General features: G+C 36.2%; 2 protein-coding genes across 7 annotated transcripts; both read right to left on the bottom strand.

The window, feature by feature from the left end:
* Positions 1-25,774: 25,774 nt before the first annotated feature.
* LOC134533198 (uncharacterized) lies at positions 25,775-32,098 on the bottom strand. Of its 5 annotated transcripts, none has more exons than XR_010075264.1 (7): positions 31,585-32,096; positions 30,910-31,052; positions 29,291-29,545; positions 28,941-29,212; positions 27,612-27,748; positions 27,317-27,520; positions 25,775-26,166 (listed from the first exon to the last, which is right to left on the bottom strand). XR_010075264.1 is itself a non-coding variant. In XM_063370574.1 (6 exons), exons 1-6 carry the CDS (start codon positions 31,806-31,808, stop codon positions 26,053-26,055), a joined length of 888 nt encoding a protein of 295 aa, XP_063226644.1. In that variant the 5' UTR covers positions 31,809-32,081; the 3' UTR covers positions 25,775-26,052. The 5 variants fall into 5 exon arrangements, 3 of the variants coding, with proteins under 3 accessions (XP_063226644.1, XP_063226642.1, XP_063226643.1); XR_010075265.1 differs by having other exon boundaries at positions 29,336-29,545; positions 31,585-32,092; XM_063370574.1 differs by lacking the exons at positions 27,317-27,520; positions 27,612-27,748 and having other exon boundaries at positions 28,941-29,071; positions 29,147-29,212; positions 29,336-29,545; positions 31,585-32,081.
* A 7,533-nt stretch (positions 32,099-39,631) lies between these two features.
* LOC134533197 (F-box only protein 28) lies at positions 39,632-108,468 on the bottom strand. 2 transcript variants are annotated; one of them, XM_063370570.1, is made up of 9 exons: positions 108,403-108,457; positions 108,225-108,321; positions 107,710-107,992; positions 74,073-74,321; positions 54,233-54,428; positions 51,271-51,454; positions 46,714-46,870; positions 46,188-46,283; positions 39,632-40,603 (listed from the first exon to the last, which is right to left on the bottom strand). In XM_063370570.1, the coding sequence occupies exons 3-9, from the start codon at positions 107,956-107,958 to the stop codon at positions 40,295-40,297; spliced, it is 1,440 nt and encodes a 479-aa protein (XP_063226640.1). In that variant the 5' UTR covers positions 107,959-107,992; positions 108,225-108,321; positions 108,403-108,457; the 3' UTR covers positions 39,632-40,294. The 2 variants fall into 2 exon arrangements, with proteins under 2 accessions (XP_063226640.1, XP_063226641.1); XM_063370571.1 differs by lacking the exon at positions 46,188-46,283 and having other exon boundaries at positions 108,403-108,468.
* Between the last annotated feature and the right edge of the window lie 35,711 nt (positions 108,469-144,179).

Genomic DNA, 144,179 nt, shown 5'->3' with positions numbered 1-144,179 from the left:
TTTAAATTATTTTAAAGTACTTCCTTATTTTCGGAGCTTTTTGATACGCTATATATACTTATAATAGATGAGGATTAGTCACAAAGCCGGTTAGATAAAGAGTAGCAACTCAATACTATAACGAACGCGCTTATTTAATTAGGAAATTCGGAACTGTGCGGTATTTAGAATCAACTGAACAACCGTAAAGTCGTTAACTTTTCGAAAGTAAATGTCGGCGCGTTTTTTGCTGGGAATATGAACCATATTATGTTTAAGATTGTAAATATTTTAATATGGAACAACCAAAACGCGATCATTAAATGCTTTATCTTTTGTTCCAATTAAAAACTGTATAGCCATAAACTAAGAATGTTGAGAATCATAACTTCAGTTTAATTTGGGAAAATATACACGTGCACAAGTATGTTAACTATGACTTTTACACAGAATTATTTTTTATGTTATGTTAACAACATTCAAATACAAATAATGTGCAAATATATTAAATTTAATGCAACGCACTCTACTTACACCTGTAAAATTAAAAAGCACAAAAATACAAAAGGAACTGGATTCAAAAGTTAAACAATTTTCTTAGTCAACATCAGAATTTATAAAATAAAATAACGAACCATAGATATTGAAAAGAGGTAGTAGGATAATATAAGCAATGACTTTAACTCTATTAACAAAAAATTGTTTTCTTTTTTTTTTCAACCTTTGCTCACGGAACAGAAAAATTGTGTTAAGTATTCAGGAGTTAATAATGAAAAAGGCAGAAAGAATATTTTTGTTCAGGCCATAAGAGACTCTATAATTAAATTTCTAATTTTTTTTAACTCTTGATAAAAATTTTTTCAGTGTTTGTTTGGCACTACCAATTAATAACAACAAACCAATCAAATATCGAGCAAACAATCTTTATTTCATTTTAAAACATCATTGATCAATCCTTTTTTATAACTATTACTTTGATCAATTTCAAGGTTGGTGGTGTCGTAGGTTTCGAAGAAGTATCAGCTTGTTGGAAACTCATTTGATCATTTTTTTCACTCCTAGGATTTTTGCGCGTCTTCTGCGAGGAACTTGGAGTGACTTCTTCTGGTACGGTACATTCTTGTTTTGAGAAAAAATGTTTCTTAATATCTTCAGTAATGGCCATTTTCGGGTTACGCGGGACAAACGGTGTTTCTGTTAAAATGTCTGACACATTTTTTAACAATGCTGCTTGTGGTCTCATGCAGACTGATGAAGTCCTGGTGAAATTCTCATTTTGGCTATGCTGTTTTTGGAAATCACCCCTTGAAGTTATTCTTTCGTTGGAATGAGACGCGTTGTAAAAGTTATCACCTGTAGCTACAAAATATGCAAATTGCTCCACAGGCATATTCCCTCTCATCGTAGTAAGACTTTGGTGCATGTGGAAGCCGCAGAACTCATTTGATTGTTTGGGTGTTGGCTGAATATCTCTTGGCTCTGCTACAGTTCTGTGTGGCTCTTCCTCAGTACCAGTTAGGGTTACTTGGGTTAATACCTGTCTTCTCAGGATCTCCAGACGGTCTGGAACATTCACTTCATCGTAGGATTTGACGTAACGAATGAGTTGGTTTTCCTCTGTTATTGGAGGAATTATTTTTGTTGCGTCGTCTCCAATTTCAGTAATTTTGTGTGGTAAAATATTTCTGATTTTTGTAAGACCTTTTCGCTGCAAATGGAAGCCACAAAAATCGATATTTTTTGCAAGGGGTGGCTGAATATAAAACTCTTTTGGCTCTTCTACAATTGCGCTTTGAAATGTTATTGTACCAGTAATAATAATTGGGGTTAAGACAAATCTTCTCAGGAGCTCCAGATGGTCTGCCACATTCACTAAATCATATGAAAAGACTTGACAAATTGTTCTCTCTTCCTCTATTACTGCAGGAAAAGTTTCTACTGCGCGACTTCTCTCAACAGTTTCGATCTCAGGAAAGTCATGTAGTTGGGCGAGATGAAGATCGGCACTTACATGTGTCTCTTCACAGCGGTGCACCACCACTGCCATCTCGACTGGTGCCCGCAAGTATCCTGCTTCTTCTAGTACTTGCACAGTTGTCTCGTGCAGATCTGAAGGAGCCCTTGCATACACCTCACCGTGGACTACTGCTGCAGTAAGAGGCATTTCATCAACCCACGTCTCTTCTGGTTCCTCTTCAGCTGGCTCTTCCTGGTGATGTTGGTAAAATTTTAGCCATTCCTGAATGTCTTTGTTTGTGGCGATAAGAAGAAAAGGGACCTTGTGAACATACTGGTTTTCCACTACGAACACAACTACTGTCTTGAGGACTTCTAGAATTGACAAAGGTAGAGTTTTTAAAAAACTATCGTCAGCAGGTGTCCTGCGAGCCAATCTTTTTGCCTTCCATTTTCTAAATTTTTTCATTAGCCGCTTCTTGAAGCTTATTTTTGTATGACTGCTGTCTTGCAAGTCCGTGGAAGAGTTCTCCATGTCATCGTGCTCGTGAAAGTGCATGATTTCTCCAATCACGTATTAGACTTGAAGGTATGTAGGTTTCGGCTATTTTTAAGTTTGTATTGATGTTTATCTGAAAAAAAAAAAACAAATCAAAGGTAATCGTAAATCTAAAACTTAAATTCTATTTGTTTCTGAAAACGCAGTTTAATTAATTATGTAAAACCATTTTTAACTATTTACAAATACAAATTTTGAAAACAAATAACAAGGTCATAATTTCCTAATAAGTAATAACAACATTTGAGTGAAATGGCTCTATATAACCATGAATTATTAACAGCTTCTGTAATTATTAACAGATTCTTTACTGAAACGCATTTAATTATTAAATACGCAAAACTTTAAATGAAAATGAAACTATCATTTATAAACCTACAAGATGAAGTTAGCTAAATATCAAATATCCACAACGCAAATTACGGGAAGTTTTTCATTTGAGTAATCGGATGTAAATAATTAAGAAAAAAATACAATTTTGATTCTTTAACTTTTGGCAAGCAAAACATAGTTTTGTGTTTCTATCATAAGTATTGACTTCGCCGCTGTCGTTTATGTATGTTTGAGCAAGATTTTTTAATTTTTTAAATAATTAATTGGAAAAGTACTTACATATTTCTTGAAACAATCCGACCGTTATAACTTCTTTGTAACTCAGTATCCGCAATTAATCCGCATATAATATTTCAATGTAGACATAAAATCTAACCACTGAAACTAGTGAAGTAACCAAGGTAACAATCTGTTGGTTTGTCTGGTGTTTTGTCAAGCTATCTGCATAGACAAAACTGTGTGGTAATTGGTATGTTTATATATATCTACATATTTTCGTTCTTTGTAGGTATTATGTTTTAATAGAAACTGTCACAACAAATGGTCAATATATGACCACAAGTACTTTTTAAAATTAAATTATCGCTAATAGGAGAAACCATAAAAATCGAAACACTATCAGTTTTTACAGGATATCGCAAATTAATATATAAATATTTCTCTAATTGCACCTTCTCGGAATATTTGAATGATTTTATTTAATAATTTATAATGTGTACAAATACAGCCAAGAAATTACACGAAAATATGACTCTTATTGTTTACATAAAGTCAAAATTTTTTTATTAAGTATTATTATTATACAAACGCATAGATATGCAACAAATGTGGTCCTCTTACAACAACACAGTGATATATTGAGCATATGACCACGCGTTTAAAAATCCAGTTGTAAAAATTGTTTAAAAAATTCAGATCAAGCAAAAAAAGATTTAAAATAATTCGCTTTTTTAATTACACCTGGCCACGATCTATCTTGATTTTGACAAGTTTTTAATTAGTTCAAGTCATTTGGAAAAATGAATCACAAATTTTATTATTTTCACTATATAATTTATAAAACTTTTTCTAAATTAAAAAAAATAATTAATTAAAAAATAGGAATAGGTTTACTACTTATACCAGCACAAAAATTAATAGATAAAAAAGATTTCTTTAATATATTGACGACGTCCCCGCTGCCTGTCCTGAAATTATTGTAATTAAATTACGTTAACTAGAATTTGGTCTCGAGGGCGAGGTTCTTTGCCTCGTGGCTGCAGGCAGGGACGCGTCTACAAAGGGCCCCCCGGGCTGTTTTGGCCACCCCGGACGCCGTACTATTGTAAACACACGTAAACGTAACTGGTTTTGTGCTGCGTCACACGTTACAGTACTTCACCTGGTACAGTACATCTTCACGTGACTGGCCGTATCATCGTCTACCTTCTCGTCTCCGCTCACACGGCCCTCGATTGGCGGTACTGGTTAGCGTCTGGCGGTATTCCGGGAGACTACCACATCGAGGGGCGCAGGCTATCCTGAGAGCGACGGCGACGACGATTAAGGCACGCGGCGAATTTAGTGATTGGGACGTGGTAGTCCGGAGAGTCCACTAATTACTGATTGAGAAATTACACAAAACACTAAAATTGACACTTACTCATGGTTGATGGCGAACACTAACACTAACACTGAAATCTGGCAATAAAGTTTACTACAAGAATGTCCCGGCGCTCGGGAAGATACCAGTCCCTCCGTTCAGGGGAATTACGTTATAATCGAGGCTCGTCCTCGTGGTGGCGTGGGCCACGTTAAGCTGGGTACGGGCGCGGTGGTACCTGACGTGGTAACTCACCCGCGACCGCGGCACGTCCCAGGATTTGATGCGTTATAGAGTTTGGTTTCGCGTTAGGCGTAATGCCGCCCCGCGTGAGCAATTTTCAAGTTCCCCGGATGGAGTGATAAAGGCGTGAAGCGCAGGCACCTCGGCGGGCTGCCCAAAAACACTAAGATTTACGTAGCACACGAAAACGACTCGTAGTCGAGTGACACATTCATTGACGGACCGTACGACACGTCATACGGCCGAGTTAGGGCCGACCGTGGAGCTGATGAAATTAGATTTAGAAATATTACCTATTGAAGCTACATGCTGATTCTGACGCGACAATTTGGAGGCTCCAAGTGCGCGGGGCTGGCGGCCCTGGTGAGTGCTGGAAGGCTACTGACGGGTTCTCCCTGGCAACCCGGCCAGGAGGGGAGAACAATCCGCGGGAAGCTACGGAGCGCGGGAAGATGATGCCGGCCAGTTTTGTGAACGAAAAGAGTTTACAATTGCATTAATTAATTATTAAGGAAGATTTGACATATAAAAAGTTTAGTTGGTGTTTGTACTGTAAATTGCATATGCACTGAATCCCCTTTTGCGCATTGCCACACCCGGCCGGGCGCTTCGTACACACAGCCGGCCGTGACTTACGTCACGCCGTTCGAGGCACTGCTCCCCCCTACTCTGTGTTGCACGCGCGGGCGTCTTCGTAGCACTGGCCCTAATGCAGGTGTTGAGGACACATAACGGCCTGTGCTCTCAGAGGGAGCACCGACGGCGGCGTCAATATGTTTATGTCCTATATTCCAATTCCAACACTCACTATATTTCATTTTCTGGCATATGTACTTCAATATCCAAAATGCACTTATTTTATGGAAATTATAGATATCCATAATGACCTAGTTTTAACATGAGTTGCAAACAGTGCGTGCCAGCTTGCACTTTTAACTTCATCACGAAGCAGTTATTGTAAGATAATATAGTAAAAGAGAAGGAAACCAGAGACAAGAAACAATATAAGCATGAATGCGTGGCCGTACGCGCATTAGAAGTTAAATATTATACAGATTGAGGTATAACACTAAGAAATGTTTAAATGAATATTTGTTATATATTGGCCAATATTTACATAAATTTTAACAGGCTGCCAATAACGATGTGTAAGGGCAATCTGAAATTTACGTTGAAAAAAAAAATAGTATCAACCACGTTATTGTATTTTTTGGGTAGGTTTGTTATTGTATTTAATTATTTAGATATTTTTTTTAAATATTTAGATTGATAACATGTATTTATATGTGTTACAAAACTGTTCACGGGATATTTTTAATTATAAATGTTAAGTATATTGAAATGTTTAATGTTCAATATTTTTCTATTAATATATTTATAACAGCATAGGTTATGTAATAGGTGCAGGCAATCGCAACTCATGCAGTACGTATGTAGGCATTGTACGGAGTGCGATCATATTAAAATAAACATACTTATTTTATCTTTTAACACCTGCTACTTGTTAGTCCTTAAAATTTGTCAGAATTTATTTTCAATATTCACAGGCTTGCAAGTAATGAGCAGCTCTAATGTTAATCACGAAGTTTTACTAGTAGCTGTTTCTAGCGATAATAATTTGCTAAACTTTGGTTACCGCGTGTAAATGTGGCTGCTCCTAGCAAGTCGTGGGGACTGTCACTGCCTCTGTCGTCGCGGGGGACAGTGACACCTTCACTTCCACACTGGGAAGGCCGCAGTTACACCACGCCTGTGTCACTCCTGTCACACCGTGGTCACTGCCCCGTTGCCATGGCTGCGGTACAATCCAGCCTCCTGTCTGATCACTCTATCATCGTCATTTATAATGATGACGTACCTTCTGTACATTGCGATTAGGGCCCGCATAATATATCTATTCATTTCACTTACTACTGAACTTACCAATATATAATTACGTCTAGCAACTGAGATATGTCATTTTGAAAAAATTAAGTGATGCTACTAAATAACATTATCATAAATGATAAATATAATATCTTTTAACTATTTTCTTATTTTATATTGCGTATTTTATTGTAAATAATGCAGCTTAATATTTGAAATACTTTCAAATTCAAAATATAAATTATTTTACCCTAGGTTATTTAATCTCTGAACAAGGTTAACATATTATACAAATAGAAATTGAATTAAAGTTATACTTATTTTAATCCCAAATAATAGTTCTCTCTTGTATGCGGTAATGCCCAATTTTTTTGTATTTTATTTCTTAAGTGAAATGTTTAATTTGTATCTCGTCTTTTGAAAAACTAAATAAACATATTTCTTTGCTGAGTTGGTACGTGGCACATCAGGCTTCTCTTCAGCGGCTCACACCCGTACACTCAAGTCTTTCCAGTTTGCAGCTGCAGCTGCAGCTGTGCGGGCCTGCAGTCTCTTTCTCAGTCTCCTTATGCATTCCTGCGCAGAGCCGTGTGGTGACATCCACACCTGTCACTTCCCTGCAACCACGCACCGTGCGTTTTCTGTGGATTTATAATATCTTTCACATTATTAGCTTAAATATTATTTATGTAGCTTTATTTAGGTGTTTAATAAAAGCGTGTTCTTTGGCAATGAATATTTATGTTACTGAATGTTTTATTATATTTATTTTATTTACATGTATTTCACAGTTTTTATTTTTTGGCACATATTAATAAACATAGTTTTAAGCGGACCGACGCCATTTTTGGACATTCGGTGGGCAGCATCTGGACAGTACGGACCACGCATCGCAATTCGCGAGAGTCTGCCACGGTATTGTTTCCAAGACTCGGCACTACGACATGTAGTCTCGAACGTCAAGACATAGATGCCTTATTTTTCTTATTTTTAAAATTGGCTGCTCGTATTTTTTTTTAAATCTAAATATTTTTTTTTTTACTTTTCTCGTCATGGCTACCGCGGACTTCCGCGCCTGGAGTTGCCAACTCAACTACTGGAGCCAGCTAGAGATGCAAATATCGGCGGAAAATATCGAATATGAATATATCGATTACTTTTAAAACTATTCAAATATTCACCACGAATATTTAGGAAAAAATATCGATATTTCGATATATCGACATGAATATTTTACGATAAATGTTTCTACTACATAAATAAATGCACAAATATGCTGTATTACTCAGTTTTATTCAGTAATTTCCAAAAATAATAAATTCTTCATCTTTGATGACTAAAATAAGTATCCATGTTTTACTTAAAGGTAAAGTAAAAATATTTGAACAGTGAAACTAACTTTCTCATGTTCAGTTGGTGCTGTAATAAATGATTTTAGCATCATTTCTGATTGATGAAATATTTTCAATTAAAATGCATTATTTATATCAGGTGCAGGAAGTAAACAAAACACCATAAAATGCTATCTATGCATTTTGATTAAACTATATGACGATAGTAATGATTTTTTTAAGGATCTGAAAATACGCTGTAAAATAAACATAAATCAAACTTTTCCTCATGGTTGTACCGGGTTAGGCCTAAGTCACAGAAAATGCGTAAAGAACAATGTGTATTATGTCTAAGAATGAAGAGGTGATTTTTCTATATACTGTAATACAATGAAAAATTTAATCATAGTAAAAAGCATTTATTTTAGGCAACTGTACTAGGTACGCTAAATAACTGAAGTAACACATCCCAGGTACATATTTGTAAATTTGTAATAAATTATTTGCATGCAAAACTCATTCTAATCAATGACAAATTATTATTTTAAAAAATTTAACAATGCAAGGTTGATGTATAAATCAGTTGTTCGGCGCAATATTAAACAAACAATAATTTGAAAACTTACCTCTGTTAAAAGAACAGTTTGCTTCAGCTTCTTACTCTCCAGCACACATTCATTATAAGCATTAATATGCTTACTTTTAAGATGTGCAAATAAGTTTGTAGTTGTTCCTGAGCTGCGATATGTTTTAAAACATAAATTGCACTTCACACTTTTACTGTCTTTTTCCAGTTTTCTGAAATATTTCCACACTCTACTGGTGCTCATGATGCACACACAATTCACATTAGATTATACAGCACACCACAACACAGCACTAGCAGGAGATGAACACAGTAGAGTAAAGGCCAGCCCAGGACCCAGGAACCAGGAGTGATGCATCGAGGCTTTTGGCGAGAAACTTAGAAAAAAACCATAAGAAAAGGTTTTTCCCCTTGTGCTTCACATAAAGTGGCAGTTCCCACTTCCCAGTGAAGTCATAAACACATATAGAGGGTTTCCAGTTAGTGTTGCTAACCTTAAAAATCTAAAATAAAAAAAAATAAAAAAAATATTTACATGAATATGAATACTTTTATAATATCGTTTGAATATATCGTAGTTACAAAAATATTTACTCGTTTCGATAATATCAAGAGAAAATATCGAATAGTTCGATATATTCGATATATATTTGCATCTCTAGAGCCAGCTAACGTGACTTCACCCCGCTGTTGTAATTTAATTGGAGTTTTAGAATTTATTTCAAATATCAATCTATTATATTTGAAAAAAGTTATATAATAGTGAATTTGACCGACGAAGCTTTGTTCAGGTCCTTTACGACAATTTAAGTTGAAATTCATTAATTTTTCTTCTAAAGTGCTTCCCAAGTCTGGTATGGATCTATCAAGTTGTGGCTGAAAAACATTTTTATTGTAAACCAGTTAATAAACCACGTCTTAGCTCACGCAATTTCAGGGTATTGCAATATTTTACCATTGTAAGAAGAGCATGTGTTTAATTTTCAAACATTTTTACAAAATATATGGTAACAATAATTTGTCAGGAGAGCAAACGTTTTGACGCATAAAATTTAGTTTAAAATTTTATATTCTCTTAATTGCTACTTTAATTATATTATATATTAAGTATCTGATTTTATTTCCAGTTAAACTGTATTTGAGAAAATATAAAATTTCTTTAATAAAATTAGATCTAACTATTATTTTATGAGATAGTCAATTTAAAAAAGTGAAAAACGCACTTTATCACCTAATTATGATAATGATATCGTTTATACGTACACTTATATTTATTGTGGTTATAGATTTGTTTTAATACTTAAATAATTAAACATAACCACATATACCCACATTATTTACAGAATATTAAACAATCGCATGTCTTTTTCTTTTCTAACTTATTGTTTATTCATAGTTATGGTTTGTATTAGTTCAATAAAATTCTCATTGTTTTCAACATGCTCCCCTATTTTCAGGGATTCCTGTGGTAAAAAAACGGAATATAGATTAAATAAATACAGCAATATTCGTTAACCAAATTTTAAAAAAACTCATGCCTTTATTTATCTACGCCCCACACCACACCAAGGTTGGGTTGTGTGACTTAGGCCCGCCGGTCACGCCATGGCTCGTCTTACATGCTGGTTGTTCCGGATACTTTCACAAAGTGCGTGATCCTTTTCACGTTTAGAAACATGAGAGCTGTTACGATATTTAAAGCCTTAACTCATTCAGTTTGGAGAATTATAAGGACTCCAGCTATGATCGTGAGCGATATTGCCCGTTATTTTCAGATGAAGCTTTACAGATACATTTGCTTTAAGTGGGTAATTCTCCCCATGTATAGTAGCGCTTATGATCCCCAAGAGAATCAATATCTAGAAGTGATAAAGTTTGTAAAGGATATTTTAAGATCATTTTATAGGCACTATCATACCTTGTGGGATTATGAGCTCGATTTTTTAAATGTAGGGCTTAATCCAGTGGTGCATTTGGCGACTGTTAACCCCCTACCCCCTCTCATAAAGGGTAGAGAGCTCTCCTTACCCCTCCTTAACCAGTGGGGACTGCCTTCTCTGGATTCATCACGCTCAGGCGATTCTCTGCAGGCCGTTTTGGAGCATGTGACGTGCAATTTAAGTAAAGTACTTAAATCAGTGGCCGATCTGTATAAACAGCAACCAATGATATCATGGACTTAAACTAAATGATTTAGCTTTGCATAGAAATTTCATTCTTCTTGCATTGTCTGAAATAAATTAAACAGTAAACTTATTGTTCCGATTAGAGTAACTTACAAGATTGTTGAATTGTTAGGTAGGGATATTATCCTGCTGAGGGATCCTCAAAATAGAGGAACATATAGGAAGGCTCACGTGGCACAAATAAAAATGTGCCATTCTTAAATGGTTTTCTAGTTTTGTGTTGTTTGCGCGGTGTTTCGGTGTTTTCCTTTTGTTTTAGTTTGGTCGAAATGTAACCATCCCCTCACCCATCTCTCATGTATCCTAATACGTCTTAACACCTAAAAATTAATAATGAAAAGCTTGCTGAGGTATATATGAGCCATTTAAATCGTGCATTATTTTACATTGTTGTTAATTCTTATTCTGATTCACGTCATTGAAAATTAAGCAAAAATCTGTTGATAAATAATAATTGTGCTTACACATTTACTGCATGTAATCAGTAATTTCTATTTCCATCTGTTGTGTGAAATTGGCCTCTAGACATACGATTATTTAATTAATGATTATTAATATCCAGATTGATTATAATTTTATTCAATTCTATAAATATACTTTGAACGCACAGTAATCTTTGTACTTATTTTCTATTTATGTTGTTTTAAAACTGGGTCTTTAATGGGCCATGCTTCAGAACACAACTACCCCAGTCTCGGTAAAGTACCCAGTTTGCTTGTTTGTTGTTAAACGTTGTTCTCCAGTAGTATATAATAGCTGGTATTGGCACTGGGTTCTGGGTGTGGTGGTGGTGCCGGGCCAATGACCGATCACTCTGACGTCACGGCAGCCACATTGGATGACCGTGAAATTTTTTTACCTTGACCTTTGACCCAGCAGAAGTTTTGAGTCTGCAATCTTGGATCCGCCATCTTTAAATCGAGCGCCCCACTCACCAATGCTGCAATTTTCGTCTTTGCCGCGATATTGATTTTTTCTGTTCCGCTGGAGACCGCCAACTTGGATACCGACGACTTTGTTTCAGCTTTTTGTTCCTAGAGAGCGCCAGCCAAAGCTATATTGGTCCTTATCGACATATTAAATTAAATTTTTTTTTATTAAATCCATTGGAAGCGCTGTGATTCGAACTATCGCAGCTCTGACCTCTAGGATGGAAAACATTCACCTTTTACCGCACGGCCATCGAGACATTTACTAGACTGAGAATTAAATTAGATATATATACATATATACAAACAACATACATATTCGCAATTGTAATTTTTTTAATTTGAAGCAATAATAGCATCGCCTGTTGGAGACAGAACCACCATCTTGCATTAAGACGTAAATGTTGCAACTATCGTTACGGCCGCCATCTTGAAAATATTTATCATCCGATTTTAATGAAAAAATTTTAAACTTCATAAAATATTTAACTAATAAAATTTTAATAAAATATTTAAAAACACCGTTGCACATATTGTTACGGACGCCATCATGGATTCTAGAAATGTTGTATGTTTCTTTATGCCCCGCCATCTTGGATGCCTATGTCGTCATCTTTACCCTTTACGGTACAGCCCCATATTGGATTCTATAACATTGCAATTAAAAAATATATAAAAATATTAATTAATCAAAATTTAAAAATTTATTATTTAAAAAACGCAATTAATTCATGGATTCCTCGGTTCGAATCTGATGAGTGCAAAAAAATGGCGACAAATCCTTCCTCCACAGAAGCCGTCGTCAGACTGACAACCCACGACTGACGCCAAGGTACAATCATCAGCTAGTATGAGGTCACGTCCGACATCTCGTTTTCATCTGCTGGAGGCCGACATATTGTTTACACCTGCTAGAGTCCACTGATGTCATGTTAGTTTAATTTTTTGTTCACTATACCTTTCACCTCGACTTTAGCATTGAACTTTTACCTTTACCTTTTCCTGTGGCCTTGACCTTGAACTTTGACTTTGACCTTGACTTTGAACTTTCACCTTGAACTTTACCTTGAACCTTGAACTTGACCTTGAAATTTGACCTAGAATGTTGCCTTTGACCTTGAACTTTGACTTTTAAATTGAACTTTGACTTAAACCTTGAACTTTGACTTTGACCTTTAACCCTGTCCATGGTAACCATCTTGGATCCTCCATCTTGTGTTCAGTACTCGCTACCAGGAGCGATAGTTATCATACATCGCCTGCTAGAGGACATTGCAACCATCTTGTTTTCAGTAATCGATACAAGAAGCACTAGTGTCACGTAGTACACATGTTATCTGCTAGGGTATGTTACCATCATGTTAGTTAAGTTTTACCCACTAGAGTGCAGAAATCATTATTACTGTGGCACAGACCATCTTGAAATTGTTTAATTATTTAGATAGAAATTCGGGAAAAATTCCAAAATTCATTAAATAAATCCGCAATTAATATAATGGTTGATTCGATGGATTCATGTCCTCGGTTTGATTTTCTACCTGTGATAAGGATAACCAAAGCTTAAAATAAATTTTAATATTCTGTTTCCCATGGAGTTTATTAGGTAATAATTCATTATAAGGAAATCATCACTAGTCAAAATACCTTTCCAATGAAGTAAATACATTACCGATATACCTAACATGGAAGTCTTTTATGTTTTATTTTTCAATAATTAGATTAACTACTATTCAGTTCATGTACAAAGCCATACATATAGACCAAGCATCTTCAGACCACGAGACCGGGTCATGAACAATGTCAGGCGTATAGACCAGACGTTCCGAACATCATGTCCATTTCGACGATAGCTGACATAACATATTTCGGCCAGTCAAGACAAAGTCTTCAAACTGTCAGACCTATTGTATCATAAAATCAATTACAATCAATTAGACCAACGTAACATGTTTTATGCATACTAAATGAAAAAGAGACCTTGAAAAATATTTTATCAAGACCAAGAGGTTTTGAACTAGTAAATATTCAGAGTTACTACAGATTATACTACGCTTAATCATCGAAAAGGAAGCACATTTGGAAGCACCATCAAAAAAAGGAAGCACATTTGGAAGCACCATCAACGAAAAGGAAGCACAATCACCAAAAAAGAAGCACATTTTCAAGCACAATCAACAAAAATGAAGCACAATTGGAAGCACAATAAACAAAGAGGTAGCAGTATTAAGAGATCTCAGTCTCATTTAGAAAACAGTTCACAAGAAATAAAACTTTTTTAAAATATAAATAATAGATTTATTTTTTCAATATTAAACACATGACAGTTAAACAAGTGATTATTGTATGTAGCCAACTTCCCGCAGTTCTATAAGTATGGACAATACTTCGTCGATATGTGAGTAGTTTCCTCTACGAACAGATGCCACCAACAGTCTCAGGCGATCAACTATATAATATGTATTGGTTATTTACATGATACATTATAATTAATCTCTTCTGCTATCACCATCTTCCTGAAATGTCGGATCTTATTTTTTACATGCTTTATATTAGCTTCACCTGTATGTTTGTTTGTCTGTCCGTCTGTAACTCTTTCGACTAAGAGTGAGTGGCTCATCACTATAAAATGTCCCACTGTTTTATTACGTTCGTTAGCCGAGCGGTCTAAGGCGCGCGACTTTTGATGACGTCAGCTTTCGGATTCAGCGATCATGGGTTCTACTCCCGGCCACGCCGAACAAAGAAAAATAGTTTTTTTTTTCCCGGTAAATTCTAAGAATATATCCATACATTAACTGTAAATGATTCGGAGAGACTTTACCATTTCTTTGTGACGTTGCAACTCCAAATAGTTATCTCAGATGGTAATAGGTAGTGTCGGTAACTCATTTCCCTATGATAATTATACATAAATATAGTTTAAAAAACTAAAAAAATACATGCTTTTAAAGAATATCAAACAAAAAAGTTAAAAATAAATATAGTTTAAAAAACTAAAGAAACATGCTTTTAAAGATTATCAAACTAAAAAGTTAAAAATAATTTTCAAATTTAATTTATGACAATAGTATATAAGCAATACTAGTATAAATGAGAAAAAAGCATGGGGCGCTTAATATACAAAAAATATGGCACAAAGCGCATCAAGCTTTTTTCTCATTTATACTAGTATTGCTTATATACTATTGTCATAAATTAAATTTTAAAATTATTTTTAACTTTTTAGTTTGATAATCTTTTAAAGCATTTTTCTTTAGTTTTTTAAACTATATTTATTTAAGATCACTAGAAACTACTCACATATTGCAATTGTAAAATAAAAGCTGGCATTACAAATATAAAGTGTCACGGGAAAAGTTCACGACATATAAAACTCTCAAGTGCCTCCACAGAAAAAAGTAAACAAAACCTTCATTTTTATCTCCAGAAAGAAAGTAATGCCACAATCGATGTGCAGGTAAAAGAAGCTGAAATAAAACTCGCTGCTGCATTTGCAGCTCACAACTTGCCTTTTTCTGTAATGGATCACCTACAAGAAGTACTAAAGGGATGTTTTCCCGACTCCACAATAGCACAGTCCATACAAATGAAACGCACTAAAACCACTGCTGTTATAAAAAATGTTATTGGAGACAGCCATAAAAACATTTTGGCAGATCAACTTCGTCATTCAAAGTTCTCAATTTAGACAGATGAATCTACAGACATCAGCTGTGTGAAGACGTCTTGCACCATTGTACGCTTTTTCGATGATATTGAAGGAAGAGTCGTCAGCAGATTTTGGGAACTAATTCAAGTGTTCGAGCCCAGTGATGCTGAAAGTGTAGAAAAAGGAACAACTGCGCAGCATATGTATGAAAATTTGTAGAAAGCTTTCAGAAGGGAAACATTCCACTAATTAATGTCATCGGGTTCAGGTCGGGTGACTGCAACACAATGATGGGCGAAAAAAAACTCTGTTGCTAGTCGTTTCAGAGAAGCTTGCCCTGGGATTGTCATAATGAAATGCATATGTCATTTACTACACTTGTTTGCTAGAACAGCATGCAAGGCTCTTCCCAGGAGATGTGAAGATTTGGCAAGAAACATACATGGGTTTTTAAAGAATAGCAGTAAACGACAGTGCCAATTGGCAACATTGAAAACATTTCTTAACATGGATGTACATAAAATGCTTCTTCCATCTCGTTGGTTATCATTGTTAATGGTTGTAGAAAGACTTTTAGAAAACTGGGAACCACTTCGCCTTTTCTTCATCGACGGGTGGTTAGGAGAACACCTTGTGAGTGCTGAACAAATTAACCAATGTTTGAATGACCCATTTATAAAATCGTTCTATCTCTTCCTTGGCTGGGTACATCCAATTTGAATAAGTACTTTCAGTCACAGAGAGTTTTAATCACATCTTTGCATGACCAGATGACTATAACATATCAAGACCTTCTAACAACATATATGAAAAGAGAATATGTAATGAAACAGTCACTGCAAGACATAAAGCCAGATGACTCCAGAAATTTTGTACCCTTGCATGAATTGTACCTGGGAGTTGGAGTAATGAGTCAGTACAGAAGAAAGAAATAATAAGTAATCCAGAGCTTGTAGAAGACCTGAAGGTCAAATGTAGGACTTTTCTGTTTCCTAGTAACTTCTGCACAGAAATAAAGAAGATATATGATTTTTCAAGTGAAATAATGACATTCTTATCGGTTTTCAACCCAAAAAATTCTTTATCACAAAAAGCAAGAGAGAACACCTCTTCCCTACTACTACTGGCATTAAACATACCAGGAATCGCTCCAGATAAACTTCAAGACCTGGATAATGAGTGGCATCTCCTTCCTTTGCATTCACTGCCCAATGATATTTCATCATGCTCAGATGTGGACGAGTTTTGGAACAAGGTATAATATTGTCACATTCTTGTGAATTATATTTACTTTAGATGGATTGATCGCCACCATTTTGGAGTTTTTTTAGTAACAAATAGAAGCAACTTTTGTTCGTCAATTCGGAGCTTGACAGATGAGAAAGCATTGCTTAATTCATTTTATAACATGTCAGTATTTATAACATGTTGCAGTTACTAACATCATATCTGTGATTGCATCAACAAACAATTTCTTCCTACTGTTATTAATAAAAATGTTTATACTTAGGTCAAATGTCGGTAAGTTTGAAATATATTATTTATGCCTTGTTATGTAGAAAACTTGGTGCATACTCCGAAATTTTATTTATAGCGAAATATCAATCAATCCATGATGGTGGTGATCCTTCTGTTTGCATTTTATGCACAGTTTGTAAAAAAACTTTTGTTCTATTTTCAGGTGCGAAAACAAAAAAAAACAGCGCAGGGGAAAATGTTTCCAAAATTTGTGCTGAATGCAGTCTCTATCCCCCACTCTAATGCTGACTGTGAACGTATATTCAGCAAAGTGAATTTGATTAAAACGAAACAAAGAAACAAATTAATCACTCCAACTTTAAATGGTGTACTGCTAGCTAGCGAGTGTGTAAAAAAAATCCGAATCATGTTGCCACAATTTTAGGCCAACACCAGACATGGTTAATCGAATGACAAATGCAAATGTTTATGCAGACCTGCAACCACAGACATCAAACCAACTACATGTCACTGCTGAAGACGATTTCTCTTTTGATGACTGAACGTCCCACAAATATTCCCTGAACTTTCTATAAATTGTTAAACACACGTGTCATATAAAAATTTGTGTAATTTTTTTTTTTTTTGCGAAAGTCTGTTGGACTTAATTCTAAAACCACGGTTCACGAGTGTAACACTTAGCAAGAAACAAATTATCAGTATATAGAAACAGTTATGTACATAATTACAATTAAACCCCAATAAAAAAAATTGTGTTTAAAGCGACATCAACTACAAGAAAACACACACACTTTAAAAACAAAATTTTATCCTGTGTGTGCAACAAAATTATGGAGTGCAGACACACGGTCAAGAACTACACAGTGGTAAGGTAAGTGAGGGAGAGCAGTCTTAATACTACAAAAATGGACTGTACTATTCCCTCACAAAGAATTCAATCATTCGTAAAGCTTGATACATACGTACCTATTCTCAAAAATAGTATCAACTGATATTACAAACCAATCTTAAAAAATTATAGTATGCCCATTTGTTCATCAGTAATACTCATAAAAAGAAGCAGTACCATAGCCATGTGTTAAGGGGGTCTGGTATTTTTTTTAAAAAAGAGGGGTAGTTGGATGTGAAACACTCTTCACTGTACCAGAAAAAGTTATATAAAATGCTTTTGAAGATCTTATATTCATTTAAATTTACCTACTTTTAATCATATAATATAATTGAGCTGTTAACTAAAAACTATAATATTAGCGAAGTTATTTGTTCTTGACCTCTAAATTATTCTATTTTTTTTATTTGAGACCTAATCTACCCCTTCCACCTCGTTCTGCCAAAACAACACATTTTAATAGTCTACCCACGGGCCTTGAAACTATAAAAGTTTTTACTATGAGATGGTGTCATGAAATTTATTGTTTAAGAAGATAGCCATTTATGTTTTAATCCTTTTTTTTTTGTGTGTGTACCGGAATGATACCCGAAATAAGAAATTCTCGTACCCGTAAGTACTCGAATTTTGAGGTAAGTGTACCCGAATTTTGTGTGCTACGCCTGGAAACACTGCTGGGAATTTTAACCATATTATGTTTAATAATATTTATTTTTCATAATGGCACATCCAAAACACGATGATAAAATGCTTTATCTTTTGTTTAAATTAAAAACCATATAGCTGTAAACTATGAATTTTTAAATTCAGAACCTAAGTTTAATTTGGAAAAATATACATGTGCATAAGTCTTAACTATAGCTTTTACACAGAATTATTTTTTTATGTTATGTGAACAACTTTCTAATACAAATAATGTACAATAATATTTCATCTAATGAGATGAACTCTACTTAAACCTGTAAAATGAAAGGGCACAAAAATAAAAAAAGGACTAGATCCAGATTTTGAAAAATTTTCTTAGTCAAAGTCATGGTTTTTATAAAAAAAATAACAAACCATAGATATTGAAAAGAGGTAATAATCTCTCTGGTAATACGATCGTATCAGCCATGACGTTAACTCGATCAACAAAACTTTTTTTTTTTTCAACCTTTGCTCACGGAGTAAGGGAAATTGGGTTAAGTATACAAAATTTAATAATGAAAAATGTAGAAAGAATATTTTAAGTTCCGCCCATAAGAGATTCTTTAATTTTAAGTATTAATTTTTTTAAAATATGCAAAATCAAACTATTGATAAAAAAATTTAAGTGTTGGCACGATTAATTAATAGTAATAAAGCAACCAATCAAATATCAAACAAACAGTCTATAATACATTTTAAGCCGACCTCCGTAGCGTAGTCGGATGCACACCGGCTCACGGTGCGAGGGGTCCTGGGTTCGAGTCCCGGGTGAGGCATGGGTATTAATTTACATACAGCGAATTGATTGCTGACGATATGATCATATCTCGTATAAGGACAAATTACCCTCTGGCAGTGGCGTAGCGTGCCATCTCGGCGCCTGGGGCGGGAGACCCATTTTGCCGCCCCCATTCTATAGGTGCTTAATTAAAATTAAATATCACATGCAATGAGGTACCTTTTATTGAAGTTAAAATAGGATGAGAGGTTTTACAAGCGGATTCTACGGGCCTTATGAGCAGCGAAGTCAGAAATAATTTTGTCAAAATCAATATTAGCAGCCAATTCTTGTTCAATCGACAATATAGCCAAGTTTGATAGTCTAGCGGAGCTCATAGTAGATCTGAGGTAATTTTTTATTAGCTTCAACTTCGAAAAACTTCTCTCACAACTTGCAACACTAATTGCCAAAGTCAAATATATACGAATCAAGATGACTATATTTGGAACCGAAATTCCGAAATTCAGTTTTTGAATGAACTGGAGGAGCTCCAGTGGTCCTTTACCACTTATATCTTCCTCTGATTCAGAACAGGCAACAACAACAAACTGCTGAAGACGCTTCCGCTCCATCTGAAACTCGTCCTTGTCGATGTCTTCTAATACATGGGAAAGATCACACTCGAACTTGCTGTCCAAAAGTTTCGCTGGCATCAAAAATCCGAACTTGTCCGATATTTCTTGAATTTGCTGGAATCGAGTCGTCATTTCTTGAATGATCTTGTCGAATGATGCGATAATCTCTCGACGGATTTCCTGTTCGTGAGACAAAGCTGCATCTTCAGAAGATTCATCGCCATGCAAGCGTTTTTTCCTGCGAATTCTCCTCGTTTTGAGTTCGATTCCGAGTTTTTCGCAGAGAGTCTTAGCAAAGTCAATTGCTTCTTGCACGAAACGGTCTCTACTTTCCACTAAGAGGGTTTTCAAAGCGCAGAGTTTCTGAGCACACTTATCCACACTTAGTCCTCGTTGCTGCAGGTAAATCTGTGCGTCATCTACTTCACGTAGCACTGCAGCCCAAAAGCCAAGAAAAGTTAGGAAGTTAAATGACTGCATGGCTGTCAGGAGAAGACTGGCTCCCGATCTTGTTTCGGAAGTTTGAGATGAATCTGTTAATTGTTCCAGTACCTCAAGAACTACCTCAAACTTATTTTTAAGCATCTTGACAGCTACATGTCTAGCGCTCCAGCGCGTTTCAGTGACTCGTTTTACTGCTTGACCTGTGACGGCAACCAAAGCGTGCCATCGAACAGTTGATGCGGAAAAGAAGGCAAACAGCTTCTCCAGAGTTCCAAAAAACGTCACGGAATCCACTGATTCAGAAGCAGCGTGTACCCCAGCCAAGTTTAGGGAGTGGTTTGTGCATGCAACGAATATAGCTTTCGGATTCAGTGCTTTAATCCGGGCTTGAACTCCATTGTGGATCCCTGACATTGTGGCAGCATTGTCATAAGCCTGTCCTCTCAGATTCTGTATGTACAGTCCGTCTGATGTTATCTTCGCGATTATATCGTTTCTGAGATCTTCTGCATTTTTTCCTTTTGGTTCGAAGAAGTCAATGAAAGATTCTACCACGGCGACTTTTTCTCCTTCGATATGTACGTTTCGCAGAACTTGGCTCATTTGGTCATTGTGGGAGATGTCTGGTGTACTGTCGAAGATTACGCAATAAAATTTAGCTTCTTGAATACGACGGATGATGGTGGATCGAACTGGCTGTCCCAGTAAGTTTATAAATTCATTCTGGGTTTCTGGGTATAGATACGGAACTGAGACTCTTGCTCCCAGCTTTATCATTGTCAGGTGTTCCATTAGAAGAGGGTCGTATTTAGCTACGAGGTGCACTAACTCCAGAAAGTTCCCGCGATTGCCACTATCATCTCCTCGAATGTCTTCTCGATGTCCTCTGAAGGCCAGATTCTGTTTGGCTAAGAACTGGATAATATTCAGCAACCTATACAGTACATCCCTCCACTTCTTCTCCTCACTTTCGAAAACTTCTTGTTGTTTCTGATCGATGGTTGCTTTACAGTTCAGGCGAACTTCCAACTCCTTCCATTTTAAGAAGCTCTGTTCATGGCCCAGGCTATTTTCATGGTCTCCTATTCTTGAATTTAGCTTCCACCATTTGTTGAATCCTTCTTCAGATGCGAAGTTAGAGCCGGAATTGCCAAACAGCTTGCAAGAAAAACAATACAAGGATTGCTTCAAAGGCGAGTACACCATCCATGTTCGGAGAATCTTTTCGCCGTTAGATAATGGTTTGTAGAACCACTCTTTGGTTAGTTTTCGGGTACCGCCTTTCGTTGAAGTCCCTGAGCGAACAAAATCGGCAAATTTGGAATCAATGTGCTGTACTGAGTCAGATCCGCGACGTACTAGAAGCGTTCTTACTTCATCGGTCATAGGAGAAGGCCAGCAACCTACATCGTTGAGATTCACATCTTTGATTTCGGCAGGAGCAGAAGGCACGATTTCAATTATGTCTTCTTTGGCAACATTCACTTTTTCTGCAGGCTTATGACTAGATGCTTGAGGTACTTTTGATGAGTCGACTTCGTCTTGACCCTGCTCTGTGGTGGGACCAGAACTACTTCCAACTGCGACGGCAGGTACGTCTTCTTCTTGTACCTGTAAAATAAGTTATGTATTCCCATGAATATTGGCCGGAGGACACGTTCGAATTTCAAATAAGTATTTTATCTATCACAAAACAAAAGTGGTTTTGGTGACGGCGCGGTTTGCCGGGCTTATAGGAAAATTTACAAACAAAATTGATTTTGTATGGCAGCTACCTTTTTTAGAGTTTCCCGGTAAAAACTGACTGAGTAAGCCATGTTATAGATGTTATTAAAAGATGAAATGACGAGAAATTTGAGAAAAATCGCTGGCGCCATTTTTGAGCTAAATGAAAAATTATGTTTTCTTTGTATGACAGGTACCATAAATAATCAAGTTATCCAAAAACAAAAAAAAAATATTCCTAGACTACTACTAGATTTACAAAACATCCCCTATTGAATTTTTAAATTCAAGTAGCAGGACAAAATTCAGTCGTAAACTTTAAAAGATGTACCTTAACTCAATGTAATTTATGTTAATATACTCCATACTTTTTAAACAATAATCAATGTTCAAACAGCTATTAGAGCAATTTTAAGTGTATTATAAAATAAGATTGAATGAACGAGTGTGACTCCGTACTCGCAGACAAACCTAGGTGAATAGGTTTTGCGAGACTAATGTAAGAAATATTGTAACTTTTGTAAACAATAAATAATAATAATAATAAATAACTGGAGTAATTCTAGGCCATGCATGATTCTAGATGGAGGAATCATATACCTACTTACACTGGAATCACTTCCGCTGCTGCAGGATGCCACCGAAGACGTTAACGTGGCTTTCGAACCAGAACTGGAACTAAAATATTTCAGTAATGCACCTTGAGACTTCTTCGCATCTGCTTCTTTCTTAGCCTTTTTTTTAAGGAATTCCGCACCGCTTTCTTTGACTCTTTTCATTTTCAAAAACTAGTTCAAAGATTGGGTAAAGTTCTAAATGTTTAGTTTTAGAAGATTCAACAGTATTTAAAAGATCGAAAGACAATCAAAACGACTTTCGTTCCGTATCCGAAACACTCACGAAACAAACATACGAGTAAAGCGTGATTGCGTAACGGTACTTCACGATGCACTAAAACAAACAAAGATCAGTACTGTAGCATGTGTGCTACAGCTGCTACCTTTGATAATGTTTATGTTGGCAGAAATGGTTAACGTATTTTATTAATCTTTCGGATGCCCTGGTAATACGAGTTATTTTGGATTTAAGTTTGTTATATGTTGTTTTAAAAAAGAAATTTGTAATTATTGTTTAGTCTTATTATTTTTAAGTTTAAGATTTTAAGTTATTAAATTGGCCTGGAAAGTTCGAGGACAATACCGAATATGTTGGTAATCGCTGCGCTAGACGGCGCGCGAGCAGAACAGCTGATTGTGTGACGTCAGGTGAGACGGGCGAGCGGAGTCGCCTGGTAGGCCCAGGCGGGCGCGCACGTGAAGTAAAACGCCATGGTGATGGTTCCACATCGAAGTAACTGTATACGAGTGTTCCTTTTTGAATATGAACGGGGTTCATTTATATAATTTAGAATGCTTTGATACGATGAACGCGAGTGGTTGGTGAGGCGTGTGTGAATATCGCGACGATTTTCCAAGGATGAATTATGTGCGCCGAAATAAACTCCAAGACGGTATGGCGAAGGATTCGTCATATCCGTACAATTACCTGCAGCTACGGTAACGTATAATGGCAAGGGTTTGCCATTAAAAACACTCGTGAGCAAACGAGTGTAATTGGTGACCGGACATCACGACGTCAAAAAGCAAGTAAGTGCCAGCCGTGCCACTGCCCCGTTGACCCTTTTGACCCCTGGTGCGAAACTATAATTTGTGGATTTTGGAGATTTAAATTAACGGACTAATAAAACTGAAACTGGGATTTTACGTTCAGCGTGTTTCACCCAATCCCTGCCAGACCTAGAAGAAAAAAGGCGTCGACCGTTAGAAAATGACAACTGAGAAGGGCTTGTAAACCCATAATTTGTAATTTGCTAAATTTTTGGTATATTTATTTGCATGTTAAGGTGTGTCAATTTTTTGCTAGATTTTGCCTATGTTAATTGGTATTTACAGCGGTGATACGCCCGGTGCGTATCTAGATTTGTATTTGTATTTGTATTAATATATTCTTATATATTTTTAATGCCTTTTTGGTAATTATATTTAATTTTCGGAGCTCCGAAGTATATGATCAAATTATAATTTTTTGGGGGAATTGTTAAAGTTTTTTTAGTATTATTATATAGCTATTTTTTATAAGTAGTAATAGGGTATGTATTTTATGACGGATGCACCGATTTGTGATGAAACGATTTTATGATATATATATTTATTAAATGTTGTCATATAAATTTTGTGTTTTTTTAACTTGCTGCCTCCTCTCACTGTTCGAACCTTATTAGTATTTTTTAAGCCTGCTATTAGTTTGGGTTTTAATATTTTTTTGGGTTTACCTGCGCTCGCGGTACGGGGCAATATAGGAGTTTTACTGTGTCCCGGTTTGCGGAAGTTGTTTGGTTTGCCCTGTGTTAAGGTCAAACTTTACAGTACAATGCGTAGTACTAAATTCAATGAGTGCAAAAGAGAGGCATCGACACGGGCCGACGCGTGAAACAAAAGATTTTGTATGAGTAATTAACACAATAAGGAGTGCCGCTCAACTCGGCTCGCGCGCGCCGAGCGGCGCGGCGTGATGCGGTGTTGCCGTTCGTATGTAAACAAACAAACGTTATAAAGAGCTCTGTCAGTGATTTCGCAGTTTTTCTTTTAAATAAATATTAAAAAATAGTTGGTGCGCAAAATTTTAGATAATAATGGGACATTATAGTGTGTCTGACACATGTAATGAATGAATCATAGATCAGATCTCAACCCGCTTCACCGGCGACCCGCCCCCGCGGGCTGCCGCCCGGGGCGGGCCGCCCCCTCCGCCCCACCCACGCTACGCCACTGCCCTCTGGCTGTTTGTTCAACTCCGTAGGCCACCCTAATTCAATTTAATTCAATTTAATTATAATACATTTTAAGACATTGATCAATTCCTTTTTGTAACAATTACGTTAGTCAGTTTTTAGGTCGGTTGTGTCGTATGTTCCGAAGCAATTTCAACATGCTGACAACTCTTCTGAGCATTTTTTGCACTCCTAGAATTTTTTGCGTGTCTTCTGCGAGGAACAGCGAGTGACTTTTTTTTGTTGCGTTATCTCTAATTTCAGTATTTGCGTGTGATAATATATTTATGTTCTTTTTTCGCTGCAGATGGAAGCATCAAAACTCGATCGTTTTTTTAAAGGGGTGGCTGAATATAAAACGGTTTTGGCTCTTCTACAATTGTGTGTTGATATTCCACGGTAACCTCCTACTTTTCTGAAGCCCTGCTTTTCACCGGATCTACTTTAATGTCACTATGTATCCTTCCGCCGTATGTAAACAAAAACATTGCCATGTGACAAATGTCAAATGGTTTGTTTACAATCACCAGCTGTCAAAACAATGTGTGTGTGTATATATATATATATAAGTAATTTGAATATGATCTAAGTATACATGTATATGTTCATAACATTATTTATGATACCCAATGGTAAAAATATTAAAAAATAAGTTTGTTAGCTAAAGAAATAACATATAATTTAAAGTAAATTTTTAGGAGAATATATAAATTTACAACATTTATGTAAGCAATAAATATCATCATTTAGTACAGTTCAACACAGTTTTCTGCATCTGAAAAAAAAAGTATTGTAAATTATACATATGGCTGTCCATCTAAGCAATCTGGAAAAGACTAAGGATTGAAGGTTTAATAAAATTAACAAATTCAGATGAAAACATTTAAAAATGAATTTTCTTCTTTTATTTAATAAACCCCTACCATTTTGCCGGTTAAGGCCACAAATAAAAATATGGTTATATACATTTTCCTGAGTATACTTATTAGACAAAATCATAATTTTATGAACAGTAAAATTGTGGTGAAGAATTGACAGTAATTTCTATACCACTTATATGCATTATTTATTTGTGGCCCTGGATGGGGACTGGCTTTTTGTTTTCCAAGTAAGTTCACTGAAAAATGAAGACACACAACAAAATAAAATGTTTCACATACACCTATACGAATCCAGAAATGAAATTTATTATTAATTTCATAATACGTGTAATATAAAGTTAATACATAAAGTTCCAGTAATCAACATACTTAATGGGAATGCATAAAAGAAAAAAAAATGTTTCAAACCCCAATACTTACAGTTGCCCAGGTGTTTATTACATACAGACCTCAATAAGAACACCCGGGTAAATCATCAAGAGGAACTGCCAGTACTTCACTGTCTCCATCTACTTGCTGTGTCGTAACCTCAAATTCTTCGCTGTCACTGTCTTCACTTGAACTATCCTCGCCGAGGTGGATGATGAGTGGAGGAATGGTGCCGCTGTCTATGTGGACTTCTCTCTCCCAGTCTGCTTGAATTAGCTTCTCCACGTGATCCACACACCTCGCCCATCTAAAAAAATTAATGTATACAGTAAAACCTCTATATAAATGACCTGTTTATAGCAAAAACCACTCTATAACAAAATATGTTTGTTTCTGTCAAAACGGCATAGTAAACAATGCATGGCATGCTCTTTATTACATACAATTTTGAACTCACTCCACAAGAAACTATTTTTAAACACAACAAAACTCATTTAATGTGTTTTCCTCAACTATCAAAGCTATTATTTAATACTTGAAGTAACATGTTTTGTTTTATGTTATCTGAAAAAAAAATTATAGTGGTTTATTCAAGATATAATAAAGCTGTAAATATTATATATGTTATCAATAAAGGCTTAGAATGCATATGATAAAATATTTATTTCATAAGTTTTGTGTTTGTTTTTGGTTAAAATTTGTCCCAGACAAAAACAGTGAGATATAGCGAAAATTTAATTTTTTGAATAGTTTTGATGATTTACTGTATATGTATTTCACTATAATAACATAACTTTTGAAAATACTAATGTGCAAGAACTACATGTGTAAATACCTATTCAAGTTCGCTAGATGAAAATATTCAAAATTCTCTACGTTGAAATTTTATCTGAATATTGAAATCTGCCTACAGCACTGAACCCACCATAACTTTAAAGTCATTGACACAAGATTAAGCATAACAGAAAGTAATATCACAATTACTAATAAATACAAAACTATTTATGGAAATGAAACAATTGCAAATGGACTGCAATTACAAAAAAAAAAAACCTTGCAAATGTCACCACTGTTAGATCTAGAAACTACACAGATATGTATGAATCACATGGGAATAAAATTACAAACACAAACACAAACACGAACACAAACACATACATGCAACACATTTTCAAAACGACAACTACACAAATACAAACCACTTATTTTTACCAATTGTTTTAAAACTGTATTACTGGTATATGAATATACACAAAATGATAATCACACTATACACACACTAGCACACAAAGTTATCAAAAGGAATGGTAGGACCAGGCTGCTAGGCAACAATACTTACGTATTATGTAAAAATGTATGGTAAGGGTTTTGCTGAAGCTTGAGGAATGTTCTACAGGAAAATAAAACAATTTCTACTTCAAAAGGAATACCCCATTGGTCATGCAACATGAAAATACCTCTCTGGTGTGGAAGCATCAAGAGCCTCTTTCCAGATGGCTGCAACTGCATCATTGTCAAATCTCTTGGCCCGCCCCACGTTACTATTGTAATGGTGTTTACATTGAGCCCAAACTAGTTCGATTGCATTATAGTGGCAGTGATAGGGTGGGAGTCGTAGAATTTCGTGGCCATAGTTACGAGCCAACTCGTCTACCTCATATCTGAAAAGTGTGTTAGAACAAGGTGTATACGTAATTTTTTGCAACTATCTCACTTTTAAAGAAATGCTGTGAAAAAAACGAAATAATATACCGTATTCGGGGCTTGTTTTGTTTAGCTATTCTCAGCAGCTCCACTTTCAACTAATTATTTTCATGTTTTATCCCATTCTTCTCCAGCCACGCGATCAGTGCAGCCTTGGTCCAGTTCGTTGTAGGTGTTTTCTCAACCTACGTTATGCCAACATTTAACTAAATACTCAAGTAGCTGATAAGAATTCATGACAGTAGAACCCTGTTACAATTTTACTGCTTATAAAGTTTTCCTGCCTATAATGTATTATTTTTCAAGTCCAATATTTTCCCTATAAGGACAATGTTTTTAATTCCTGGATATAATGTTTCACAAATTATGCGTTTCGTGCTTGTAATGTTCACTTCATAAAATTTTAGAAGACGAAAAAAATTAAAAGCCTTTGTCTATACTGTCTATGTATATGTGTATGTTAGCAGTTAACTGCCTGTTGACACCCTTGGAAAACAAATAAATTCATAAATTTTTAGCCATTCTGTGTGTTTTCAAATGTATTCACTTCAATCACATGTTCAAGTGGCAAAAGAACTGGACTTAAGCATTTCCACTGTAAACACTGTCGTGAATTATGACAATTTTACAGCAATGAGACAATGTGTAAGTAAAGACAAAGCAGATAGAAGCTGGAAGCACCATGATGTTAAAGAAAAATTGTTTTTGGCTTGCTACAAGCAAATTGGAGCATCAAATATATCTTTATGCAGCTTGTTAAGTCCATTGGCAATAAATCCACACTAAAAAGTACTAAATTGAATTTCCTGCTTATGTTTTTTTTTCTTGTAGCCCCTTAAAAACAAATTATAACAGGGTTCTACTGTACTTATGCAAAGCAAACATGTGTTTTGGCATATTGTCGTAATGAATTTCTAAATTTAACAAAGCATGTTAGTTTAGTGACTAGAAATTTTTTTGAAAATATTATTTTAATTTATTAAGTAGGGCAACAGAGCATTCATAAAGTGGGTCCTTTTACCAAACAAGTAATTATGTCATTTTCAAATGCTGTTTGCAATAAAAAAAATTTATTTGGTATTTCAAACCCTCTACTAAATTAGTTTGCACTACAATGTAATTCAATTACATTATATATATATATATATATATATATATATATATATATATATATATATCTGTGTGTGTGTATTCAATTTCAGCTCAAACATTATAGTTTATAAAAATGTAGTGTAGGCATACTATTAAGATAACAATTATTGCTGGCAAAATGTATTAGTCTCGAATATTCGTACTTATACACAATAATAAACACATGTAAATTTTTCACATTACAATTTGAGCAATAAAAAGACACTGCTTTACCATTGCACATACCTGGGTGCTGTGATATGAAGCATTGTCCATTATGATGACACTGGGTTCCTCAAGATGCACCAACATGTCTTCAAACCACATCAAGAAAGTTTCCCCATTCATCTCGCCATGGTAGTCTGCAGTCTTCTGACCTGAAACAAAAAGTAATCCTGCTCCTGGCACAAAGCCAGTGCGCCCTCCAGCATTAACAACAATAAACCTTTTACCATCTCCAACAGTACGTCTCTTCGCAGATTGTAGACTCTTGTCCTGCCATGACTTTGATACAGTTCCTGAAAAATATATGAAATGGAAATGAAATACTTTGTATTGGACCACAGAACAAATTTTCAAATAAATTAATGCCTTGCCTCTCTGGAAAATCCATGTTTCATCAACAAATATGAAATTGGCACCTCTTTCTTTTTCTTCTTTATACTTTCTCAAGAAATCTATTCGCTGCAATACTATGTTTTCATTCTCTATCAAAGCTTTTCGTCCATCAACAGTTGTCCATGAAAATCCCATCTTCTTTAACAATTTATGAAGACTTGATCTTCCACCATAATAATCTATTTGTCTTTCCCTGATTTCTTTCAAAATGGTGTCGACTGTAACATTCAAACCTGTAAATTTATTGCATACATTAACAATACATGAAATAACAGAGGTACACAAAACTAAGCGAAACCACAACCCCGTAGAAGATAATTTAAGTGCACAATTTACATTTATTAAATAGTTTTAATAAACTTACATTTCAAAAATACTTTTAAATTAATTTAAATTTTGTAGTTTGCTTAGAGGAATTCTACATTGCAGTATTTTTGTCTGCAATGATATGACGATTATATTGCGCGTTTGTATTGAAGTTGTGTAAAACATTAGTATTTCAGCATTCAATTTAGCAATCAATAAGTTACAAGCTCTACACTGTGTTGTAGGTAAATGTTTTGTATCGTGTATCCCATGTGATCCCTAGATCTTTATGCATGAACCTGTACATCCTATTGATCGTGTGGTGCATGCTTTTTTTCATTTATTCAGATCAAAGATCCTGAACATAATCAAATATTGTGGTATAGCAAGAATAATTATCATAAGTTTAATAAAACATATATATTTTCATTATTATACAACTTTAAATCATAACTCATTACTACATCACAGGTTTTTAGTTTTGGTTTTGTACAGGATTTTTAAACGTAATAAATTAGAAAAGCAAGCATCATCAATCACAGGATCAATATTTGCAGGATCATGCGATCAGGATCAATGTATCGAATCGGATACGCGATACTAAACTTTTACTGTTTTATAACCTTCTGTTACTTCATACACTAACACACAGTTTGTCTGGCTAAGTTGTGTTTTCATATGATACTTCATTACAATGAAGTAGGCCTATTGTTTATAAAATAACAATACCCCTATATTTTCTAAAGGGTTAGGCAGGGCATGACACTATTTTGCAATAGAATATATATTGTACTGGACCCTGCCACACAGTACAATTTAGCCAATTAAGTATCCCAATTTTTTTTTAATAACCATGCTTGCTTAGACCACAACTCACTAATTTGTAACCAATTACTGCTAAAGCGCACAACTGGATATTATTGATACTGGAAATAGTCATTATTTAACCTTCTGATACATCATAAAAGTTGAGGTTATTTAATATGTATACTGTGTATAACGATATAAACATTACTTGTAGTTTTAGAATGTAACAATTTTCTTTCTATCTTTAACCTAACCTTAAAAGGACGTGTACCTATTTCATATGTTGCACAATATTCTATATATCAATACCATATCAATAAAGAAACCTAACAAACCACCCAAAAATGTTAAGTATTTTTAAAGGACAGATGATATCGGAAAAAAACTGAACCGGTCAATCTGCATATGGATATATGAAATGAATACAATTAAGTAGGGCCTACCCCAGTTGTATTGAAACTACTCTTCAGTATCAAATTTTTACCTTCAGCGTACATCCTGTAAATTGCATTCCTGATTGCATTTACTGTGAAATCGTCGACTGTGTCAAGTGACTTTCCTTCCTGTGGCCTTTTTTTCCTCTTTTTTCCTGGTGTTGAAACTTCTTCAATGTCTTTCTTGTAGTACCTAACCAAAAAAAAAAAAAAAAACATTTGTCATAACACTTCCGGGGACCCGTTCACAATACGCAGTTAGGCAGTGTTCCAAATATGGCATTTTGTCACAAATATTTGCTTTGTGGTCACTAAATGGAAACATGACAGACTTTGTCCACGAAATTAATGAAGTGTTTTTTTATTTATTTTGTGATCTCCCAAACAGATGAAAAACTAATTAAATGCAAATTATAAAATCACTCCCTTATGTTATAGTTAAACCTATCATAAAGTTTATAAACATCGTTATAAACAAACGTGTATCACACCCATAAAAATACTTGAAAGTGCCTATATTGTTATTGTTAGGACCTGAGTAGGCCTAATATGATTTTAGGTTAACTTTTCAACAGAGACGCCACATGGCGGTGTTGTCTCACACCAAAAAATATAAATTGGAAATAAAACACAAAAAAACTCGTGAGTTAAAACACAGGCCGACAATACTTAGGACACAGTCGATATTTTTTTTACGTGCATGAATACGAAAAAAGCCTACTTACTTGAGAACAGTTGACTTTGCGATGTTGAGAAGAAACGCGGTCGTCTGCGTAACGTCACATTTCTTCAAGTCGCCTTTTCTAATTAAAACATATAAGTTCTGAGCGACGTTAATGATGTCCATCTGACGCTGCGACGAAGTAGCTTTCCCCATCCCGGAACCAATTACCATTACAGCAATCACAAGAACCACACAAAATATCAAAACGATAACAAATTCCATCATTACAATAGTAGATAATAAATAATATAACAAAGTTAAAATACACAATATTAACACAAAATCCTGAAACACAAACTGTACGTTATTTCACGGTCAGTAATATATTAAAACACACTGCAATATGGCGTACAGACTGCAGACTGCAGACAAACTGCTGAAAGAGAAAACAAACAAGTGACTATTAACATTATTAATGCGCGACCACGGTTTCGGCACGTAATATTTTTTTACCGTTAACATAACGTTTTTATTTCACCAGAGATTTAAAAAAATGTTCAAACTTAACAAATACCCAAACAAATTCTTAAATACACGCGGAAAGTCAAAAAATATATATTTTGGCTATGGAACTATTTCGTTCTAATCATTGCCAACACACCACTTCTCTCACTGTTTCATTTACACACATGCGAGATCATTAATATTAATAATATTGTACATAGATAGTTACTTTTTTTGTAAAATTTTATTTAACATCATTATACGGTAATTTAGTGTTAATGCATGTTTAATATGCATATGATGGAAAGTATTTTTGCAAACGAACCAAACATGCTGCATCCTGGTGTGTTTTTTCAAAGGTTCGTTTAAAAAAGTAGGAGGTTACCGTGGATGGACTATACCAGTCAGAATAATTGGTGTTAAGACAACAATTCTCAGGAGCTCCAGATGGTCTGCCACTATCACTAAATCATATGAAAAGACTTGACGAATTGTTCTCTCTTCCTCTATTACTGCAGGAAAAGTTTATACTGGGCGACTTCTCTCAATCATTCCAAAAATGCAAACATCGAGTACAATTCCTGAAAGAATGGGTATTCCTTCAATTCTCCTGAAATATATTTCAGTGATGGGTCTCGGAACAGTTTCGATCTCAGGAATGTCATATAGTTGGGCGAGATGAAGATTAGCACATACGTGTGTCTCGCTGGTCGGAGGTGCCCGGAGCTTAGCGGTGTCCTTGACTGCTGTCAGCTGCTGCTGCGGCCAAGGACAGACCGTCCCCCTGCGAGCAGGCAGCAGTCTCGCTTGGCGGGTGGCGTGTGTCCAGGCGCACCAACACCCATCACCGCGGAGGAGCAGGAGACATCGGGGGAGACAGGAAGGAAACAAATATAGTAATAATGTGGTTGTTGCTTCTAGGACATATTAATGGTTTTGCCAGTTTAAAAACAAAACACACAAAATAATATGTGATCTTTTTTGTATGAACACTGATCATCCTTATCAGTAGTATTCAAACTTCTTCAGCGCTGAAAAACTCATTTTAGATATAAAGCTGGATTGGTTTTGTTTGTTTCTATTGTATGTCAAGTGTTTCACCTTCAAGTGGATCTCGCTTGTTTTATTCACCACGGTCCCACTTTAACGTTAATTGTGATTGTAAATGGAAAGTTTTGTATTGAATTCCAAATATTATTTGAGTTACCGTGTCTTTAATTAAGCTACTAGAATGACTTTATTAAGTGGGAAATCCATTCTAATATTACCCTTAAGCAATTGGTTAGTGTTTGTGAAAATTATATCTATGTACTATTGTTTAAGAGTTCTTGATCTTTGGATAACACATGTGTTCAATAGCCACGTATGTAAGACATTTGAGAATCTATACACGTGGTGCATATATACATATAATTTGTAAGCATAGCTTGTATCCTAATAATTTTAACACTGGGATAACTATTAATGAAAAGCGTACTCTATACTAGTACATATGAGCTTTTTTTATTGTGCGTTTAGTTTATTAGTGTTAATTTTTATATCGATTTGCGTTGTTAATAGGCTATAATCTGTTGATAAATAAGAAATTTGCTGCATGTAATCAGTAATTTCTATTTGCATCTGTTGTGTCAAATTGGCTGCTAGACATACAATAGTTTAAGGAATTATTATAATCCAGAATGATTAAAATCTATTTAATTCTGTATCTATTTAGAATGCATAGCAATCTTTGTACTTATTTTATATTTATGTTGTTTTAAAACTGGGTCTTTAATGCCCATGCTTCAGAACAAAAATACCCCCACGTATCTCGCTCCCTTCTCGTTAAAGAACCCAGTTTGTTTGTTGTTTATCATTGTTCTCCACTATCTTGCGGGATTCTGGTCGCTACACGACCAATGTTTGATCCAAGGAGACTTCAGGATGATTCGTGGACTATTACCATTTGTGTGGTGTGTCTGTCTGCTCAGGGAATATTAAAAACTTTCCCAATATAATACAGTTTTCATCATGGTGTGCATAAAATATTCAAAGATGTGACTAAACAACTTAATTTTGGAAAAGGAATAAAAAGAGGTGGTAGAAGCTACCAAAAATTAACTTACATTTAAGAACATGTTTTTTTTTAGAATAAAGTAGGTTCTCTTTCATATTGCGAGAATGTAGACATTGAAGTGGTGAGTAGGTAAAAAGCTACCACATATAAAAAGATCTGGGAAAAAATACTACTAGTTTATTACATGTAATTGAAATTAATCAAAGAATAATACTTATATACTACAGTGCCTAAAAAAGTTTAAGACCACAGGTTTATTTAAAATAAAATTATACTAGTTATTGTTAGTTATCATTTCATTAATATTTTGTGAATATCTCTACCCAAAAAACATTGCGATGTGACATTTAGTTTCCCATATAATTTTTTTTTTAAATTTTTGATACTTATTATAAAAACCTCCATTTTTAAGTATAAAAAATGTTGTAAATACTAAATCAATTTGTTGATTCGAATATCAATTTTTTCTAGTATTTTAAGATGTGTAGATAATATTGAAAAATTAAAAATGTTCAAAAAATTTGTTTGCATAAAAAATTAATTTTTTTTTTTTTTACATTTTAAAATTTAAGGAAAAAACAATAAAGTGTATTTGCAGGTTTCAATACTGTATAAAGAGACATATTGTAGCTTAAGATAGCAAGACTTTATGGACACCATTTCATAACTTGTACAAGCTATTGATTGGTGCCTAATACTGTCTCGCTAGCTCTATTGACAAAATTTCTATTCTATATGATTCAAGCACTAATTTCCTCTATATGTATACATATTGTGCTTAAGATGCCCCATTGACTCAGTCTAGTCTGTGCTATAAAACCATATTGAGTGAAAAAATACAGTGGAAGTCTTCCGGCAAATTCAAACCACAATCATGCTTGATTAGCAATTTTGTCAGATTAACATACGTCAATTTAGTTTTAACAAAGAAAAAAATAATATACTGTACAATGATACTAAAAAGAATTTCATTCTGACCTACAGAATTAAAAATACAGGTGAGTGTTGGCAGTGTTGAAACAATTATGCAAACGTAACCTCAGAAATGTAACATGCTTGAAAACAGGAAACACTGTACTGTGATGATGAACTCTGAGTGAACTGCAATCACCAGCAATGCAGCACAATAATGTAACCTGGTGGCCTAGGACAACGGGAATCCACTCAAAGCAATCTGAGTGCACACAGCTAGCTTGGCGCCAGAGTGCAGAATGTACCAAAACACAGACTGCCTGATTAAGGACTCTCACTGTAGCTTAGTTATCATATTAAGATTTCACAGTTTTACAGCAATTATTAGAGTCAGTCCTGTCGTCCAAGTTTGAATCGGTACACCGTTTTATGTAAGTTGCTCTTGGTAGCCTAATGAACACACACACAAAGGAAAATTTCAAAGTTATTTGCATATTTTGGGGATGTAAGACAGTACTTTGATAAAATAACACAGACAAAATTAAAAATAATTTACAAGTGGTACATTTTCTTATGAAACGTAGGGCATAAGACTATAAAACAAAACAAAGATTAAGAATATTTTAAAGAAACTAATTCTAACTTGCATTATATGTATGTTGAACAATAAATGTCTGTAAAAAAAAAAAGTAAAATAATACATATTCTAAAATAATTTTTTTTAAATAAATGACCCAGCGTTGTCCGCTTGGTTTGCTGTATTATGAAATTTTCAATATACCAGACACTTTGCCAAATATTGTCTGGCACCTTTGCATTTCCTTGAATGAAGTCCCGCAGTCCTTCCAGATGCACTAAGGTGTAAGAACAGGTTGGTTTTTGGTGGTGCTCTTACTTCACATTCCTCATCCTCTTCATCATCATCATCTACTGCAACCACATCACTGTTGCTTGCTATTGGTTCAGCACTATGAGGTTCACAAGGCAGGACATCACCGTCAGCTTCAACAGTCGTCGTCAAAACTACACGTGATTTTTAGTTTGCCTTGCAAACCTTTCCATGCATTATTGCATGCACCCTCATCCCCAACTTCACCATTATTGCCATCATAACCCTCGTCAGTTGAGGCTACAATGTCACCTCTAAAGACTGCCTTCTTAAAGCAGTTGGCAATAATGGTTGGAGTCCCAACGAATCGCAAGAAGCGGCAAGGAAATGCAGTGCATCTAAAATACACTTTGTATAGTGGAGTTGGGTGTTGCATGATTCATTTTTGTGATTAGTCTGCACACCAGTCTCTTACAGTAATACCTTGATCACACCCTGATCCATGGATTGCAGCACTGAGTGGAATTAGCAGGACAGTGATCCATAAACAAAGTAATGTTCCTGTTCTTTACTCTATTTTGGCATACAGTGAATGCAAATATTGTTCAAAGATGCCACAATTCATCCATGTTGTTTTGTTATTTGTGAAACTACATTGGTAAAGTTGCACATTTTTGAAACATAGTGAATTTTTTGCCGTACCAATTACAAAAAGTCGAAACTTCTCGGACACATCCATGTTGGCCCCCATAATAACAGTCTGCCTCTCCTTGCTTTACTTATTTCCATGGTAAGCCTCTCCTTTTGTCAGAGGCCGAACTCAACATTGAAATTGTCCGGTTCATACTCGGAATTTGAGGTAATAATACATTCCATACATCTATTGATTCTCCACTTATTGCCCGGTACACAAAGCCAGTACTATTCTTAAATTGGTCAAGCCAACCATTTGATGCTTTGAATTCAACTTTCAGTGTCAAAGCAATCTGTTCTGTTTTTTCTTTTAAAATCATGTCACTCAATGCAATGTTTTGTGCATGCTGCTGTTTAAACTATTCAAGCAATGGTTTTTTATTCTCTTCATATTTTCCACTTTTTCTTTTCTTTCATATCAATGAAATATTGCCGGCCTTGTAACGTATTTTATCTTGTCTGGCAACAATGGAGTTCAGTGTTGATTGGTATTCCCAGCTCTTTAGTGATTGCCACTCGTTGAACCTTGGCAATTAACTTTGTTTATAAAGTGTAGCTTTTCTTTTAATGAAATCACTTTGTGTTTAATTACTCTCTTAGTTAACTCCATTATTACGAAACAAAAACCATATTTTGTATCTTTTAAATTAACAAAAACCGTAACACCAGTGCAAGATAGCAATAATGAGCGGTAAAAAAATAAAAATACTACTCTGCAAAAGACAGAGTGCCTGTGGTGCAGCAATCGGTGAGTTACCCATATTGATAATAAATACGCGCAGGTCATCAACCTACCAAAACATGATGCCACCACCGTTGTACAGCGGCGAGCTATCAATACTGTGTCAACCAGCACTGTCTTCATTTTTATACGCACTGCACAGCAGCGGCAGACATTAAACAAATAGAAGTTGTAACATTTGAAAACGTGTCCTAAGAGAATTTAAATGTCGAACAATTAAGTATTTTTGTTTTCTAAATAAGAATAAAGTAATTTTCTGAAGAACCATTCATTCAATTAAAAAAAAAACCATAGCTTTATACTGGAAACTAATTTTACAAGGAACTTCTTACACGGAAAGTAATAACCCAGATCATATGGAGAAAATGGCAACTGAAATATTCGATCCTTTGAGAAGGGAAATCTTATTGTGCGGACACATTTTAAACAAGTTTCACTATACTTATTATTAGTTTAAGCCTCAATGCAATTCCACCCAACCCTTTCTAAAGACTGGTTCTGAATGTAATATACATATGCTAGGTATACATCTGCGAGTACTCGAATTTAACGAGTCGAGTAGAGTTTTTGTGTAAAACTCGAACTCAAAATCAAAACTCGAAAAATTGAGTAGAGTTTTTTTCCCCTCCACTTGCAAAGGTTATGTTTATTGTTTACTTATAAAATGCATCGCAAAGAAAACATATATACTGTACTTGCCTGCATATTAGACAAACTTTTATACAAATTTTCATACGTCACAAATAACAACTCTCCTACAAATGAAGGTTAAAAATTTTTGGCGGGCCTACCTAACCAAAAATGTCTTGAATTTTACTTAATTAATTGCCAGTTATCTAAGTAATTGAAACAAATATTGAACAAATCACCAAAATATTTGATTAAAATAAGTCTACAAATGCACACTGTCACGTTTGTTCAATTACGCCATTAAATGTGTGATATTAACATTAAGTACCGTTTACAATTTTTCCGGAAGTTCCCGTCTCAAATAGTAATTGCGCACGTAAATGTGAATAAAAGACAAATGAACAACAACTTACGAAGAAATATGGATGATGTACCATACCTACAGTACAAGCCCAATAGTTATCGTAAGATAATTACCATAAAAAGAACTAAAGATTCTTTGTAGATACCATAATTACTACAGAAGCATGATAGCTACCACATTTGCACTTTAGTTACTGTAACAACAGAGATGTATTTTTACCTTGGTGGTAATGTATTTATGACGTATTAAAATTAAATAATATTAAAAAAAAATGTTAAATTTTGATATGTACGGTTGGCACATGTTGCTAAGAAAAAATGTGAGTTGAAAGATGCAGTACTACTGTGAAAAGGGTACTCGTGGATTTTTAGGTTATGGCACTCTTTCGTTTTTCAGTAATATCGGCCAAAAATTAACAAGCATATCGGAAATCGGCAGAAATGCAGATTCAACAAAATATCGGCAAAATCGGCTTCTGCCGATTCGTATCGGTACAGCTCTACATTTGATGGCATGAGTGAACATATTTCAGCCTTCAGGATACTGAAAAAGACTAATTTCCTTGTAGGTCTATTGTGTATGTTTTTCTTTTTGCAAGTGATGAACCAATGAAAACAGGTAAGATTCAATGGCAAAATGTTTTTTTTTTTAATTTCTTTCTAGCATTGCAAAATGTAAATGCACACTGTAAATAGTTACCAAAATTAATAAGCCCACTTCATTTAACACTATTCAAACATTATACTAAGTTTAAGATAAAAATAACTTCCAAAAAGTGCAACTGTACCATAAAAGCTCGAGAACTTTCAAGTAGGCTAGCTCGAGCTTTGCTCGAAGTAAAATTATAAGGCTCGCAGACCTCTAGTAGCTAGGCATTACCTCGCAATACCTGCCACTCAGGTAGCAAGCGAGAGACTTTTCTCCTCAGCAGGAAATACCATCTCCCGTCGAAGAGAAAACTTGCTCCCAGAGCATGCAGAACAACTAATTTTTTTGCATGACAGACTTACCAAACAGGCCTAAAGTGTTTGTCTCTTTGTAGCCATGTAAACCAAATATAAGAACAGCCATAGACCATACAATTGAATAAATATGTAGGCATATCTATTTTATTTAGTAGGCTAACAATGATAATGGTTATTTCTTTTATTTCCATATTTTTCTCAAAAGTTCTCACATTTTATTACTCCATCACACTAAATTTATGTGGAATATACTTAAAAAAAAAAAAAAAAAAAATTAAAAAAAAACTCGAACTCGACTTGATACTCGCGAGTATTTTAGCAAACTCGCTCGATCTCGACTCAAAGTGAAAATCCTCTGCTTGCAGACCCCTAATGCTAGGATATTTTATTACACAAAAGAAAAAGTAAACACATTTTAAATTACACAGAAATAAATATTTCATTTTATTTCTCGAATACAAGTTATTTTCAAAATAAATTCACTACTAATATTAAGGCTTTCTTTATTATTATTTACAAACATCTGCACACAAATCAAATTTTCAAAATGAAAAAATTCAGTTGCAAATTAAATATTAAGTGGCAGCTACCATATACTCTACATGTACTCTGATCAGTTTTTTAATCTGCATCACATTACGACTAAAAAAATATTTTGACTGTGGAACAATTAGATTTGAAAAATTTTTAATTACAACACCAAAAACATTGTTACATTTACACTCCCAAAAAGTGAGCAAGAAAACAATCTTACAGGGAATAACTTTAAAAGTCTGTACTTTCAGGATCAATACTTGTTTTTTCCTGATGTGCTCTTTTCTATTAAAAAATTATGCTAGCACACTGTACAACAGACTCATAATGTACAAATTTAATTAACCTAGCATTACAGGGTCAAATCCAAACAACACATGCTGCCGTTAAAACTCACGCTTTAAAATAGAACAAATCCTACTTTCTGTTACAAAATATTCAGTTAGTTTATTTTTTTTAAATAAAAGGACTAAACGTAACACAAACGCAACGTCTGCATCGGGTCCGAGAATGAATAATGATGGGTGATATCGTCCAGAGTCCTAGGTCAGTTTGGTTCGTTTGCTGCGGCTCTTGTGCATCCGCCTGGGCTTCTTGGGCTCGCCGTGGCAGGCCTCCTCGGGCGGCTTCCTCTTGGCCGGGCCGGCCTCCGGCTCGTCGTGGCTGGTCCCCGCGATGGACTTGAAGTCCAGCAGCGCCAGGCCCTCGGGCACGACGCCCTGGTTGGCCAGGGCCTGCAGGTCCTCCGAGGGCACGGGCGTCGCCACGCTGCCGCACGCCGCGCACACCGCGGGCACGGCCGGCGACTTGGAGCGCCAGTACTGCAGCTCTGTTTTGCACTTGTTCAGCTCCTGCACATTCACACCCATCGTTGCCACGGGGTCAAGCAAACATCACAAGGCAAAAAATATACTTGGCAGTAACCGATTAAAAATTAATAAATACACTAGAGTCCCGTTATAGCGAGGTGTCACGGTTCCGGGTTTGATCCTCACTATAACCGTGTCCTCGCTATAACCGAATTGGACAAAGTTTGGCCCCCAAATAATAAAAATTAACCGAAAATAGCATAAAAATTGTGTTTAAACCAGTATAATTGGAAAATAACAGGTTATATTAACGAAAACTTAATTTCTGTGAGCAGATGTGTGAATTCTCTTTAAAACGATACCCCATAAGTACGGATGCGATCACCGATTGCGTCAAAATAACCAGAATACCCTACCACGCCACGTAAGTATAGCATCTCAGCCCGCGGCCGACGCAGCATTGTCCTGCTATCTATTGCCGACGCGGGCTGTCTGCTGGCGGCCATGTTGGTTCGGGATGTTGCTAACAGGTGGTGCTAGTAGAGGTGGGTTGTTACAGCAATTTTCGGTATCTGTTCCAACCTGATAATGATACAGTAATGTACCTAGTTACAAGTCTCTGATACTTTTGTATCAGACGGTCCCAGGAAGCAACAAAGCTCCGCGTACGCAGACCGTGCGACCGGAAGGAGAATCTGATACATTATTGATCACGCCCGGTAATTCTCTACCTCTGTTACTCTCATGCCCGCCTGATACAGCCAGTATCAATCAGTTCAACATTCACTGCAGTTCGTCCTGGCCGTGTATCACCATTTACATTGTTGCGGGCTGTCATGCTTTGTAGTTAGTATCTTTATAGTGAAATAAGGAATGGATAAGTGCACGAAAAAGACTTCATTTGTGTGGAATTTTTTTACGGAAAATAATGAGTTTGCTAATTGTAATTTGTGTAAACAAAAACTGAGTTATAAATCATCATCGACTAATCTGAAGAAACATTTGAAACGTAAACATTGATATAGTATGCTCACTAATGTACGTATCTGTTTTTTTTTTTTTAATTTTTAATTTTTTATAAAATCGTAATATTTTAATGTATGAAAACACTAGTTACTAATTGTTTTGGAAAAAAAAGTCCTAATGTTGATTACATCTGTTATTAGTGTCAACTGAGAATTTATTTGCATTTTCATAGCTGTTAGGTGCACAAATATAAATATTATATCTTCAGGGTGTCTACTAGATCTAGTAAATGAAATTCCCTGATTTTTCCAGGTTTTCCAGGTCTAAAACTGAATTTTTCCAGGTTTTCTTTAACACAATTACGACATTCAACGAAACTGAAAAAACTGCATAACAATACATTGATGGGTTTCAAAGTATTTCAACGTACTTAAATTAGTAAAAATATTACCTTCTTCTAGACGTGGTCAAAGTGACTCAATTGATGGCAAATAAAACATGCTGCTACAAATATTTCACAAATTTACTTTTGCAAAAAACATTAGTAAAAGGAAGCTCCCGTCAAATTCGCAGTGACTCAACTTTTGCGTCTATAGCACTTGCTTCAGAACGAGCCAAATCCAACACTCGAGCCTTCTTATACTGCAATGCCTTGATCTCCTCTTCAACTCTTCTTTTTCTGCCTTCTTCTTGTCTGTAGCTTCATTTCTTTTTGTTTTGTTTGCAGGGCTTCCTTACGCCTACAACTAGCATTTCTTATATACTGTAACATGGACTTGATGATATCAACATGCTCTACACCTCCAGAACGTTGAACAAAGACATACACTTGTCTTTGTGCAATCAGTGTTTCTTCCTGCAAGTTTTCAGTCAGCAGATTAGAATTCACTGAAAATCCTCTTTCCAATGATGCATTTCCATCATCATCCTCAAACTTTAGAAGGCCTGTTTTGGCAACTACTGCATGTGCCTTAAGAATGAGCATCCACAAGTGATCAAGGCGCCCATCTTCTCAAGAAAAAGACGAGAACAGTGCTTCAGAATCTTGCGAGGAACATACCAACTGATATGATCACTCAATATTATCAGCTTCTTGTCCTGATAGCCACCTGTTTCGAAGACAACATTATAAACTGTACTTCACACGCTGTTTCCTCACACCCGAATTTAAAGCCATAGACGGACATAAGCAGGAAATTCCTTTGGTAAGTTTGTACTTTAGGGGACTTTTGTCTTGAAGTTCTTTTACCATAACCTTTGGACAAGTCCTAACATCATTTTTCAGTAACAGGACAGACTTTTCTGGTACTTTCTCTTTCTTGATGGCATGGCGTACTGCATAACCCAACTTGATATTGTTAGCAGTCAATAGATTTTCCTGGTTATCTACATCCAATCGAGATACATTGCATTTTTCCCTAAAGCTCTTCAGTACCTCTGGTTTCACAAAGTTTCCTGCCAAAGCTAATAAAATGTCTAACAGTGAATCATTCAGAAAAGGTGCCATGGGTGCTTCACTTTGGAACATTGTAAGAAACAATTCCAGCTCTGAAGCCAAAGAGTGGAAGAATGTAAATTTTACTTCTAGATTATCTTCAAGAGCACTTTCCACTACCTACATTGAAAGACAGATGAAATAGAAACTTCACTAACAAATTTCTTTAGGTGGGGTAACGTTTTCATGGCACGCTCAGCAACTGCAGTATTTTCTAACCATCTGATTGCACAAAATTTCTTGGGAAAAAGCTCTGATCTAGTTATTCTAATGTAATCTGTCCTCCTTGCAGGTACATGCTTAAACAAATAGTAACTGTGCCTCAAAAAACTAACAACGTCCCATTGTGTAGCATAAATTCCAGTTTTGAAAGCACCATGGACCGTATGAAGCCCACAGCAACCAATTTCTAGCAAAGATGGCGAATCTTCACCAAAAGTGTCTGTGATATGTATTTTCAAAGCTAACAAAAATGCCCAGTTTACGTTGAGGGCATCCATAGATACTTAAAATTAAATGCACCTGTCGGTATAATCCGAACGTGGGAAGTACATGCTGCAGTACGTCACGTCAGCAGGATAACAGACCAGCTTGAACCAGTTTGTATCACGTGATTTGAAGCCACTTCCGAATCTGATGGAAAATAAAAGAAAATGGACGTGGGAACTGTTCGTTATTTGCCATTCAAAAATAAAAATGGGAGGGGATACACATGATGCTACATCAATGCAAGCTTATCAATAAACAAGAAACGTATTGCCAACTACAACCTACCAAACAAAAATTCCCTGATTTTTGAAAAAATTCCCTGATTTTTCCCTGATTATTCCCTGATTACAATTTTCCCTGATTTTTCCAGGTTTTCCAGGTTTTCCAGGGTCAGTAGACACCCTGTATCTTGTATTAATGTACTTTTTAATATTAAAATTTCATTAGTTTTATTATTGAACGAGTCTGTGCACGCACTGCGCTCTGAGCGTACTTTGATGTGGGACAATAACCAAACGACTCGTAACAATTTCGCTTTGCGCCTCTCCTTCAACGCCTTCCCCTGCGCTTCCTCCCCTACATTATTTCCCTTCTTTATCCCTTATTCGTCGTTCCTGCTCCCTCCCCTTTCACAAGCTCCGCCCAAGTGACCGTCATCTGCGATTGGATTCTGCGCACATTGGCCGTGGTGTTGTTCCAGGCGAATTCTGAACTGATACTAAAGTACCTGATACTTTTCAAGTGTACTCGTTTGCCGTTCCTGATACAGGCGCATATCAGTGCCAAAGTAACATGTTGATACTTTTCGACCCACCTCTAGGTGCTAGTGTAGCGCGACGATTTATTTCCTTACAAAATAGCAGGAGTGCGGCTGCGGCAACGCACGTACGCCTCAAACGAAATAGTCGCTGGAAAACTATACTTCTTTTCATTTAAAGAAACCTGTCAACTTTTTTAGAAAATAAATTTGGGATTAAACTCAAAACATCAGCACCCCTTTCCCGGACAAATACCCCAACAACTGACCGAAACAAAAGTTACAAGAAAACTGTCCTAGCGATTCGGAAATAAATACGGTAGTGCCTACTAGAGGTGTAAAAGTAACGAAAAAATGTGTACCCGTATGTATTCGTTACTATAACAATTAGTACTCGTTACTATCGTTACGAACTCGTTACTTCTGATACCGCATAATTTGCTATGTTATGTTGCAGCATCGAATCCAGTCGTATTGCGTACGCGTATGACGTCGCGTAAATAATAATAAATTGAATATAAACAATTAATAGTTTTTGTTAACCAAGAAACAATTAAATCTCATTAGAGCGGCTTTTTAATATTATCTCTTTTAAGATAACAACAACAAAACGTGAAAATATACGCGATTATAAAAACAAAAACATACATATTTCTAATTTGTAAAAAATACTTTCTTACGTTGTTTCTGTTCCAATATCAAACTTTGTCTACACACTGCACAGATAACTAACGGAAGTTTGATAAAATAAAGAAAGGACGGGATTCTATTTTTAAAGCCACGCACTTAGGTGGCGACTGCACGGCTGAAGAATGTGACAGGCGTCAACGGCAAGATGTCTAGTGGCGAGCGAGAGGGGTGGAGATAAAGCAGACAAATAACAAAAGCGCGCTTCAAGCCATCACGCCGTAAATTTCTCAAAAATACCTCGTTATAGCCGTGTTCTCGCTATTACCGTGCTCGCTATAACGAGATTCTACTGTACATATTTAGATTTTTACGATGGTTGAGTAGTCAGATCGCCTTCCAACAAGACGATCCGGGTTCAAAGCATGATGGGGTCGAACCCGGATTTTTCGCAAGTGCAATAATAAATTACAGTTCTTATTTCCTTAATACAAAACATTGTACATATTACAATAATAAAATAAAGTCACTATGAGAAGTTACATTACTAATAGGGACAAGTATATATTGTGAATTATGATAAAACTGTAACAACATTGAAAAAATGTCAACAGACCATATACATAACACCAAAATGCAAGTTACTACACCATTTGGAACCAAAATCATTAAATAAATCAGCATTTTTAATCAAAACTTAAAACACAAAAAAGTAGTCCTGTAATTAGTAATTATACAATGAATTCAATGAATGTAATTTATTTAGCATGATGTTTGTATCAAAATGTGTGTACCAAATTAATTGGAAGAAACCATTTTTTTTTTTGTAATTTAATTGTAACTCATTTTGATATCATGTTATTGATACATTTTTGAAAAACAAATATTTGCTAATTTATTTTTATTGGTCAGAGTAGTTCTGTCCTAGACATATTTATTAGAAATTATTATACTGTAAAAGTGCATCATGTATTAGTCAAAATGATAGTGAAATCAGTATCATGAAATATTAGCATTATTATGAATAAATAGAAAACATAAAAAACAATAACACCATAATCTCTTGTTTTAAAAATGAAATTGACCTAAAAATAAAACCATTTCTCTAATTATTACATTCCTGACTTCCATTCAACTAGGTTGATGTGATGTGTACAAACAAAAAATTATTTGAGCAAAACCAACAAAAACTCAACTTCTCCATTGCTAATACATATTTAATGTCCTGCTTTTCAAATCTGAATAACTGTGTACATAACAACATACCCACATTATAAACAGCTAATACATACCATGATGGGCGTAGATCCCAAGGGGGCCAGGGGGGCCCGGGCCCCCCCTAGAATCAAAAAACCCCCCTCACAGAGGGCTTGCTTGCAAGATCGTAACTGTGAAATGGGAAAGATAAATTTAATCCCGTGGGCTACCCTTGAGAATCCTACAGATTTTTTCCCCTGCATACCATCCTGCATGCAATATTTATATTTACATTTGTGGCAAGAAAAATTTATAGTTGGTATATAACAGCAAAACCCATAAAGAAATTCCCACTACACAATGGTTCTAATTGTATCTCTTTATACAAAGTATAAAAATATTAGAAGCACCCAATGTCTACTGTATCATTTTGTTTGTTAAATTACAACATTTTTTCGAAAAAAGTGAAAAAGTTACACAGGCATAAGGACAACTGTTTATGTTTATGAGTGTAATTATTACAGAACATCTTGTAGATAAAAGGAAATAAACTTACGAAAGTAATATTTCACTATAAATTAATAAATTTTTCTATTTGGCTCAACAGAGAACACCACTCACCTGAAGAAGAGTACTAAATTTACGTGACGTCTCTTCATTCTTTTTATCATATTCATCTAATCTGCTTGCGTATTCTAGAATTTGCTTTTGTTGTTCCGCAATTTTTCCTTTGCAAGTCTTGAGATCACGACGCATTGAAGTCAACTGGCTGTTGTACCTATAAATTAAACATTATTTAACGATGCTAAAACAGCATGAGTAGGTAAGTGTACTTAAATAAGAATAAATAGGTATTACAAAATAGTGCATGTTTGCTCTAAACACTTTTCACAAGAAAAAACTTTTAAATTTATTTAAACATTATTCTTGCTTGGATTCTATTACTTTTTTTTGTGATTCTAATCCCAAACAATTAAAAAAATATTGCATGAATTTTAACATTAAAATACTCATTTATTATTAAAAATTAATGGTGCATTAGTAGTTAAAATAGGTCCAGGCTAGAACTACACAAAAACTCTTTCAACAGATGTGTATGTGAAATATTTAATGAACTTGTTTATGGTACAGTGTGTGTTTATTGTGTTAACTATGCTCTTGTACACCCTATAGTGGCGCATGCGCAGTGATACTAGGATTAGTACAAGATGGAACCTCTGCTACTATGCAATATAAGTTAAAAACTCGCCATCACAAAGTGTAAAATTAACAGGTTATGGGCCCAGACTACGAATGTCAGCATAAGGGAAATAAAAATCGGAAAATGGAAGATTGATAAAAATATATATTGACGCGAGTCGGGAGATGTTTATGAAGACCTAAGAAAAACAACAGTGCTAATGGCGACGAATACAAACGTTTGTCCCTTTCCTCAATTGCGAAGACAGCATTTCAGATGTTATCGTCACTGCGGAATGTTTTCGAACGAAAAAGTGCAATGTCAAAACTTTTTGTGCGCAAGAAACTGCTGACATTAAAGTGTACCACATCGCTACAAGAACACTTCAACAGATTCCATTGTTTAGTGAGAGACTTAGAAGCAATGGGTTCCCAACTGGAACAAGATGATCTCGTGTGTCATTTATTGTTAACCATACCAAATCAATATGAAAATATTGTGACCGTTTTGGGAGCATTAGATACTGACCTTACACTTGAATTTTTGAAATCAAGGCTAGTGGATGCTGAACTAAAGGCAAGTCATGTTCAAGACAACAAGGAAGATGAAGCAACATCGTTCGGAGCATCAAAGAAAAACACATGTACAGTTAAATTCCGTTACAACGTACTTCAGAATAACGTATCTTTCAGTTCAACGTATGATTTTAAATTCCCGCTCAAAACACCAATGTAAACAATGTAAAAATATTTCACTTTAACATTAAAAACGTATCCTACCTTTCAATACAATGACCATTCTTTTCCAGTTATCAGGAAAATTTTACATGATAGTTACTGATTTTGCAAAGGGGTTGTTTAATATAAATGTACATTACGATTAATTTTTATCACTTTCAAGAATCGTTAACAAGTATAAAACGTAAACAAACATTGTATCAACGATTCATAGAATCATGGTACAGTATAACGCGCCATTCGTCCTCCTCCATGGATCACACACTTAGTGCACGAGACAATCTAAACAATCGATTGCTGTATCGCCCCTCTTCAAGACAATTGTTTTTAGCTGCGCCATCTTTTGGTTATTTATAGAGCACGTTTTAAAAGTTTCAACTACCGCAGATACAAACGTTATATAAAAATTATATTTTAAATTATATACAATATAGAAAATCCAATAATGTTAATTTATGCAGGTTAATTTTTGTTTGAACTGTTTGGTGTCACAACATGGCCGACACGCTTTGTTTTGCCACGAAGGTCGGAATGTGGCCTGGCACAGCCATGCTCTCGACGCACGCTACTAGTGCGGAGCTATGGTTATCTATGGATGAGAGGTTTGTTTACGTTTGACGTGGCATGAGGAAAACAATATTGTTGATTGAATATTTTAATCAGGATGGATGGCCAAAAAGATAAAAAGAAACGCAAGCAGTTTTTTAAAGAAAAAGGTGGAAATTTTAAAAGAAATTGACAAAGGCAGGAAAAATGCAGATGTGGCACGGTTGTTTGGTTTGGTGTCCACTGCACTGTCAACAATATTAAAAGATCGCGAAAAAATTATTAAACTGTATGAACAGTCATCTTTATCTGCTGTTTGGAAGAGACTTCGCCTAGGAGATGACGAGGGAATTCTATCTCAATAAATGAACATATCTGCAAAATAGTTTAACCCATTTGTCATTTTGTATATGTAGGCCTAGAATTTAGGCTACTGTATTAAGTTCAGTAATTTTTTGACGTGACGTCTAATAAATCGATGAACGCCGGCTGCACGTACGAAAAAGTGTCCCACTACGGATGTCCCACTACGGATGTGTCCTATTTGCTCATTGTACGCATGCGTGGCATCTCTCTTCATGCTCATTGTAGGGCCTACGCATGCGTGACATCTCTCTTCCACTCGATTGGAACGACCATCGATTTGACTTTTCAATAATATTTTCGTCGTTTGAATTATTAATATTATGTAATTTAACGATTGTCCACTGATTTTCAGCACAATCGGTACAGTTATTTAAAAGTAATGTTGAACATCCAAATACGTTTTGAACCAATTCAAATTACAACCGGGATCTTTTGCACGATGTTGGAAAAACATATTGTAACACCTTATAAATAAGTTTGGTGTATTTGGGATGCGTATTTGTTATAAAATCGAGTTATAAAAACGAAATAATATTATTCTCCTACCGTGAACAAAATTTTTATAAATGTATATATATAACATCTGAAACTATTAATTATCAAATATGGCCTCGTGGGTGAACGATCAGCGGCGCTATCTTCTAATTGTAAGGTTGTCGGTTCGAATCCTGGCAGGTGCAAAGTATTTTTTGTACTTGTAAAAATAAATACGGCGCACGTAACATTTCAAAAGTAATAAATATATTTGAATAATGAATGCAAATAAAAGTAAATTTATTAATTAAACTGTACATTTTATTTCACTCCTTTGTATCCATACAAAATAGTGATAATTCAATAAAAATGATTCAATTTTATTCATAAAAGTATGCAGAGGTAGATTTTATCATACAAAAGATAGAAAAAATTAAAAAAAAATTCTTCCTCAAAGAATATAATATTTTTAATGCCTAAATGGTTTGGTTGCAAATACTTATTACGGCTCAGTCTCAGGCCAAATATGATATTTCCTTTTCTTCTGGATCAATCATTTCATCAATGTTTTGTTATTACGTCACGTTAAACTATCGTCCGTAAACCGACTTTACAGACAACCAATTTTTTTTAAATTCTTGTTTTACAAATATTTGCTTCCAAGCTAATGTAACATTTGATCCCCTACTACTTTATTTTTAAAAATTCAAAAATACTACGTTTTAAACAATCTATGGAAAAGTTCTGATATTTTCCATTGTTCACACACGTGTGTCTTAACCTCAATTTTGAGTGTCAGTTGTTTTGTAATATGACTGCGAAACGTAAACGCAACGACTTACATTGAAAGTTAAAGTTAAAATTATCGAGGAAGTAGACAATGGAGAGAGAACGGAAACTGAAATTGCGAGAGAATTTAACATCCCGCAATCGTCGTTGTAGACAATACTAAAAAATCGTGAAAAGATTGAATCGGCTTTTGCAAGTTCGTGTAAATTATCAACAAGAAAAAGAATGTGAGGCCCAAAACATCAAGAAATGGAAGCTACCTTGTTGCAGTGGTTTGAAGAAATGCGTGCAGCAAACTTGCCTACTTCTGGACCTATGATTCAAAAGAAGGCAGACTACCTAGCATTGAGGTTAGGAATTTCAGACTTCAAGTTCAGCAATGGCTACAACGGTTTAAGGATCGCAACAATCTTGTTGGCAAAACTATGTGTGGGGAGTCAGCAATAGTAGATACGACCAAAGTTAAAGATTGTATACAGACTGCTCAACCAATACTTGATCAGTAATGGCCTTTGATAAGCTTTGTAATGTGGTAAACAATGCCTATAAGAAAAAAATAGTGCAAACCAGAATTGATGCTTTTTTTAAACCAAATGTTTGAATAGAAAATGTGTCATGATTTCAAGTTTATTAAAGTTTGTATTATGATTTATTCTGTAAGTGTTTCATTGTGTGTGTTTTCTTTAGCGTTTACAAATTGTTATGCATGTAGTGAAGCCAGCTTATACTACCAATAGTGTACATATATATTTTTCTTTATGGTTGTAAATATAGGCATTTAAAGTTCAATCAAATTTTTTTGTTGTGATAACCCAATAGTTTGGTTAATATGAACAAACCCTCGTTATTACAAAGTGCTAAAATTATGGTCCCTTCAGGTTTGTAATAATGAGGTTTGACTGTAGATGGACTTTTTTAAAAAGAAACTGACCATGTTCCACTGCAAACTTAACTAGTGGTAAGAAAGAGTGAGATGAAATTTTTTGCAAATAACACATCCTTCATTAGTTACCTCTATCTGCACAAACATATTACTCCAATAGTGCTATCTGGTAGGTACGGTCAGGGTGTCGGTGGCAGCCTCACCTCTTCATGCCCTGCTTGATCTTGCGTATGCGCTTGCGCAGCACCATGTTGGACTGGGGGAGCGGCTGCGGCACGGCGTGGTCCTCGGCGATGCTCACCAGCAGGCTCGGGGAGTCGTCCCCCTTCAAGGCGCCCGCCTCAGGGGGCGAGCCCACGGACAGGTACGACTTGGAGGACGTGCTGGCTGCACACGCACCCCCCCTCAAGCAACTGTAAGCCCGCTACGCTGCGCTGCTCCCCGCGCAACTGCCACTGGCACCACATTGTTCTGTCCTGCTTTTAGCGCTTCAGCATGCACCACAGTTGGTGCTTGGCCAGTGTTAAAACAGCTACTTCAACACAAATTCCACAACACAGTATTTCAAGATGGGATGCATTTTAACTTTAAAAAATACAAACACAATACTACGATTGTAATCGACACATTTACCACCAGCTCTCATATTTTTTTTGAAAAATCCAAGGATGCAGTTAAAGGAAGTTCTAACCCACATCTCCATAAAACTTAGATGTTTCAGTTCTTAAATATTTTTAATTTCTCTCACTGGTACATCACAAAAATGTTAAAAATAAAACTTTGGCAGCTAATTAGGAAATATATACCTGTGTGTGTGTGTGTTGTGTGTATTTGTGATGAGTCAGTCCCGGTTCTCTGTTCTTAACAAGTTAACCGGAACCGAGAACCGTAAAATATATAAACCCAGTACTGTTACCATGCAAAGCATGACACCAATAGATTTCCAGTAAAACGCCATGGTATAGTGCCAGCGACCAACACGCAGTCTTTCTTCACTCTAAGCCCCACGTGAAAAGTGAAAGTTAAGGTTCATAGTCTCCCCTTCCTTTCCTCTACCTCCTTGCAACAGCCCACCCAGATGGAAAGACAACAGCCACCACTGGTGGGAAGGGAAGTGTCAGAACGTAAACAAAAGAGTTCTTTATGCAGAGATCCTGATATTGTTATTGTCCCTCTCTTCACTAGGTGATACGGATGATCATTTCAACCAAAAGTAGACCTATGAAAGAATAAAACAGGCTCAGTATACTTATAATTAGAGTTAGGAGTTTTCCGCGATTCCGCGATCGCGGAATATTTCGCAGAATTACAAGAGTCCCGCATAATCGCAGAATCATCGCAGAATCACCAATTTTGCTGTACCTTTTTTGTCCATTTTGAGTGCAGTAATAATGTGTGCAAGGGTTATGTTCTCCCAAATAATATCTTAATTATTATGGGCAGAGTGAATAATTTCCAAACATTGTATAAAACATATGTTTTCATATAATTAATGCTGCAATGGCGTTAAAAAATTCAAGTTTGAATTACCAAAATATCACATACGGCAAAATAAATTTTGTTTGCAGAGAATCCAAAGATAAGATTATAAGAAGAGTACCACATTGAGCGAGTGATCCTACCGGCGTTTATGAAACGACTGTAGTCACAGTCGATGGAAATATGTGCGCATCAATCGACTAATCAATCGATACAAGGCTTCGAATACGAAAGAATGACCTTATGGCCGTTGGCGCGTGTTGTAGGCCACACGGCATATTAAAAAATATAAATATATAGATATATCGTGATCCACTAAAGTAAATGAAAATGTCTTTGAGTAAATACGTTTTTAAAGAAGCCAGAGGGGGTAAAACAGCTATTCAAAATTGTTTTTGTTAGCTCGTTGTAAAAACTGGCTTCTTTAGGCTGTATATACATGTTTCAAACGTGATAAACTATTTTTGATAAATTGCAGAACTTTACATTTATTATCACAGAATTTCTTGTTTTCTATCGCAGAATTTGTGTTTCATTATCGCAGAATTTTGGCCTTTGGTGTGCAGAAAACGCCTAACCCTACTTATAATACTTACCTTAAAAATAAACATTACCATGATTTAAAGTTAACTAACACTCATTTAACTGTAGGCATATCCTACAACTTTTGCAGCCCAACATCACTTATAACTCAACCTATGCTATGTTAAAATAATTACACTTTAAAAGAGACCTTTGTTAACTTGGGAGTATCATCCCTTGGCCATTATAATACATACATATGTTGCAATTGCTTTGGTTTATGGCTACTACAGTATTAGTTTTTATTATTTATTTTTTATGATTTACTTAATCTATTGTGAACAAATATTTACATTTTTCTCAAGTAATTTTTATTGTTGTGCCTAAATTAAATACTGACCCAGTGAAAAGAAGTTGTTAAATATTACTAGACACTGCTGGGCAACAGGATGTGTACAGTTCTGCTCCAGCCAGCCAGTGAGACGTGGAGCAACTGTGCTACCTAGGAGCTAGGTGACTTGTGGTTGGATAATGGTAAAATGGAGGTGCTGATAAGTCATACTAAACAAAGACACCATTAATTAGGACGTACTTTATCTTTGGCATTTACTGTGGAAGTCAAGTTAAAACTGAGAACCAATTTATAAGAGCCAGAACCAAACAAAGAACTGAGAAAAAAGATAGAACAGACACATCACTAGTGTGTGTGTGTGGTTGTTAAGCCTTTCAAAAGGTCTACAAGTTTAACAGTGTTTAATGTAAATATATAATTTGACATGAAATGGGTCAAATACCCTTAACACTGTCTCATACTTACTGCAATTACTTTTAGTTATGGAACTGACAAGAGAAGAAACCTTATCACTTAAGTTAAGATTTATATATTCCTCAAATCCACTAATGTGGGTCGAATCAATTTACTGAAACTGACCAATTCCGCTTATAAAATTAATTTTCCTGGAATATTACAAAATAATTAACAATGGAATAGGTGTCCTAATACCTAATATATTTTTGTTTATTTCATTCATAACAACTTATCTCAATGTATGCATCGAGTTGAACAATAATATCATAAAAGCTACTATTATTTCATTAGTTAACTGTTATGACAGGGAGGAAAAAAGAAGCTGAGAAAAGAGCCAAGACAGGCCCCGTACTCACGCGCAAATGCACCGGTGAAGTCCAGGAAGTCTGTTCCGAAGTAAGCGATCTCCGGCAAGGTGGGCTCAATGTGCTCCTTGAAGTACTCCATGGCCATCGTGGACAGATCAAACAACTCGTCCGTCACTTTGTACGGGCGGGCCAGCTTCGGAGTCACCTTGATGTAGTGCAGGATACGGTACACTTCGTCCAGGATCTGGGTCAGACAGGTCAATGTTCTTAGTGGACTGCAGGACAGCTTTCGTCTATCAACGGTGTACAGTGAATGTCTTTACAACTTACCTGAAAACCCCAGTTTTCGTACTTAATAATGAAAGCACTTTATCTGAAGCACAACTAATACGTTCCTAAAAACGTTTGTGTTATTTTAAATCGCATATTCTGAAGCACTAGTCTCCATAAATATCAAGGCTAATTTACCTAATGTGCAGGGAAATATTCTTTACATAATATAAATGCGTAAAATAACACTTAACGTTAAATATGTCACACCATTTATCTTTATAAGCCTACCATTGAATACTCTGTATGACAAATAGGACACAGCATAACGACAGATAGTTATCGTCAGTCGGCTGGTTGATTTGCCCACCAAGGCGTGACCTTTAACTCATGTCGCGTACCTTTCTGCAAACTTTTCAAACCATCCTTTACTGATAGTGAAACGATATTACTACCCGGATATTTACATTTTAATATTTTAAAAATTAAAGTGCTTATTCACATATCACTGCTTTTTTTTTATTGCACCACTCATTTAACAACCTTTTCCATGTATCATCTGTTCATTTCTGTTCCGGTACCTAAATTCAAATATAGTCCCGCTAGTACAACCAACAGCATCAGACTTATACAAACGTTTGATAGATTTTTTTGTATGATTATGTGCATAGTTGACTTAATTAAAACTACAGTGTAACCAACAGTGTGGCCTTCATGACATTCTGCACGCTGTAAAACTTGTAGTTTTGTCTCAAATACTTAAACACGATGTATTACGCTCTCACTAGAAAGCCATGATTCCAATATGGTTCCAACTGCGAGTTCCCTGCCACTGGCTCGACTGAGTTCATCACGGCCCGGTCTGGTCCTTTACACCCAACAGCTGCAACTGAACTTGTCATAGCTGATGTTTGTACAACAGCCGATAGCATAGTCAGACCTGCGTGCACATCTTTCCCTCCCTCGTATGGTTGGCTAACTGTATGCCACGCTACATCCATACCTGCCAACTTTTTAGTTTGGTCATCAAGAAAACTTTTAAATTGGGAAAATGTATCGTAAATCAAAAGCGGCAATTTTTTACATTTTTTATTCTATTTTTCTATTCCATTTGGTTTCTGCTAATTTACTAATGACATGAAGGGCATATCGATGGCCTAGAATGAAAACCTCATACAGTCAATATTGTAAATGTACTGGGAAACTCAACCTATCCAGAATGTGCCAATTTACACAGCGTGCATATGAAAAGCAAAATGATCAAGTACAAAACAAAAGCAATAGTATTCACTAAACAAGATTACTTAAAGACATACATTGCTATATCACATGTTTTTTTTACATATTTCAGTCATCTCCTGATTATCATCCTTGATGCAATTTTAAGACTTAGAATGTGCAGCAGTTGCCTTCTTTGTTTTACCTAATAAATTTGAGGTAAACCTTTGTTCATAACAAACACAATTCCTTGATTTCAACACAGAAATAGACTGCAAAGTTTCAGATGACATGGAGGACCTAAATTGGGTTCTGTTTTTTAACATACTGAAAATGCGCTCACATTCTGAATTACTGTGGGGGATTGACAGAATTGAAAGCATTATCTTTGACAGTCTGTTATTCCTTCAGGAAGCTCTTGATAATTCAGCCCACTTGACATCAACAGTGCCTGCTTTCGTCACTTCCAACCCCGTGTGTGCAGTACTGGTGAAAAAGCTATCAATCTTCTTATTTTCTTCCTCAGAAAGCACGTTTTTTCCTATGCTTAGGACACTTAACGTGTGTAGTTATGTCGGACCTACCTCAATGAGCAATACTAAAATCACACCGGCACACTGCAAAACACAAATTTTATCCTTCTTGCGATTTCAGAATACACGAGAATTCGTTTTATACACAGCACGGTAAGTCTGGATATATTTCTTGTTGGCTAGCTTACTAATGGTTCCCATCACGTAAATACACACAAAAAAAAACGGTTGCGCAGCACTACATTGGAACTACCAACAATAGTCATCCATTTTGGCCATAATATAAGGAACAAGGAACAGACCAAGGAGGTAGGGCTGACGTCACAATTGTGGTAAGTGGAAAACGACCGTAGACCGTCCAGTCCAAACCATATACAAATAACTATCTCTTGTTTTGCTTTCATTCCGCCTTCCGTCGGTGCGTCGGTAACATGGCCGGTACAGTAAAAGTTGGCAGGTATACATGGCTGGTACAGTGAATGGTAATAAACCACCACGCAAAAATAAATCCGTAAGATATTAAAGACGTCCGTAAAACCGTAAAATAGTATTAAAATCCGTAAAACTTACGGACAATCCGTAAAAGTTGGCAGGTATGTAACATCTGTTGTTTACCAAGTTGAAGCAGACTTCGTGGTGTCATGCCCAAGTTTTTTTTTTACCTGTAGTGATTTCATGCTAACTGAAAATTACAGACATGCCATTCAAGATTGGGCAGTAAAATTAACATTGTGCTAAATGAATTTGTGCAATCTGAAGAAGTGCTAAGTGAGGGATTGGTGTATGTTAAATATCCTGTAGGAATCTGAAATTTTAAAGTTAGCAAAGAAATACTTTTATGCAATGTAGATGCTACATAACAAGTTTCCATTACCATAAATATTATAAAACCGACTATAAAGACTGCAATATCCGGATCCAGGGATCACTAAGTACAGGCTGTTCAGGCCGGGTGTAAATGTTGAATTTGAATTTCCCGCCCGCAGCGTTGGAATCGTGACGCTGCTGCTCCCACGCTATCTTGTGACCAGTTCGTTCTCGTTTGTTTTCGCTTCGGTAGGTCGGCCGTGCGCGACAGTAGAAGTTTGTGATTATTCATAATTATACAGTCCATTATGTCGATTGAGCCCAGACATTTGGTCCTCCGGGCCGGATTCAAGATCCTACAACATTAATTGTTAGTCGTTTACGTGTTTTCGTCTCGTCTTGTGACGTCTTTCAGTCGCGTGCGTTGTGCCGGCTTTGTGCGCCGTGGAATAGTGGTTGTATTGCCTGGATAATTTAAGAAGGCACATCGACATCGAAACAAAAAAATATATATATAGATTTGGAGAAGAAAACGTGTTTTGTTTTATTATAATAAAATATATGTACATGTATTGACGTGGTGATGAAGCTGTGACGTCAACACTTGCAGTACGAGTTATATCGATCGTTCGAGATGGCGACCAATCGATCGTTATTGTGTGCAGGGTGGCCACTATATTTGTGATAAAAAATTCCAGGTTTTTTCCAGGTATTTTCAAGATTTTCCAGTTTTTGCAATATATATACAAAATGACATGTTTTTATTTATGTAATACATGATACAAAGCACACATTTTAAAACACGGAACTGTATAGTACTAAATATAAAACAAAAATGCACAAAATGTGATACATACCCAACTAAAAAAACAGGTGGCAGTTTACTAAATATATATTTGCCACATAACTTTAACCTTTTTTGTGTTTAAAAATTTCTTCGTCTATGAGAGCGGTCTGTTTTAAGGCATCACTCATTATTTTGACTTTTTTTGCCCTAAGTTCCCTGAGGTTCTTTTTTTTTTTTTTGAACCAAATATATTTGGTATATTTTGTGCGTATTAAACAGGGCACAACACTGGCCGGCTGGTGGTTGTTTTCATTCAAAACGTGGCTAAAGAACTTGCATGGATCAGGCTGAAAACATCAGGCTATACGTGTAAGTTATATGGCATCTTATTAGTGTCATGAATTGAGAAATGTTTTTCGAGTAGATACACACATCGACCTACCGGATGCTCGCCCGCGTCTTGTTTTAACTGTCGCAGCGATGTTTATTTTGACAGCTCAAGCAATTATCTTTTCCCGTGAGTTGATAGAAAAAGTTCGCTTCACAGCATAAAAAAAGGAGCTACGCCACTTATTCCCCACGCAGGAAACACACTGGCTGCTGTCTGTCATCCCCCGCATTTCCCCCTTCCTTTCTTCTAACATTCCACGTCCCGCCTCTCGCGCGAGCAATAACGAAGCGATGTAGCAGTTGCACCACGCATTGGGTCGTGTTTATGCTTTGCTGGTGACCGCAGGACGTCCAACATGCTTTTATTCGGTATATATGATCTTTCATTGCATTTTTTTTTAAATATATTTTCTGTTTTTCACATTTTGGTCAAAATTTCCAATTTTTTTACGGTTCCCGAGAATGTACTCGTAAAATCACTGCTTCGTTAAATCCAGTGTTCGTGAAATAGGGGTTCTGGTGTACATAATAATTATATGTTTAGTATTATTATTTTACAAATTTTAAGTGAACATAGCATTACCGACGTTAAAGGTAAGTTATCGGCCAGCTTCAACACGCTGCGAATATTCATAAAAAAACGTGCAGTGTCGTTAGTTACTGGACATATTTGACAGTTTATTGATAAGCGATGGATTACAATATGTCGTAGTTTATAACACCGCTAAACCGTTGGAAGCAACTAGTATAAATTAAAGTACTAATAAAACTTTGTTACAGGAAGCGTGGGCTTCATCCTGAGCAGGTTGAGTGGAAACAAAATTCTGTAACTTGCAGGTTTCTTGATTGGTTATTTATAACTCTATTGTAATTCTTAGATTTGGCATGGCTTGTAAATGCTCCCCTACCCATCGAATCGATCTTGAAACTTTTATTGCATCTCTTGCATCTCGCACAAGTTCTGTCTTTCGCATCCTCAGTAGCCCATGGAACCTCAAGACTCATAACGACAGGAATACCTAGTAGACATTGACGCAATAGCTTCCTAACAAACTGCACAGCGTTAAGACTAAAACCGCTCGAAGACTTGTACTGAACAGAACAAATGAGAACAACACCCCGTGTTGCACGCCGTAGTGCGGTTCATATTCCCCCTCCCCCTCCGCCTCTTAGTGACGTATTGCGTCTATGAGGAAAGAAGAAACATGACACGCCTGGGAACACTACAGTCGCTGCCAACATGACACTGTACAGATTTGCCGCGTGATTATCAGACGCCGCGATGTACGTCTTATATAAGTTGTGCGCATTTACACCGCAGCATTTGCCCAGGAAAGAAATAAAATTCCAGACAGTTTCCCGGTTTTACTCGGGCCCTTTCAAATTCCCGACATATTCCCGGTTTTTCCCGTTTTCCCGGTTTGGTGGCCACCCTGTGTGTGGTCGTTCACGTCCATTTGTTTACATTTTTGCACGTGTTCTTATCTCGTGCACGTCATGTCTGAAAAGGCAGAAGTTCTCATTAGCCGACTGGAGCGAGCTGAGAACAGATTACAATGAGCCGCAGCCTTAGCCAACAAGTTTGAGACTGACAACTCACAGCGGGGACTGTTTATATCCACCTGCCGAGATCTACCAGACCTAAAACTTGGTTTTGAACAGGATCACCTGTCACTCGAATTGACGTGCAAGGACAAACCACATTTTGACCTCGCCAAGCACACAAATAGGTTAGATGAATTTTATGACCACTACTATGTCATAATGTCAATCCTTGACACTGCAGTATGTGATTCAAAACAGACTCAGGTCTCCACAGGTTCTTCACCTGCACCGCAAGTGTCACTACCTTCAATTAAGTTACCATGTTTTGCAGGTAAAATAGCCTCTTGGACCAACTTCGCTAACTTGTTTCAAACACTTATTCTCGATAATCGTGACCTGTCAAATGTGGAACGGTTCGCATACTTAAGGCTATCCTTGGAGGGTGAGGCCCTGTCATTTGTGCAGTCACTGCCATTGACAGGTGACAATTTTGAGGTAGCATGGACATTATTGGGGAGAAGATTCGATAACCGGCGGTTGATAATATCACATCACCTAGATGCCATACTGCAGGTTCCTGTTGCCACCTTGACCTCAGTGGCTACCCTGCGTAGTAAGTTTTCTATCTACAATTGGTGAGAATGTGGCAGCTTTGCAAGCATTAGGACTACCGATATATCAGTGGGACCTATTATGGCTTCATCTGCTTGAGAAGCATCTTAGTGGAGATTTACGAAGGTTGTGGGAGTTGCGTGTTCAAGAGTTGGAAACACCAGCACTTCAAGACTTTGTGGTATTCCTGGAAAAACAGTGCAGATCCGTAGAAGCAGTGGGTGTCAGTGGGCGTGGCCAGGATCCCAAACCCGGCCCTTCAAAGGTCATCAACCGCACAACCCAAGGTCAATGGCACAATGCATCTGGCACATACTTTGTTGCATCATCTTCAGCTTGCTGTATGTGTAATGGAAAACACCCTCTGTACCAATGTTCGGTTTTCACTAAACGAAACGCAAGGGACAGATTCGCATTTGTCAAGGATCAAAAATTGTGTATAAACTGTTTAAGGCCCCATCATACTGTGAAAATATGCCCGTCATCACTTTCATGCAGTCATTGTCCTTCTCGCCATCCTTCCTTGCTGCATTTTGAAAGCACTGAACATCGGCAGAAAGAGGTCAGCAACGAGCCACCTGATGAGGAGGTTGTGGTGGACAGTGACACACCTACATCGGTCCTGTCCTCATTCTCCGGAGGATCTACTTACACCACAGTGCTGCCATCTACAGCATTGGTGGAAGCTCAAGACACGTCAGGAGCATTTCAGCAACTCAGAGTACTGTTGGACTCTGGAAGCCAAGCCGATTTCATCTCTGAGAGTGCCGTTAATCGATTGGGGCTTCGTCGACGAAGGACATCGCAGCCTCTTTAGGGTATTTCCCAAACACCACTCACGATAGCACGTGGAGTTGTTTCATGTTTGATCAGACCTAATGGACAGGAAGGGCCTAACTTCTCAACAGAAATACTAATCCTTCCTCAATTAACAGGTCTAATCCCATCATCACCATTGAAAACAAACAATTGGCATCATCTAAACCATTTGAGGTTAGCAGACCCTTCATATGCCTTTCCCGATTCTGTTGACTTGCTGATAGGTGCAGAACTGATTCCAAATATCTTGACAGGGAGGAAACTAGAGGGTCCTCCTGGCACTCCTGTTGCCTTGGAATCAAGCTTTGGATGGTTACTCATGGGTAGAGTAACAAACACCACAAACTCTTTTGCCCACTGCTGAACTTACATCCCTGTTTGTTTCTTCTTGTAATGAGACACTAGATGCTGCTGTAGAACGTTTGTGGCAGCTGGAGGATCTGCCAGATGTCAAGCTCGCTCCCACTCCAGACGAAAAGGAGTGTGAAAGCATTTTTAGCTAAACATGCACCCACTTGAAACTGGTAGATATGTTGTCACATTGCCCTTCAAGACCGCTGATCCAGACCTAGGGGATTCGCACAGTTCAGCACTTCGTCGCTTTCAGTCCTTAGAGCACCACATGAATCGACAACTGGAAGTGAAGAAACAATATGTGGATTTCATGGATGATTACCTAGCCAGTGGACACTAGTCCTATTGGTTCTCATGAGGTTCCTGCCAAGTCGTACTTCATCCCTCATCATTGTGTTCAGAAACCTAGTATCACTACCACTAAATTAAGGGTAGTCTTTGATGCGTCTGCTAAGGCCAACTCAGGATATTCGCTCAACGACACATTGTTAACTGGACCTAAGCTACAATGTGACATTGTGAATGTATTGCTGCAGTTTTGGATTCCCACAATTGTATTTACCGCTGACATCAAACAGATGTAACGTCAAATTTTGGTACATCCCGACCACAGAAATTATCAGTGTATCCTGTGGCGAGCAAGTGAGGATCAACCAGTACAGACATACAAATTGAATACTGTTACCTATGGCATTTGTTCGGCTCCCTATCTGGCTCTACGCACACTACATCAGCTGGCTGAGGATGAAGGGGGAGATTACCCGATAGCTGCTAAAGCTCTGTTACAAAACACTACGTTGATGACATTGTCACAGGGACCAATGATTTGCAGTCAGCTCGAAGGCTGAGGAAAGACCTCCAGCAATTACTTTCGCGTGGTGGTTTTCAACTGCGGAAGTTCGCCAGAAACTCTACTGAACTCCTCAATGACCTACCTCCAGAAGCTGTACTACATCCTTTTGAGACATATTCATTTGATGATAGCTTCTCTATAAAAGTCTTAGGGATACACTTGAATCCGATTCAGGATACCTTTTCATATGACTTCCAATTTCGATCACTTGTACTCACGAAGCGGGGGATTTTGTCCGAAATAGCTCGCATTATCGACCCGTTGGGGTGGATGTCGCCTTTGATGCTTCTAGCCAAGCACCTGATGCAATGCCTGTGGTCAGTAAACAGTGGATGGGATAGTCCTGTTCGATCCGACATAGCAGCAAAATGGGAAATTATAAGAAGTGAGCTGTCTTCGTGTTCTGCCATTGCCATTCCTCGCTGCATCAACAAGCATCATCCTCAGTCCCTTATCGAACTACATGGCTTTGCTGATAGCTCTTATAAAGGTTGAACTTGTCAACTTTATATAACAAGATGGAGGAACTAAATTAATGTATCATATTTTATAATTTCACTTCTGAGCACATTTCTTTATTTCTCTATGAACCATAAGTCAGTAATTTTGTCTTTATATCTTTTAATGTAAAACTTCTTTGCTCAAGTAATAGGATATTTTGTTTAACCAATAAGGAGGGTATTTTCAAAGTTCATGTTTAATATTATATGACTAAGAGTTTGTAAAACAATCTGGTATTGGTCGAAAAGGTATAACAAAAACTATTGCTGGAAAATTAAAAGTTTGTTTGGAATTTTAAGTGAGAAAACGAAAAGGAGAATTGATATAGGAACCGTCGGATAAGCTAGACGTGACATTTTATTACTGAAGAAATTAGAATTATGACTGTTGGAATACTTTGAAGAATGGCAAGAAATAATAGTAGACATTGATAATATTGATAATTTGGAAATATTTATTGAATTGAAGAAGAATTATTATTTGTACGAAGATTATAAGAAACATCGAGGCGTTCCCAGGACGAAGAATGAAATATTCTGAATAATTGACTGTACGAGACCATACGGAAACAGCGAGAGGCGTTCCCAGGACGAAGGCAAATAACAAGAGGCGTTCCCAGGACAAAGACTTGAAACAGCGGAGTGGCGTTTCCAGAACGAAGTCTTGGAATCGACGATAGGCATTCCCAGGACGAAGACGAAGAATTGCTACGAGGCGTTCCCAGGACGAAGACTTGAAACAGCGGAGTGGCATTTCAAGGATGAAGACATGGAATATTCGTTGCTGAGTTCCCGTACAACGAAGACAGACATCGTAATGCATAGTTCGTTACTACTGAACTATACTAACAGGTCGGTCAGATATTTGTAAAGGAATTTTACAAAACTTACTAGCTTTGCAAAAACTAACACACCGGAATAGTTAACATCACGTGAAATCAGTTTTAAATACTCTTTACACCAATACCATACTGTTTAAGTCTAGTGACAACTTGAGTTAAAGTTAAAAAGTTTGTATGTCAACTAATCTAATGAACTTACGAATTTTTCCACGAAATACCCAGCTCTACCTACTGAATAGTCAGAACAATAAATAAATTTGAATAAATTGTGTATAGTAAACATTCGCTGAGTGAAGACTTGCAATAAAATAGGTTCAAAGAGTTTGATATTATTTTACTGGTATTAAACAAATTATGAATATCTGTTGATAATTATGGAATGTCACTGAAAACTGATAACGGTTATTTCCCGATCACGTTGCGAATATTGTTACATTCATAATCAAGTCGACATATCTAAATACTTTTAATGTTTACTCAGTTTTACAACTTCTTAAAAGTTGTTGGCGCCCACAAATTAATATAAAATGATTAGTTCTTTTGCTTTTATTCTATAAACACATTAGAATGAGTCTAATTACTTTCGAGTCATTCAAAGTCAAATCGATTTATAATAATAAATAAACGTTTTGATAGAGAAGGCCTGTTTAGATTGGCTACCACAACGAGGGGCTATAGCTCGAAGGAATAACACAAAGTATATTGACTACAACAACGTGGAAATTTTAACTCAAGTTTAGAGATCCCACATACATGATGTCAGAAGAAAACAGGAACACTTATTTCTTAAGGGGAAATAACTCAAGGGCTACATCAGAAACAGATCCATCTGAAAACACAGATCAAACTGAAATAGACGTGAACATCAGACAGGGCGATTTACCAACACTGCAAACAGGCAAGTAGATACGAGAATAAGGGAAACTACCACGTCAGAAATGGAACAAATATTTACGTTCATGCGCGAAGCGGAGGAGAAACGTAGACAGGAAAAACGCGAAGATGAGGAGAAACGGGAACAAAAAGAACGTGAAGCGGAGGAGAAACGTAGACAGGAAAAACGTGAAGCGGAGGAGAAACGTAGACAGGAAAAACGTGAAGATGAGGAGAAACGTAAACATGAAAATCAGGAACTATTAGTAAATATATTAGGCAGATTAATACAGCAATGAGCAAAATGGTAACTGACACAGAAAGAAAATTTTCTATAGTATGTGATAGGTTAGAAGGAATAGAAGATTCTTGAGAGCATTTGAAAAATATTGTAAAACTTTCGCACTACACGAAGCAGATAAGTTGAAATGTGTGAGTCATTGTTTAAAGAATACAGCTTTCTTTTGGTGGGAAATGTTACAAGATACTATTACTGAGTAATCTAAGAATCCAGTTACATGCAGAAAAATTCGACAAGAAAAATAAAAGTTTAGAAGCACATGTTAGTGAAATGTACGAACGAACCAGGTATTTAGATTGCAGAATGGAGGATGCGGAGTTTGTTGCACTAATATTATCACAACTACCTGTTAAATATCAATTACAGTTTGCGGGTAGACAATTTTCAAATATTGTAGAATTCAAGGAACAACTATTAGTGTATGACAAACTTGAAAAGCTAGATAGAACGACGGCAAACAGGGAAACATACGAACGTAGGGAACCAAATGAAAATCGTAATAATATTAAACCGAATGTACCTCTGTATTCAAATTGGCACCAAAGAAAATTTGAAAATACAGGAGAACAGAGACCACCGCGAGTTAACACATTTGGATTCTATAATTATAAACGAAATTGGTATGACAGAAACCAATAGAATAGGAGGAATTTTTGGAAATATGGTAACCAGAATTATAATAAGAATAATTATCAGGAATCAGATAGGAAATATAATTTTTCAAGACAACAAATGAAGGGAAATTGGAGAAGAAATGACGACAATTGTAAAAACACACAGAACGCAGGAGGGGCTGTGACACAGATGATACAAGATGTGCATACAGTTGAAAATACGCCACAGGAACAGACAAATACTAGATTTACGACACAAGGAAACAAACCAAGGGATCAATTCGCATGTAATGTAGGTAAAACACCAGAGTGGATACCAAACCCGAAACTTACGTTTGAAAATTCAACACATCAGAACGTACAAGGAGGAAGTAATGTAATAGGTTTTAACAACCGTGAGTTTAATTCAAACGTGACATGGCATTCACAAGAGGCTAACCAACATACACAACCGTTAAACTAAGTAGGGTTAGAGAGGATAGACTCCGAACGTCTAACCCAAAACTAGAGAATGGAGTCAAAAATAACTGTAGCGGGAAAACAGTGAATATGTCAATGGGAAGGAATCCTAAACAATTACACACTATAATGTTAAATAACAACGACAGGGAATTTTTAAGCGATGAAACGAGTGAAGAAACCGCGATTAACGACAAAGAAGCTTTATGTCCTGAAATCACTTTAATGATAAACGGAGTAAAAGTTCCGGTATTATTAGACAGCGGGGCTGAAATTTCTTGCATCAGTTCTGACTGCGTCGAAATGATTGAAAGTACAGGAGTAAAATTACCTATTCTGCCAGTACCGAACTTAAAGATCATAGGTGTGACGACTAAATTTAGCCCGATCATCAACAAACAGACATTACTAGAAGTGAATGGACTTGGAAAAACTAAGTTAGTACCAGTACTAATTGTGAAAGGATTGGCGAAACCCATTATTCTAGGTACTGATTTTCTAACTAAATTCAACGTTATATTAGATTTTGGAAGATGGCTAGTGACTACTAATGACGACGGATTGTCATCAACCACTGCGGAAAATTGGCAATTTACTGATCATTGTTTAGGCACATTAAAGAATGAAAGAAGGGAAGCACAAATATGTTGTATTACCACTAATGATTTCATAGCTTCAGAAGCAGATTTGAAAAATGCTACAGTAGGTATCTCATTAAATGACAAAAAATTAAAAGGACGTTTATTTGAAGTTTTATCATTACATAGGGAAACTTTTTCTGACAAACCCGGATTAAACAAATCATACCAACCTAAAAATGAAATTACGGAGGAAGAAACACGGAAAGAAACTCAAAACAAGGTAAAAGCTCGTTTAATAGCTGCCGCCGATGCGCGCAGAAGAGGACTAAAATCTGCAAACAAAATTAATTTATCTTGCGGCGACTTAGTACTAAAGAGAACTAATTACAGTAGTCAATTTTGGGAATTGGTTACAAAGAAACTTTTCTTATTATATGAAGGTCCGTATCGCATAACTAAGGTTATAAGAGAAAATTGTTACGAATTAGCAGACATTGACACAGGGAAAATAATAGGTCATTAACATGTAACACAATTAAGAATTTTTAAAGACCCTAACATGATAAAGAGTTAAATTTTCATCTTGATTGACAAGCATCCCATTAATTAAAGTTTGGAGGGGCAAAATAATTGTTTATTTGAAAAGTTGTTTTATTTACACACACACTGATGATATGAATGCATAATATTTGTATAACGTGAAAGGTTAATGGATGTACTGAGTACAAAACAAAACAAAATATGATACCATTGTTTAACTATATTTAAAATAGAAAACATGTACATATTAAATGGAGAATTGTTTTGTTGTTTCGTTATTTGAGTGTTAATTGTATGTAATTATTGTATATATTTAACTATGATATGTGTTAAAGTGTAATTTTGTCCATAATGTATTAGTGTTATTGGAAGAATACCTCCAGTGTATAGTGTCACCATACACAGTGTAAACATTCTTCGGAGGGGCATTCTATAAAGGTTGAACTTGTCAACTTTATATAACAAAATGGAGGAACTAAATTAATGTATCATATTTTATAATTTCACTTCTGAGCACATTTCTTTATTTCTCTATGAACCATAAGTCAGTAATTTTGTATTTATATCTTTTAATGTAAAACTTCTTTGATCAAGTAATAGGAAATTTTGTTTAACCAATAAGGAGGGTATTTTCAAAGTTCATGTTTAATATTATATGACTCAGAGTTTGTAAAACAATCTGGTATTGGTCGAAAAGGTATAACAAAAACTATTGCTGGAAAATAAAAGTTTGTTTAGAATTTTAAGTGAGAAAACGAAAAGGAGAATTGATATAGGAACCTTCGGACAAGCTAGACGTGACATTTTATTACTGAAGAAATTGGAATTATGTCTGTTGGAATACTTTGAAGAATGGCAAGAAATAATAGTAGACATTGATAATATTGATAATTTGGAAATATTTATTGAATTAAAGAAGAATTATTATTTGTACAAAGATTATAAGAAACATCGAGGCGTTCCCAGGATGAAGACTATGAATCACAACTACGAAGATTGGAAGTAACATCGAGGCGTTCCCAGGACGAAGAATGAAATATTCTGAAAAATTGACTGTACGAGACCATCCGGAAACAGCGAAAGGCGTTCCCAGGACGAAGGCAAATAACAAGAGGCGTTCCCAGGACGAAGACTTGAAACAGCGGAGTGGCGTTTCAAGGATGAAGACGTGGAATATTCGTTGCTGAGTTCCCGTACAATGAAGACAGACATCGTAATGCATAGTTCGTTACTACTGAACTATACTAACAGGTCGGTCAGATATTTGTAAAGGAATTTTACAAAACTTACTAGCTTTGCAAAAACTAACACACCGGAATAGTTAACATCACGTGAAATCAGTTTTAAATACTCTTTACACCAATACCATACTGTTTAAGTCTAGTGACAACTTGAGTTAAAGTTAAAAAGTTTGTATGTCAACTAATCTAATGAACTTACGAATTTTTCCACGAAATACCCAGCTCTACCTACTGAATAGTCAGGACAATAAATAAATTTGAATAAATTTTTTATAGTAAACATTCGCTGAGTGAAGACTTGCAATAAAATAGGTTCAAAGAGTTTGATATTATTTTACTGGTATTAAACAAATTATGAATATCTGTTGATAATTATGGAATGTCACTGAAAACTGATAACGGTTATTTCCCGATCACGTTGCGAATATTGTTACATTCATAATCAAGTCGACATATCTAAATACTTTTAATGTTTACTCAGTTTTACAACTTCTTAAAAGTTGTTGGCGCCCACAAATTAATATAAAATGATTAGTTCTTTTGCTTTTATTCTATAAACACATTAGAACGAGTCTAATTACTTTCGAATCATTCAAAGTCAAATCGATTTATAATAATAAATAAACGTTTTGATAGAGAAGGCCCGTTTACTCTGAGAAGGGATATGCTGCAGTGGTGTACCTGTGCCTGGTGTCCGCCTCAGGTGTATTTTCAACCCAGTTGTTACTTGCAAAATCCAAGGTTGCCCCTTTGAAACGAGTGACTCTCCCTCGTCTTGAACTATGTGCAGCTCTCCTCTTAGCACGTTGCTTACATACTCTGATCGAAGTGTACTCCCCTAAGTTGCCAATGAGAGAAGTATACGCTTGGACTGACTCATCAGTTGTTTTGGCCTGGATCCAAGCATCCCCACATCAATGGAAAACCTTTGTGGCCAATAGGGTAAGCAAAATTCAGGATTATATACATCCTCAAACTGCTGGCGTCATGTTTCTAGCACAGACAATCCTGCTGACTGTCATAGAGTCATCTCCGTTAGCTACGTTAATGGACAAATTCTCCTGCTTGCGTAAAGTAGAAAGAATAGTGACTTGGTGTCTTCGATTTAGCTATAATGCACGTCCGAACCATACAATAATTCTAGGTCCACTACAAGCTAAGGAAGTGCAATCTGCATTTAAGACCTTGATCAAGAAAACACAAACTGACTTCGCTGAGGAATTTGCCAGACTCTCACGCAACCAGTTATGCACTCCCGCCATTCAGAGTTTGACACTTTTTGTGGATGGTGATGGTATTCTACGGGTGGGCGGTCGGCTTCAGAATTCTGCCTTACCGTCGGATCAGAAACATCCCATACTACTTCCTAAGAACAGTCGCCTAGCTGTTCTCCTCATTGACAAGCTCCACCAGGAATTCCTGCACCCAGGCGCCCTTACGGTAGTCACTGCTCCAGCAAGAGTTTTGGATAATAGGTGCCAGGAATTTAATTCGCCGGCGCTTGAAAGTGTGCCTAAAATGCTTCAGAACTTGTCCAAGAGTTTTCACCTGTCATGGCTAGTTTTCCAGCATCTAGAGTGTCTCAGGCTAAACCCTTTCTCCACACCGGTGTTGATTATGGTGGCCCCTTGTCCATTACCATGGCCAAGGTAAGAAAACCTCAAATTCTCTCAGCATATATCTGCCTGTTTGTGTGCTTTACCACTAAGGCCATACATATTGAGCTTGCATCTGACCTATCTACAGATGCCTTCCTCGCTGCTTTTCAATGCTTCATTGCGCGACGAGGACACTGTGCCCACATATATAGTGACTGTGGCACCAATTTTGTTGGTGCAAATTGTAAATTGACTGATCTTGCAAGATTTCTGGCTGATGCCACTACGAAGAAACTCTTTGTTGAGACTGCAGCTCCCAAAGGGACAACCTGGCATTTCAATCCACCCGCTGCTCCACACTTTGGCGGATTATGGGAGGCAGGCATTAAGAGTGTGAAATCCCTTCTACTGAAGTCTGTAGGACTGCAACTGCTAACCTATGAAGAACTATGCACCGTGTTGGCTCAGGTGCAAGTATCCCTAAATTCCCGACCTCTGTGCGCACTGTCAACTGATCCCAATGACACATCTGCATTGACCCCAAATCATTTCCTAACCTTTGGGCCTCCACAAGTGCTCCCAGACAACGACACTACTTCGACTCCTGTGAACAGGTTACAGCGATGGTCCCTGGTCCAGCAAATCCATCAATCCTTTTGGAAGCGATGGCACCAGGAATACCTGCATCACCTCCAACAGAAGAAAAAATGGATCAATGGAGACAAGAATGTGACCGAAGGACAGCTAGTGCTCATCAAGGACCCAAACCTGCCACCATTGCGTTGGCGGGTAGCCAGAATTGTTAAGGTGTATCCTGGCAAGGATGGAGTCGTGCGTGTTGCAGAAGTTCGCACTCCTCACGGCACATTCACTCGACCTGTAGTGAAATTGTGTCCCCTCCCCATTCAATAACTCTTGAGGATGGAGTTGGTGGTCTGTACATAGTGTGACTAGTGTTTGCTGTTAATAACTTTGTTTTGAACTGTGGACACTTCAAGGTGGGCGGGATGTTCAGGCCGGGTGTAAATGTTGAATTTGAATTTCCCGCCCGCAGCGTTGAAATCGTGACGCTGCTGCTCCCATGCCATCTTGTGACCAGTTCGTTCTCGTTTGTTTTCGCTTCGGTAGGTCGGCCGTGCGCGACAGTAGAAGTTTGTGATTATTCGTAATTATACAGTCCATTATGTCGATTGAGCCCAGACACAGGCCTAACAACTATAGTCCCTAACTCAAGAAACAAAATTATATAGTATGTACTTCTATTTCCTTTTAAGTTCTTTAAGTGATTATATTCTGTTACTGTCAATGACTACTTAGAGTTTGGTGCAGATAAAAGCTATGTTATAAAATTAAGAACATTGATTTGGTTGATGCACAAGAAATTAGAATATTTTATGAATAAACCAGCTACATAATATTTTTACCAACCAAATTTACACAAAGATAAATAAAGAAATTGTAAATTACTTTACAGTATATCACAAACAGAAGTCAGTCATCACAAACTCAGATTAATGCAGCTATAACATTAAAAAAACATTTCACTGATCTTAATGCCCAAACTATTTCCCCTATTCCTTAATTCCCCATTATTCTTTTCGGTTTCAGTGTTGAATGCCTGATTGCTTGCTGCCATTCAACTCCCTTATTATACTTTGACCAAGTAAGAACCAAAAATGTTTACATTTCAATTATTTTTTCCAGGCAATGGGCCCGTGGTACACAAAGTGCAGGGGAATCTTAAAAGGTATACAGTAGAATCTCGTTATAAAGTACATCAATAAAGCCTCAACTTCTATACTTAGTAATGAAAGTACTTTATTCTGAAAGTTACCTTTAAAACGTAGTATTTTTGAATTTTTAAAAATAAAGTAGTAGGGTATCAAATGTTACATTAGCTTGGAAGCAAATATTTGTAAAACAACAAGAATTTAAAAAAAAATACTGAACTTAATACAGTAGCCTAATTTCTAGGCCTACATATACAAATTGACAAATGGGTTAAACTATTTTGCAGATATGTACATTTATTGGGATAGAATTCCCTAGTCATCTCCTAGGCGAAGTTTCTTACGACCAGCAGATAAAGATGACTGTTCATACAGTTTAATAATTTTTTCGCGATCTTTTATTATTGTTGACAGTGTAGTGGGAACAAAACCAAACGACTGTGCCACATCTGCATTTTTCCTGCCTTTGTCAACTTCTTTTAAAATTTCCACATTTTCCTTCAAAGTAAACTGCTTGCGTTTATTTTTATCTTTTTGGCCATCCATCCTGATTAAAATATTCAATCAACAAAATTGTTTTCCTCGTGCCACGTCAAACGTAAACAAACCTCTCATCCATAGATAACCATACCTCCGCACTAGTAGCGTGCGTCGAGCATGGCTGTGCCAGGCCACATTCCGACCTTCGTGGCAAAACAAAGCGTGTCGGCCATGTTGTGACACCAAACAGTTCAAAAATTAACCTGCATAAATTAACATTATTGGATTTTCTATATTGTATATAATTTAAAATATAATTTTTATTTAACGTTTGTATCTACGGTAGTTGAAACTTTTAAAACGTGCTCTATAAATACCAAAAGATGGCGCATTTAAAAACAATTGTTTTGAAGAGGGGCGAGACAGCCAATTGTTTAAATCGTCTCGTGCACTAAGTGTGTGATCCATGGAGGAGGACGAATGGCACGTTATACTGTACTATGATTCTATGAATCGTTGATACAATGTTTGTTTACGTTTTATACTTGTTAACGATTCTTGAAAGTGATAAAAATTAATCGTAATGTACATTTATATTAAAGAACCCCTGCACAAAATCAGTAAATATCATGTAAAATTTTCCTGATAACTGGAAAAGAATGGTCGTTGTATTGAAAGGTAGGATACGTTTTTAACGTTAAAGTGAAATATTTTTACATTGTTTACATTGGTGTTTTGAGCGGCAATTTAAAATCATACATTGAACTGAAAGATACGTTATTCTGAAGTATGTTGTAACGGAATTTCACTGTACTATGCCACAGAAGACATACCCCACAACTACGCACAATTCACAATCCATACCGGCTGCCAAAATTATTTTTAGTTACATTTCACCTTTGGGGAGTTGACCCTTCACCCTAATTTTAGGGGGCTTCCTTCCACAGAGCTTTAATACAATAAGTACATGGACACTTTTGAAAAGATGAGTTTTAATTTCATTCTTGAATAATAAGAACGATCAAAGTTAAGAAAAGGCAGCACAAATAAATGGTGTTTTAAATATCTCGTACTGTGCTGCACACCAGACTGCTAGCTCTTAATTAAGGGTGACCACCAAGCTTTGATTTTGGAATTCATGCACTTTTCCAGGTTTTTTTAAGGAACACAATCTAGTTTTTCAAGAATGTGCTTGATGGTGAAATGAAATTCTAATATCAAAAGTCTGGGTTTGACATAACCTGTAAAACTAGCAGACATTTTCCGAGACAGATATATTTGAAATTTCCGGCGACAACAAGTAATTCCAGCATCATTCCTGGTTTTTTCCCCTGACAAAGAAAATTCATGCATATTTCTTGCTTTTCCTGAAATTCAAGGCCTGTGGCCACCTTATTAATGCATATAGATAATTTTAAATGTCTAAAACCTACTTGTCGCTCTGCTTCTCGCAGAACATTTGAACATTGTGCAGTGATCGTGTGTCCTCTTCTAATGCACACAAAATTCAAATTTGCAAGCTAATTTTCATGCCTGTAACCTAACAGTGTTGCATTTCCCGACACATGTTTCCTAGCAAAAACTATATTTATTTTTTTGCATTCCCTGCCATCCATTAAATTTATACCCCTCAATTTACAAACTTTTACATACATTAACTTTAAGCTGTTACACAAAAGAGTTTTCTTTTCACCTAAGTCCTGTACATACAGCCATTATCAATGACATATGTAATTTGTTGTTTGTACGATATTAGCAGAGCAGAAAATACTCTTAACTTCAATGCAGATACTAAATAAAAATATTGCACACCTAGTCATATTAAATAATTAACAGTTGAAATAACACTGTTTGTTGATGGTAATACGTTTACATTTACGGTTAAACCCATTTACCTACCCCAAGAAATCCGAACGACGCACATTTACAAGCAACGCTCACCTCTCCGGCAAAGAAGCAGCAGTGCTTGCGCTCGATGTGCTTGCCGAAAGTCATCTGGAGCAGAGTGAGCCGCATGTGCAGGGTCTCGATGATGTCCGACTCGCAGGCGAGCGGGTGGTTGCGACGAGCCGACTCCCGACGCGGCATCTTGGCCTTGATGCACTGGAACCGGTTGAGCATTTGCGACTGCAGCCGCTGGAAGGTGGAGTTCAGGATGCTGCTGCACACAGAGTCCAGCTTGCGGCACACCTGCGGCACACGGACGTCTCCCGACAACCAAACCTCATCCTCTGTTACTCTGGCGACAAAACATTCTTAACGGTTTGACCGATCCCCGACACCATGATAAGCTTCAAGTCTTGTAATCTGACTTGCTTGAACTCAAAAAAAACAACACAGAAATGGTGTAATGGTAGGACAATGAACGTGCATTCTGGAGGAGCTTTTGCTGACTGTTTTCCTATTCTCTTGGTTTGTATTTTGAATCCTCCTATCTTCAATGATTTCACTGATGGGATAACAAGCTGTTAAGAAAATGATTAATTCCAAAAAGCGAAAAGCAGAGTTGGTTCAACACACAGAAGAACTATTGCTTCCCAAAAAACATTCTTGATGAAGTTTCCAAACAAGATTAAAACAAATATAATTGTGATTATTAAATAAACTGGGACACAAAAACAGGCCATCAAGAAATAAATCACTATGTTGCAGGGTTGGCTGATTTAAACCACAATGGTTAAGACCAAGTGGTTTTTATTTAAAAATAAAATAAATTTTTCTGATAAAGTATTTTTAAATAGATTATCTTAATTTTTTTAATGAAAGGTCTGATTCCACTCTAATAGCAACAAAAGTTAGCTTATAAAAGTTTCTTGTGATTTACAGGAACAAAAAATTATAAAGTAGAGTCCCGCTAATCTGAACCCCGCTAATCCGAAAATTCGCCTAATCCGAACAGGGCTAGGACGAAAAAAGATATATGTTTATAACAATTATGAACCTTGAAAAGCAAATAAAAACAAGTTTTTTTCAAGAAATGTCTTGCGTTTATTAATATGTACATAAGGAAATTATGATTTATCTATTTCTCCTTCAACTAAAAAGAAAAAAATATGATTACGTACATAGTACTTAAATATTTACGTATTTATATTATGCTAAATACGCTAAATAATAAAGGTGTGTTTTGTGTCTGATCTTTAATATTTGACACATCACGCCTCATAAAGACCATAAATGGCATTATATAAGAAAATTCCGCCTAATCCGAATTTTCGATAATCCGAACAGGGTTCGGTCCCAATTAGTTCGGATTAGTGGGACTCTACTGTATACTAATCAAGATCTTATCATTTAAATTATCTAAATAAGTTGTAAATTATATCCAGCTAAATACTCCTGTAAAATTAAATTAATTAATGAATGGTAGACAAAGTGCAAAAAAAAAAGAGCAAATAAAATAAATTACAAAAAATTCCTATTCAGTGGGAAATCCCCGACTGAACTGTAAATCCATATTCTGTGAGAAACACCCATTCTATGGAGAATACTCTTCCTGTGGGGAAACACCCTTTCTGTGATTAAGTACCAGTTAGATGTGCAGATTTGCTGGACATCAATCTTTGATGTTATAACTTTTCTGTTTCAACATGAGTAGCAGAAAGTGGGATGTTATATGGCTTTCATTTGAAAATGCTGAGAACCAAAATAACTAACGTAAAAACAAAGGGCTGGTTTAAATAACAAAAACCTGGTTCCAACCAAAAAAATCAGGTTTGGTTGTTTTTTTTTAAAACAAAAACTGGTCCCCCCCCCCCCCCCCCCCCAACCCTGCTATGTTGGTTTAATACCAATACACGGAAGAAAATGTAAATGCAAAGAAATTTAGAGAAATGTACCTTTAGGACACAACTGTAATATATGACTGCAAGATAACTTTCATGGTTAACCTGAGTTGCGAAACAGCACGGCAACATGATTTGGGAGGCTTAGGCATTATAGCATAGGTTCTTCAGGATTCTTCTACAAGCTTTGTAAACAAAGTGCAAACCAAGCATACATAGTGGACCAACAAAAACCAAAGTATTTATATTGTAAACATAGAAGACTAGCTAAAGAGTAAAGAGCATTCTTAAGCCATGATTACTATCATAAACAAGGAAAATATTACATACTAGCTGCCCGAGCCGGCTTCGCACGGCTATACTAATGGAAAAAAATTAAGCCACATCTCCCATTTACAGTAATGGTAAATTAAAAAAAATTCAGTGAAAATTTATTACAATGCTGTATAATGTACCGGAGAGAAAATGAATAGCACCGATGGTTTCCCGACTCGTGCACACAACGTACAACTGATGTACCCGTACTTCGCTACGGCAGTCTACAGGCAGATCACTCTTGTGCTGCTCATTATACATGCCGCTCCTTGTGGGTACGCCACAGCCGCGCGTTGCCATGGAGACGCAGAAGGCCTGAACAATGCAAAATCCTGTTCTCATGCAAAGTACCCACTGTTGCCTGGTTTTGACCACCCATGGGATCTAATTTTCGGAAAATGTCATCCTGTGTAACAAGGAACATTACTGTGAAGTTTCAAGTCTGTAAAATATATATACTTGAAAAAAAGGGCAATTTTTGATATTTAAAGTACCCGCAAAATTTCAACGGTGATGAGGACTGCACTAACAATGAAATAGTCATTGCCATAGAGACGAATGAAGCATCAACAAAGCAACAGCCGTTGCCATGGTGTATTCCTACCAAAAACTGTAAATTTTGTTATATTATGCCCCCGAAACTCCCCTTGGGATTGGATTTCCGCAGAATCCGTTCTTAGTGAGTGTCTACATCACAAAATGAGTAACTATGCTAAATTTCAAGTCAATCGGGTGTATAGTTTTACAGATAACGTGATGAGTGAGTCAGTGAGTGGTATTTCGCTTATATATATATCTTATATATAAAATTCTCGTGTCAGTGTTAGTTAACATACTCCTCCGAAACGACTTGACCGATTTTTATCAAATTTTTTATGCATATGCAGTAGGTCTGAGAATCGGCTACTATCTATTTTATATACCCCTAAGTGATAAGGGTTGTCCACCCCAAACATTTTTTTTTTTTAATTTTTGTACAAATTTTTTTTATAATGTGGCATTAAAAAATACATACAACCCTAAATTTTCACCCTTCTATCACCAACCCCTAATTTTTAATAGAATTTTATATTTTTCAACCCCTGTCGATAGCTGATCAATTAACACTTGATCAACCTTCCCCGCCTACAGCGAGCTCATTACCTGGATTAACACATAGACCACATATTAATATGAAATTCCATCCCTAAGGGAGTGAAAAAGTGATAATTTCATTTTATAACAGAAAAAATCATAGGTCATAGACATACAAATAGTGAGTGAGTGTCATTTCTTTATGTCTGACACACGATCATACACATAGTAAGGTCTGGCAAATTCATATTTTTCTCCTTGGTGAGACCAGCCTGCTTAGTGGAGCTCCCAGTGGCCTAGCAAAATGAAGGCGCTTATAACAGTTTTGTTCTTAACTTCGTCAATATATAGAGTTAGTTGCCTTGAATTTTAAACGCACCATCGTTTGATGCGTTTGTCATGTCTTTAATTTTCGTTTGTTATAGCCGTATGAGTTCCTATACCATTAATCCAATTGCAATGAAATTTTAGTGAGTTGTTATGCTCATGCCCGTGAAGGTTTCTGAGACGGTATAACTATTTTGCAATAGTTGGAGCACAAATTGTTTCAAAAAATGTGTTTATTTCATATTATATAGCGGCACTTCGTCTGTTTTTGTTGTATAAGTGCGCACGCATGACACAATTTATTTAAATATAAAAGAGAGTCAGAGATAGAGTGATATATATAAAGTGAGATAGAGAGAGACAGAGATAAGTTGAGATAGAGCGAGGTATAGAGAATGAAATGGGTTAGATAAAGAGATATATAGATGTATAGAGCTATAAAGAGATTTATATATAGAAGAGATAGAGATAGTGTGAGGTATATATGCAAATATGTAGATATAAAGAGATAAATAGCGATAGATAGATACATAGATATATAAAGATGTAAATAGAGATAAATATACATTTAGAGAGATGGATAGATGATTTGTATGTGGAACTACTTCAAACATATTACAAAACAAAACTGAATGAGGCATTGCAATGCATGCCGAGCATTAGCTAGATAATGGAATCTTTTCAATATTAGTAATCTCTTAATTTTAAGCTTTTTTCTATAGTGCTTTATAGAGTCTAGATTAAATACAGACCACCAATTTTTAGATACATACAGGTAAATAACTCTATACACTGGCAGAACGTCTGTCGGAATCTGAAAGTGATATAAATTATTTTGCACACTTGACATTCAAATTATGAAGACAATTACTAACTACATCTGATTTCGAAAAAGGTCCTCTTCACGCTGTGTTCAGCCCGGGCAACGCCGGGTACTGCAGCTAGAAATTCCCTAGAAATAATTTATATGGCAAAACAACGTTTGCCGGGTCAGCTAGTGTGTGTGTGTGTGTGTGTGTGTGTGTCTATATATATATATATATATATATATATATATATATATATATATATATATATATATATCCTTGTCAGAATTGTAATGGGAGAGGAAAATTATTGATGGTCCGAAAAATGAAAATTAATTAAAAATAATAAAAATAATTCTAGTAAAAGAAAAAAAAAACAAATTAAACACAGAGAGAGGAAAAAAAACAATAATTTAGGTTTGCGATTTAAAGTGATAAAAAGTATTTAAATACTAATTGAACTCTTATGAGGGCACTGATTGCTTCATTGTTAATATCACACTGGTTTTTTTACTTGTATGGGAAAATTAAGAATGATAAGGCATCTAGTGCGTGGCAACAATGTTAATAGGCAATAGGAAATAAACTTCTAGCGCCTGCGGCATTGTCAACACACACTTCGTACGTGTACTGCATGTTGTATCTAACCCCTTCCAACGCATTTGATTCTAAATTGGACTTTTAGTAAGGATCCCTAATGTTATTGATAATATAATATAGCCTATAGCCTTCCTCAATAAATTTACTATCCAACACTGAAAGAATTTTTCAAATCGGACCAGTGGTTCCTGAGATTAGCGTGTTCAAACAAACAAACAAACTCTTCAGCTTTATAATATTAGTATAGATGACCGTGGTTAACATAGCAGAAAGCATATGAACTCAACAGCTCTTCCTGAAACCGGGGAGGACCTTTTTCATGTGAAAAAAAAAAGCACCTTCCCAGCCAGGAATGGAACCCGGAACTTTGATCCACCAGCAGGGAGTCCTAACAACCAGACTAAACAACCAAACCCATGCTGAAATGGGGAAAAAAAAAAAATTATTCATCACAGGAGAAACTGGATGAACTGGTAGGGCGAGTGCCAATGTAAACAACCACACAATGACAAATAATCCAGCAAGAGCAACATAGACACAGTAAGAGATGTACTGCCAAGTAAAAAACTAAAATTTAATATCTATATACTCTTCTATACAAATCTGGTTTTACCCAGGCATAATGAAAGTTTACACATACATTTTACCTTCAAAACAAAAGATTGACCCCCCCCCCCCCCCCCAAATAATGTTGGTACTTCTTGATCAATATTTTGCATCCTTGACGTTCAAAATAAGAGGAAAATTATTGTCTACATCTTCCAAGCGCCAGATGAACAAACAAGAAACATTCTGTACCTCGTCAATCCATTTCAAATCATCCAGGGGTCTACACCCCACCCCCTCAGATTTTCTTGAAATTTTTTTTATAGCACCTATGAACAAATATATAAATATATATATAAATATATATATAAATATATATAAATATATATATAATAAATTATATTTATATTAAATTATATTATATTAAATTAAATTATATTTAATTATATTAAATTTATATATATATTATTATATATATAATAATATATATATAAATATTTTTTATTTTGACCCAAATTCACTTTAGTTTTTATTTTATAAGTTTGTTAGAAAATGGTGCATTTTAACTAATCTGTTATTTGAGGTGCAAGATGAAAAAGGCACTTTTCAGTAAAAATCTAATTGTGAAGTTATTATTTAATATGTACTAACTAATGAATTATACAATTATTACTTGAAATTTCATCAGGGTTCCAAAAATCAGGTTAAAAATAACATTAGACTCATATTAAACCTTGTTTTCACTCTTTAAAGTTGGCGCTCTGTAATTTTTTTCATCTGTACAGCGATTTCCGTAAATGTTCATAACTTTTTTCTAGCTGATCCAATGAGGCTGAGAAATGTCTCATTTGAAAGAGGATGAAAAGTACTATAATAATATTAAACAAAATTCATGGGTATTTGATGTTATCATTCGATAAAAAGAGAAAAACATATTATATTACTGAAAAGATGCATGTTAGCAGTAAATCGTTATCAAATCAATAGTTAGAACAAATATATTAATTTTATTATTACACATAACAAATAGCTTATACACACATAGGCTAATGAAACTAATCATATAGTTTTAATTTTGTAAAGGTTACTACTTAGGATTTTTAGGTAAAATTCAAGTGTCGAGTAGGTAGTTAAAGTGTGTTAAAAATTATAGGTATTAATAAAGTTAGTTAATTTTTTGGGTTACTTTTTTTGTTGATATGAAACTTAATATTTTCTTGGCCAGGCAGCATTAATGTTTTTAACACTTTTTTTTAGAAAGACTGAACATCATTTGTCCAACTTGAGCACTTAATTGTGGAACATCTATGGAGCAAATTATGTTTGTAAAAGGGACCCAGCACTTATCCTCTCGTCCAACATTTCGGTTTTCTGGCCAAAAAAATGTCTGTGATGGCCAGTGAGGGTGCATAAAATTGATATAAGCATCTTTATTGTCATCATCAAGCTCCAAAATGAGTCCAATGAAGCACTTATCTTCATACACACAGCCTATGTAGGTATTTGGTTGGAAATTTGGAAGTTATAGTTTTTGCGATAAACTATACCTCGATGAAAAATCTTTGTCACTGCTTATCCGTTTTGCTGCTATTACAGTATTAGATAGAGGTTGGAAAAAATGGAAAGATCTTGTGCCAGGTACAGATTTATGTTCACTAAAACGTTGAGTCAACTTTGGTTCTACATTTTCTACACTATCTATATTAATGAATTGAAATATTATTTTTGAAAAGTGTTTGCTACAAAACTTAAACATTTCTTCTGGTGTGCAAATTTGGTCTTTATATGGTCATTGGAGGTTGGCTCTTGTAACAGATTGTTTAACTGAGCCACCTATACCATCGCAAGCACATTTTCCATGGCTTGTGGCATGAAAAGTCCAGGAAGCTTTTAGACTAAAATCTGCTTCATGAAAACAAAGATTGACTAAACTCTTGAAATTTTTGTATTGTGCAGCACAGCCATCTGTGATGTATTCTACTGTTGTTACTTTTTGTTGTTTTGCTTTCATGTAACTGCAAATTCTGCTTTGTACTTCATAAACAAAGTTTACATCATGTTTCATGTAATCTGATAAAAAGCAAAATGATTGCTGTGAAACAAGGAGCTATCATTGTCTCTAATAAACTACTACTGGATGTAGTGTGCAAGATGCATGGGACCAATGATAACTTTAAATCTCATCTTGAAGGATAAATCCGTAATTTCCAGAAAAATCCATAAAGCAAAGCACTTCGTTTTGGGATACATTTTCTTTCCTCTTTTTTATGTATTCAGATTGTTGCTTTGAAATATAAGATTGAGGTATCAAGGTTTCAAGTTTTTCATTTAAAAGTGTAATGTACTCGGGCAATGGTAGGACCATTGTTTGAAGCTGGCTCCGGTCAGTATTTGTCCATTGCTTGAATATTATTTGGTCTTTATCATCATAGTCTTCCAGTGTTGTTTTAATTAAATCATCCAATTTGTCAGAATTAGGACATTTATCACACATTCTTAACATGCATTCTCTTTTTACATCTTCAAACATTAACATTTTAGTTAATTCCTTCAATTTTATTTTATCCAGATTCAATGGACTTATAAGTAGTACAGGATTTTGATGAATGCAACAAACACATACTGAATGAACTCCTCTTTGATTAACTGTTACACACCACTTGGGCCTAAGTTCACAAAACTTTGATAGTCCAATTTTGGCATTAGGGTACATTTCTTTAAAAGCTGAGTACAGTTCCTCAAGATTACAGAGCATTAAACGCTTTTGAATATGGACATTTCTTGCAATACTTACTTTATCTTTTGTTCCTGGCATGATCCTACTAAATTGAGGCGGTAGCTGCAATAAGGGCCTACATTCAAAAATTGTGTTTTGAGATATCGGCTGTCAAAGTTTTCATACATGTAGTGGAAAGCTGTAGTGAAGATTAAAACTATTCAACCCTATGTGTTTGATTAGTTATAACTTTTACTATGGAGATCTGACATTTGAAAGCCAGACAGTCAATTACTCTGATCTAGAACAAATAAAGAAGAGAACCATGTCAAAGGCCCTTTTGTTAGAGAACAAGAAAAAGACCAATTTTCAGTTCTCTGCATTAAAGGCTTTCATTTTTACATCGGTTATTTGATGCAATAAAACTTCAGAAACTTGAAATATCATGATAAGTAGGCCTATGAATAGAACAAAAATAATTTTAGAAACCAATACAATATTTGTTTATTAGGCAAAAATAAAAAACGAAAAAATCAATAAAAATCATTGCAACATTCTTATTCATTAGCCAAATCAAGTTCTTCATTTACATCTCCGTTCAAACTATCTGTTTCATTGCTATCATCTTGTAATACCGCATCTGCTAGAAACTTTTCATAAAAAACTTTACTGTCCTCCTTCAAATAAATGAATAAGTCTTGCAAATCCTTCACTTCAGCTGCTTTCAGTGGAACTCTTTTGGCTGTTGTCAGCTGGATTTCTTCAGGGTGTGTCTTCATAAATCTGTACGGTGTACATACAAGATTTCCGTATGCTGGATATGCCACCATGGTTCCATCCCTTTTGTATTTTAGTTTAGAAAATTTTTGTAGCGTAAATTTGTTTCTTAATGATTGTGGGCTCTTAAGAAAATGAGATCTTAAAGCGTCTTCCCAGTCGAGAATATCGATATTGATTTTAAGTTCAAATGGTGATGGTTCATTGCGGCATTCAACTATTTTGGAATAATACACATCAGGCACCTCTATTACTTCTTTTTTCTTCAATGATGACTTCAACACACCAAAGTTCCGGTCGCACTGACCAAAATAATGACCTCTTACTGGGTAGACATGAGTGATGTCAACACCAAAAGTTCTGGCAGCCCAAGAAGAGAACATCATCATTGTTTTATTCTTGTTCTGACCGCCTGCTGCATCAGAAAGAAAAATGATCTCTTTCAAGTTGGTCATTTCATTGGCTTTCTTGCTGATGCAGTCAAAAATGAAAGATGCAACAGAGTTTGGACCCTTTTTTGCTGTTGATTCCAACATAGTATAGAAAAAAGAGGAATTGTCGTTGTGTACATGGGCATTAAAAACATACAGCCACAAAAGTCTTTTATAGAATTGCTTTGTTACTGTTAACTTGGGTAGTGGAAGATTCTGAGAGTAATCAAACTCAATTACCAAGCATGAAGAATCTGTTGATTTAGCCTTTTCAATGTACTCTTTTTTCAGCTCATAGAATCTCTCAGCCTTTTTTCGGTGAGCTTCATAAGGTCTTCGACATTCATCATTTGGGTTATTCTCTAATTTCACTGCACACTCTTCACAAAAGTCACAAGTGAAGAGTAGCCAGATGTTCTCTGCAAGAAGGGCCTTTGACATTGAACTATTAAAACAGCTGTAAAATCTTCCAAAGAGGTTGGAAATGAACAGAACTTGGTGAGTATACTAAAAACATGGAGATTCAGAAAATGTGTTCTCCGAAAAAAGGGCCTTCAGTCACAAAGGCCCTTATTGCAGCTAGTGCCTCAATTCATCATCCTCATAAAAAGCTTTGACATTTTCTAATACATCAATATGAACTTTGTTTCCTTCTTTTGGCTCAGGCATAGACAAAATGCCTCTTGTTTGACGCAACTGGTGTGCCTTTCTAACCATGTATTCAGTCACTTTAAATTCTGATGCAGTTTTCTTCCTCGACCATGATTGGGGTGTCAGAGTTAAAATTTTAATTTTTTCTCTCTTACTTTGGGTGATTATGAGCTTCTCTTTAATAGCATTGACAAGGTTGTCAAAATCTTGGGCCTTTTGTGCTATTGTGGATACAGCTTCCGTTGATGAATTTGAATCATCAGATTCTAACTCATTTTCTGGTAGAGTCAAGACATGTGCAACCTTTGATTTTATTTTACATTTAATTTCACTGACTTTTCGTTTCGCATATTTAACCTTGGATCCTGTTGAGTGATTTTACTTTTATCGGTGAAACTCCTAGTGTTGCCATACTTGTGTCTAAATCGTGCTTTTCTAAAGCTTTTTTGGACAGTGGATCAATTTTTTTAATATTTACTGACGTTAGCATGCTACTGTCAAGGGAGTTGTCACTGCAACCATCACTTATTTCGTCACCGTTATCGTCTAAAACAAATTTTTTCCTGCAGTTGTCACAAATCTTTTTGCCCGGAACTAACACTGCTCCTTTTTTGCTTTTTACTGCTTTAGCAAATTTCAGTGACATCGGTCTTAAGCCTGCTTTTATGACTTTTTTGTGGACATTGTTTGGGTCACAAAACTTTTTTTTTTGGTAATTTTCATAATATTCTGTACAGTACAGAAAGTGATGTAAGCATACATCAGAACTAGGTTTCAAGGTTCTTGCTAACCTCCAACTAAGGATTTCTTGTACTTGATCTGGTAAATTTGAAACTAACAGAATTTCTTTCATATCCGTAAAATTGATACTATGACAATTAGAATCGGTGATCAGGCCCACACTACACTGTTCTTAAGGTAATAATGGCAACTCTTCATCTGAACTCATTTTTACAGTTAGTAGCCTGCATGAATTAACAATTTGCCTTTTATCTTGATATCACTAAAATATCAAAAAAATATTTGTTTTTAAACACTTAATCAGTTTACTCTAACTACTTACTGCACAGTTTACTTGATCCAAAACTCACACTGTTTTCTTTTATGTATAAATTAATTTACTATAAAAAACTATTTTACAAAACTACTTTTCATCATTTTTATACTTGTTCACAATAAACCAATGATAAAAACTGCTAGTGCTATGCTGTTCTTGTCACAACAGGGTCACAGAGCTAACTGAGGTTAGAGGGCTCAACATCCCTGCTGCTGTGAGTCACTGCTCTCTCTAAAAATGATGTCAAAAAGGTGTTTGGTCTGACCCTTCCTATCTCTCACTCACCCCCTCAGCCATCACATTTGTCACACTTGAAACCCTATTGGGGGGGGGGGGTGGGGCTGAAAGCTGCTTCACAGCCGCCTGGTTTGTTTCAGCCTGCCCCTGTCTGCCTGGCAAAACACCCCCCCCCACCCATTTTTTTCTATGGTCATGTGACTAACTGGCAAGGGACTGAGAAGAAATAATAACTTTCCACCAAGAAAAAAAAAATTAAATACAAGGAAGGAGGGAGAAGGCGGCCTCTCCAGCAGATGGAGAAATACATGTGTGCAGGGAAGGGGAGACTTCTCTTGTGCTCAGAATTCTACTGAAGGAAAATATATGGTGAAATCCAAATTCGAGGGCTCTTAGCATGAAAAGGATTATCCAGGGGTTTTACATTGGTGGGTTCTAATTAACATGGATAATCGAGAGTTTACTATAAATGTAAATCTCAAGTAAAAGAAGGTTAACTAATTTAAAAGTGTACACAAACTATGTGTTATGTGTAATAATAAATAAAATTAATATGATTGTTCTAACTATTGATTTGATAATGATTTAGAGCTAACCTGCATATTTTCAGCAATATAATAATTTTTTTTCCTTTTTATCAAATGATAACATCAAATACCCATGAATTTTATTTTATATTATTATAGTACTTTTCATCCTCTTTCATATGAGACATTTCTCAGCCTCATTGGATCAGCTAGAAAAAAGTTATGAACATTTACGGAAATCGCTGTACAGATGAAAAAAATTACAGAGCGCCAACTTTAAAGAGTGAAAACAGGGTTTAATATGAGTCTAATGTTATTTTTAACCTGATTTTTGGAACCCTGATGAAATTTCAAGTAATAATTGTAAAATTCATTAGTTAGTATTAAATAATAACTTCACAATTAAATTTTTACTGAAAAGTGCCTCTTTCATCTTGCACCTCAATTAGCATATTGGTTGAAATGCACTATTTTCTAAAAAAATTATAAAATAAAAACTAAAGCGAATTTGGCCAAAATAAAAAACACGCGTTGTTATATTTGTTCATAGATGCTGTAAAAAAAATTTCATAAAAATTGGAGAGGGTGGGGTGCGAAATTTTGTTTTCTCTGGATGATTTGATTTGGAATGACCCTACCGTCATTTTTTTTTGCAACAAAAGGTTTGTATTACATATAAATAAAATCCTGTTTTATTTGAGCTAGGCAATATTTTGGACATTTGATTTTGAACAAAATAAAAGGAAAATCTTTATCTGAGATTTCTAAAATAAACTACCCCATCCCCCTAAAGTCTGTGTAAAGTCCGAGCAATACCAGGTACTTAAGTTAGTGTAATACGCACATTAGTATAAATATGTAACTGAATGTTTCAAACCCTGAAACTACTCTAACAATATTCACTCTGAAATAATATATGGGTCAATCAATGTACATAAAAAATATGTACTAAAAAAACATTACGAATAATAACATCAATTATTATAAACTATGTTTCAAATTGCAAGAAAATAAAAACCCCTTTTGAGATATTGTTTTATCAAATATATTATCTTAAATCTGTCAGCATAAACAAAATATAGAATTAGAAAATAGAATTATAGAAAACTTGTACATATAGAAAAAATACACACATTTTCAGAAAAAAATATATTTTAAAAAACTACAAAAATATTTTATTAGCATTCCTCCAATTTTTAAAAAAGTCTTCATCCAAATCTAAGCAAAAATTATGCTAAAAAAAAGAATTTCAAGCAATAATTTCCTAAAAATAATGCTTATTACCATAGTTTATAAATTATAGTATGTACTGAAAGTAAGGTAAAACAAAAAAATATTTCGCATAAAATATGCCAGACTGAATTTTATAGAATTTGACTTCATATCTTGTTCATGTGATTTTCATATAAACTCAGGATAGAATTAAGTATATTTTAAAAAAAATTGAATTTTTAATTGTATTTTTTAAATAGCAGAAATCAAATTAATCACTGGCAAGATAAACAATACTTTCCCATGGCACAAAATACATTTCAACTAGAACTGTACTTTATGGGTTTTGAAATTAATTTAAAACAATGTTAAGTTAATTGTAATTCTACAGTTCAACTGTTTCAGTGTATGTAATTTGTTTGGATAGGGTGAGTATGACAGAAAAACTACTTGCCACCCTTTCAGTATATCTTATAATGGACTTCATAATAACATTGTATGAATACAGCCAGCAAGCCTTTACATCTGCAGACAACGTGGCTACTTGCAGTTATTCCAAGTTCAAACTGGAAGGAAGACTACACAGATGGCACAATGAGTTTAAGTTCCAAGTCATTTTATATTTACGTTAAACACTATCACACTTACAGACTCGAAGAGGAACTTAACTTTCACAAAAGTAAAACAAATAATTACATACATTACAATACATTTTGTATGCATACTGCTATGTTACTTTTTTTTATGGAGTACCGATAAGGATAATTAATTCTTCCTGCCCCACTTTGTCAATTCCTAAGATATACCTATTTTAAATTTTTATTGTAACTGAACCAATTTTTTTTGCTGTAATAATCTTATACTATAATTGAGTAGTCCATTTGCAAACAGTGTTATGTCCACCAAAAATAAAAAAATGTTTTATTGCCCTATGTTGTTCCTTGGGAAGTCCGAATTTGGCTAAGCTAAACAGATTCCTGCAAAATGTGTTAAAACCTTACTAAAATCAATGTTAAAAGTTACCTACAGATGCAAAGTATGTTATGTCCTTCTGTGATTGAGTAGCAAATCGTGTTTTGTCCAATGTGTAATATGTCTGCAAAACATGTTATGTCCAATGTAAAATACATAGACATTTTATTTACTGTTGCATATGGTGTCATGTCCTGATTATATCCCGAATTTTTCTTTTCACATTAATGCGGTATGGATATTAATATAGTGTACACTTATGGTCCTGTCAATGTAATGGAAATGTTTTTATTTATGTGAAAAGACATTTTGTGATTACAATGTCTGTGAAGAGAATTAATATTGTGTCCATGCCAATGTTGCAACATTGTATCAGCTGTCAAGACAATGAGATTGTATTATTTAGTTGCTTGAAATAAAATTTGCCATCTTTTTGCAGTTATAATACATAGTAAAAAACATTAATGAGGCCAGGAAGGTCACGATTCAAATCCAGCGAAATAACAATGCAGGATGTAAGGAGAACGAACCAGAACTTCTACCAGGAACCCGACAGGCAAGTTCAAAATTCGTTTCTTTTGAAATATGTAACAGTTGAGACACCAGCCCGGAAAAGATCCTGCAGTGATTCTTTTGACAAATCAGTGACAACAAAATATTATCTGCCAAAAAAACGTGAGGGCCGAGCAGTAAACGTACATGTATGCAAACAAATGTTCCTAGAGGTTTTCCAAATCGGAAGATCACGACTTCAGAACTTACGTAAGAAATTTTTTGTGGAAGACATACTGCCTAAAGAAAAAAGAGGCGGTGACACTAGTTGTGAGAAGTATGGTGAAAGGAAACAATCGGTTAAGAGCTTCATTGAGACATTTAAACCCATACAGAGTCACTACACCAGGTCAAAAACTGTAGCAAAGCAGTATCTCCCTAGCAGTTTGAGCATTACTGCAATGTGGCAGCAATATAATGAAGTTCATGAAGAATATTTACATGTGACGTATGAATATTTTAGATCTACTTTTGTTACTGACTACAACATCAGTTTTGCGACACCTGCAACTGATATTTCTGTTCCACTTGTTTGCGACTGAAGGAAGTTATCAAAAACTGTACAAAAACTGTACAGACCATCAGAGAATAGATGATCTAAAAACAGAACTAAAAGTCGGCCACTGAAGACATTAATTTTGGTGTTTCCCATTCTTGGATATTCCTTCATCCCGCCAGATCGCGTGTTTGGAAAAATTGAGCGTGCTCTGAAGAAGATTCCAGAAATTGTTGCCCCTATAGAATATGAAACTGTGATTAGTAAATTTGGATCTGTTAATCATCTAGGAGATACTTGCTCTGTTTATGACTCGAAATCAGCAGCAGAGGATGTTCTGAAACCAACAAGCTCATGGCATTTCCAATTCCAAAAGTCCAAAATGATGATTCTCACACGCTCCAAAGACGGGAATGTAGAAGTCCAGGGAGAGCCGCATTTCAGAATAGAGGTTGAAGAACCGAAGATAATTGTGAAGAGGAGAAAACGAGCAAGAAATCTGGAGCCAACGACCATAGCGAAGGGTATTCAAATTGGAAGACCTAAACGGGACGATGTATGCAGGTTACTGATTACACATTATGGTGAACAATGGGAAAGTGTTGAAAGGCTATAGTACTACAAAACTGTTCTACACGCTAATGAAGATGCTACAGAAGTTGAAAATGATTCCGACTTTGATGTACTTCCAGAAGAAGATGTCGCAATTCAGATTTAAGCCTGGGTTCGTTGGCTATAACTATTTTTGTAATACTTCATTGTTAGTCCTAAGTGTCAGTGTTTTACAAGACTGTTTAGCAAGTTAATAAAACATACTGACAAACAGAATCAGACAATGATTGTGCATAATTGATGCAGTAGATCGCTGGAAAATGTGAGAAACTCTATTATTTTGTTTGTTTTATTTTTTATTCATTGCTAGTTCAAAGTGTAAGTTAGTGTTTATAATACCGTTTAACATGTTAATGAAAAGTACACGAGGAGCAAACATCAGGCAATGAGTGTATGTTTATGCAGCAGATTGCAAACATTTTTTCCCTTTATTTTTATGTGTTACATCATATTTTTAGCAACCAAAGTCAATATTGGTTAATATGTTATGTTCATAAATAATAAATATATCTTAAAACTATACAACTTATCCCTTGTATAATTTTAATTTAAAAAATATGTTACAGTACCTAATATACAGACTGATACAAAATGTGTTAAATCCACATTACATATGCAAAATGTGTTAAGTCCACACCACAGATGCAAAATGTGCTTTGTCCAATGGTTTTTTCAATTTTATAATTTTTATAATTGAATATGATTTGTATGGCATGGATATCCCGTTTCCTTTATTTACTATTACGTTATAAAAAATATTTGCATATCTAAAACAATTTCTTTGTCTGCCACAGTTTTTCGTGATTTCCCACAACTTTTTTAGCAAGGACATAACACTGTTTGCAAATGGACTACTCAATTATAATATTAATTATTTTATAAGTCATAAAGTGTGCTATCCTCTTGATTGTAGGTACACTTTGACCCACATTCAAGGTTTGATAGACTCCATATATCATTAAGATATAAACTGTCCACTTCAGTGGATGAATAGACAAAGGGTTAAAAGGATCATTGGGTGTTAAAGGCAAAGATTATTTGGTGTGAATTCTTTTAATTTCATTTAGCTGACAAAATCCTTAATATTTTTTTTTCCTCATTGATACATAATGGAAATAAAAACATTAAAAATGTATCTTAGGTGGTTGATCATATAAAAAGTATGCAAACACTTTTTTTTTTCCTTCATTTCATAACAGATAAAGCCACAAGTGTTTAAAGCACAACGCTGCAACCTAAAATCCAGCAAGGAAAAGATGGTGGTGATAAACCAACAGCTACTCTGACCGAACATTTGACAATTTCGCACGTGATTGGCTGATTAAAGGAAAACTCCCCCCCTGATTGGCTTCCTAAGAAGACTCCTAGCAAGTATATACAGAACTAATGTCCGTACAATCGACCACTTAGACACAGCTCAACATCGTAAGCAAGACAGTTTATTAGTTGTGTCATGCCAACGGCGAGATCATTGCAATTCAGGAAAATTGATGAAAGCAATCAGTTACAGTCTACAGCAGGAGAAACAGAAATTAGGACGGACTCGAACAGAGTTCAGGTCCAGCCACATGCTAGCCCGATGTTTTACTGTTGTATCACTTGTGGGAAGACCAGGAGAAAAGTGGATAACTTGGTGAAGAAAGACATGAAGCAGAGGGCAGACTGCAAGAAAATTGTGAAAGAGAGGTACAGTTGGAATCCAGAACAAGATAAAGGACCTCATAAACCACAACTGGACAACATGAGCTTATTAAAAAGATGACAGTTATAATTTTCTTTAAAAATTCCACTCTTAAAATATCATTGTAGACTATTTCCATCTTCAGAAAAACTAATGCACACATCACGCAGGTCAGCCAAAAGAACTACACATTTTCACCTATGTATGATTACTCTATGGATTATTCTACCAAAATCCTTACTAATATTATAAATGCGAAAGTAACTCTGTCTGTCTGTTACCTTTTCCCGACTGAACGGCTGAACGGATCATAATGAAATTTGGTAAGGAGATAGATTATATCCTGGGGATGGACATAGGCTATATTTTGTCTAAAAATATAAATTTTAAACGGGTTAAAAAAATTATATCTTAATTTTATGTAATGTGTGTCATAGATATACAAACTGTTAGTGTCATTCCTCTATGTCTGCCAAGCAATAGCTTTCAAGCCATTGCGTTACGTTTTGCTTTTGTAAGGAACTAAGTAGAGAGTAAGAAAAAAATAAAGATCTTGACAGTTTGTAGTGTCGCCATATTTGTTTCAATTTTCAATACCGTTTTTGTATATTACAATTTAAATTGCAGAAAAAAATAATGTTTCATAGACACATAAATAGTGAGTGTGTGTCATTTCTCTATGTCCACGAGGTCTCGCCACGTCAATTTTCTCCTTGGGGCGAACCCGTCCGCTTACTTAAATAAACAGCTTTTATCGTTGAATGATTTCATGATTTATTTCATGAAAATCTGCTCTCATAAAAAAGTTAGTTTTACAGACATTCAATAGGTGTCGCTCTCTCTGAAGATCAATCTATGAATCGTTACAAATTTATTTCCTTTATTTTTTTAGTTTGATTTGATACAATATGATTTCACTAAAAATCAATTTCTACCCATTCCTATTTTCATTTCCACATTACGAAGGTTCACTTCTTCCACACGGAGGGACTCCACGCAATATTTTTGCATGCAATTAAAAACTATTTTTTAATGATGCCAAAGAAGTATAACTTCTCATGCACGTACCTAAGTACACGCACCCATTTTTTTATTTAATTTATTCTATATATATTTTTTTCTCCCTACCTAGGGCACTCATAATTCTTTTAAATTTCACGTGTATGTTTTCAATGTCATTCGAGTACAATTTTTTTTGTCAAATTGGTCATTATTTGTACTTTGTTTCATTTTGGAAACATACGTATTTTAGCTATTATGACAAATAAATAAAATTAGTTTCACTAACAATCTTAGGTTTTTATTGTGTTGATAGTTTCAAGTTTAATATTATGTAGGTACATAAATTCTTAAACTTAGTTTGGTTTAGTGTTTATAATTTATCTGCTGAGCGTCAAGAGTCTTAGGGCTGCTGAGACCGAAGACCAGAAATATTTATCAATTATGTAATAATTGTTGAAAAATTTGAATTTTACTATTTCAGGTAGGTTGATTTTTTTTTATTAATTAGAATAGTTGCGTGTAATTGTCATCTTCCTTTATTTCATATTAAACATTATGTTTGGTTGAGTGTGAGATAATTTTATTTATGTATGTTTTAATTTCATTTATTTTCTTTATATATATATTCTTACCTACCTACTTCTATTAAATTTCAGGCGGATGTTAACATTGTCATTCCAGTTGTATACATTTTTTTGTCAAATTAGTTGTTATTTATACTTTTTGTTTCATTTTGGACTATGTTTTTTTTTTTACTTAATTAAAAGATTTGTGGTGTGTATAGGGAGTGATATCTCTATTAATTTCTATACTCCTTTGGATAAGCGGAATATTGCCACCATAGTTTTACATATAAACAAATCCTACAAATGTTTTCAACATTATGACAAATAAAAAATAGTTTCACAAACATCCTTAGTTTTTTTTTTTGGTGTGTATAGTTTGAAGTTTAATATTATGTATGTACGTAAATTCTTAAACATACAGTTATTTATTAATTTATTTAGATAATTATTCATAGGTAGGTAATAAGCTTTCAATTTGTCAATATTGTTATTATGGTAGATAGGAGTACAGTAAATGCCTACATTCTTATATTCCTTTTATCTCTTTCTATTTGGAGTGTTTCCGAGCCATTCGGGGTCCTCAACATCACCCCCCCCCCCCCAGGTGGTTAAAGCCCCAAAATTTCGAAAGTTTAAAAAATTTTAAAAATCTATCTCTTTCGATTTTAAGTGTTTTCGAGCCATTCAGGGTCCTCGAACCCCCCGCCCCCCTCTGGGAACAAAGCCCCAAAATTTCGACAATTTCAGGAATTTCAAATATCTATTCTTTCGAGATGGAGTGTTCCAAACCATTCGAGGTCCTGAACATCCACTTTCCACAAAAGTGAAAGCCCCAAAATTTCGAAATATAAGAATATATATAATTGGATGTTGGCATGTATGACGTCGATAAACTCTTACACCGTTTGACTGATCGCCGTGAAAGTTGGCACATCAAAGTGTTTTTATCATGGAGAAGATTTTTATACTAACCATTTTTTGTAACTCGCCGCTAGATGGCGCTGTAGCGCATCAACTTCTAAACATTTCAACCGATCGCCATGGGTAAACAGAAAACCATAGGTCACAGATACACAAACAGTAATTATGTGTCATTTCTTAATTTCCACCACACTGGACATATCGCTATCCATTTTGCTGTAACTCGCGGACAATATATCACTCGGTGTTCAGCCCGGGCAAAGCCGGGTACTGCAGCTAGTATAGAAATAAAAAAAGCATTAAACGGGCAACTTTACTGCCTAATAAAATGATTCCATATATTCTAAACATATGTTATAATTATCACATTAAAAAGTACAGCAGCACCTCAATTAAGCAAGCTTCAGTTAACCGAGGTTCCATTTCATCTGAGTCAACATGAAGTGCCATTTCTGGCAAAGACTGTTGTAGTATTTGCTTGAGACCCAGAAAATGATCTAAGCCTTGTCAAAGTAGACAGCTCTGTGGCCTTTGCACACGCATAGTCAGCAAGTCCTCAAGGCCCCATGCCTTATCATGCCTAACCACATCGCCGAGGTGCACACCCAGAAGGTGATACAATACTGGGAATACTTACAAACAGGGTCTTCACCTTTGTCTTCATTGCGGTCAAGAAAAGAAGCCGAAGAAGATGCAGCGGCCGATATCAGAAGGGAGACGTGCAATCGTCGACTGATATTCATTTCTCAGCTGCCGCCACATTATATCAGTGCAACCAGTTAAGTAAACCTAACAGAGATGTTGTATTCGTGGTCCAGATAGGGAAAAAGTAATAAATGAAATCAATGTCAATGATGCTCCACTCGCACTTAAAGGCCATAACTGAATAATGTACAGTTTATTATAATTGTTGTACTAGTTAAACTGTCTTCTTATGAATATAAATATTAATAACACTACATTGTTCCTTAAATCATGTCCATAAGCACAAAATCCTCATGAACAAAATTACATATTTAAATAAACTATATGTATCAACAAGTACATAAAACCACCCAGTTTTCAAATAGAATGTCATAATTTGTATTCAAATATTTGTGACTTGTTCTGCAACTGTATCCAAACTGCTATGTTGCAATGCTGTAATGAGCACAACAGATATGTACTCTTTTCTCGAAGCTACATATCTGTCATGCTCAATATCATCTCTTATGAAAGTTTAACATACATGAGATGAAGGAGTAGGGAGATGGGGAGTCAAAGGGTTAAGTGGAGCTGAAAGGGTGATGGGAGGTATTGGGGGAGATGGGGGTATTGGGGGAGATGGGGGTATTGGGGGAGATGGGGGTATTGGGGGAGATGGGGGTATTGGGGGAGATGGGGGTATTGGGGGAGATGGGGGTATTGGGGTATTGGGGGAGATGGGGGTATTGGGGGAGATGGGGGTATTGGGGGAGATGGGGGTATTGGGGGAGATGGTGGTATTAAGGGAGATGGGGGTATTGGGGGAGATGAGGGTATTAGGGGAGATGGGGGTATTGGGGGAGATGGGGGTATTGGGGGAGATGGGGGTTTTGGGGGAGATGGGGGTTTTGGGGGAGATGGGGGTTTTGGGGGAGATTGGGGTTTTGGGGGAGATGGGGGTTTTGGGGGAGATGGGGGTTTTGGGGGAGATGGGGGTTTTGGGGGAGATGGGGGTTTTGGGGGAGATGGGGGTTTTGGGGGAGATGGGGGTGTTGGGGGAAAAAGAGGATGGAGGGACTGCAGTTGAAGGGGGCAATGGCAGGAATGCAGATGAAGGGGAAATTAAGGGAATGTAGATGAAGGGGTGATGGGAGTAAAGGGGGGTTTGGGGGTCAGTAACAGCACAATACAAGACTCAACTTTGTTCTAAGGACATAGTCCTTCGGCTTTGTACCGTGAGTCAGTGTGTAACCACGGGACTTAACTACGAGTTATACTTAAATATTCATGCTTCGCTACTTGCAAACAGTAAACTTGGTTCAGAAATCAGTGAAGAGGTTATGTGCAATGTGTTTGTAAATCCTACATGTACTAACTAGTTTTGTGGTCGCAAGATGGCTGCCACAATGACTGTGAAATTTCTAAGAGTATGAATAAAAATATGTTAATATCAGTTTGTCTAAGAGACATCATTTCAGTAACAAATCGACAACATAACAATTTCTTAGGAACTAACCTGATTTTTCAGCACCCAACTTATTTATGCAAGTGTTTATGAATGTCCACTTCAGGTTTAATTTTCAGCTAGGGAAGTCTGGAGTGTGACCAGATCATTTATAGTCTGTAAGCTCCATGTAACATTATACATATGCTGTTTTCTTTGACATTGAAAAGCTTTAGAAAGGGGTTAATATTAGCAAATAATCAAAATAACATTATTCAATAATGATACTCTCATGCTATGTGCAATGAACCAAACAAGTAACTTTTTATCAGAATGTAAACATCTGATCTATTTAAACACCATCGCATAAAAACAAAGAATTGATAACAGTCAAAGTAATTGTAATGACAACGTCATGTACTTTGACTTCGGCGCGGTGTACCGGTAGACAGTGTCGGGTCACTTTGCATTTGAGCAGCATGTAGTTCCTTTTGTAACTCTAAATCAGTTAGGGGTACGGTTCTGGCGAGCTCTCGACATGGTAAGCTTCTTCGCGGAACTTGGGTTTGTGTGCTTGGGCACCAACAGGTTGTGGCCCTTTTCTTAACCACAGGTGATTGTTATGTAGCTTAATGAAATTTCTTCTAAATTACTTGTTTCGGCTTGCCACTTGGAAATTACGTTTGGAATCCTGCAGTAGGGTAACCATGTCGAGTAGTCTCGTGGTGCGTACGGTTTTGGTGGTTAAATAATTTTTCAATTCTTTTCTCCTTTTTTTGGTAGTAACTGTATCATGCTGTGCCAGTTCTGTATTGTAGTCTGGTCTACGTTAACAAGTTAAGCCGTTCGTGGTGTAATGTGCTGTATCTATTTGACTCTTTCTCTTTTTGACATTCACAGCTGGCTAGCTTTGCTTTGCGAGAGTCCAATTGCGGGACTTGATAATGTAAAATATAATAGTTTAATGATATGCTTATAATTTTGTACAAGTTTATGAATGTTACAGTTACAGGGATCAGTATTATACAGTATTATCAGTATTATATGCGAATTACTCAACTATATATTTTGTGAAAGAAACTATTTGTATATGTTTATAATGTACCTATTTGCAGTTGAAAGGATAGTAATTGAAGAAGACGTAAAGATAAAATTTAACTTGTACCTAAAATAGCACACCTTTAGTAACCATTCCTAATCCAGCTTAGGACTTTGTCATTTGTTTTCAGGTACATATTTTGTGAGGGTACTTTTTATAGTTTATCCATGCGTGGGTTGGAGGTTATTTGCTGATCTGCAACAAGTACCCTTCAGAATATTAAGTTTCTAATAACATTTGGATCATTTTTGCTCACAGAACATACACACATCAGCCTACCCAGGCACACAAGCACAACTACGCTATTTAAAAACTGCTCAAAATATCAGAGTGGTGTCTATTTACGAACAGCATTTAAGAATTAGCTGAGGTCAGATGAGTATTTCTGTTTCCATGTTTCAGTTTTATTCTGCATTAGTAGAGTGAAAAAGGTTTAAAGGCATGTTTAAAGAATAGTTTTTAGGCATGAAACATCTGGTACACATTCTTGAAAGCACTTGAGGGACTTGCATTACACTTTTATCTTCATTTCTCCCCATGTAATGTCATGGTTACCGCTAATATCTCATAGTTTCCCTATGCACAATGAGAAGACTGCGCGCCAGCCCACAGTCATACAGTGCTAGAAGCACCAGCACTAACACACACACCCCTGACTCAGACTAGACAGGCCACTCAACACCTGAAGTTGCATCTCAGAAGCTCACAGACACATTTCGTCACTCAGGCACACACACCACTTGTGTTTCCCTTTGAGAGTCAACTCTGTTCCCTCCGCTTGAGCAATCTGCACAGGATTTCAGACACATGCGCGAACCTGCGAAGCTACTGACCAAAAAAAGGATTTTTTTAAGGATATTAAGGAAGCATATAAACCCTGTTTTAAGTATATAAAAACTGCCAACAATTCACAGTGCATCTTCCCTTCTCAACACAGAACTGCCAACAATTCACAGTAAAATTTCTTTTCTCCCCTTGTGATAAGATGGCTGACAGGAAAGCAAGAGAAATCAGCCATTTCTTTAGTATTCCTCTAATTCCACGCTGAGCCAAAATTAAGTAAAACACTAGGCCTAACAATGAAATGTCAAAAAAAAATCTCTGTAGGTAGCTGTTAAGTTATGAAGCCAAACAAAAAATTAAAATAAAATACCATTGTTAAAATAGCCTACGATCATTCCATGTCAAACCAACCAAAATTTTGTTATTTTCACCCTGCATTTTAGATTTTTATGAAACTTACAAGAATCATTCTCCATAATTATACAAATAAGAAAATATTTTCAAAACTTAATCTCTTTGCATTTTTGAGTAATTAATTTTCAAAATTTTGAAAAATCATCATTTTGTGGCTCACCTATATATTTTCAATCTCACATATCTCAAGTTTTATGAGACTTACAGAGCTGTTAGACTCCTCACTTTAAAAAGAAACTTGCAAAGTTTAATTTGATATGCTACTTGTCTATGTTGGGTGAAACCAATTTTATTTTATTTTTTTAAATATCAAAAAAATCTTTTAGAAGAAATTTTTGAGATAGTTTTTTTAAAAATTTTGAGAAAATCATATGTTTTTATTAGATATTATGTAAAAGAAATCCTGAAAATTTTAGAGTGGGATCTCAAAGGGATTAGGAATTGCAGTAAAACCAAAGAGATTATGTTCAAGTAATACTGGATTATAATTCTTGACTTGGGGTTTTTACAGGTAAATAAAGAGTAGGTTCAGTGTTGTAAACTGAACTATATACATAAAAATAATATATGTTCAAACTAAAGAAGAAAATATAAGCATTAGGGTGTTGCCTTGTCAATGTTTTTATTACTACCGTGCACTTACAAAGAGAGCCTGTTCAGACTTGTTTATTAGTGCTAATGCAGCAGTGTATGGCTTATCCCCACTCTGTTTCAAGTTAGCTCAGTTTCACATTAAAGCCATCACTGCACTTGGGAGCTGTTTTATATGAATGTGTAATTTTATAAACTTATTATTTTGTGGAAGTGAAATAAGACTTTAGCTCTGAATATAATATCATTCAAAACAAAACTACCATTAGTTAAAATTCAAACCTAGTTAAATAGTAAACTGTCATTTTATTATGTACCCCATATTTATTAGTTTTGATTTTTTATATTATTCTGATTTTAAACAAAATGGATGAATCTGGTACTAAAAACATTTATCGGTTTATTGTCGTAATCCATTTAGGAAATCTCGTTACAAGAAAAACTTTATGTGTAAATGCAAAAAATTTGAGTCGTAATTCCAGTTTCCATAAGGGTGACAAAATATGTGATGGGTGTCGTAAACCTGTACTAAAACTTCTAGAGATATTAACCAATTCAGAAGACTATGTTTCTGATAACTCTGAACCACAAGATATTTGGTATGTTTCTGAGGAAGTAGTTCAAAATATACTGTCATATCCAGATAAATTAGAGGCAATTGATGCTCTGAATAAAAATCTGATTTCTATAGCAGAAACTCAGATTTAAAAAAAGTTTTAATGAGAAAATATACCCAGAAGAGAAAACTAAAAAAAGTGACAAGTTTTTCGAACAAAAGTATTTAATTAAACTCTGTAAAAGATTAAATGTGAAATAATTGAATTAAAAGAAAAATTCAATGCTACTATAGACAGAAGTGTTAAAATACAGATTTTAACAACACTTCCAAAAAGTTCAATTATTGAAAATGAATTTAGAGTCTTAAATTTTATAGCAAGAAAAGCCAAAAATTCTATTGGCTGAAAAAGGTGTAATGTCATCCCCAGATCCAAGGCCTGGCAGAACATTATTAGACTCAACAACAGTAGCTTCAGTTAACCCGCGATTGGTCGCTACAACAATAATTACACGATTGGTCGCATGTGAGCATTTTGCTCACCTTCCAATTCTTACTTAAATTTAATATATATTTGTTTATTTATTGTTGGAACAGACTTTGAAATTTATTTCATAGATTACTCTTGCTTTATTTAAAATTAATTTGGCATAATATATAACATTGCGAACCAAGGAAAACACTTTGGAAGACTAAATTTATGTAAAAACCAAAAAAATTGATGGAACTGTGAACGATACAATGTAGCAAACTTGATCTTTTGACTTTGAACTGTTTTAGGTATGTAACAAAATTGCATGTTACCATAACTTGAGACATATATATAATAATGAAACTAATACATACTTTTTCATATTTATTTAGCTATTCAAATCTAAAATAAAATTGAAAATCAAACTTTCACATGAGAATGTAGGTACCTTCAAACTCCCTAGTTACTCTTTTCACTTTCACAAATTATTCTCTTACTTGTGCATTTACTAACATACTAAACAAAATGAAAGTAAAAATTTCACTTAATTTCCGCATGGTCAATTAGCTTTTACATTGTCACAATTATACACTCTCTCTTGTGAATTGCATATGAACCAAACTTTCTCATAAGAACTGACACACACAAACTTATTATTTACATTTACATAAATTATATTCATTTTTGTGCACTGTATGTACAAGCAATTACTAACATGCCAAACAAAACAGAAAATAAAACTTTCACAGATTCAATAACTATTTACATTATTAAAAAATATACTCTTTCATGTGCTCTGCATAAATCTAACTTTTAGATAAGAACTTACGAACACTAAAATTACTCTTTACGTTGTCTTGAATTAGACTCCTGCGGTTTGCATTGCAATTACAAACATAGGCCTACCAAGCAAAATTAAAAATCAAGCTTTTTGTACATAAGTAAGCTAAAATGCCTTTTTACATTATTACCAGTTACACTCCTTCTTGTGCTTTGCATGTAGGGCATTTATAAAATGTATGTTCATTGCAGATACGTTTCTCGCAATGGCAGCACACTTTTTTCGTCTTCCTATTTTTCTTGCCTGGACAGAAATAACATTTCCCTTGGCCTTTGTCTCTTGTTTGGTTTTCGGCTTCTGTTTCTTCAATCCCTGCTATTCTTTTCATTGCTTTTCGTGAGACTTCTGGCAGATTGGGGATTGACGATCGACATATGATAAGTGGTTTCATAAGCTCCAAGGCTAAATCCTTCAAAATTGCACGTCTTGGTGTTACATCATTTGTGTTGGACTTGTAGATTATCTGAGCATTTATACCCCCGATGTTCATTATTGAGAAGAATAGTGTCAGCGGCCACCTGTTACTTATTCTGGACACAGAGTACTGGCCTTTCAACTCATCGACTACATCAACAGCACCTTTTGTCAAGTTGTAGAAGGTAATTATCTCAGGTTTTTTTAGATCTCCCGATTCATCATCGATCGTGTCATCAGAATGTAGTGTGGAGAAGAGCAGTACATTTTTGTTTTTTTTGGGCACATATGAAACTAAGGTACCAGTTGGCAAAAATGCAAACATACTGCTTCTTTGTGGCCTGTCTTTTAGGTTGTTCAGTACTGGAGGTATTTCTTTCTTATTTTTCCGCAGAGTTCCCACCACGGTTGTCTTCTTTTCTAAGAGATCATTGGCTAATGGCAGAGAAGTGAAGTAACTGTCCATAGTAACATTTCTACCAGTGTTGACAATTGGAGCAGTAATGCGATTTACAACACTTCTGGCAGTGTTCTCAAATTTATATGGGCCGTCGGGTTGCCGGCCGGCATATATTTCTAAGTTACTTGTGTAAAATGTTCGTGCATCAACTAAAGCATACACCTTTATGCCATATTTAGCAGGCTTGTTGGCAATATATTGGCGGAACTTGCAGCGTCCTCGAAAAGCTTCAAGCATTTCATCTACTGTCGTGTATTCCCCAACCTGATAATTTTGTAAGCACCGAGCAACAAATCCTTCAAATATATTTCTTATTGGTGCCAAATTATCTGTAGCCTTCCGTATCTCTCTGTCGTTTATGTCGTCAAATCTCAGAGCTCGGAGCAACAAATAAAATCTTCTCAAAGACATTGTTGCACGGAAACACTCAGGAGATGTGCCGTCATCACTCCACAGTTCTTCAAGATTGATGTGCTGTGCTTTCTTTATGCCTGCCATGTAAAGCAGACCTAGTAGGCCACTCAACTCTTCTAAGTTTGTATCAAGACAATCCCTTTGACGAGCATAGTTTTCACGCATGTTTGCAAGGCAAATGTTAGTACAGTTTACTATTTCTTGCAGCACTGTATCAGGAAAAAATAATTTCCAACATTCCAAAATTGATGTTGCATTTCTTGCTACTTGCTTCACACCTGGGAGATGAGTGACAATGTTATGTCTCCCAGTACGCACATTTGCGCGAGGAGGACGAATCGACCATACAGTTGTCTTGTCTTTTCCTAGGATAGTAACTTCTGGTCCAGCCAAGTTATTCCCGACATTCTCTTCAACTGAATCATAACCAGACTGTTCAGTGTCTGTCACATGTTCACTATGTTCACTTTCACTGTCAATGTCACCATTGCTGTCAGATCCATCTTGTTGATTGTCTGCTGTCTGATTATCAAGGGTGCCGGATTCTTGCAGCCAAGGAGGAACCCCTAATGTATAGAAATATATGCAATTTTACAGTCCAACAATGACGGATGCTGACTACAGCCTGATAATTTCATATAAAGTGTGGATAATGGGGTATGTTACAGTAAGTAATAACTTTATTTTTGTATATAATACTAAATGAATATATTTTCGGAACCACTAAACAGTTATTTGACTGTATATAAAAACTTCAATACATCATAAATATTATCACTTATAGTAATTACTTATTTGCATTATTTAGCTATAAAAATTAGTATTTCATTCAATGCATTCTTGAAATGCCATGGGAAAATTATTATCTATAAGAATACACGCACATACAGAAAACATGTCGGACCTTGTAGGTAAATGGAGGGTTTTTGCGGGGTAGTCTGTATAATTTATCTTTCATTCTGCCGTAACTTTACTCCCATTACAGTCACTACATTCATTTTTTCGGACTGGCATGAATTACAGGTTCGTCATCAGGTAGGGAAGACAGCTCAACACCACAGCCCGACTTCATTTATGCATATAGAACATGCATAACGCAGGGACGTATAGCGTGTGTCGTTTTATTTCATATATAAAAATATTCTATACAAATAGTACATATATTTATGAAGCTAGGCTATATTGTTTATAATATCGACACTATCAAAAAGTGAGTTTACTCTTTTCAATAAAAAAAACTAAATCACAGTATAATATAAAAGTAATCACAACATAATTGTAGTAAAGAATACCTGTATTCTGCAGAATTGCCAAGTCAACAATTCTTTTTGCTCTGCTCATTTTCACAACACGACTGGTCGCACACGAGGAAAATGCTCGCCTAAGAGTTACGCGATGGGTCGCTAAGGCGGCGATTTGCTCACCCTCCTGCCGTTCATACAAACACACTCTCGTGGCAACATCAAGAACTATGTGTAGCGAGTCGCCGCTGTATCAGTGTGTGCGTGAATATTGTAAACCCAGCTAGATGGCGCGACAACCATTCAACTTCACTCGCTTTTTAAATATAGTATTTTAAAAAATCGGGTGAGCAAAATGCTCATATAGCGACCAATGGCGGGTTAAAGAATGAATTCTATGAAAATGAGGTGAGTCGTCAAATGACTAGTAAAAAAGATTTGTCTGGCAAAGTAGATGGTAAACGTATTCATGTATGTTCCACACATCAAAATGTCAAATTAATGATGACCCAGTAGAAACTACCTGAATTGGCAAATGGTAAACTTCTAATTCTATTAAAACATATAAAGATGCAATAAACAATATAATTTGCAAATCCCCAACTACTATATGTTATTTCTCCGATAGTGTTGCTTGCCCAGAAAGTGATGTTTTGAAGACGAAGTTTGAAGAAGATTTCAACAGAAGACTAGATTATTTTTTCCTGAGTTTGCCAAAACTTTTAAGGCACGCTTTGATTGCAATTCAACAGTCTTCCTACTTACGACATTTGAAAACCAATGCATTGTTCTATGTGAAATTGCAGAAAATTATTCATTTGTACTTCAGATGCAGCTCAGAGCTTCCAATGGAACAATGCTCAAGCCACAATTCATCTATTTATTGTATACTGTTTCTATGAGGAAAAAAGATGTTGCAGCACCTAAGTTTGGTTATTTCTGACTATGGTGCATGATACAGTTGCTGTCCATTATTTCGAAGGCTCATGGTTGATTTTCTTAAAGGAAAACTGTTGAATAAAATGGAAAAGATCATTTATTTTTCAGATGGAGCAGCATCACAGTAAAAAAAAAAAAATCAAACTTTATAAATTTATGTATCATGAAAAAGATTTTTGCATGAAGGCCACATTGAACTTCTTTGCAGTCACATGGAAAAAATGCATATGATTAAGTGAAAGTAACATTTCTCCACCCTGCTGGACCATCACCATCCTTTTCTTATCCAGGGAAACCAGATGTATTATGGATAGAGACCCGTGAAATTCGCGGGTTCATTTCGTGTTATGCTAAAATCCAAATAATTATACCTTAGTGTTGCTTCTGTCATTGGTTCACTGTTAATCTGGAGGACTGAGGGACAATTAGAGACCCTCACTCAAAGTGTCGAATCACAGGCCACCCAGTCGAGACGACTCACAAGTCAGCAGCCAATGAACAGTTGGCATTTGCCCGAGTGTGTAGAGGATATTGGAGTCTATCCTGGAGGTCATTGAACCCGCGAATTTCACGGGTCTCTAATTATGGATTCCTCTCACTGATGTGTTATGTACAGTAAATCCTGTGACACCAACTGGAAGAATTTATGTGCTATCTGAAAATGACACTTTAAAAACCAATGAGGAATTTTTCAAGTACTGTATTGAAAATTGCAATCAAACATGTGAGTGCTAATTTCCTTTCTTCAATTTATTTCTCATTTTAAATTATTGTGCAGCTGAATCTTGCATATATTTTACTTCAGCATAAAGTATTTCTCATTTTAAATTAAATTCCCTGTAAAATGTAATTAAAAAATTGTTCAGTTTAAGATACTTTCAGTGTACAGAATATAATTATCTTATTTTTTTTGTGTATTTTACAAAAAAGATTTTACTGTATTCTGTTATGCTTTCCTTTGCTGCCAACATTTAACCTGAGGTTTGACAAAAAGGGCCTTTGTTTTCAATTAATTTTACTATGAACCCATTAACTCTCCACTTTGAAACTTTGTAGACAATTTAATATTTGTACAAAAAATTAAAAATGCACTTTTTCCAAAATTTTAAATTTTAAAAATTATTTTGAAAATTATTTTTTTTCTAGACATTATTGCGTTACATATCACATGAAAGGCCATACCAAATGCTGCAAAATGACACCTGTCTCACCTTTCTAACTTAATTTGGAGAAGAGTTATGGTTATTTTAAAATATGCCTGTCGTACGATTTTCAGTGTTTTTTTCGAAAATTTTATATGTTTGTTAGTCTGTATGGAGGTAACATCTGTGCAAAATTTCATCAAAACCTGAGATGGTGAGGTAAAATGGGTGTGTTGATTTGACATGGAATGACCCCTCCTCGTCAACTGTATGACTGGACCAATGGCAATATAGTAAACATATACTAACGAAGAGCATGAGACAGAACAAGAATCTTGAAGAGCAGACTTGAAACCGGAAAAACAATAAAAGAAACACAAAAGTTTCACTGTTACATTCACAAAAGGAAAATAGGATCCTGGTTGAAAACTAACATTTTTCAGAAGAATCACGTATAGAAATAGTTTCATCTGAGGACACTGTTAGAGTTCTGGACATCAATGACATTGTTGGCATTGTTACAGGCCAATACTCAGAGAAGTAGTGGTTAGGTTGTGTGCTAGAAACAGAAAAGGATATAGGAACCATATGGCCCTTCTCAATCATTCAAGTACCCCATTTTCCAGATATATTAACTGCTCATAAAAGGGAGGTGTTGACAAAAGTTGATTCTACAACAGCTAAAGGAAATGTGTATTGATTAAGACATGATGAAACCAACAAGGCCAATAAGAAATTATCTATTAAATTAAAAATATATATATTAATTATGCATTAATAAATTTTTAAATCCTTACTAAAGAAGCTTTTTAATTTACGAGGTAAAACATTATGGCTTATCTTTCATTCTTTTATGTTTTTTATATTATATATAAGTGGATTTATAACTCAGAACCTATTCTTATTTACATGTAAAAATACCAAATCAAAAATTATAATCCAGTATTACTTGAACATAACCTCTTAGGTGTTACTGTAACTCCTGGTCCCATTCAGATCCCAATCTAAAATTTTCAGGATTCCTTTTACATAATATCTCAAAAAACACATGATTTTTTTCAAAATTAAAAAAATAAAAATAACACTACCTAAATAAATTCTTCAGAAATATATATATTTTTTTAAATTTAACAAAATAATTGTTCACCCAACTTAGACAAGTAGCATTATCAAATTACACCTCGTTAAATTTCTCTTTAAAATGAGGGGTCTGAAAGCTATCTAAGTGTTATGAAATTTGAGATAGATAATGTATGCGCAAGCCAAAAAATGATGGATTTTTCAAAACTTAAATGGAAGAAAATTAACCCGTGTCAGAAAGAGTTGGTTAACTCTCATTGACATAAAAAAAAAAATTATATACAGTGAAGCCTGTTTTAAAAACCTGGAAGAAAATTGCAGATGTCTTGAAAGTTGAAACTGCTGTGGCAATACATACTTAATATACCATTAATAATGAGACATAAAAAAAAAGTTGTGTTATTTCAACAAATACCTAATCAAATGCTTCACGTTCATAACTCATAATATTGGAATAAATTCTTGCAAACAGAAATTACACTTAGCAAAAAAAAATAATATACCTACTAAATATTGTCATTGTTAGTTGTAACTACATAAAAAGAATAGCACAAAAAACCCCAGCAGCCACTTCTTGCCACATTTCCTGGAGAAGACCTGCTTGACGTGAGAGCACTTCACTCGATGAGAGAAACGGCGAGTGAAATGTGAAAGAGCACCTGGGAATTTAGTGTATAGAAGAGTGTGCGAGTAAAAATAACCTACTGCTTAAAGTAAGGAATAAATATGCTGCAGGTAGATGGGTTGCACCCTTTCCTTCTTGCTATAATCAGTCACGTTTTAAGTAACAAGGTGGTGCTCAACTGCAATTAAAAACTGGAAAATAAAGAATAAAAGTTGTGCTTCTGAAAGATAGTTAAAGATTATTCTCATTGGATTTCTACTCACACCATAATACATAAACTATGTAAAGCTGAAAGACCATGATCATGCAAAAAAATATGAAATTACTATAACTACCATGAACTGTGAAAATGAAACATTACAAATAAAACTACTTACCTTTATACTAGTAAAACAATGTCTATCCAATCATTATCCTTGTCTAAATGTTAAACTTTGTGTACTTAAAAAAAATTTCTGGGCAAAAGCCAAGCTAAAAACAGTCATTTTGGTAACACAGACAGATGTAAAAGCTTACCAAGCGTAAATGGGCCACACTGCTGTAAGGTAAATAACCCAGAATCTTCAATAAAATTTCTGGAGGAAAATTCATTACATTCATTGCTTGAATAGGCTCAGCATTTGTGACGGTTTCCGAAATGGAATCTTGGAAGGCAGGTGGAGGGGCAACATTATGTCTGGTAGATTTTGAAGGCCCCGGTTCTGAAATTGTGCCAGATGTATCTGATCCACCGGCAACAATACTTGAAAGCCGCGTCGAAACCATTTTGTAAAAGATAGTAGAGTCCCTCTGCAGGAACCTACAAAATATACAAAAAAAAAACATTTGCACATTCAGGATTTCATAAAGTTCCGTTTAAATAGATATGAATGTAGAAAGTTAGTTTACTGTAAATAACAAAAACAATAGCAACAGTATTTTGACTACCGAAAAAAATTATAATCAGAAAATAAAATATACTAGCAACGGAAAAAAAAAATTAAGAGGCAACACAATTTCTTGCCATGATGATCAAAAATGGTTCATCGTACCCCAAACAGTTCACTTTCAGTACATCTGGGACGTTAAATGGCCAACATTATTCTTAAAGCCATTCAGTTTATGTAGTCCATTCTCCCGAGTTTAACCCTGCACAGAAAAAAAAACAAATCAGTGCTTCTACAACGAACATTTATGACAAAGCAATACGGACATTTTAAGTTTGCCTACCTCTCCTTCTCAAAGTTTCATGACAGCCATAGATCTGATACTCAATTCTTTTTTTTTTTATGCAATGCTTAGGCTGTGTTCCAAACAGTTATATAAATTAGTTCACACTCGCTCTCAAGATTGAACTCGATCCTACAATTGCTCGCTAATGTAACAAGACTTTGTTCATTACACATATGTAGAATGTGTCTCAGTCATAAAAATTCTTCTTTTAAATGCAGTCTCAAAAGATAGTTGCTTGAATATAACTTTACTTTAATTCAGATTTTATAATATTATAAACACAACCATTAGCTAACATAATTAATTACTTTATACATACTATGTCCAAACCAATTAAATGTATTTTATGTATATTGACTAAATGCTATGCGTTTTTGTAACGTTGTGTAAAAATTAAAATCAGTTTCATATTATTTCTATTATGACCTAGATAAGATGGCGGACGTGGTATATGCGAACTCCGGTTGTGATGTTATTTAGTGAAGGGAGTAATAAATATACAGTGGTTTTTAGTGAAATAAGTTGTAAATCATACTAGGAGCTAGGGAATTATTGTATATATATAAACATACGCGACGGGAGTGCATAATAGGCGGTGTGAAAGGGCGAAGGTCGGTGGCAAGCACATGGCAGTTAGGCTAGAGATGGAAGGTAAAGTGAAATGTAGGGGGTGTGGGAAAGCGTGGAGAAGTAAGGAGAACGGAGTTCAGTGTGATAGATGTGATGAGTGGTACCACGTAGAATGTGGAGGGATCACGGTGGGCTTAGAAAGTCTCAAAGACAAGGAGTGGGAATGTGAACTGTGTAGGGTAAATTATGAGGAGGGGCTCATTGAAGGACAAAAACTTTGTTCTGGCAAGGATTGTGTATTGATGAAGGGGACAGAGGTACATTAGGGCGAAAGGAGGTAGATAAAATAAAGGAAACGAACAACGTGCTTGGAGGAGAGGAGGTGACCATACAGGGGCAGGAGGTAGTGAGGTTAGGGTGAGTGATGAGAGACAACTGGGGAGGTATGCAGGAATGGCTAAAGGAGCTAATAATTGGAAATATAGTGGAGGGAGGAAAGGGAATACGGCAGGAGTGGAGCACCTGGAAGGGAGATGTAGAGAGGGAATTAGTTGGGAGAGAGAGAGAAACCTGGAAGGGCTAATAAAAGGTACCAAAAGGGAAGTGGATGCCATAAGGGCGGGGAGGCAAAACTGGGAGGAGAGAATGGAGGAGGAAGTGGATAAATTAAGACACATGGTGAAAACTCTGGAGGTGAACATGGGCGACCTCAGCAGGAAGTGTTAAGGGCAAACACAGGAGAGAAGCATGAAGCGGGGAAAGCAGACAGGATGCAGGAGGGGCAGGGAGAGGCGGTAAATGCAAGTGATGCAAAGAGGACGGCAATGGGGCAAACTAGGAGTAAGGAGGCTGAATTGAGGAATGAAGTGCGGATGTTAAGGGGGGAACTAGAGGAGGGGAGAAAAGAAATTGACAGACTACGCAAGCAAAATGGGAAGGTTAGGGATCTGGAGGAAGAGGTCAGCAACTTACGGAAGCAAAAGGTAGCGTCAGAGGGACAGATACAAAAATGGAAAGATACAATCGAGGGGGGAGGTAGGGGTGACTGGGTAAGACAAATGGAGGGGACGGGATGCAAAAACTACAGAACCAAAAATGGAGAAGAGAAATCATGGGCTGAGGTAGCCAGAGAGGACATAGGCAGGCTAAAGGAAGATAAGGCAAATAAAGGGGCTGGGAATGAGGGGCCTATGGAAGGTAGGGGAATCGGAAATGCAAAGGTGGCATTATTTGGCGATTCAATGCTCAAATATGTAAACATACTGGGGGCGTATAAGGCAGGGAGGAGCGGTGAAAGGTTGGAGGATGTAAGAGACAGAGTTAAGGCTAGCCAGCTTGATGGAATAAAAAAGGTGATTGTGCATGTGGGCACAAACGACCATGTTAGGGAGGGAGAGCCAGGGAAGTTTGAGGAGGACATGAAGGAAATGCTATGTGAGTTAAAAAGGAAAGTGAGGGGAGACATTCTAGTGAGTGGAGTGCTGTCTAGGAGGGGTGTGCCTATCCACAAGCACAGGGTTGCGGAAGCCATCATGCTGAAGCAGTGTCAGGAGTGGGGTGAAAACTACATCAGTGCAAGGAGTCGAATTCAGATGAGACACATGGCAAGGGACCAAATCCATCTGAATAGGGAAGGCGTGGGAATCCTGACACAGGTGATGATAGACGGCTTACGAGCAGGTAATGTGTGGCAGGGAAACGGGGTAGGGGGAGGACAAAGGTAGGGTGCAGCTAGTATAAAGGAATGAAGTGAGAAAGGTGGGGAGGAGGGAGACAGGGGAAATAAACAGGAAGGGATGGAGAGGGGGAGGGAAAAACAAAAGCAGGGTGGGGAGGGGAGGGTGCATATAGAAACCAGGGAGAGAGTAAATATAATGGTTGTTAACTGCAGGAGTATCCTAAACAAAGTGGACAAGTTCTGGAGAGTGGTTGAGCTTTACGGGGCAGATATAGTGGTGGCTGTAGAGACTTTGCTGGATGCGGATGTTGCAGACAGTGAAATAAGGAGAGGGAGTTATATAGTTTTTAGAAGGGATAGAAACAGGAGATGGGGCGGGATAATGGTTCTTGTACAGGGGGAGTTAGACGCAGAAGTCAAATGGATGGGAGAAAAGGAAGAAATACTTCATTTGGAGATCTCAAGGAAAAAGAGGAAAATGCAGCTGTTTGCGGTGTACAGGCCGCCGGGTGATGGGGGTACAGAGGTGGAGGCTGTACTTGAAAGGCTTGATAGGCTGAAGGAGTACAGCATGGTAGTTGTAGTAGGTGACCTCAACCTTCCAGGGGTCAAATGGCAGTGTGGTAAGGAACTGGTGGGGCCACTGGGACAACTGAGGGCAACCAAACTGGTGAACATGGGGTTACAACAGGTCGTGGTAGAGGAAACTAGGATGGGTGGGGGAGCTGGAGGATCACTATTGGATGTAGTGCTGGTAAGACCCGAGGAGCTAGCCACTCACTCTAAAGTGGTGGATGGGATAAGCGACCACAATATTCCAGTAGTGGAAATTAGCCTGGACAAGAAGGTCATGAAAGGCAGCAGCAGGCAAATATGGTTGTATGGGAGGGCAGTACAGACAAGGGTGGAGGAGTTTCTGGAAGAGAGATTCGACCAATGGAGGGTAGGCATCGATGTACAAGAACTGTGGAGGTATTTTAAAAAGGTGGTGGGAGATGCTCAAGAGCAATATGTACCTAAACAAGGGATAATTGTGGGAGGGGACCCACCCTATTATGGAAGGGAAATTCTAAAACTAAAGAGGAAGGGTAGAATGTTATATGCATTGGGGAAAAAGGAGGGAAAGAAGACAGTAACAGAGGAGCTGAAAGAAATAGGAAAGCAACTGAATAGAGAGATAAAGAAAGCGAAGGAGGCCTACCTTGGGGACCTGATTGTACAGGGGAACAAAGGCAACTGGCAAAAGCTATACGGGTTTGTTAGGAACACGAAGGGCACAGGGACAGGGGTACCGATTCTGAGGAATCAGGAAGGGGAAATTGCAGCGGGATCCAAGGAAAAGGCGAACATGTTGGCCACGCAGTACATGTCGGTGTTCGAGAAGGGAAAACAGTGGGAAAGGAAACATGCTGAGCAAAGTACAGGGCGACACGATAAATGGCTGGAGATCAGGAAGGAAGAAATCGCGAAAGTAGTGACAAGGTTAGACAGCAGGAAAGCCATAGGCAAGGATGGCATAGGAAATGGGATGATAAAGCTGGGGGGGCAAGCCATGGTGAAGTACCTGGAGGTGCTATTTAGTAGATCGCTGCAGGAGGGCAAATTGCCACAAGAATGGAAGGAGGTGGTGGTGGTACCTATACACAAGAAGGGGGGTAGCAAAGAGGATCCAGCCAGCTATAGACCAGTTAGTATCACATCGGCAGTAGGCAAGGAAATGGAGAGGTTAGTGCACAGGCATGTAGTAGGGGAGCTGGACGGAAGGCAGTGGATTGACAGGAGACAGCATGGATTTCGGAGGGGATATTCATGTGAAATTCAGCTGGCGGGCCTATTGGAGGAGCTGGTGGAGGGGGGAGATAAAGGTCTGCAGATTGATGCCTGCTTCATCGACTTTGAAAAAGCATTTGATAAAGTTCCTCATGAGAAAATGATGAAAAAAGTGGAGGGAGCTATAAGTGACACGAGGGTTGTGGGTTGGATTGGTAACTTCTTAAGCAACAGGACACAGAGGGTACATGTGAAGGAGGAGATGTGGTAGGAAGGAAGGGTTACGTCAGGGGTGCCGCAGGGCAGTGTGCTCGGCCCACTGCTCTTCACCATAATGATGAATGATATAGGAGAGGAGATACAAGGGCATATTCGGCTCTTTGCAGACGACTGCGTTGTATACATGGATTCTGAGAGGAATGGGCTACAGGATGATCTTAAAAGGCTGGAAGAGTGGGTGGAAAATAATGGCATGAGAATAAATGTGGGTAAGACAAAAGTGGTCAGGTTTACCGGGAAGAGGAAGATTGACAGGAAGGAATATCGCTTGAGAGGAGACGTGATAAGTGAGGCCACCAGTTATAAATATCTAGGGGTGGTGCTGCAGGGTAACCTGGGGAGGGGGGAGCAGGTGGACAAGGTGGTCAAGAAGAGCAGACAGGCTCTGGGCATGCTGGGACGAGTGCTCAGGGGTGGAAGCAGCACCTTACGTGACAAGGCCTATAAAACTATGGTCCGCCCCATGCTGGAGTATGCCGCAGCAGTGTGGGACTCATACACGGCAGTACTTAAGAGGGAGCTGGAGGGGGTGCAGAGGAGAGCAGCTAGATGGGTGAAGGGCAAGTGGAGGAGAATGGACAGAGAAGGGAAGGGGGAGTGCAGTACCACAGAGATGATGATAGGATTGAGATGGGAGAGCTTAAAGGACAGAAGACAGAAGGAGAGACTAGTCAAGATGTACCAGGTGCTGAGTGGAGTGGGAGGATGGGGAAAGCTGGGGGGACGAGTCAAAATGGGAATGCCTAGAAGTAGGACGGAAAATACTAGGAAGGTCTTCAAAGAGAGGAGGAGAACAGAAAGGGGAAAAAAATGCGATGGTCGTGAAGACGGTAGGGGAATGGAATAGGCTGGAGGAGGAGTGTGTGTTGGCTGGGAGTGTGGACCAATTTAGAAGGAGAGTGCGGGGAAATTAGGGAGAATGCTTGCCACCGGGCACTTCTGTACCCATTTGCAGCTATATATATAATAAAAAAAATAATAATCTCTGAGTCTGTACATACGTGTAACATATCATTCCGTTGCCCTCCTGACATTTGAGGCCTCCATGGAGCATTGCCACCCAACTATAGAAATTAAGAGTGTGATTGTACATTTGTAATTTAATAAAAGTATTTGTATGGTTATAAATGTCTGTATTATTGTAGTATTGTATAGAGAGAGCACATTGCCCAAGATAGGCTTCGGGAAGATTCGTGGTGTGGTGGAGGGGAGCACAGGAGTAGCGGCAAGGAGTCGGCAGCTGACCTAGGTGTCATGTGGATGAAACTTGGCACTGGAATAGTAAGACTGCGAGATTAGGCTGGTGTCAGCTCTACTGTGTAGCTAACCTATTGTCAGATGCGGACATTTGAACTGAAATAGCATTGTTGAGAACGGGCAGACGTGCAGCGTTTTTACAAGTTCTTGTTTTGTTTTGTTTTGATAGTGAGGTCGTTAGTATTAAAAGTGTCTCAGATTCTCCGCATGTTTGTCAGTGTGATGTTCTAGTGGCCAGAACAGCTGGAGTTAACCTGTCATGCATCATACCTCCATAACACCCTAACTTGGCCTTTAGGTGTCAAACCCCTGACCCTGAGTAGTCTCTTGCCACGACTGTGTGCTGGAGCACAGTCAGTTGTATATTATTCTCCAGCTGGTGCCTGTAAATAGTACGTAACTTAGCACTAGGAACTTTAATGTTATGGGAGGTAACGACATGTGTATATGTGTGTTTTATACTTTATGTTTCCAAATACAATTAAGTCAATGCTATCTCGGTCCAAAGGATGTAATTAAAATATCAGAGTTGCTCTTTCAATCATCATAAAAAAGTTTCTTTCTGACAAAATATTGCAATATCACAGAATTAAATTTTGCATTGACGTCGTACCGACCGAAGGCCATTAGCCCGGTCTCAGCCCGCAGTACTGGCTCCTGCTTGCGGAACGCACCCCTCGCCAAGTCTCCACCCAAATGAGACGAGCGGCGTCACCTTGGCGCATGAAGGGAGTGTCCCCCTCCTCTGCACGCCAACCCCTGAGGCAGTTCTGATCAGCTCGCGGCCCGGAGCGGACGTGCGCGTACCGTGGGGAGCCTTCAAGTTTTGTCTCTGATTCCTCACGACTGGTAACTATAGTCATCACCAAATACCTTTTTCAACGCAACTCCCCACGTGACTCCGGGTCGGTTTTTTTTCTACGGTGCAATGATTAACCCGGCCGTCGCTACTTTCCAAGTCAAGCCACCGAGTCTAGGGGACACGCTGGGGCCGATCGACCCACTCACAGTTAGACGACAGAGCTAGCCTGGCGCCCTCCCGGAAAACACCCCAATTTTCACGTACAGCTGCTTAGACTCGCCGCGGGAATCGCACCCGAAACCCCGGCTGATGGCAGCATAAATCAAATGCTCTGAAAGCAAAATTTTTATGGTAAAGATGTTTGAGAAACATTTTTTTATTCTTCTGTAAAATAAAAGTAAAATATTCTTCTCTAATATTTTCGGATAGTATATCCGTATTTAAATTTAATATAGAAAATATCATCTTACTCCAGTCAAATAGACAAACTGTTCCTTCCAATGTCTTCCATTAATGTTGGTCAAATAATTTCGGAAATTAACAACTTCAAAAAAGTTACAACCACAACCATGTTTGTTTGACAAATTAATGACTAGTTTTTCATCAAATATTTTTTTTTTTCCTATTTAGAACTGATTATTAAAATTTTAGATGTTTGAATAGTTAGCTAATCTGAATCGCACCAAGCGAAAATAATGGCATGTGTTTCTGCCTCAACGAATATTTAAAATTCCGAAAGACATGAGTAAGAATAAAAATGGTTGTGAAGATAAGTAAGGATTATTGTTTTGGAGAAATTGAGTTATTTCGCTAAAAAGAGCAAATATCATGTGACATTTTTAAAACTTGTCAAAGATTAATGTTACCATACAAGGAATATTTATTGTGACTTAAAACAATACTTTCTTTTTAATATAAAAATATCTCAAAACCATGAAAATTTTAGGTTTAGCTCACGAGCAACTAAACTAATTATCTGTGCCCACTGCAGGGACATTTTCTTTTCTATGAAATCACTGCCTGCTCGCACTATTGACCCAGGCTTCATGTATTGAACTTCGGATTGGAAGACATCACTGAAGTTTCGCCCACACAAGGTCATAGCATTGGTGACAAGTGAGACCATTAACATCTGACGACACTCATCGGTGCTCCCTCTGCTCCCTCTGCTCACAGGGCATGTGCGCGGTGAGTGCAACATGTAGCAGCGATGCGAACGGCTGCCACTACCAACCAATCGACTGTTTTCAGAGTGGAATCGACCAGTGACATAATGGTACTTTTTAATTGCTACTTCAAATAATTAAGGAATGTTAGTCATTGTTTTTATCACATTAATTATGTACGTACTTAAATATGACTACATTTGGATCAGCATAATCACACGCAAACCATTGCTTGATCTACCCTTTTTGCACACGCCACATTTGTGTTCGAAGCCGGCCCCAGGTGGTGCGATGTGACTCGGAGTCTGGCCAGTTCGATACCTTCTTTCAACAGGGTTAGCTGCGTTTTCGCTTTGTGGGGCCTTTTATGAACTTCGGTTAAATCTAAGGCTAAAATTTAACTTACTTATAGCTCTTATTTTTGTTTTATGGACATCAGTTATGTCTAATGCTGAGTTATTCTTCAAGTTAAAGTTTAGCATGGATGCACTGGTGGCTAGAAGCTTAACCTGGAGCTAACAAACAGCAGAAAAGAAAATGGTGTGATATCAGGCGAGGTAATTTGTTGACAGTGATAGTAAGAATGACTATTTGGGAGTTTCCAAATCAGTTTAATACAGGATTCGATGTACCAATTTAATGCTGCACACAAAATGCTTCTTTCCATTAATTTAAGTTTGATTTAAAATTATGTGATGTGATAATGTAGGTAGGCCTATCGATGAGTCGTAAATTATATATATATATATATATATATATATATATATATATATATATATATATATATATATATATATATGTGTGTGTGTGTGATGGCTTAAAAATACATGTTAATTGACTGTATATAAAAATAGCAAAATTAGTGTCATTCCAACCAATAAAAGTTGTATGTTCGTGAGAAATGGATTTTAAATTAACTTCCAGTACTTGTCTTTAGGATATACATGCATATTCATTCATAATAAAGTAGCCCTATTCCGGGATTGAAATGTACTTCAAACGACTCCATACATGGGTCACTTTTACCCTATTGCAATTGAATGTGAAAATAAATGATATCCTTTTACCCCCTCCCTAGCTTAAAGCCTACACTACCTTCCTGCCAAGCAAGTATCATGTGTGGATAATATCATTAAAATGAAAATGGTACACCAATAAAATTCACATCAGTGAAATTAAAATCGCCGCGAATTTTCTGGAGGCAGGGTATACATTATTGGATTATTAAATAAACAATATGACTGAACAAATGCAACCGCTGACAGGAGAAGAAGGAGGAACAACTGAAGGTCTATCATCGGGGCAACTTCTCTGCCTCTACAGCACACCAGCACCTCTGGCCACCCCTGGGGACACGGCAGCATATCACTTCAGAGCCTCGAACATAGTGGAACATGCTGGGGGCAACAGCCCACCCAACAATTGACCTAGCCCATGAGTTAGCCTGGTGCCTTCCTGAACAACAATAAATTCATAACCAAATGCTACTAGATTCACCCCGCTTCCCAACCAAGGGACGGCGGGTGATGGCACTTCAGATTTATCGGGAGTAGTAAATCCTGCCTTTAACCATTGTTCTCCACTCACCATATTTCTGCAATAGAGTAGATTTTTCAAATCCTTATTCGTCGACTCCATGGCTAGCCCCTTACAGCTTGTTTGAACTTGCCAGCCATTTAACCTAATTGTTTTATCAGATGACATAATTTCTTGAATTTAGCCTGGGCACAAGTTACGTACCAGGCATCAATTAAAAGACTTAAGTCATCAAGATGTTTTCCCACTTCGCCCATACAGGGCCACTACATTGGGTGAACACTCTCACACACATTATTTTAACCAGGCCTCAGGACTTTCGGGGCCTACTATTTTTGTGGCCCACGTGACATTAGTTTCAAGATAGGGCCAAGCCTCATAGATATAATAATGTATTCTATGTAATTATGGTCTATGATGGATTGGTTTTTTTGTGTTTCAATAATCTTGTAATTTAGGGTTTTGTTTTACCACATGAAAGACTACTGCAGAAGTAATTATCATGCTCATGTGTTTTTTATAGTTCGTTGTCCAGTCAAGTCACGCATAAGAATTTCCCTTGCATGTAACTTTTGTCTTACTAAGTCAAAAAGGTGCGCCACAGGCCCCCATGCAATTAAAATTTATAAATAAGGAGGGCGAGCCCTTATGTAACTAACATTCGCTTCTATTCGTCATCACCAGTTACAAACACATAGTCAAGACCATGTGTCGTATCAAACTCCCATTCTAAGACGTAAGACAAGCCATGTCTATGTTAGTGCCATGCACGAACGATGATTGGCAATACAGACAATCACAGCAGAATTGACAATGTATGATTTCATAATTAGTGGTGCCCAGGTGGCTACAACAGCTGGGAGGGGCCTCTACCAGTTTCACACCTGCTCTCCGACAGCCATGTGGTGACGTCATGTCCAGAGACGAGTCTCCATGAAACCTGTGCACTAGCTCACAAGGTCTGTCAATTAAAACTAGTTCTCATCCTCGGCAATCATCTACAGACATAACATCACGGCAGAGAATGAGAGGACATCTCTCTCTCTCTTTTTTTTAAAATTAATATTGCTCGATCTTGGTCAGGCACGTTCGCGTCGCTGCTCGCGCACTGTTACAAATTTCAACTTAAATTTACAAAGAACTTTGGTTTAAAAATTAATCCAGGGAACCTAATTAGTTCAAGGTTATCTTCCTAAGTTTACAGTTTTGAGCTCACTCATTTTGAAAATGAATCTTCAATAATAAACTCGTATTAGTAACAAAACATTCAAAAACGTTTTGAGTCCAAGCACATTTTTTTTTCTTCTTCCGCGTATGTTTATATTGTTTACAACGTGGCACACAACTCGGAAGTAGGAAGGAACTCGGGTAGTTTCTACAAAGATTCAGTTGTTCGAGATTACGAAGAGCTCTTCGTTTATGTCGGGTTTAGGTTTTTGTTAAAAGTTCCGTAAATCTAAACGTAATTTCTAACAGTGGGTCTTAAGCTGGGTGCACAATCGAAAAAAAATAACAGTAACATACAGTAAGTCGTCCGCAAAAGATTTGAGCGCCAAGTTTTCGAACACACTGATTCACAATAGCGGATAGGACGGTCGTGTGCATGGGAGGAAAATGAATATTTTTTTTTCTTTTTGTTACAGACGCATGGCGCAACAACCAACGAGGGTAGAGTAGGAAGCCATTTTGGCGGGACTAGAGAACTGTTTACAATCATCAATCATATTATGGCAAGATATTGTCGAGATATTACAATGCTCAAGTGTAATTCCTGCTTAAAAAATTAATTAATGCTATTAATTTAAGTCACTAGTAAAAATTGTAAATAAAAACATGTGTTGTGGTTAGAATAGTTAAATATTTTTTTTATATATATCCCTAATTTATTTATATCTTGAAAAACTGTGCTTAAAAATTTCTGGTCATATCTCACAAGATAATAATTGGTAGTTGCTTACTAGCACATGCCAACAGATGTTGGGTTCATCGCGAAATTTCATTGGCTGAAATGAACAGTAAGAATTCTATCGTGAACCGACTTTGCACAAGTCGTGTGCACAGGCGTGCGCATAGCCTGCTTATGCACCCGCTTATGTGATTTTTTTAAATTGTGTATCCAGCCTAAGGCCTACCCGGATGCCATGTAACTGACATGCAGTCGAGCCGGCGCCGACACGATGGATCTTCACATCCGCCCGACGGCAGCGTGTCCACGAGATAGAACACAATACAGGAAACTTGTTTGGTTTGAAGTAGCTTGGCTTCTGGGTTGCAGCCGCGTACTTGGCGAATAATTCAGTAGGTAACTGCTCCCTGATGATGGCGACTGCAATGTCGACCGAAAAGTCGGTGAATTTATTCGCCATGGACGCGGCTACAAACCAGAAGCCGTGCTACTTCAGACAATGGCCGTGAAAGCCTGCGAACATTCGTCTTTGGTTTGTTTGCCCTTTTTTTCTTCTTTCGGATAACCCCCTCCCCTCTTCCTTACCGTCCTTATAATTACCAAATAGTGGTGAAATATTTTCGTCTTACTTTCTCGTAAGCAATAACCTGCTACATGTCTGTCGGCGTTTATCGTAAACATTCTGTGAGAGTATGTTTAATGAACTATACTTTATGTACTGATTATCTCGGTAACTGTGAAGGGGCGCAGCTCTAGAAACTGAAGGCGAGAATCCGAAAATGGATTTATTCAATTCATTATTATATATCTAATGATTACATCGAGACACGTTCAGTTATTTTTAAGAACTTCATTTTACGTTCACCTGTGTGGTGACTCAGCCGCTACCATACTCTAGTCCTAGGAAGCTATAATAGTATTTTAGGGTTAAAGGATGGCGTAATTTTTTTTAAAAAATTACCTTAAATGTAAAAATAGTGAAGTAAATTAGTTTTGTGCTTAGATAGCATAGCAGAGACTGTTTTTAATGAAACATAACCATGATCCTGTTGTCGCCGTCCTACTGTTTACTTGATACTATATGCAACAGAGTTCCTTAGGAATACGGCGTAGCCGAAACTGTTTTCAAAAATACAGGGATGTTTAATGTCAGTACGTTACGGCTGGGACCAACACTGTTTTCCACCTCAATTGGTTTTTCAGTCTAATTAGGTATTATCAGGGTGGAAAACCATTTAGGGTGGAAAATAAATCTTTGTCCCGGCCGTAACGCACAGACGTTAAACAATGCCGTATATGACGTATTCCTAAGGATCTCTGGAGCAATTATCACGCAAACAGTAGGGCGGCGATAACAATCAGGGACATCTCTCGTTGAAAACAGCCTCGACTGCCTTATTAAAACACAACACAAATCTACGTCACTATATTTACATTACAGGTTATATTTGCAAACCTTTACACCAACCCTTGACCAGAAAATACAATTTTTTTTGTATGTGTCTGGAATATTAGTATTCAATATTTACAGGCAGTCAAGCAAGATGGCGGCCGAATTTCCGCAAAGGCTTGCGAACAATTGTTAATTACAAGTAAATCTGTTGAAAATATCTGAATGCGGCTCGACGGAATCATTATAAATAAAACAATGAACTGAATTATACATTTTTGAGTTTTCCCCCTTTTTTATGGGGGCGCCTCTATTCTGCTTTATTTGGGGTTCACCAAAGTGGATTTTGTTTTATGTATATTTATTTGGTTGGATTTTACATGCACTAACAAAAAAAGAGCACAATATAAATATAGTATTTTAACTTGTGGATCACATTTTTCCGAATAAAGACGAGTCGGTTGGAATGTAGTTGGGGAATGCGAACTCAGGACGTGCTGTCTTGCGGCTTCGGAACCGCGACGACTGCCGCCAGCTCGCAGTCGCCGATGTCTGCCCGGGTAGTCGCGTCTCCGCGGTCCTGCGGTGTCCCCGCCGGCAGCCCGAGACTGCTCCTGGCCCGCAGCCCCAGGGACCGCAGCAGAGTCACGCTGGTCTTGATGTGCTCCAACTCCTTCGTGCACATGCTGCCCACTTCGTCCAGCTTCTGCTTGAAGGAGTTCACCGTCTCCTGGCGCTCCTTCTCCGCCTCTGAGAGCTCCAGGGCGCTGCGGTATCTAGCGACCAGCTTGTCCGCGTGCGTCTGCCCGTTCCCCGCACAAGCGACGACGGAGGCGTCCGACGAAGACAAGCACTTGGTCGCGCCGTGCGACCACAGCGCGTCCATCTGAGCGCCGTTTGCGGACAGGTGCTGCAACACGTGGTCCTTGATCTTCTCGAACTCCTTCAACTCCTTCTCCCACAGGTGCTTCTCCAGAAGCATCTTGTTCCTGGTCTCCGACACGTCTTCCTTCAAGTCTTTGAGGCGCACGAGAAGCACTGCGCACGAGTTGTCGGTGTTTTTGATAACGAGGCGGTTATCGCTGGAAGCCGCGATTTCGCCAGGAGCCGAATCATCGCGCCGAAGGTTTCCTCGACTGTTCGTTGTGGCCGAATCCTCGGTCGGAGCAGTTCTGTTGTCCTCCTCCGATGGCGCTGATGCTTCATCCGCGTGCATGTCAGCAACGAGAGTTAGTCGTGAGCAACGAAACCTGTTTTGATGGACGCTTTCACAGGAGCATGATGGTAAAAAAAAAGTAGCACAAAAACATAATTTTTAATCACACCAGTTGTTTTGTTTTGCTCATAGACAAAATAAAGAATGCCCTTTCTTATTCTATGTAACAAAGCAGAGCTCCAAAGATTACAAATTTTTGCTAAGTTTCGTGCAGCTTGATATATACACTGGGATATCAGGTAACGAGAATAGAGTTTGAAGGATGAAGCTAATAGGAGGAGTTTTACAGTTGTTGCACCGTATTTACAAGAATTGTTAGTTCAGTAATGGTATGTCACTGTAAGTGACTGTACCTTTATTTTTTGGGCTCACTTTCTCCATCACATGCTCCCGCTGGATTTTTCCAATGTGATTGGACGTAACTTATATTTTGAGAGTCAGTGTCCAAAATACAACCGAAACAGGCACTCAAGTGCTAACAACATACTGAGGCAAAGACCGGGAAAGTCTATGATAGGAGCGGTGCGGTGAATTTAACTATGTTAGAAATCTAAATAAAATGTATCTTGTTTTAAGATTTTTATTTGTAAATACGCTTTATGCAATAGCATTCCAAGAACCATTCAAAGATCGCATAAATGTCTTCTCTCAACACGAAACGCTGTCCTATAATAATGTGGTCCTTTCTAATTTCGGGTGCAGTAATAAGTCTAAACAAGTGAATAAAAACAAGTAATTTAGTAACTTATTGATTATCTAGATGGTTTTTCACAAATTTAACGCTATTCTTCGCACCAAAGTATTTACAATTGAAGACGCCCATTATCACGTGTGCACATCCTTTCGTGATTTAGAATGTTGGGAGTCCGGTTTTCTCCCACGGGAAAACGTGGAAATGTATTAATATAATTTTAATGGTTGAGCATATTTTGTAAAGCAGAGACATGTTCATATTAACAAGCTAAGCTTAATGTTGGTCTGACTACTTGTTAGGTGGATGGAATGTGCGAAAAAGGTGAGGGCTTAAACGAGCATGTTTTTTTTCGTTATAATTAGTTTAAATTAAAAAAAAATACTGCCAATAAATGTTTTAATTATTATGATTGTGTGAATGTTAAATAACTCTTTGACATCATACGAGTGGACTTCGAAATCCAGCAAACTGCACATGGTGCAACATGCTCATTATCAACAGAAAACGCAAAGTTTGACACACGGTAAATTCAGTTAAATGCCCCTCGTACTTTTTTTTTTTTTTTTTTACGAACAGTAAGGATGTGCCCTTAACCGATGTGTCCTTTACCCGTTGTATCGGCAGTAAAATACTTTTCCAACAGCCATTTGTTTCCATTTACAAAATTTCTCATACTCTATTTCCAGGCAATTTTCAATTTTTACACATGTTTATTATTACAAAAATAAAAGGACGTGGATAGCAGTCAGTTGGCTAAGTAACAGACGGTCGTTATATTAGCTCAGGCTGGAGTCATCCGTAGAAAGGGCAGATAATATATTCAGCTGGCCATAAAACTGGGTTGTTAATACGTTTAATTTCCTGTTCGGCGACAGCTATGTGAAAAAAAAATGAATACGTTGCATGCTTCGTACGCATCTTCCTGACTTGAAGCTGTTCCAGGTTGAGTTAGTTGTTTTTATGAGTTATTATTTATTGTTCATTCACTTCAGGGGCAAAAAGTTATACAAAAAAAAGACTTTGTTCTAAGAGGATTTGCAGTGGTTTTTAAAGTTTCACTGTTTCGTAATACGATCTGAGCTTAATTAGGAGGTTTTGTCACTGTTTGGGGTTTCCGGCGGTTACGTACTTCAGTAGATTCGTGTACGTCAGAGTGAGCCTGTGCGCTGTCAGCATCTTCCCTTGCTGACTGGCGGGGACCGGCCTCTGCGGTGCTGCTGTATGGACAACTGCTGGGTGTGCACTGTCATTGCTGCCTGTTGGGACAATGGACCGCTCGTGCTAGCCTGCTGTCAACCACCTGACTGTACATCTTTTACTGAGTAGGCCCACTTGCTTCAGTGCCACGTTAATTTGAGTCACACAGTTCGCAACAATGCGTCGAAGACGCCACAATTTTTATATTTTTCATAATGGCGCTGAGAACACTATTTTCTTCTTTCACTCCTGCAACTTTATTTATGTGACCTTGTCCAACAATAACTTTCGAAAAGTTTTTTTTGTTGAGATTCATAGTATTTTGTTGTCAGGCAGGTATGATCTTTTAATATATATACTGTATAGAAGTCGCCAGCCTAGGTTAAAATTTCTAATACGGTTTTGAGGTAGTTGGTTAATTCACCGCCACAATCGCCACCATCTCTAGGGCATCGACTTGTGGTGGTCCCTAGCGGACAAGTGTCGAACTCTTCAAACACCCCTTCCCCTCCCCTTGAACGACCTTGAGCTGCAGTGAATGATGGGTGAGGGGTGCGGGGAATGACAGCAGGCGACAGCGCTGCGCTCTAACGTGTAAATAACAACTAAGACGATACAGGGCGTTACGGCAGCGCACTGCAGCGGTGAAGTTCCCAAGCTGCTCATCCTACGCTTCTGAAACACGTAGAGTAAATCCTATCCACTCGCGACTTCTATACAGTATAATATTCAAAGGTATGATCTATGAAATTTTTATATATTTGGGTACTAGTTTGGAATCCAAACACGATAGTGTCCATAGAGATCATGAAACTGCATGCGTCAAAGTAAACTAAATAAAATAAATAATTAAATGCAATTGAGTTATATCTACATATATAAAAATCTATTCGCTGCGTTAACTTATAAAAAAATCACTATTATCTACGTTTAGTATTATTTAGTTGCTAGGTTGTCAATTACATAAAAAATATTAGTTTTTATTGTGCTGTTACATGACTATCCCGTGCACAGAAAGTGTATTGTTTTTATTATAAATAACATTTTAAAATTATTATTATTTGTTTACATTTTCATGTTTTTGCTCTATTGTTGTTTATTGGACGTATCTACGAGTGCTACACTCTATGGCGTTGCCCAAGTGACTTTGAAGCTCAATTAGCAAGACCCCTCTAGGGAACAAATGACTTAAACGGCAAACTGAACTTTTTGCACGTAATTTGCATAAAAGAACTTTCATTGTTGAAAAATCACGTTTTAAATTTGAGACATTTTAGTATTTTAAGATGTATTGTTGAATGTCTGTATTTTGTTTTGATATGTTAGTTAAGTCAACGATCTTTGTATCTCGGCCAATGAGAGGCCATGTTGCTTAAGACAAGCGTCATTAAATAAGTTAAGAAAAAAGTTTGGAATAACGACGGCGTTGGCTAGAAAGCCTGGGTTTCAATCCCCTTAAAAATCTGATAATTCTACGAGCTAAACAGATCATCCAGTTGAAGGGATGCTTTTAATCGCCGTTTAAAAATAATTACATTTAATTTATATAGGGCACATCCTATATGATGTGTAATTAGGTGTGAAATTAACGTGAGTAAAATTGACTCATAATGCTATTTTGAACGGACCGTATTTCTGCATAAACGTAATTTGATCTTGCCAACATACATATAAAGATTGAATTTTGTGCCAAACACAGTAAAGCCATGCAGAGATAAACAATTTTTAAGCCAATTACCATTCTGATTTACACTTTCTTAGTTCTAACCCAGAGGTGAAATGAGACGGAGTTCTCATGATGTTCTACCATACCTGCACACTGAATTCAGCCGAGGCACACTAAATTAAATTAAATGACAAAGATAATAAACTATATTTTAACCCACTAAATTCGATCTAGAGTGAGAGTAACAGACACGATAATTTGAATTTATGAACTTTTGTTGTATTTTATCATGTGTGCAACATATCTCCTGTTTATTTGAAAACATAAGAGTATACCACTGGTCAAACCAATAATTTTCTATATTTTTGTCTGATTAAAGATTATTTGTTTAACTCTATTTTATTCTATTATTACGTTACAGTGTATATGTTTGTATTCAATGACCCTAAATTACATGTTGTCACTCTTATACCAATCCTAGATCTGAAGTGTTATATTATTTCTTTTTATCTTATGTATTACACTACACTAGTCCTATCCTGATAACGAGGTTAAGTTTTACATAAGAGTGGCGCCCAGAAACAATTCAAAATTAATCAAAGAGTCTACACTCGACAGAGTGGCCATACTAAAGAGTAAATACTCAGAGTGTTCACCAACGTGGTTTATTATTGCCTACAAGCAAAACCATTACATTATACACTCAACTAGTAATAGCAAATTACTATTCAGAGAACTATTGTTATTTATTATTAACCACCTAACAGTTCACAGTATAGTTCAGAGTAAATTACAGTTCATTATTTTGGAATTATTTTTATTTAAATCATTTCCTTGGTTTCATTTATATATATAACTTTATGGCAAATATCAACGTATCTACATCGCGATTGTTTTGTGAATTATTTCGAATATATTAGTATTTTGGTAGAATTTTATGTAAAACTGTTTCCTGGGTTGGTCTCATAATAAGTAAGTAGGTACTAACTTTGGTCAGTACTTACATACTAAAACGGAGGTTACAGTTTACTTTTCAAAGGTTGACCATTCGAAACAATCCGTGGTGGGCTTCTACATCACGCCTTACTATCTTGCGTTTTACTAGCCCGCCTTTCGCAACTAGTGTGCAGGTTGCCAGCACGCAGTCTGGCTAGGCGCACCCGACAACTTGTCTCAATTCCAAATATTTCGCAAGTGGGAAAACGTGGTGAACTTTACGACGACCCGGTGTGTGTGTTTTATTTCTGCGTACTCCCATTTATTAATCTTCTTTTTCCCTGCATCTACCAACCTCAAAGCTGACGTGGCGCAAAACCTAAAGTTCATTTATTCAAGCCACACCCAGAAATAAATTACGTTATTCGATTAGGATGGCCAATAATTACGTCAATAACATGCAATATATTGTATTCACGACATTAAAAAAAGGTTTTAAATTAATTTTACTTAATTAATTGTTATATTTTAGTGTTTATATAAATATTTTTATATTATTTCTCTTAGAAAGGTGTTTTGTAGTATGCTGTGATTGTTTTTTTTAAATATTAAGTTAAGTTGTATTTTTACTCTGTAAATTCGCAAGTAGTAAACCGGTGTATTGATTAATTTTTTTTCATGGTTAAACAAATAAATAAATAAAGATGATTATGATGACGATGGCGGGTTGATCTGTCCAGCGGCCAACGCCACGGGGAGAACAGCCATGGCGTGACTGAAGTGGATTGTGCCAGATGATTCTGCGAAGACTCTGCATTGCCTTCCGCAGTATAGGGTTAAAGGACAACAAGATACCCTATAAAAATCCCTATGAACATCTACACATTTTTCTGGAGTTTAACAAACATTTAAATTTTCTAGCGAAATTCAGTTGTATCTAACGATGATGGCAAAATATTATATACTGTGTTTTTTTAATGTTTGGTTTACTCAAAGGAAAGTTTATTCGGAAAATTATAATATAAAAAATTATATAGCAAAAATATTTCAGATATAAGGAAATTCTGTCATAATGTATAAATAGGAATTATGTTTTTCTAGTTCTTCAAACCATATTAAGTTGTTGTAGAAAAAAATTAATGTTTTTTTCAAAAAGCAAATCTTTATTGCATGTTTAAATAAACCATTTTTTATGTACATTATCCACCTCCCTGTTCGTATACACTAAGGAGGATAATAATGAAATGTGGTTACCTACCACGGTTTGTGAGCATAATGAAATGTGGGAATATGCCACTGTGTGATTGCCATGGCATGTATGAATTAGCTATGTGTTATAGTCTCCATGATTATCAAATTTTGGCACGTTCCAAGGTATAGAAGCCCACCGTCCTTGCAGGTGTTTAGTAAATCTGTGACGCTTTCGTCTGTCTTGTTCGTTCGCTTTTTATCCATTTCCTTTTGTGTAACCTCTCATCTTGTAGTACATTTTTGTTTTGTTTTACCAGCTCACAAACAGCGCAAAGGCGTGGCTACTGTTTGGCTGGAAATGTGGAAAAAAAAAAACACCGAAAAAATGTATTTTTTTAAGTTTACATGTTCTTAGAAAAGTCTTTTAACATTTTATTATTTCAACTAAATTAATTTAAATCATTTCAATAATGATAGTTTTGCGAGTATCTTATTGTTTTTTTAACTCAGGAAGCATGCCTTTACTAATAACCAAAGACAAACAGAATTGAGAATAGTGGTCGCTTTTTCCCAAATAAAAATCCAAGCGAATTTGAGGTTTATTAATTTTATTCCAGGGATAGGCATATGCATGCAAAGTAAATGTTCGTGCAACTTCCACAATTTTTGTTATTGATTTCAGACAAAAACCACACAATATATTTTGAAAATTTATTAGTGCTATGACTTCAAATATGTATATATGTTTTAGCTGAAGATTTTGATATAATGTGATACAGTATTCAAAGCATAATGTATTTCAGACTATTCATAAAATTACCTTTACAACCAAACGCACTCTTGGCTGAGTTGAAATGTGTAAGTACGTCAACGAGGCTAACTCACAGCAAGCGTATTTCTAATGGAAGCATTGAGATCCCGAGGCGGGTTGAGCATGACCATGGAGGGAGGGGGGTGGGGGAAGAGAATGACGCGCGGGGCGGGGTGGCGGATGCAGGCTGCTGTGTTGCCAGATCCTCCCTGGAAGGTCACCCGCCCTCTACGGCTGTGAGCGAGGGAGACGGACACGTACTTTTGTCAACCTCTCACACTTTGCGCGCCAGGCACAGTCGCCCATTGCCACTGAAGCACCAGACTACATCTGCCGAGAGCTTCTGGTTGTGTAGTTCTTTAGTTTACATATAGCCTCCATATTATCATATTGCCATAAAAATGGTGAAACATTACAGTTGTAAAATGGTAATATTTTCCCCCCTCAAAAGATAAAAATACTTACATACACTCTCCTGTTTGAGATGCATCAATCCACTTATAAGATAGGTATAGAAATTAATCTAAAAATTCTTGATTTTCTGATAGAATAATGCAAATGGTTTAACGTCCGATGGTTACATGCAGAGACACTTTATCCTGGACAAAAAAAAATAATTTCAAGCAATAAACATTCTCATGTTAAACAAATACTTTCACCTACAACTTGTAAATATTTTGAGGTAGATGCGTCAAAACTTATTCCAATGATTTAGTTCCTGAGTTAAAAGAATATTATTAGTGATTCTGATTTCTAAACATTTCCCTTAGTTATAATTTTTTGAGTACAATCCTAGTTTTGTAGTTAAGATTATTTCATCTTTTTTTTACGTGGGCCATAATTTTTGTTACGTATAAGTTTGGAGTGCATTTGCCAGAGATCGAACCGAGGACTACAAAAGACCATGTAATTGCGTTGTTTTTTTTAATTATATTTTTTAATAGTGTTTATTAAATAAATACCTTTTGCGCTCGTCGAGTTTGAATTGGCGATTTTTAACTCGGCGTACAAAATAGATTTTTAAAATACCTACTTTAAATATTTTTTTCTTTTTAATTGGCATAAGATTTTTAATGTAGGGTAAAGATTTTTTCCAGATATTGAAATACATTAAAATTCCTTCAAGACAAGAGTTCAAGGTTCGTAGTCATAGGTGAAGATAGTAGTATATAATAGTTCCTCTGGCGGCCGGGTTCGGGGCAAGGATTGAGATTGGGGTCAATGACCGACCACTGTATTGGGCCGTGACGTCACAACTGCCATATTGGATGACCTTGACCTTTACCCCGGCCTCTATCTTTGATCAGCCAACTTGGCTTCCGCCATTTTGAGTTATGATGTCACATACGCCTATTTGCTTTCTAGAACTTTCCACCAATTGGAATTATGACGACACCGTTGCAAATTTCATTACGGCCGCAATCTTCCAAATTCGTAATAATTATCAAACAAATTTGAGAAAAATAGTTAGAATATATAAAAAAAATTAATCAAATTTTAATTTTAAAAAATACGTCATGGAGCTCGGAGTTCTCAATTAGAACCCGGTGGGGGCAAAATAAAAATGGCGATGGATCTTTTCCCCATGGATCCTGGTGGCAGACTGACCCTCAACACTAATACCAATGCATATATGAACTAACAGGTCCTTCCCCATTCCACCATAACCCGAATTCCCCCCAAAATTTAAAAAGTTTTAAAATTTTGATTAATGAAATTTTTTCTCGGCTACACCTCCTACCCCCTCCACCTCTTACCCCCACCCCAACCATATTTTTTTTCTCGGAATCACCCCCTCCCTTCCCTAAATATAATGTTTTTTCTTGTAATAACCCTCTCAACCCCTCTCCAACCACTTTTAGTTACCTCAGTTTACTGCTCTGAGCGAGATCATTGTCTGTACCTGCATCAGCTCAGTAGGTGATTATAGTCGGACTTTGACTTTGTGCGCACAGCCGAACTTAGCTCAGTTTACACTACTGACAACCGGACTTAATTCGATTCTCAAAACACCATCAGTTTGACTCCCTGCATTCGAGTGAACTTGTTTGATTCCCACAGAATGTCATCCGGTCAAGAAATATGAATATATATTTTTAATACCAAATTAAGCCCTTCTATGTGCTTCTTTATTTTCTGTTGTTGAGTTTACACTCTACACTGCAGTGTTTTTAGGCGTATTATTAGCATCAGTCTAATAAAGCTTACTCTCTTTCCACCTTTTTTTTGGATATAAATTTAGTAATGATTTATAGCCTGATTTTAAAGTTAACGCTTAAACTTACTAAGAATAATTTAGGCTCATCATAATACATTTACTAGTTTTTGAGTGATATCAGAGCAAACTAAAAAAAATGCATAACTGTAAAATGTAGTGACTTTACATGCGACAATAATGTTTCTGCAGCCCGAAGGACTCACGGTTTCGACCAGACTGCAAGCTATTAAAGTGAAAAAGTGTAATTATTCAGAGAGGTATAAATGTTGTTATAGAACAGGACCAACCACATTCGTTAACTTGTTTTTGTTTTTATTGATAACAATTACGAGTATAAATGCTTAATACATGCATAACAATGTATGCGAACAAAACGTGCTCTATTAAGAACCAATAAGTTACAAATATAACGTGAACCGTTATGTTGTGGTATCTCAATGAACGGAGCATGAAAACAAATGTTGGGAGTATACAATATGTTACAGTAAAATATAATATTATTAAAATACAGCAGTATTAAAGGAGAGGGCTGCGCAGGCCATATAAAAATGATTCAAACAAACACATTTTAGACTGAATCAAACGAATAAGCCCTAAACGTGGAGGTTCGGTGTGGCCAGGGGAGAGATTACACAAACCCAAACTCGATATTGGCTCGCGCAGCAAATGGCGCGTGTGGCGTTGAAGAGCAAGACAAAACAAGCAAGATAAATGAAACTTATTAAAGCCCCACAACACAACAAGGCGGCCAATGTCGGTATGGCGTAAACGAAAAGCACAGAAGTTAATAAATTTATCATTAAAAGGAATCAAACGTTACGTTTACCGGTGGCAATGCTAACCACGTAAGAAAACATGGCAGTATAGCGAGACACAAACAGAAATGCCCGTACAAACATCGTGGCTGATTAAAGTTAACATTACAAGGGCGAAATAAATGTGTGCCACGGCAACATCTAGCAAGAAATTTACCGTTACCGTATGCAAGTTACCGTCATCGCTGATACTGACCAGTACACACTGCTCCACCGACCGCAACCGAACGATCCGAGACATTTTTTTTCCCTAACCTAACTAAAAACTAACCCGAGACAAGAGCTCACAGGCCCTTATAAGCACAAAAAAGAGGGCGCTGGAGCTGCTACGGGGGAAGGAGTGGGGATGCGGAGGGGAAATCCAACCAACGGAAGAGGTATCGGAAAGGGGGAAACGACGAAGGGAGGGGAAGGAATCGCTCAGCTGTACGGCGACGGAAGAAGCATATGCTTCATTTCTATATTGTTTATAAGATTGTTTCCAATTACTAGAAATTTAATTCTGGTGGATTATTTATTATTATTCTAAATTTATTGTTTGGCTGGATTATTATGCATCTGTTTTACAAACGTACGGATGCATCCCCTTCATGAGACAAAGATATAAGTAAATTTATATTATTAACTAAAATATATTTTCAAAACCATACTATTTTGAACCACATTACATACATTTAAACATCTTTTTATTTGTACGTATGATGTTGACTCGAATGAAAGTACACAGTTACTCACACATTGAAAGGTTTGATATAAATTGTCAACTTGAGTGGACGAACAGACTGAAAGGGTTAAGCACAGTTTGCTGCAGCGATGAAGCCTTAATAATTACAGTGACATTAAAAAGAGCTGGTGAAGAGTGCAGGCTGATAAACGAGGTGGTGTGTGTGTGTGTGTGTGTGTGTGTGTGTGGACGTGCGCGCGCGCCGGCCGCGGTATCGACCCTCGCGCGATGAGCCGGGAGAGGTGGAGGAGGGGGGGAGGACTGCGACGGCACCGGAGCGCTCCGGGCAGGCAGTCGCCCGGAGCCCGGAGCCCGGAGCCCGGAGCCCGGACCGCGAGTGCGTGGTCGCCATGGGCCACGAGGCCAGCTGCGGATAGCCTCCCACCAGCGAAATGTAAATCACCCATGATGACGTAATGTTGGTTAACGTCATTTGTTTACCAGGTGTCCGCCGTGCGGTCACGCACGCTCGAAAATTACCACCGACAAAAAAAAATATATTCACGCCGTGTCCAATGACTACCTTTCTTTTAAATATTATTTTATTTGATGGTTTTTATTGATGCATGTTTATATATATTTTTTCTCATTCTGATCACCCTGTCAGCTTCGCAGTGAAACAGACCGCGGTTTGAAAAAGGTGTGCCACTCTTCCAGAATCCAAGACTCGTCTCGGAGTTGACGTGACGTGGCTGCAGACAAGTGGGAAGGGGAGGGGGGACAGGAGGGATGCTGGGAAGATAACCGCCTAGTTGCAAAACGCCGGCTCCATTTTGGTAACCTTCGTCCCCCACGTGTTCGACTCCAGATCGAAGGTAAGCCTCGCTGGGTCCTCATTGCGTTTTTAGGATTGCGTTTCAGTTTCATGTACTTGCTTACGTGAGTGCCACCAGAGTGTGATCTGAAGTTTACGCGGAGAATCTAAAATATTTCGTTCAATTTCTTGCAACATTAAAAATACCAGAAACACCTCCAAGTCCCGAACGCAGGTTGTGAGAGTGAGAACGTTTCCTTGTAGTTTCAGCAATATTTGAATATTTATGTTTACTCCTAAAATATTTTATATTAAAACTGATTTTTTAAATATAGTACAGGCCTACAATGTTGTGTTTGTTACACGCTTTCAAGTTGTACGTGTTTAATATTGTGGCTTTTAGTCACTATTGATGACTGCGAAGTGGCGTTAATATTTAAAGGGATAATTTAAGTTTCTCAACTGACTGCATCCCAAATTCATAATGTTTTGAAACAAAATATCTTCAGAATATTTTATGTTCCTACAAAAATTCTTCGTAAGTAATTTAAGTCGTCCTATTTTGAAACGCAAATACAGTTTTTTTTTTTAATTGGTAGTAATAAAAATGCATTTCTTATTACACTGTTTCTTCACAATCCGCGAAAGTGCAGTGAGAATCTGCTTTCCCTTTAACTTAACGAAATCAAACTTCTATTTTATAAAATCTAACTGTCCTGGTTGAAACGATAATCAATCAAACAACCGCTCGTTGGTAGACGCTATCAGTTCAAACGCATGATTAATGATATGAAACGCATTAAACCAAACATTAATCTGTAATTAATTTTCTGTACGTTACGAAAATGAATATCAGTGGTTGAAAAACACTGAATTTAAATTTTTGCATTTTAAATACAATATAGTTCAAAACTTAAGACAAAAAAAGTTAAAATTATTCTGCTTTTAAGTTACAGAATTTACTAGATAACTTGTACTACCTGTCGAATAATTACGTTTAATGTAAAGAGCTCACCAGGTGCATGCTACAGTAGAGTTTCAAGTATTTACAAAATAATGCTGGATGAATAATAAAAAGGAATAATGGAGCTGAGTACACTTGAAAAGCGTTTTATTAGTTCTTACAAACTTAAAGTCAATGGTAAATTTCTTAGTATATAAAATGTGCATAGCGAAACCCACGGAGGTTTTGGAAGCTTACCCGAAGATATTTTGAAGATTGTATTTTTTTAAGAAAGTTAAGGTGAAGAAATTTCAAGCCATTTACTGATAATTTCAATTACTGAGGGGGATATCGCCCTCGACAATTAGTTTTATAAACATGGTAACCTCTTGTTGCATGTAACATTTATGCGTTCTGATGTTTTGGGAGTATTTTTTGCAGATTTATTTGGATTTATTAGGACATAAATAACAAGAACACACTCATTGTTTCAAATATGTAGGACGTACCGTTTCGGCACACAATACATCCAAATGTTTTAGCACTGGTGATTTAACGCCTGCAAGTAGTGAGTACTCGGATCACTACCGACTCTGGACAGCTACTACTGAAGCAGGCCACTGTGGCACGTAGGGGCTTGCAACTCGCCTGTATTGAAGTGAGCATGTCGGGGTTCTCCTGAGAGGAAATCGCCAACATGCAGCGGACTGCATTGCCTGAAAGATCGCCACATATTCCTTCAAAGGTACTAAAACCGCGTCAACTTCTTATGTATAGACTTTGTGGTTTTTCTGAAGATAACTTTGTAGTAAACCGATTTTTTTTCACTCTACAATAATTTACTAGTATTATTTTTTATAGTTAAAAAAAACGAACTGCAGAAATAACGTATTATATGTGCGGTCTGTGCGGTTTGTTACTTGCACGTTTGGGATTTTATTAACCTCTCGTAAAGAAAGATTTTACTTACAAGGCGTTACATCATGGACGCTGTTATCTTCTGCGTGCGTTTTACACTGAAAAGGTGCGTCCCAGACAGTTGGAATCAGGAGAGTGGTTTTGTTCAGTATGTTTTAAAAACCAGCAAAGTTGTACCAAATATCCATGGCATTGGAAAGTTCACGTTTTATGTTCATAAGAGGATAGTTAGCAGTATAATTCATATGAAGCAATGAAAGTATTATTAAAGATTTTTTGAAAAAATGAAAAATTTCCTATAGTAAACACCGTGGCCGCAAATAAAGTGTATTTTAAAATGTTTTGATAATTTGCAGTAAAAAAATATTTTTTAAACCAATTTTTAAGGGCAAATTTCACCTCCTAGTAATTGAGAGAGGCAGTGAGTGGCTTTTATGAACTCACCATCAATTTCCATACGAAACTGACTCCCAAAATATTTAGGATGGTTTTTATAAACGTGGAGAATACATTGAAAATTCTTTCAGATATCGTTTACAGTGACCAATTCAAATGAAATGTTTTGACATTTTCAACGACTGTAATCTCTCTCTCTCTCTCTCTCTCTCTCTCTCTCTCTCTCTCTCTCTCACACACACACATACAGAAATCACTGTATGTACAGTGCAATTTTATTTTGTACAATTTAGCGCAACACAAAATCAACAAGCTTGAATTAAAATTCTGCTTGCGCTGTAATTTGTAGGCCGTGGGTCTCTTAAAGGTAACATATTTGTTAAATGCCTCTTGCTCTAATAACATGTGTCAGAGAAAGAAATTTTCCCTGTTATAAACTTTGCGAATTAATCTAGGCAATTATAACTTTTATTTTAATTCAAAATTGTTTCTTTCAAAGCAATTTTTTTGAAAATTATTCACAAGTTAAAACACCACAATTCATTCTGAGTAAATGTTGTATTTCCCTAGTACCTAAGTAAAACTCATTCTTAACATTATCTCAAATATATATGTTTCACCGTTAAACCGAATGTTGTTAGATCTTAAGCCAAAACGATAATTATTTAATTTTGTATGTCTCGCTGTTATGAACATTTTTGAGCATAGAAACACGCAACAAAAACTGATAAAGTCTTATTGTAAAAAAATGTAAAATATGTGTAAATTTATAAAGTTTATTTATGGAATGTATAAAATATACAAACTGTTATACACATCAATTTAATCCCATAAAAAATATTTGTAATTAGAATTTATGAAATTAGGGTTTAAGGAAAATTGATATGTTCGTTAAGAGAGATATTAAAAACATTGTTCAAAATTATTAAAGGGTTGTTGAGTGAAAATGATGTCACTTAGAGCCAGAGATACACACGATAAACCTAAACAAATACTCACGCTAAAATGTAAACCTTTTATTTTTCAAGGAATTTTGCAAAATAAATTACAAGTTTGTCATCAAAAATATTACACTTAAAACCCTTATTTTTACCGATCTTCTACAAGAAAACTAAAAACTTAATCTGAAATTATTATTACAAAAATTATTTTCTGGTATAATATTATGTAAATATTTTCAGGATTTTAACAGCTAATTGATAAATATTGTTTTAAAAAAAACCTTAACTAAACTTCTGCCTTAATTTTGTAACTTTTTTTAAATTTATTCCTTTAAAAATTATGAACTGCACAAAAAATTTAGAACAGAAATATGGTTGTTTTAAATTTCATAAGCCATCCTTGAATAATTTTCTGTTACACGAAACAGATAATTAATGTTAAATAATATATTTAAATAATATTCTTAACTGGTTTGAACAGAGTTTAATTTTTTATTATTGTCTGTAGTTGAGTCATTTTGATTTACAGATACTATTACTTTACTATAAAATGACTAAATCCTCACTTGATATTCATTGAATAATAAAAAAATTTTAAAACAGTGTTTAAAAATTAGTTACAGGCTTAATAAACCTCGAAATCTCTTGAATATTTGATAGCGTTATTGGCAATGTTTATCTTGTAAACAAGAAAAGAACTTAAAACTTTTAATTAATTCGTAGTTAAATTATACTTTAATAAACTCATTGCAATCACTTTCTCTGAGTTGGGAATACAAAACTATACAAACAAGTCAGAAGGAGCTCACTTAAACAAGTTAATAATATTTATGTTGAGGATATTCGGGATTTGGTTTAGTTTTATAAATATAAATATATATATTTAATTTTAATGTTGATTAAAGAATAAACGTTATTTCTCCGCGCAAATGCACTACGGTGCTGAGCACAAAATGATTCCGATAGTTGATGGAGAATACAGTGCAGTGTGCTTTGATTGGCCATGCTAGCTCGCTGTAGCTCTCCAACTATGTACTTCGAGACTGGCCGCTAGGCGACCAGCGGAAAACAAATGTTTTCTTATATACATAATGATGTCAGCAGGGGTGAAGCCTGTTTCATTGGAACTGCGAGGAGACTGAATGCCAGCTGCGGCCTTTAGTTTGAAGACACTGGGCTCGCACTCGGGAGGTAGCTGGTTCGAATCCCTGGCTTGCCACCTTGCATAGAACAAAACTTCTGTAATTTTACCACTTGCCAATAAATTGTTTCTAACACTGCAGAAAAAGATAATGTATCTTTGTACAACACATCCCTATGGTCATTTGTGCATAAATGTCATAATTGTTTTCGAGATGATACTGATTATTTCTACGAAAAATGCCGCATATTTTTATGTTTATTATTGATGTTAAATTCAAACATTTTTTTAAACATTGAAAGGATAAATGAATTTTCAACAATTTGACTTTATTTAGTTAATACTGGAAAGCTATTCAGGGAAAGGTTTACAAATAACTTTAACTATTGGAGGTACTGGGACAACACAAAGCATAAATGCCCGGGTAAGAACACGAACCTATTATTACTGCGAACACTATTTTGTAGTGCTACAGTTGTTTTCATATAAATGTACAAATTAAACAATATCTATGCGCTTACATGAATATTTTTGTTCCATTTACAAAAATAAGTAGAGTGAGTTCTGTTTCTCGTGTTTTACCGCGATCAGTCCAGCTGGAATAGTGATTTACCATGAGCTAAGGCTGATTCACCCTCCAGTATCTCTGATTCGGGCACTGTTAATAGTTTGCAACTCAAATAAACGAAGCGCACTGTTGAGAAAATATCCAGGGATGTGCGTAAACTTACGAACATCTTCGTACATTTACTTTCTTTGAATGTGAACTGACGGTAATCATGTTGCAGTGATGCAAAACACAAGGCACACCCTTCTGTAATCATACTTACGTATGCAATAAGAAACACGTTAAGAAAACGTGTCTAAGGTTAAGGTAAATACTAGATTCCATAAGATAACTAACACATTTATAGCAATGAGTTAATTAATTTATGAAATATGTTTAAAAATACTGAAATCTTACTACCATAAAATAAAAATGTCAATTTTTAAATTTATATCAATATATTTTCAAAATATTTTCATTCTAAATTTGATAATCCAAGAACTGCATGCATTGATTCTTAAATCTCTTCGAGGTAATTTTGTTTATAGAACACACATAATAAGATGAACTGGAAGTTACTAAAATTAATTTTCCCAAAATTATTATGCCATGTATTCAACCGATAGACAACTGACTCTATGTACGAGATTTATCGTACTAAACGCCGACAGACACATTATGTTTCTAACCCGTCATTAATTGTCTTTGTTTCCGTGATATATTAATACCTTTCCGTAATCCTGCACCTGGCAGTCAAAATCATTAATAATTGCTGAAAATCCGTAATAATTAGCAGCACCGATGTTGGAGTGTTAAAAATAACCTTCAAAAACTGGTTTAATACACAGCTATACCTCCTTTACACGTGAATGTTCACAACTGGAGGTCAAAATATGTCGTAGTTTATACGAGCAAACTATCACTACATTTATTGTAAGTAAAATATAAATATTCATGTAAAATTATCTGATGTTTGTAAATTTGTACATTTACATGAAAACAACTGTATCACTACAAAATAGAGTTCGCAGTAATACTGGGTTCGGATTCTTACCCGAGCATTTATGTTTTGTGTTGTCACAGTACCTCCAATAGTTAAAGTTATTCGTAAACTGTCCCCTGAATATTTCTCCAGTATTAACTGCCAATATAAATAAGCCTGGTAAAACAAATTAAAGTCAAGTTGTTAAATATTCTAATATATTTTCCATGGTTTAAAAAAAATTTGTTTGAAGGAAACACTGAATTAAAAAAAAATTAAAAAAAATTAAGTTCCATTCTTTATAATAAAATTTTGTATATCCAAAATTAACAGCAGCCACGTGTTGTAGAAAGTTCATGTAGTATTATAAACTATTTATTAACAACTGATTTCCAAATGAATCTTATGTAAAAGTACAAAAAAAAAATTCTGTGCAGCCTCGTCGAAAAGTCCGTGGAATCACAGTTTTCTGTTCGTGGGTGGTCGTGTCTAACGACTCTCTGTCGGTGGGACGCTAGGGACAACAGATAGTAAAAAGAAATAAAGTCCACTGAGACATCCTGTCGCTACCAGGCGGAGCCAGGCATCGATCGTTAAAGGCGAATACGAAGGACTAGGGAGGGACACGGCCATATGTCACTGTCTCTCCTCTTCACCGCGCAACTGTTCCGAACTGCAAGCTCATCACACAACACATTTAACTCGGTTCCAAATCTTACGCAGCAATCGATTTCAGATACAAACAATACGTACGCGTGAACATGCATTCCAGAAACGAACACGCCGATAAGTGAATTGCAAATATTACCTAAGAGATTTTTATTTAAATTAATAAAAAGCTATTGATATAAATATTTACTCATTCTCTTGTCATCATTTGCTTAAAGCCTACATAACTACGTGATTTATTTTCTACAAGCTTACCTTGCACAGATTTACTGCCGCAAATAATCGTAACGATTTACGAAAACTAATATGTAATAATTTTCAAACATATTTAAGTAAATTATATACACAATGAATGGTCAATTCTGTATGATGTTTTATTAATTACAAAAATTCCAAATTTTGAAAATGGTTTCACACGCACACTAACACACACAGAAAGTTTTTTTTTAAATTTAAACTAAGGGTGGAAATATCTTATTTCCAGACTTCTTTGTGTATTCGGAGAGGAGTTAAAACTTTATGAAATAACTAACTTCCTTTACACTTGATCAGAAACAATTTTTGAAAAATAAATGTTATAAATTTACTTTTACTTTTATATATGTTATGCCAACTTACATATTTACATATTAATTAGAATTGGTTATAATCATAGACAACAAAATAAAATCTTCTTTAACTTTCCCCTTGTTAAAAATAAAATTTTGAATATTTTTGAATTACTCTTATCTTTATTTATATTAAAATATAAACATAAAATTTATTGGTGTCCATATTAGTGGATTTATAGACATGCTTAGACTTCATGAAACCAAAATCACGAACTTCTCACGAATTCCTTATTTTCAAATACGGGTAGAATTGAAAAAGACACTTGTTTACGTGTTTAATGTAATGTTATTTTAATAATAAAAAGACCCCCATTTTCTTTACCACAAGGGTAAAATTTAAAAATCATATAAAATACATTTGATTAATTTCAGGTAAAATTTATAACGAAAATTTTTTTTATCTCATAGTTTAGTAGATATAGATATTTGTTTAACTTGTGTGAAACCAAACATATTTTACATTATGAATGGAAATGCAAAAAGGGTAAAACATAATTTACGTGATAGACATGCCAAGTTTCTTAACTCTGGCTCTGGTAGGCTCGTACATTTCAGTTTCTTTTAACAAAGCCGAATTGGTGGAATTTCAGAAAAAAGTAAAGATGAGTTTGTAGTTCTTGTATTTTTATTACACATAGCCATTAATATAACTTCAGTACGATTATTTTTGGAAGCTTGAATTTTACTTCACTAAATTCCAAACTTATATTTTTTTTATCTTCCACAGTCAAACTTTAAAAATCAGACAGCGCAAGAATTCCGTGAAGGGAATTCAGTCATGAAAAAATAACAGTACAGACGAACACAGAGGGACAACAAAGACGAGACAGTTTCAACAAGAACAGTAAATGAATAAATACTGTGTTAGTCTGTGCTGTCGTCGTTGTGTTGTAGTGTTGTTGTGTTGTAGTTTCATCGTCTGGGTCCATCTGTTTGCTGTTTGTGCAGAGTTTCTTATTTTTGCATTCTTGAATTTTTTCATGACAGGGAGTTCAAAACTGCAATGGCGCATGCGCAAAGAATTGCATTAAAACAGGCCAGAGCAAACACCAGCCCGTATCTAGCAATCCGCCTTTAAGGAGGATTAGGCGTCGCCATCTTGCATTTTCAAATATTCTGATACCACTTGCAATAGAGCTTCCGTGCTAAATGTTTTGGTTTGGCATAGCACAGGACTTATGTTTGGCCGCTGGCTGAAGTCAACACCTGTGAACTGGTGTGATCATCATGGCAGCTGTAGTGGCCCGCGTGGAATAATAAGATATGTCCTACCAGCGCTTGCAGACTAGAGAATGTTAGTAAACATATGGTTCCAACAAGGTATGGAAGGTCTGGCAGATATGACTAAAGCCTTGCATGCCAAAATTTGCGATGAATATTATGAAATTAGAACAATAGCTAAATGATTTAAAAGTTCATTACGAAACGAGGGGGGGGGGGGTGGTAGAATCAGCTTAGTAAGAGCAACAGAAAGGTAGGTACGCAGATGTTTCAAGCGTGCCCTGACAGTAAATGTACTCGGGAAATGTTCATTTTAAATCAACATTAGAAATTTCCCTTCCCGTCACACCGAGAGTGCATTTACTCTGTATCACCGTCTGTGCATAGGCACTGGCAAATTTACAGTGAAGGAGGAATAGAGTGCAAACATAAAAATATTGTTTATTCGCATATCTGGAAGGTTACGAGATTTTTGAGATAAAGTAGCAAAATACATAACAAATTGTAGCACAGCATATAAATGTTTTGAAGTTATACTTCTTTAGGCGCGTCATGAAAAAATGACAAGAGTGGATTTTGAAGATGCACGTGCACCATGCAAAGAAATTTTCACAGGATGAAAAAAGGTTTCATACGGAAAAAAACGCAACATACAAATAAATATTTTATATGTGATTTTAAATCGTATACTATAGTGATTTATATTTAATAATGGTCTGTATAATTAAAAAATTATTTATTGTGTATATTAGAGATAGAAATTGTGTTTATAAATATTTTCAAGTGTATTTATATAAATGAGGCTATGCGCCTATATGTATATAATTTATAAAATTATTATATTATTGTTTAATAAATAATTAGAATAAATAAATTAGAATAAACTTTCAGCATATTTATTGATTTTCATTATCATATGAAATAAAATTTAACTCGATTATTTGACTAAATTAAATAACAATAAAGTTTATATACGTGTTTATATTAATATTGCATACATATTATATATTTAATTTTTATAAAGTCTATTGAATTCATAATTTACCAACCGTATTTATAAAATTACTCCAGTACAGTTATTATTTTATTTTTATTAATTATTTGCATACAAATTAAAGTAAGTTTTTTATTACATCAAGTAAGTATTACTTCTGACGCGCTTTCGTAAGTTCAAGCTTTTTTTTCTGATTTGGGAATTTTTTTTTTATGCAACATAAATCAATAGCCAAGTATGGCATCGCAGCTCCGCAATAACGGGGTGTCGCGATACCAGAGATGCATGTTCCAGGTACTTGTTGCTAATTGAAGACAATGGGAGAAACCTCTGTCGTTTCACAATACGGCGATTGTTTCAAGCACGCGCGGAGAAAGATTTTTTTTGGGAGGGGGAGAGAAGAGAGAGTGAGTATTATTGTTTTGAAATGAATACTTTCCTTTTTTAGGATGTCATGTGATGTGTACAAAATGACGTTGAGAGTAGACATTGCAACCACACAAGACTATTTTGTAAGGTGACAAGTAAGGAAAAGGAAATACACACCCTTTTCCCCTCCTCCTTGTTTATGTCACGTGTTACCCGTTAGAGTGAGTTTTCAGGAAATTCTGTAGTTAATATGTATTAACACAGTAGTAATGAACAAGTTTAAACTTCTGTCGCACTGTAGCTGACACGGAGTAAAACTTTAAGTCGGACTTGTAAGAACACGAGGCAAGATGTTAGGTCGAAGATTTCACAATTTTTATGACGTTAATAATATAATTAAATGATAGAAACTCCCATCCCTTTTCCCATCTGTATGACAAAACCATTTCTTTTTTACTATACATTTTAACGTTAATTCTTTGTTTAACATTTCTTATCTCATGATTACATTCTTACGATTCTTTATAACGAGTTCCTTTTAAGGCATTAAAAAAGGCTTTTAGAGAGCTATGGTTTGTTCTCCTAAGTGCTAAAAAGAGTGACTTCAACTTTAGAACATACTCTCACTCCCTATACTAATACATTTATGGTTAAAACAAGGATAAAAGCATTGCAAAATAAAATCGTTGTAGTGAAATATCTTAGCATCTAACAATAAATCCTTCTCCTTATGAAACAAAATGCTTCTCTGTTTCTTTATTATATATATCACGGCCATGTAGACAGGTCTGACAACTTACCTTTGATCTCCATCGGCTTAGTGAAACTCGCGGCGGTCTGAGAACTAATGCAAATTACTAACGAGTTTTAAATGAGTCAATTATTACTCAATTTTTGATAATTAAAAATACAAAATGAGAAAGTATTTGCGTCGTTAAAAACATTTGAGGACTTAAAAACCACACACATAGAGTAAATATCTTTCTTCAGTAAGTGTATTTTTTATCTAAGAATTTCAGCTTTCGAAAAAAAATCTGAAGGCTCATCAGTTATAAAAATGAGTTTTCAATCATCATATTTTAAAAATATTTCTGGAGGAGAACCTTCGTCTTCTCCACTGCACTCACCAAAAACAGGTTCAGCCGAAATATATTTTTACAACTATCTTCGGCCCTCCTCTTCCGCAAAACCTGGCTAAGCCCATTGTTTTGCAGACAGACAACACTGGGATGTGTTGAGCAGTTTCCAAACGGCGTGGTTTTTTTCCGAAGCCGTGCAAACGGTGTGCGTGGACAGGGGAGGGAGGTCTTATGGCGGTATTCCAAGATGTTCGGGTAAGGTAGCGAATAAGCACTGCCTTGTTGGTGATACAAACGTAACCTAACTCGCAGGTCGTATTCCAGTACGCGTCCAAACCAAATCCCAGTATCGTGACAGAACAACAACCGTTTTAATCAACGGCGCCC

Source organism: Bacillus rossius, chromosome 6 (genome assembly GCF_032445375.1).
Source record: "Bacillus rossius redtenbacheri isolate Brsri chromosome 6, Brsri_v3, whole genome shotgun sequence".
Taxonomy (NCBI): domain Eukaryota; kingdom Metazoa; phylum Arthropoda; class Insecta; order Phasmatodea; family Bacillidae; genus Bacillus; species Bacillus rossius.
Note: the sequence above shows the minus strand (reverse complement) of the source record. Positions and strands in the feature narration are given on the sequence as shown.

What these genes read in the sequence shown, in the direction of transcription:
- LOC134533198 (XM_063370572.1), bottom strand. Translation starts at nt 31,808, where the DNA reads ATGATGGAATTTGTTATCGTTTTGATATTTTGTGTGGTTCTTGTGATT. An exon ending in TTACAGGATGTACGCTGAAG is followed by an intron (nt 29,546 to 30,909) that starts GTAAAAATTTGA and finishes ATAAATTTACAG; the next exon opens with GTTTGAATGTTACAGTCGAC. An exon ending in AACATGGATTTTCCAGAGAG is followed by an intron (nt 29,213 to 29,290) that starts GCAAGGCATTAA and finishes TATATTTTTCAG; the next exon opens with GAACTGTATCAAAGTCATGG.
- LOC134533197 (XM_063370570.1), bottom strand. Translation starts at nt 107,958, where the DNA reads ATGGTTTCGACGCGGCTTTCAAGTATTGTTGCCGGTGGATCAGATACA. An exon ending in GCTGCTTCTTTGCCGGAGAG is followed by an intron (nt 54,429 to 74,072) that starts GTGAGCGTTGCT and finishes TGTCTGACCCAG; the next exon opens with ATCCTGGACGAAGTGTACCG. An exon ending in CTTCACCGGTGCATTTGCGC is followed by an intron (nt 51,455 to 54,232) that starts GTGAGTACGGGG and finishes GTGCGTGTGCAG; the next exon opens with CCAGCACGTCCTCCAAGTCG.